This window comes from Mchenga conophoros, linkage group LG20 (assembly GCF_057382185.1).
Source record: "Mchenga conophoros isolate Kocher_MC1m ecotype Shallow Benthic linkage group LG20, M_conophoros_male_GT1.1, whole genome shotgun sequence".
Classification (NCBI taxonomy): domain Eukaryota; kingdom Metazoa; phylum Chordata; class Actinopteri; order Cichliformes; family Cichlidae; genus Mchenga; species Mchenga conophoros.
The window spans coordinates 5,458,975-5,570,231 of NC_140545.1; the positions used below are offsets into that span (position 1 = coordinate 5,458,975).

The following is a 111,257-nucleotide window of genomic DNA, read 5'->3' on the forward strand; positions in this document are numbered from 1 at the left end:
CCTTGAGAACACCCAAAGTGCAAAAGAGGAGAACTGACTCAGCGATAGTCACTCAAGTGGTATATTTAATACAAACTTTTTGGCAGTGTAATTACACTGAGAAGCATAACTGTCAGTGTAGTCTTTTATATCACGTGACAGATGATGTCAATGCAACATAGGTAGAGAGAAACTGCAGTAGAGTATCATGGTCTTTATATGTAGATGGAAGTAGCACGGTTTGTTCTCACATATTTGTGCAGTTTGAAGTCCAGTGGCACCATCTTTTTTTCTTCAGAGCCAGACTACACAATACTCAGGTCTGAAATATATGGTCATCATGTCAGTATAGTTGTAAATTCTTCCTGTGACTTGGCTGAGACACATATCAGGCAACAATATTGATCTACCAGTCATAGATCCAGTCTATCACCACTTATGTGACACAGGATCAGCGGGGAGGAGCTATGAGTTGACTCCTGGAAAAAAAAAACAAGTGCATATGAAGCAGTATGCTAAGATTTTCTGCCTCCCGTGAGCGTGTTGTTGCTGAAACACCTTTAAAAACCTGCAAAGAAATACACAAAATTATACACCATACAAGGCACACTGGAGCAAGTCTTTCATGAGAGCTTAACAGCAGACGGATTTAGACTGTGACATACTTTCAGCTACACCAGTTGACGTCTGCCTTAAATGTAGCAAGAAAAGTTATTATAAGCAAATCCTGAAGCTGCAAAATTGAGCTCTGGCCACAAATAGAGAAACATTTTGCATAAAATGAATGACCCGTCTTGAGTCACATTGTGTCATAAGAGCAGCTTCCTGTTGATAGGACCCACAGGTATATAATATATTGCGTGTCGTGTATGTATGACATGTCTGCTCCTCTCATTTTACTACTTCATTGGCCCATTTATAGTTTATGTTTTGGGATGAGATGTTTCCGTCATCTCTTTCAGCGCTGTGCCCCGGTTAGACCTCTCTTTAAATCCGCTGCCCTTTGCAATAGATGTTCATTTATCTATTTTTGCATGTGTATGAGCTTATTTTGGAAAGACCCAAGTCACATTGCAGAAAAGGGGGCTGTGTGAAAAACACTGCTTTGCCATTGGTAGCAGCTGTTGCTGCTGAGACACCTCTGAGGAAATGGAGAATTGGACACACACTCATCCAATTTACCATTAACAAGACCTTATTGGATGCATGGCCTTAGAAACATGTGGCTTTGCCTTATGTGGCTCTGTTTAGATATGCTGCTGTTGCTCTTGAATGTTGGGTCTATGATATTATTGCCATCAAAAGTTAGATCAATGCAGAAATCTCAAGTCTGTCATTCAGCTTCAAGAATAATGTGCAAGAAGAAAAACATTAAATGTGTTGTCATCAGCTGACGGCAGCTCCTCTTGTATTTTCAAACCCCTTATCCCTTCAGTGTCTTGTGGCATAGATTCAGAAAATAAAACAGCTGGAAACATTGGTTTATATCGACATGATAGCAGCACATTGTGCATGCATGGTGCCAACTTCCCGTTCCACCACATCCCGAAGGTGCTCCACTGGATTGAGACCTGTTTGAGTACAGCGAACTCATTGTCTTGCTTAAAAAAACCATCTGAGATTAATAGAGGTTTGTGAAATGATACTTTCTGCTGGAAGCAGCCCTCAGAAGATGGGTTCGCAGATGTAGATGGTCACAAAAGGATGGACAGGAGCAACACTCAGGTAGGTGTTGTGTTTAAACAATGCTAACCCCTAAAAGCGTGCCATGAAAATATCCTCAACATCTTCACACCCGCACCACCAGCCTGAAACACAGATACAAGGCTGGGTGGATCCATGCTTTCATGTTGTTTATGCCAAATTCTGTTACAGCACAAAGTCAAGACTCACATTTTTCTGATCTTCTGTTGTCTAATTTTGGTGAGCCCGTGCAAATTGTAGCCTTAGTTTCCTTTACTAGCTAACATGAGTAGCACTTGGTGTGGTCTTCTGCTGTTGTTGCTGTTGTTGCTGCTATTTTCATATGTATTTTTGGCACTTACCATCCATCTGCGCCATTATGTTCAAAAGAAAACAAACATTTTTACAGCTGATATCTCCATCAAAACGATCTATATCAGGGGTAGGCAACCTTTTTGATGACGAGTGCCATCTAAAATTTCCTCAGAAGTCAATGTGCCATATAATTGCATTAGCAATAAATTTAATAATGCTGTATATCAACAGTTGCTGCGCTGAGCGGAGAGCTCCTGAAGCATTTGAAGTGTTGGAATGTGGACATTTCAACATCGCTTGAAAAAACTGACAGCTAGCAATGTCCCTCTCACCAGTAGGCTAAGTGATTTTTAGCCAATTACAAGTTGAATCTGATAGTTGGGGTTGTTAGCTAAGACGCCGTCATTAAGAAGCGGCACAACTAATGTGTCTATGCGAGCTAATTTGTGATGTGCACCGCTGGCCCGGCCATTTATTTTTTAATGCACCCTCTCAGATTAGTTCACTGCGTGTCGTGCCCAGGGCTGGACTGGGACAAAAAACCGGCCCGGGCATTTTGACTAGAGACCGGCCCACCAGGTATTATAGGAAAAGCCATAAAGCCTTTGAATGAAAACAAACGCCGTTGTGACAGTGATGTACAGTCTTGTTGGTATATGTATGATTTCTATATGTTGTACATCAGATAAAAACTTTGGTTGTAAGATTCAGATAATTATTTAATAAAAGCGAGACATTTTAAATGAGAATAAGAAAGTATTTCTTTGTGCCCCCCTCTCCCTGTTAATACCCTGCCTGGCCCCCTGGCAACACTTTGCTAGATCCGCCCCTGCACAGTTACCAGCTGTCAGCTATGTAAAAAAGGATCCTGGTGTTATTTGTCTCTCAGAAACAGTTGATAACTTCCCTTCAACTCGTTCATGTCACCTAAAAGGTAAACCTGTTTCTCCATCACCTGTTCAGCTCTGATGATTCAGTAAGGACATCTCCTGGTTTCATCTTCATGTTTCCCTCTCACCACATATCCAAACCAATATCATGACCAGCAGCTTTTACGGCTGTGGCTCCAGCAAACATCAGCTGATACTAGAAAGTAATATTAAATACATTCTAAAAACAGCTGATCAAGCTTAAACGTGCTGCTGTTGTTTAGCACGACATCCGGCGGTTTCCTCTTTCTGGCGCAAAGTTGGCGATAAACAAACAAGAAAAAAGCCGATCAGCTGATCAATGATCAGTTTCATGACTGAATGAGAGAAGAAGAGGCAGCTGCAGTGTAAAGACGCAGAATAAATCTAGCTTTGTGTCTTTTTCCATTCTAGCTGAAGTACGGGACAAATCGCATTCCTTTTCAGCTCAACACAAAACGCGCAATATTTTCTCTGAATACGGGACGATTCCGTTTTTTATGGCATGGTTGGCAACTTTACTTTACTTACTTTACCAACCTTGTGAATAAAATAAAGTTCACTATCAGTAACATCATAGCACCCACCCAGCTGTATAGAAACTCTGTCATGCTAGCTAGCACGCAGTACGAGTTATTGTAACTGACTGTAAAAACTCAGCACAACGAAAATAAACTCCACCTAAACTTGGTTTATATCTGACCCAGATAGACTGCAGGTCATAACTTCTTACCTGAAGTTCAGTTCACCTGACACTCGAACCGGCGGCCACCTCGGGTCTCTCCTCCTGCCTCCCCTTCCCCTCATCCACCTGGCCTCTTGAGGCAGCTCCGCCATATCCGCCACCAAACAACTGAGTTATTTTTACACATCTGCCAGCATCTGGCCAATTCACCACCTTTCATTGTTTATACGGTTACTAAAAAAAAAAAAAATCATCGGTCCATAAAAACAAAAAAATCACCAGCGATGGCCAGTCCAGCTATGGTCGTGCCATCAGTTAACCCTTCGCGTGCCAACTGTGGCGCGCGTGCCCAGGGTTGCCGACCCCTGATCTAGATGGACAAACAAGCTGGAGCAAAACACGTAGCTTTGATTTTGTGATTTTTCTGCTGATCTGTCCCTTTAAGAGTAAGACTTCAAGAACAGAACTGTAGCCAAGAGTGAAGTTTCCATGAGTACAGAAGAATCACTATTAAAGGCATTCATAGGAAAGTCTGACTTGTAACATGAGATAGTTTCAAACATCAAACACCAAAGCTGTTCTACAAAGATCTGCAAAAATCAAGCGATTTCCATCCGTTTTATATTTTCCACATTTACAGCCAACCACACAAAGAGAACTAGGATGTTTTTAAGCTCTTCAACATAGCAACAAGCGTTGACTTCATCCCCCTACTCCATGATTTCATGCACTAACAAATATATAATTAACTTTTAAAGATCCTCTCCTGCACAGAGCTCTTATGTACTTCCCTATATGCTCAGCAGATCTGAATTATTGCTCCTCTTGCATAACACCTATGTGTTTTTGTTTCTGGTCTGGTAAAAAATTTTTCCACTTTTTCTTTCCATAAACAGATCTCACATTCTTCTGAGGGCGGAGTATCTAGAAAAACGTCATCTTTAAACACTTTTTGTGTGTGCGAGGACCTACAGATAACAAACTATTCTTTTCTCACAGTTTTGATGGAACATTCAGTTAGTAAAAACAAACAAATGGTGGTATGTTATTAACATCAAACACCAGAAAAACTGGATTCAAGTTTGACCAGTTCACACAGAAAGTGGAACAAACTGCCTGGAAACTGCTGATTCGATCTTCATGGTCATGAAGCAGATAATTTTTCTTCTTCTTTTTTCTCTTTCTTTCTCTGAAAAGCTTCATTCCTTTTAGTTTCTCTTATTGAGGGCGTGTCACAGGCAGGGATTCAGTGTTTTGTCTAAGAGCTTTTGAGTAGAAAAAAACAAAGTAGATGGAAACTTCATTGGCGATAGATAAATGTTGCAGATTAGCCGAGCTTTTGTTAGCCTTTAAATGAAGTTTCTCCAAAAATGTTTGCGTTTATGCGTTTTGATGAGTCAGAGCCAGGTGCTTCCACCACTGATGCATTTTACATGCTGAAAATTATTTATTTATTTTTAAATAGCTGAAGCACTCATGTCTTCGATTGTAAGTTCAGATGTGACCGTCATGGTCAGAATTAAACGTGGTCACAGCGCTTAGCTGGGAACAAAAGCACTTCCCATATTTCTGTGAGCTCTGTTTGAAGTGAACACATTTTCACAAAGGGAGTTGGGGGGGGGGGGGGGGGTTGTGGAGGGTGGAGTGATGGTGTAACGTTACATGGGACATGTTATTTGGTAAACATGCAGTTGTCATCTTACAAACACAAACAGAATCCAGTGGAAAGATTAGCGTTGAGGCCCTTTAAACAGCTTGTGAAAAACGAGCCTCCTGTCAGCCCTGTTACATAAATGTTTACTAAGAAATACCAAACATTGTGTTCTATTTGTTTTACTTTGCCTCGAGTTTGCCCATCGCCACAGATTAGTCATCCGCAGAGTTAAACACAACTTTGCCAGCAGAGCAAACAACTAGTAGCAGACAGCGACCAGAAACAAGCGCGTAAAACGGTTGATCCGGGCTGGCTCACCGCCACGCGGCCATTACCCTTCAAGTAGTTCGCTTCAGAATTGGACCAGAGGTCTCCGGAGTTGAGTGGGAGCCTTTCATCACTCTATAATTCTGATCCAAAAGGAGAGAGCTCACAGCAAAAAAAAAGAAAAGTCAAATGGACCGGCGCTCTCTCTCTCTCTCAGAAGCTAGAGCAATTCTCATTCCACTTCATTTGCCACAGCGAAGCGCTGCTAACTGGCAACCGAGGCCTGCTGCTGCTGCTTTCTTGGCAAATGGAGAAGTTCTTAAGTGCTATGGTGTAAATTTAGTTAATTTGACGTGAGTCCGAGGGGGACGGGATCATTTTCTTTCAGGGAAAAAGCCTGGCATATTGGCTGACAATAAGCTGGAATGGTCCAACATGGTGTTTCTGCTCAGCGATGACGGCTGGAACACAGAACAGACAGCGTTCGACAGAGCTGTAAAACCGTTTGACTCTGGCACCGGCACAGTGTGACTCATTTTTATGTTAATAATGTGAAAGCCTTTCAGCGGTAATTTCAGCAGAAAGAAAATGATGATGAAAGCGGCTTAAAGTGGTTTGTCTGTTTGTACATACAAGAGCGTTAGAAGTTATTGGGCGTGCATGTGCACCTGCATCGTTTTCGCCTTAATAATTGCTCTCGCTGCGAGCCGCGCAGTCTGAAACGATGTGAAGAAAACGGACAAAGTCATGTGGTCGCACGATGCAGGAAGCGTCGCTCGTTTCTCACTTTCGAAAATGAGCAGTTGTAGGTCAAGCTGGAAAAAAAAAACCCCAACAAAAAAAGATGAAGTTTTGGTCAGAGATGTGGAACCAAAACAGAAAATGTGTTTGTGCGTGAGAACTGGTTGAACTGCTGTAGTAATCTCCGACTTAAAGGAGAGCAGAAAGGTTGAAATAAAACTATGATGAGAAAATCCAGCGGCCTCCGTGCATGAATTACAGACAATGGCAATAACTTTTGGTCTAAATCCTTCACAATGCCGAATAAACGGAAAGTCTTTTAAAAAGCAGTCATCGCTTTTCTTTTTCTTCTTTTGTTTTAACTGCAAGGAAGAAGCAACAACACCGCTGCGCTCAACATTTCCCTCATTCAGCATAAACATAAGACCAAAACTGAAAGACTTGCAGCATGCTGGCAGTAGGCCGCAGATGATGAATGATTGCCAAAAGATGTGTTAGTGTAGTTAGGCTTAGTTAATGTATAATATCCCTCTAAGATATTATACATAGATATTGAACATTAGTTTTGTTTGCCCTATTTTGACTACCTGACTGCATCTTAAGTTCCGTGACCTTCTTTTGGGGCTTTTTTTTAAGCCTATTTGCTATGAAAACAGGGGAAATGTACCATTAAGGTCACTTCTCTCATGTGGTCCACACTGGCTGGTTGCGGGGTCACGCTAAACTTGAAATAGCTCGGTTGAGCAGATATGTGACAACTGTTGCGTGTGGTGGAATCTGTTTTTAAAGATTTAAACAAGACTCGGTGGGTTTCAGTGGGTTCGAGTTTGAGAGTTTCATGCCGTGTCTGGCCGGTGACACTGTAGCACAAGTGTTGGGGGGGATTTAAAATTAACGTGTCACAATCAGCTTTATTTCTGTTGAATGACTCTTGAATATCAGCAGCCCCGTATGAACATCACGAGAGCCTTTAAAAAGACCGGTTTCAGTATCACAGCTGCGACCTTCATAAAACAGAGCTGGGCAACAGGTGGGCATCATGTGTGTGCTAATCTTCCACATTATGGTTGTTGATAACAGACACTGCTCAGCACAGCTCAGTTAAAACTCAGTAATTTAATATGGAATACATCAGCAACGTGATATTTGCAGCATGGAAGAAGCAAAGGTTGGGAAGATTCTGCTGATGCTAATAATAGAAAATGTCCATCATTCACTTTGGGTTTCTGTTACCAGAAGAATTCGGAGTACCGCAGACCCTCCAAAACAAGACATTGGGTGTCCACTGAGGGATTTTGGGATTATTTTTTTTACTCGCTCTCCTCCCGTCTAAGGGCATGGAAATGTGGATTGTATTTCGCTGTGACAATCCATGCCAATTTTGGAGGACAAGGTCGATGAATGTACGGCCTTCCCCCTTTTTCGCAGACCCCATTTACTCATTACTACTCACACGTGTCTGGTGGGTGAACGCTTAGGGCTCTGGAAAACTCTGGAAGTGATTCAGCGCATACAGCTTGAAAGGTATAGGACATGATCTTATGAATGTGTAGACTTTTGAAAAGTTCTGCTTTTAATAGCCTTCAAGAGAGTAGAAAAATAAAGTCTATTTTAAAGTATTTACAGTAAACAGAAAAAAACTGTGTGACAAAAGGGACAAAACTGATGATTCATTCAGTCCTGTTGTTGTGTGTTATCTAACCTGACTGAAAAGCTTCAGCTACCCTCTTTTCTTTTCTTTATAGGTTGTGTTTACTCATATGCAAGACGCAGTAAATTCCCGGCAACTTCTGTGGTAATTCGGTGGAGTAGTTACATTAGCCAGATTTTCTTTGTGTGGTTGGCCACCGCTGCACACTACAATTGTTGCGACCAAGTGCAATGCATTTGTGATCGTGTTGCTTACCACTCGCCATTCACAGTCAGTTTCCATCTTTGTGGGTTAAGACGGCAATAAAACGGTGATGGGGTCAAGTGGACAGCTACATGCAATCATAATATGATGATTAACTGTGATAAATCCAACTTGTTTCATGTACATACCCACAATTTCACTTTTTAATTCAGCCAGAGCCTCACAGATTTCCATCCTTCCATTAAGACGGCTAGTTGTTGAAAGCAACCTTGCCTTTACAACTAGAAGACAACCAGCTGGCATCCAGTTAAGTCCCCTATTGCAAAGATATGTGTCCCAGACAAGTTGCACTCTTTGGTGCAGGCTCACCTTAGCTGTAGCCTACTTTGCATGTTAATTAGCATTATGTTGCTAATTAGCATAAGCATATTATGTTTAGCATGATGAAGATGCAAAAATGGCCTACATGGTTTCGCATATTTCGCCCAATTTCGATTGCAGTTTTCCAAAACGCATATTCCCCGACTGGTTGGTAAATAATTCCTGGAGGTTGTTGCCTGTTGCGAGCTTAAATAAGTTGCACCAAAAACCTCCTTGTTATTGCTTTGATTGCTAACAAATTTCCATGGTCACAACTACAGGTGACCGGTGCAAACTACTAGAGTTCGGGACCATGTAGGCATGTTCCCTTCTAGTGTCTAAAGCAGTGGTGGGGAGGTTTCTTCTAACCAGTCAAAGTATAAACATTTTTTCCTCATAACTGGTGGTTGCAAGTTAGTCTTGGAGCAGTTTTAAGACCTCTGTGAATATGGCAGACAAGTTAGCACCAAGTGGTTAGTAGTCACCTGACTGCAGAACTTTAATAGACATGAACAAGTCTTAATTAAAATACTTGAATGTTCTTCAACAGGCTGTTCTTACACTTACCCACCTAACAAATCACATAATTTGTCAAAAAAAAGTTGCATTTAAAATGTCTGAAAGCAGCAGATTGCTACCGCCAGCGGCCTGTGTCAGCACAATCACAGTGGCTATGTATCTTTACAAAAGTCTTTAAATGGTAGAAAATCCAGGCGAGTTGCAAAAAGCAAAAATTCCCCTCGTACTGAAATTACTTAGAGAGAGCAAAGCCTTTTTTTTTTTTACCAGGTTGTAAACCTGTTAATTTTATAGCTGAAGATGGGAATTCCATCATGGGATTTTATGGGGATGGACTCACTTTTTGGAGTTAGCTTCAAGTAGCCATTCAAGGAACTGCAGTTTTTGGCATTTCCTTATTGGTTTAAAATTTCAGCCTTGAAGGCTGCTGCTTGTGAAAAATATGTGAAATACGCTATAAGCTCATTTTCCCATCAATGAAAGCTGGTAAAGCTAATGAGCATTCATCACTCAAACTCACCACTTTGAGCTCTTTCAAGGCTTAAAGTTATGCATTCTTGGAGTCCAGGGCTGCTTTAAGTAGCAGTTTGGTGCTGTTTTGACTCGTTTAGTATTTTACTAAAAGGTTTCACTGTTCTTTCTATTTGCATTTTTTTTTTGTTGTTGTCAGATTTAATAGACTGGATCATGTGCGGCGTTAGGTTTAACTGATATCGCCCTGTTTTTTGTCTAAACATGGTCATAAACACATTTAAAAAAAAAAAAAAAAACACTAACTAGAGGGTTTCAAAACTTTACGCACCAATAAGCAAGGTCACGGTGGCTTCGTCCCTCTGTTGCAAGCACTCTGTGGTCTTTCGCTGCAGCTTTACAGATTAACCACAGTCAGTGTTTAAATGCTTAGAGAAATTCTGTATAAAGTTAAATAGCTGTCTAACAGAACGCAAGGCCCATTGTGATTGCAAAAAAGCCAGTGCTGAACTCTCCCCCTTCATTTTCTTTTTCGTTCCACATCTCCCCCCTCTTTCCCCTGCCTGGTCACTAGCATGCTTCAGGTGTTCCACAGTCAGGCCCTGTGATTAGTCTAATTTGCACAAACGCTAGCAAGCGTCGCACCTGTTGCCCCTGCGCCGCCTCCAGCCGCGGTCCCTCAGCCGGCTGACAGGCCTTCCCTTGGATAATCCAATCTCTCTACGAGTGCAGGACAAGGGCATTTGTTTTTTCTACCTCTTGTCTCCCCTCATGTTCTCATGGCCACCACGCTCCCGATGGCTCATTATTGGACCATTCATAAATACTGCCAGCCAGTACCCACCTCCCTGTTCTTTTAACAGCTTGCTGCTGTTTTCCCTCATTGCTCCTTACCAGCACCTTCCTTTACCTGTCAGTGAAGTGACTAAAGCTTTCCTTCAGGTTCAAAAGAGGCCCCACAGCCTTATACATGACAGCCCTCCAGTATCCACGTACTCCATTTGGATTTGAAACAGCGCCAGGAGAAAATCAAGTGACACGGGCCACACAAAGTGGGAGGGTGGGAGGCAGGGAATGTGATCCCACTTGATTGTTGAGAGTTTATATAGCGAGTGATGACAAAGTGCTTTATGACTTTGCGGTGTTCGCTGGGCTCTGCGATTGAAGCCTTATACAGGCAAAGCCCCCTGGTGACCTTGGCTTGTCAAATGTTCTCATTTTCACCAGGAAGGAGCCAGTGTTCAGCGGCCGCTCAGAGCTGGTAGGCTGCTTTTAGAGGGGCAGCCACAGAAAGCTTTTGGAGGTGACCTATGCTTCCTCACATTTATTGCTGAAGCACGTTTGAGGAATTGTATCATTCACAGAAAAACCACTAACCTATAAGCAAATGTATATTATAAAATACAAACAGTACAGCCCAGCAGCTCAGAGAATCTGAACTTACTCCAGAGCTTGGAGGTGAATGCTAACATGCTCACACTGGTAAAGTTTTATCATGTTTCCTTTTTAGTTTAGCACAGTAGCATGTGATCCCTCATGAACAGGCAATAAACATAATGCATGATGATGATGGGAATCTGGAAAAGTTGCCACATGTATTTGTTGAAACAGCAACTACTACGCAAGTAGACTTTTTTAAACCAATGCCGCCTTACAGGAAAAGTCCGAACATCATTGAAGTCCAGTTTGTAATGAGGGGGAACATGAACGTACGTACCACATCTTATGTTAATCCACTGAACAGGTTTTAAGACCAATCCCTGTTATAGAATATTATCTAATGTTTATAGAAGCTTGAATCTGACACTTCATTCTGATATAATTTGAAATTTTAAATGTAGAGATACCTACTGTCACTTGAAATTTCAAGTTATGAAGTCCAAGTTTTAGAGATACATAACTAACCCAAGTATTTGACTTACGGATGGCAAACAGTTAAAAAAAAATCATCAGGGTTCATTTGCATGATCAACAGTGCTTCAACATGCAGATCAAAGGAGCCAGGGATCAAACCACCAACCTTCTGATAGGTAGAAAATACAAGTCTAATATACTCCATTTATATTTTGTGTGTATATATGAAGATATCTAAATAATGTTCTCCTTACAAATTGGTATAGAGCCTGAAAGTCCAGTCTGAGCCCATTCCAAATTTGGACTTCAGTCTGGGTCAAAGCACTAGACCAATCAGACAGATCAATTTGATGAACTTTGATGAAAACATCTTGAAATAATTAGGAGAGAAACATGGATTTCCGTGGAGAAAATGGACATTTCCAGGTGATAAGTGATAAGTCAACCAGTTTTGTTTTCAAAGGTCTGATAACGCATCACGTACTGCTGTAGCTTGCTCCCAGATACATACAGCGTCCACGCTATCTGACAGGGAAGAGGAACTGTCAGGTTTTCATCCTCTTCGGGAATTGTCCGTGACCTTTCCTATGCAAATCACAGAATGCTTCCCGTTGGAGGCAGATGTTTGGAAACTGGGTGGAGCTTGATGCTTGAAGAACTGGATCTGTGTTGCTAGGATGTAAATTACCCCAAATCACTGTGATGCAAAAACAAAAACTGAGCCAGGATCAACACTCAGGTTGTCAAAGAGTTTTAAATGAGTGGAGATGATGTGCGCACGTGTGTGTGTGCGATGCTGACAGAGCCACGGTAGCCCTCTGCTGCTGCAATGGGCTAACAGCCCTTGCATTGATCCAAGGAGACACTCAGCCCTCTAACCTGCTGAGTGCTCAGTTCCAGTGAACAATGGAGTTCAGAGCACGTCGATACACTATCCTATTGAGTGCTCTCCGTTTAGCAGCAAGATTGATGAGGTTAAGGCTCCCAACCGGGGAGCCAAATGGTGTCAAAACCAAGGTGTTGCTTTGGACAACCAATCCTTCACAGCTCTACCACACCGAGAGGCTCTGGTTAGTGGCTAATATGCTATCCCTAACCAGGGAATACATTTAAACAGTCACAAGGTTTCTGAAAGGGAATGCAAATTGTTTCGGATGTTGTTGAAGCTGTTAAAATGCAGATGAGAATATGAGGGTAGGATAGATGGCGCTTTCTTGCCTGGAATGCACTGTAAAATCCCCAAGACACAAAATGATGTACAAGCGGATTTATTACTGTAGGTCCCTATAAATCTAAGGTTGGCCTGAACTCCAGGGAGAGGTTAATGGATTACAAAGGGATGTGGTATCAAGCCTCAGAGAAGTTTATACACCTCATCAATATGTGAAATGCTATTGATCATTTAGACTATGATAAATTAAATTCATACACTCGATAACGTATGGCAATAAGAATGCCTTGTGTAGGTGGAAAAATGCTTTTTTTTGAGCCCATCCACAGAAAACTACACATTGAGAAAATAAACTGTGGCAGTGATTTGATCTGTGATGTCAGCGCTTAGAAGGCCACATATTCATCAGCAGCCTGAGCTGTACATTTAAAGGAAATGAAGGTTCACTGAATTGTTTCCAAAGATTGCCTAAAAGTTTACTACAGATAGATATGACAATAAGCTAAAATGACTTTAGGAAACACAACAACTCAACTCAACAACTGACATTCATACACAGCTAAAAAAAAATAAAACAAATGCTGTAAAATCCAGTTCGGCTTCATCCGTTTGAAATATGGCGCCAAGTAGAAGCAGTGAGTCCAATACTTTTCTGCTGTGAAAGTGATAAATATCGGATTGCCTTCAATTAAAGGGGAACTCCACGAAAGTCTGTAAAGGAGTACTTCTGCAAATGTGCAAGAAAGGAAGGAAAGGTTTTATAAAATCTTTGAAGCTCCAGAGGAAGCAGCATGAAATGTGATGATAGCACAGCAAGTCAAGTCTACATTAGCCACTACTTACACACTCTTAATGCCAGCTATGGTGTCTGCTGATGATTTGCAGTGTAGGTAATGTAGGCACCAGGTTTTGACAAGGAATAACAACATATGGAAAACCTCTTGGTTTAATCTGACAGCGTAAAGCTGAGCGCGCAGATCTGCTAAAATAAACCTTTATGGTTTTAGATAACAGAACTCGCCTCCTCCGGTGTTACCTCAGGTCATCCCTGGCATTTTGTGGCCCGTTTTTGCTCTGATCTTGAAATCCTCTCAAGACTTACTGTGTGGTAACAAACTCTGCGGTCAACATGCAGCAACCTCCAGGACTGAAAAAAAGGGCCAAAATCTGCAGTTCCTTGAGTCTGGCTCCAAAAGTGAGTCAAGCCATGTGTTAAAATGCCCAACTTAACAGCGGAAATAAAACTGCTTGCATCCAGATCCAAAAATATTTTCTCTACAGCAAATTTCCTCCATCATGACAACTGTACATGGGGTCATTTTTCATAACAAGTTTTAAAGTTACAGGCGTGGCCACTTTGACTGACACGTGGATGGACTTTCACTGCTGCAGACTTCTTTGTCGTGTTTGTGCTCTTTTTATAACCTCTGATTACAAAAACCCATGATGGTGGTGGCAATAATAAAAAACAAAAACAAAAAAAGGGGGGCTTTAAAAAACAATGAGCATCATCACAGTGGGTTTTTCCATCTTTCACATACAGCCTAGTCTCGGAAAAGGAAATTAGACTTTTTGTAGAACACCCAGACCATTAAGAATAATCAAAATTTACTGTTATCAATATATTGCCAAACTGGTTGCAATATTAGTTTATATTGTTAGAAAGGGGATTCTGAAACCCTTGACCTCCAGGTGGGGGGACATGCCATACCACCCACAATGGAGGGCTGGTTTTGGCCAGTAGTGGTGGTGAACTCAATCGACCCCTCTGAACTGGGCTCTGAACTTTTCTGCACCGTTTGATGTCAACGAGATTGGGCAAGTATCAATATAGGTGGTTGGAGTGCTTTGCTGTTTGTTTTTACAATGTGTATAATAAGTTAAAGGATTTTCTGCTTTTTATATTTATTGGCTGTGTGTTTGGTAAGTAAGTAAATAAAGTTTTTGACTAAAAAATGATAGCAAAATAAAAGTGTCATATTCACTGAATTGAAAACTGAGTAATAAACCAGGGCACACAATACTGAAAACCATAGGAAAGGCACTAATGACTCATCTGTAGAAATAAACAAACCTTCACCTATTTAATGTATAGCCGCGTCCACTCATTTCTGGAGAGAAAGCTGAAAAAAAAAGTCCCTGCTATGTCATGCTTTCTGAAAATTAACTAGAGTAGAGGAATATGTACTTACAGTATACATGCTTGACTGGTGCTGGAGTTACAAACAGATTACAGCTGGTTATGAAAGGAAACCACACCCCAAAAGAAAAAAAAGAAAGTCTAAAAAACTGATATACAGAGATTCTGGTGTGGCTAAAAGTCTCAAAATATTTCAAATCAAACAGAAAAAAAATCATGGATATAAGAAAAACATGAAAAAACCTGATCTGCAACTGAACATATTAATCCATTTAATCTCCCAGACTATTAAAAGCAGCAAAAATTGAAGACCTAAAGGGCAAGTTCTGTGTAACTTGAGCTTGATAACAATTTTGCAATAAGTATAATCTATAATTGTACAGTTGCTTTTTAATACTAAAGTGCAGCGAAGTGTGTTCTGCGTGCACTGATGGTTTTAAAATAAATATAGGAGATTCTTGTTGAGATAAATCAAATTTATTACAGTTAGAACTGCAGTGAAGACAGTGTTTATTCAGTAAGTTACAGGGAAAGGACCCGTCACTGAAACTACAGTGGTTCTGAGGCATACTGAGTACACGTACACACAAAAGGAAACAAAACAAAACAACCTTAACTGCAATGTTTCCTGTTAAGGTTAAGCTTAATGTCAATTCAAATCACTAAACATACAATCTGCAGGCCAGGACAGGATCTCAGAAATGTGCAGTGTCCCCTCCACCTTTTCTGTGTCCCAATGGAGGCCATGTGTTGGAAATGGAAATGGCACAAGCTGATATCCCTTCTTCTCACTCATGGACTCTTCTTGTTAGCTAGAGACGGAGTGAGTAATTCAATAAGTCAAGTATTCATTTATTACTTTCCTTTTCAATCATGGGGCAATTTTCTTTTACTTCCCCCATCCACCTCCACACTGAGAAAGAAAAAGTGATACGAGTTCTGCAACTTCCATCTGTGGCAGCGCTCGTTGTCTTACTGCAGCTTAATTACAAAATATTGGTGCCGTTTTCTGTAAAGATTACTCACTGTAGGAGGCCCTACATAATTTGGACCGGAGGGTTTGTCACAGAAAATAATACAATGCAACTGGGCTTTCTGTATTAGATTTCCGCTTTTAGCCTCCTTGACATTTCAAGCTGCATGAACTAATACATCTGTTATTTGTTGATCATTTGATTATTAACATACTTCACAAACCAAATCAGCGGCCCTGCTGGAGACACAGATACAGCTCAGCAGACAGCCTTCGGTTTTTCTCCCGCAAACACGGCTCGCAAAGATGCACAATTCAGCCCACAGTGAAAAACGAAAGTGGGGGGAGAGAGAGAGAGGGAGAGAGAAAAAAAACATTTATCTTCCCCTCCTTTGAGCGTATGAGCACTCTGACACCGGCATGGAACAAAGCCCGTCATCACATTCTAATCTCGAATTTCAGGGGTTTTATTTCACCCAAATGCCACCCTGCTGGCCTTGTAAATTATTGACAGACTGACACCAATGCGAAAGGACACATAAAAGAGGCTAAAAGCTCCGGCCCTGGAAGAGCTTGTCCTCTCCTATTCCCATCAACAGTGAGACAAACTCTGCTAATGCTCCACTGGAACCTCACGGTAACACCGAGACTCAAGCACCACCTTATGATTCCTGACCCGCAGATGCGCTGTACAGCAGACATATTGTGTGCGGCGCTGCCTCTTTGGTCTGAGTCTTAGTACAATCACAAGGACACCGAGGCAAAGCTGAGGATTATCTGATCAAATCATGGAAATTAAAGGCAGTAAGTCACACATGGTTAGTACTGCACAAAGGCTGATAAAAGTCATTCTGATTTGACTGCTGCTTGTCACTTGTCCTTTCAAAGAAACATCACAACATAGTGCTTGGCTCGGGATACAGTCATTTAGTTTGAAGAAAAGTAAAATGTGGTAACCTGTGTGTCATCACACAGGTCTGGCTCTTCTTATACTTGCACTCCTACTCCTCCTTCTGCTCAACGTTATGATGTGACAAAAGCAAGTGGAAACTCACAAAAAAAAGAAAGAAAGCAAGAAAAACCTGTATGTGAGAGCAGCGAGAAACAAAGCTATCAGCAGGGATGAGAGGTGGTCTTTTGAAGTGTTTTTGTACTCTTATGTTGGTCTAATCGACTTCGCTCTCGTTGCTGGCACCTTCGGGCCGCCTCAGTTTGTCTACCTGTTCATTAATCTGTCCGTCCCCACCTCGCCGGTCCTCTGTCTGCATGCTTAGACCACCCTCCTCCTCCTCTTCTTCTTCTTCTTCTACATGGCTGACATCATCTTCATCTTCATCTTTCCTCTCCTCCTCTCCCTGCACCTCCATGCGAACCTGGTCGAGGGGCAGCGCTGTGCCCAGGCCCACGGTGCAAATATCTCCATTGATACCATGGGCTCCATCGGGCCCTCCCAGTGCATCCTGGGGGCTGTGGAGTCCATTTTTGACGGGGGAGGAGGTGGTGGACTCGTTGCTGAGAGGGGAGATGTCACTGCTGCTGTTGGTGTGGTTAATGGACGGTGTGCTAGATGCTGCAGGTGGCTTCAGGGGGATCTGCCATGAGGGGATCTTAGGAACAGAGGGAGTGGAGGGGAACTGTTTCCTGTAAAGGGTGACAGACAACAGTGTTGAACAGAATTAGGCCTGATTGCAACTTCATCACAAACCTCGCTGTGATCAAAAGACGTGAAAAGAGCTTTCCCACGATGTAAACAACCATATTTGGACATAATATGACCACAAAACCATGTATAACTTTCCAACCAAGCTCACGTCTCAACACTTTTTTGCATTTTAGCATGCAGCCGCACACTAACCACCCTATGTAATTCTCATAATTACAACAGAGAAAATGTTTTTTTCTCTTCCCCCCGAAACAGCCAGATGTTCATCACACCTGGTAAAGATGCTCTAAGATTTTTTAATTACACCCACTGCAGCTTTTAAGATCAAAAAGACAATGTTGAATGGGTTTCAGCACTTCTTGGTGCTTAAAAAAACAGTTTGGAGACGTTTTGGATCATTTGAACAGGAAAGGAACAAGTTTGGAGACAGATGGTGATACGGAGCCTTTATTTTGTAATTCAATCCTTTGCCAGAAAACTCATTGTGACAGTCAGGATGAAGTCAAGAAAGCAAATGACAAAGGGATTATTACTGATTAGAATGTATGAGGGGAAGAAAACAAGCTCAACTACACAGTACTGAGGCAATTTTCGTCCTCGCAGGTTTTCTGATGTACACTCTTACTTCAGGCTTCATTATAGACACTAATACATAATCATGCATGCTAATGGGCCTGACTGAGCTGGGCTGCGGCTGACTAGATTGCGGAACAAAGCTGAAAAGAAAGAGGGGACGTCTATCACCACGCTCACAGAAAAGGCCTTGCACATTTTTTTATTATTAACCATCACACTATAGGTACATCTAGACTTTGCAGTTAAGTAATTTTCAAAGTTTATAGCATTGCACAGTCTGTCCAACAGAGTAGCTCCAAGTCTATTGTTTATAATGCTGTCAGTGCTGAATGCAGCAGAGTGACATCACAGCTGACAAGACTGCGCTGCAGAGTGAAGCAACATCCTCTCAGTACTGGTAGCCGACTAGTTTTCAAATGACCTTGCTAAAGCATTATAATCATCAACTCTTTTCACAAAAAAGCAATATGAGCCATCGTATCGATATTATCAGAATGGTTTTACTCTGTATCAGTATAAATGTTGGCCTAAAAAGTCGGGTTCCATCTGGATTAGGAGATTTTCTCAGTTTTTACAATCTTATTTACTTTGTAAAAAATGAATATGATTTTTTTTATGAAGCTGCATCAGATCAACTGGAGTATATTAATGGTCACCTTTGTTACTAACACCAGTTGATGCCTGATGTATGTTAACTGGCCCACCCAAGTCACGAAATGTTATAATAAAGACTGATGTGATTATCGTGTGTTCTCTTGTTTTCTTATGTATTAGTACACAAACCTTCAGGTAATCTAAAGTAGTTTAGAACAAAGGTGTGAGTTCCAATTTTTTGTCTTAAAGAAAACAAACAAAAAAAATACTGCACAAGCCCATCAGGTTAGAACGCCACCTTGAAGCAGGCTCTCCAGTTTTTCTGTCACTGAACTGTGAAATCATCCCCTAGGGTCAGTCTGTCAGGGGTCTAATACAAGGTCATGAAGTGTCTGGGGGAGCACGCCTGGCGTGTTGTTCTGGCATAGAAACACAGATCTTGCATGTATCCCAAATGTGCAGCAGCGTTTGGGAGCAGTCAACTGCTGCTCAACGTGACAAACTTGTAGTAGATATCAGCTAAATTTACACCAGGCAGGTTTTAAAATTAAAAAGGTGTTAAAATTTTAGTTTTGGTAAGAGCTTTTGATGAGTGTGCAATGATTGCAAAAGAGCTTTATAGTTGCACGCTTTCTGAGAGTGTAAACTCAGACCTCCAGGGACAAAATATGGACTTTGAGTTTCGGTCCACTAACATTAACAACCGTATCTCACAGCCTTACTCAGCAAACAGGCTTTAGTGATGTGATGACAACAGATCACTGTTCACTGAATGTAAATTTGTCAAGGTATGTTTAATAGTCACCAAATAACTGTCACGCTCAAAGTTAATGTACAACATCTGCAAATATGATACAATTGCTGCTAGGTGTTGCATTAGAAATACACGTTTAAAAATATATATTATAATGTGTCAGTAGCTTCTATTAACTCTACACAAACCAAAACAAGTTTCAATGAAATGAAATAACCAGGTGCAGGTGTAAACTTAAGGTGTTGGATAGGCAGTTTAAATTTGATTTAATGTGTGGTGTAAAAGACGCCATCTAGGGCTGGGTATCGTCACTGATTTCTAGAATCGATTCGATTCCGATTCACAAGGTCCCGAAACGATTCGATTCAATTCGATTTGTATCTGGGAAATTTTGCCTCAGACAGTCAGAAATATTCTAATTAAGATCAGCACATTTACATATTTTTGTATCTATAAAAAGGAAGCTGACACTCGCAAGACTTTATAAAAGGTGTGAGCATCACAGCAGAAGCCTTTGTGTCAAAGTAGCTGAAGATAAAACACAGAAAAACATGAAGGTGATTTTCCTGGCCTGGGATTTTATAAAAATACTCTGCAGTACATCAGAAACGAAAGAAAACCATTAATCAACATATGAACATTACCTCTGAAGTTACAGCGGTTTTAGTAGAGACACGGCGTTTTGCATTTTGCATAATTTTAAAAAGTTTCAATTTGTTCAGTAGCCCATTGAACAGCAGAAATTAGGTTTTCTTTTTGGAAGTAAGTAAAAGGGAAAAAAAACAGCGGCCGACAGCGCTGCAAATAACGGTAGATTTGTGCGTAACAAGCAAGCGAATAATACAGAAAACAGATTTTTAGACAGGAAACTGTTCTTGAAGTACAGAGAGAGCAAGAGAGAGAGAGCTGTGCATGACGTGTGATTTTATCATGTTGGAAGCAAAACAGCAAAAGTCAGAGGGAATCCATGACGATGTTTATGTGAAGCGTAGTTTGGATCTTCTTTTGCTGCTGGTTCGGTCAATATTGTTTGGAGAGAGATCAAACTAACAGCTTTAGAATCAGCGCAAAAAGGGCGTAAACACAAAGCGCGGACCCGCCGAAACATCAGAATCAGCGAGCTGTCGGCTTTCAGCCCCAACCGTGAGAAAGGCGACATCTCACTGATTCTGATCCGTCGGTGGGTCCGAGCTTTGTGTTTACATTTATGTGCAGAATCCGTGTTCCTGCTCTTATTCACTGTTTTAGCTGTTTGGTGGTTGTTGAAATTTTGTGAGGTTTCACCTGAGATTCTGGCATTTAGGGCAAAATAAATTTATATTAAAAAATCGATTCAGGATTTTAATGAATCGATATCACGTTATCTGAGCCAGAATCGATTTTAATCGATAAATCGATCATCAAAACCCACCCCTAGTGCTGTCAAAAATCACATCTGAATAAGAGCTACCACATGCTAACAAATGAGTTGTTTTATGAATCAAATTGCATATCATGCTGATGGTGCTTTGTCCCAGTTTTACACTGTCACACAGTTCAAATGGACTGCATTAAGGAACTCAAATGTGCAAAAAAAACACCAAGTCCTAAGCCTTTCAATGCACACACACACACGCGCACACCTGGCCTGTTTCATGTGACAGGGGTCAGGATAACTTTGTTACCTGCTGAGCAGTAAGCCCTTCAAAGAGATGATCTCAGCCTTCAGCTCTCCTACTGTTTGGCTGTCCAGGATGCGGCTCGTTGAGGACGAGGCCTGTAGGAAAAATACAAGTGAAACACGCACAACTGTCAAAAACACACACACGAGCACTGTTCAGGGTTTCAGCACAATTGAGCTTTCTGTAGGACTTTCAACAGCTCCTCTATGATTGATTTCAACGATATGAGTTAATAAAAAAGGTTCTTTAAAAAAAAAAAAAAAAAAAAAAAAAAAAAAAGGCCGGCTGGTAAACAAACATGGTAGATGCAAATGCTAAAAGCCACATGTTTGTGTGTAGTCAGGTCATCCGTCACCATAACAACCTCACAACTGCCTACTGCCGGCGATGACAAAAAAGGACAAACAATCTCACTGTATCCACCTTTATGGCGTCAGAAAGTCCAGTGAGTGTGAATCATGCTGTTTTTACATAATTTTCCATACTATCTAGAAAAGATTAGGCCAGTGTGTTGTGTTTTGGATAATGACTATCTTGAACAATAGCCACATTCATGGAGGCAGACCAAAGCTTAGCAGTTTGTTTTGTCCTTTTTGTCTTTTATCAAAGGCGTGTGTAGCCATACACGGGCATTGGTGCAGCATGAAATGTTAAAGGGTATAATGGAAAAGTATTTGAATGGCAAATTGCTGCTGAAAATCTGTCTCTGCAGCAATTTTTTTTAAGGAACAAGCTGGACTTTGACTGAGACAGCTGTAAAATAGGGAGTTTTGATAAAGGCCTGGAATGATAAAACTACTAACTGAACAACAAACATGGAAATGAGGAAGAACCTGCAGGCCCTGCCTGCTTGCACCTGAAACTGATGTTTTCAGTGGGTTATGCATGTTAAAAAAAAGAAAAAAGGAAAAAAAGTGAGTCTTCAGAAGGCATCAAATAATGATTTACAAGGCAGGAGCGGGAAAACAAAACAAAAACATTTGTTACACAGAAGTCCATAAATTTTTACACTGCCCTTCAAAACTATTCAAATAAAGCTACCTGAAAAGGAAATGTCATTCTTTGGAAGAACTGCGCACAGATGTACGTAGCCTGCGGCGAGACTCGATTATCTAACCATGAAAATGTTTTGCGAGGTGTTAAGTAGATAACTGCTAACCATTCTTAGTCTAGTCCTGCACACAAAATACAAACATGCGTGAGGATAAACTGGCAAGACCAGAGGGAGTAGAAGGAGCAGACAAGGGAAAAAGTGGGATAAAAGAAAAGTAAAAACTGTAATTAAGACTCTCCTGACTCACCAGAGGAAGCTTGTTAGGAAGCGTGGACCCCCTATCGAGGGGAGAGGGATAACTTGGACTCTTTCGCTTGTAATTAAATCTAAGAGAAATTAATTGAATCACATCTGAAAGGGATCAGACTCATTTACAGTGGATGGAAGGAGGCAGAGGAGGAGAAGTGAAGGGAGACAGAAAAGGAGGCGAGTGGGAAAGAGGGGGTTTTTTTGGGGGGGGGGGGCTCTTATCGCTCCTAAACCTTGCTGATAAGGAGTCGTGTTTTAGAGGTGGTGCATTGGAGGCCTGCTGAAGACACTCTTATTACAGCCGTCACCTCATTAGAACCATCTTAATCCCTCGCCTCCCCAAGGCACCCGTATAATAAGGCTGAATTCTGCTTCTCTCTCATTTTATGATGGGAAAAAAATTAATTGCTGTGTAGGCTGAGCTAAAAGATTTCCAAGGCGCAGAATCAACTGAAGAAAAAGGGCCGATTACTCCGAATAAGTGAATTGTAATGATTTCTATATACTTATGTCACATAACATTAGAAAAGAAGGCTTTAGAGCAGACTTGTTAACCACCAGCTACATACATAATATGCATTATCTACAGAGCAGCGCCATATAATATCTCACATCAAGGCTTGTCACACAACACTAACTCTGACATATGTCTTATTAAGTCTGAAGAAACCTAATTAAATGTTGGGCCAGGGCTGGATTTCAGCTCTGAGATACATTATGTCAGTATATATATATATATACACACACACATTGTGTAAGAATCGTGTGTTAAGTGCACTGGGTGTTTGGATGGAGGCTGAGTGGTGGGGGTATCAGTGACTGCAGAGAATTGAAGTACGCCTCGCTTTAAAAGCCCCACCTGAAGTGCTGACACATGTCCAATAGACCGCACGACTGTGTCAGTTGTGATGTTTTAACAAACTGCTGATCAAAATATTTAACCGCTGCAATTTCTCAGCAGCTTTGATTACAAAAGCATCTTTTAAGAGACACTTCCAGCTCTTTCCAGCCATTACAGTGCAGAATCCGACCTGTGCGCTATTATACACCACGGCAGCCGTGGGTTTTTTTGCCTATGTTATTCATTTTTAAATGTACTTTGATATATGTTGCTTTTGTTGAAATGCTTTTCGTCCTTGTGTTTTGTTTTGAACTGTATACACTTATATACCATATTTACATATATATTTTGAGATTCGGATACTGACTCCTCTGTCACTATAAAGAGATGCATCCAAAATTAGATTTTGGTTCCTAGTATGGGGACATGGATTTGATACCTCTAGGTAAATAATTCATATTTTTAATTTTTTTTCAGTTCACTTCATCAACACAAATACATGATTTGCTAAACTACTACCATAGCCTTGTATTCAGAGCTCCATTTCTAGAGTTTTGCTTTGTATGCTAAAACAAATCTTCAGAGCTATGCCTGTGCATCCCCTCCCCCCTCATGTTTGACTTTTACTGCACTTCCTGGTGTACAGGTGCAGGGCTCTGTGTGGCCTAAGGACTGGAGAACATAATTCTCCACTTGGCTCTTTAAATCGCAAAGAGCATTATGCATAAAAACAAACAACCAAAAAACAAATAAACCCAGCAACCAAAACCCAAATAACGCAAAGTCAATCTAGCAGGGAGGTGCCACCTATTAAATTATCAACCGCCTCTGTGCTGGATGGATGCGGTTTCTTTTACTGTGTAAATACTGCTCAAAGTAAAGATTTCCTCTAACTGGTTTAAAAGCCGTGTAACTAATGTGTCTCGGGTGGATGCGTGCGTGTGATGGGGTCTGCTGGTTAACTAAGTGCTTCAGGAAAAAGAGGGGGAAAAAAGAAAAATATATATTACAAGCAAAGAAAAAAAAAAGACCAAATCTAGCAGCACCCAAGGATGGCAGCGCATCTGGCTAAATGAAGATAAATGCCTGTGGACCATTAGCAACAAGATAAGATCTTTAACAAGCCTTGTTTAAGAGTGTCTGAAGGCAAATTAATTCACAGTTATTCCGCCGGCAGACAGTGTGTTTTCTTGTAACACATGTATATTTATGATGGAATTAGCTTCAAAAGGAACTCCCCAGAGGAGTGTTTTTGAGTGGAAACACTGGTACAGTGCAATTGATTTCACTCTATTTATGCACTTTCCTACTGGCAGTTCGTCTTACGCAAGCCAAAGAGACAGTTTCTAATCTTCTATGTAGTATCCACTAATAAAGAGAGCCATCAGTGAGTTGAGACAGCAGGGCAAACACAGTTAACAGGCAGATTTGTAATGATAATAGAGCAGAAATAGACTTGGCTGTTTAACATCAGGGATGAATCATCCTGAGGCAAATCTATGCTTAACAGCAGAAGTAGAATAGAACAGCATGTCTTTACAGGATCATTTTAACGGAGAGAAAAGTGAAAAAGAGGGAAACTGTCCCAGGCTTTCAAGCCTGGAAATGTGCAGAATCAGCCTATGTTGTGTGTGTGTGTGTGTGCGAGAGTATTTAAACTCACTTCCATAATGAGGTCCCCAGTTTAGGGACAGTAGACGCGCTCCGCAATTGAGCGGTTTCAGACTACGAGAAATGTTTACTTAGCAGCTGAGGAAACAGAAGTCTCCATGTGTTTTGGGTTAAAGGCACATTTCCGCGTTGAGAGGTATAATTGCTAAGCGTGGCGCGCTTTGAGCAGTGTGGTGAAGCAAACCCTGAAAGCCACAAACGGTGAATGATAAGTAGCTCCCCAGCTCCAACATGTGTTTCTCATCAAAAATGCCGGACCTGAAAACAATTTTCCAATTTCCCCCCGCGGCCTGAGACAACAGAGGGGCCTCGTGCCGACTCGCAGGGAAAATTTAAGATCAACACTATAACTATAAAGCAGAGTTTATGATTTGTTTAATGGGTGTTTTGATGGGAAATATACTTTTTATACACTACTGCTGTCCAACAAGGCACTCATAGCAAATGAAGGGGACACTTTTTAATCCAATCTGTGATTTAGAGATAAATAAAATAAATAAAACACTGCTTTGTGCCGGAAGAAACTCATTGTTTAAACGGGGCCTCCTGTACGCTATCTTAGATAGTTCCGTTTCAGCTCAGCGTGGGATCAAATCAGATCACAGGTCCCATCATACATGCTGATTTAGTCCATCAATGTGTTCGTTCTACGCTACACAGAGACAATGTGCAGCTCAGATCCTGAAAGAACAAAAAAGAGCTCTGAGTCTTCAGTTTTTGATGAACCCCGTCCAGGGAAGTTATCCATATTTTTCCTCCTTGTTTGTGCCGAAGCAGATGTGTCCACATATGTTTTCCTGCCATATCCAGATGCTTCAGTTACACACCCATGTGCTTAACAAGCTGTGGACATAAAACATTGTCTAAGATTGTCTCTTCCAAGGCAATTTTTAGAGCCCAGAGATCATAAAGCAATTTATGAGCGCCGTTATAAAAAGCAAGCAACATTTCATCCCTGCACATAAGTTTTAGAACAATCACTCAGTCCGATTCTCCTAAACACTTACAATTCTGAGGAGATTATGGACAGCGACTATAAAAATCAAGGCAAAGAGGAACGATATGGTTAAAGATTATGGTCCCATGATGAGCTGCACCTTATTTTTTTGTAGCTTGTGTTCTGATGATATACAGTATAATAAGGCTGTCTGTCTTGGGTAGTTATGACTCAAAGATTTTAGTACACAGAGGCCTCGAGAAAACCTCCTCCCTCTCATCAATCTGGAGATTTTGAGCTGCAACCTCACGTTTACCGAGCTCTTCTGCAATTCCAAAGTTACTGCCCGTCTAGCTTTCCTCAAAAACATCAATCACAAAATAACGGACCTTTAAAAAGGTGTCCAAACTGCAGCGTGGCCTCGCTTACTGTCAGCACCGCAAAGTTGTTTCATTACACCGATGTTAGTCCACAATAAACATGTAATGAATAAAAACTTTCATGCTTTAATGAATGGACAGATTAAGATTTAACTTAGTTTAATTCTAAACTGGCCACAGCTTTATGTAGTACGTGTTCTAAAAGCTGACCAGTAAAACCGGCAAAAGAGGAACACGACGCTATCATGTACAACGCCAGATTTCTACCTCAGTATTGGTGGTCTTCTAACAAATTGCTGGGGCTGTCAAGTGAAGGATACAGAGTTCCTGATAAACTGCTACCCACCTGTGATGCAGCTAGTTCCTGGGAGAGGTCCTGGATTTTCTGCTGCTGCTGGACCAGCACCTCCTGGATAGAGAGCAGGGTCTGCTGCAGCTGGCTGACTGTGAAGAACAAGCAGAGTAAGAGATGACAAAGTGATTCAAGTTAGTCTTTTAAAAAAGAAAGAAAGAAAAAAAAAGACGCGCAGCTTTATGTTTTATGATGAAGTTATTTAATTGATACAAAACAACTGTTTTCTTTCCACAATGACAGAACCGATGAGACTCGAGTCACTGATCAAAGCGGCCCTCTGAGAATTGTAATCAAAGCTAATACCGGGTAACTTTAGTCGCAGCTTTTTGGTCCGAGGCGTCGGGGGTAGATAGTGGGAAGGAGGGGGCACATAGGATGGAGGTATTAATCTCTAGTGTCTGAACTTAAATCAAATAACAGTCTCTAACCTTCCATTATCCACCCAGACACTGCCTTCTAATGCATCTTTAAATCCTCAAACGATCAACAAAGGAAAAAAACAAGGCTCTCATTTGGGAGGAGGCTGCCAGACAAAATGTCCCCCCTAATCCTAATAAATATTGTTCTTTTTCCATTGACTTTGAAGATTGAATTAGTTCAAGTGTTGGTGTTGGAGGAAGGTGTATGATTTCAAATAACACCAGGCACAGTTTGTTGCCCCTGCTTCCAGTCACGCGTGTATTACCAAACAATGCATTAAGTTTCCCCGAGCTGATTATATTACAGAAAACCAATAAACATTCATATAAATCATGGGCGTGTAAAGTGTTAAATCAAGCCTAATAGGATTAACATCAACAGATATTGTGGCGGTCCACTGCTGAGGTTGTCAGGCCAATGGTTAAAAGCCTGTGCTGCAGCCGGCTGGACGGGATGTAAAGAACCCCTGCTCTCACATTAACCCAGGCCAGGACAAAAGACAGAGCGCCTAGCTTTGGAGCTGGGCTTCTTTTGAAAAACCAGCACAGACAAAATATTTGATCTTTCAAAGACACTAATATCTTGCAGTGACACCTGTGTTTAAATGGGTGGAGTTGTATCAATATAGGTGGGGTGCTTAAACGTTTGATCTTTTCAAGCTTTCTACAGAATACGAGTTCGAGCAGGACTGCCGGTTGGGGCTGGAGACTTTTGTGCAAACAGTTTCAGTTTTTCAGTGAGTTTTGTAATCCAGAGTGCGACCAACCTTTCTAAAGACGGCAATAAAATTAAATGGTATGGCAACCCGTGCTTAAAAAGGTGTTACTATGACGGGGTGTGCACTTTAAACCGAGAGCTGCCCTATTAGTCTGCGATTCCACCTTACCACAAAACAGCTTATCCAGATGTGTGGGTCACTCTGCCAGCCTGTAATGCTGCGCCTCCCGAATTACCAACGCCACTGCATTTTCAGCCGTCCGCAGCTAAACTCTTTTTAATGTCTCTCCAGAAAGTTGACTCTTTTGTACGGCTTAGACTCGTATTCCCAGTTATCACAGATATGAAGCCAGGAATATTAATAAAGTCAATGACTTTGGCCAGGCATGAATCAGAAGGAGGCTGTAGCTGCGATGTGTGCGTGTGTGCATGCATTTGTGTTAGAGAGAATCAGAGGCAAGATGATGTGTGGTGCTTGCAGCTGCTGTGAGAGGGATGCACATTGTGCATTCAGTAAATTATTCAGTAAATACCTCAATATAATGTACACTACATATGTCCAGGCCTGTCTCTGTCTTTAATGGCCAGCTGGTCACCAATATGGCTCCCACCAACAAAGAGTGCCCAAACAGCCGCACAATTCCATTACAGCCTGGGCGCGCTGAAGTAGTTCCAAGATCCATTCATTAATTGTCTGTGTGAAGTTGTAGGCAAATCATAATGGGAGTCAAGGCCCTTACTCTTGAGCTGAGGCTGGCGAGAGAGACTAATGTAGTCCCCATTCAAAAGGATACATCACCTCATTGCGCCTGGCACTAGAGAAACACATGAACTTTAACAAAAGGAGGTTCGAGCAATTGGCAGCGGCGAGGCAGTCGGTCGCTATTACTCAGTGCAGAGAGGAGCGAGAGGGAGAGGAAGACAAAGAGAAAGCAGGGGGAGAAAACTCTCAGTGTAATTGCAACCCCTCTCCCCAACTGTTAACTACAACAGTCATTAACTACAATAGCAGTGTGGCTACTGCAGTCATAGCAAATTAGTTCCCTCTATTGACTGAAGAAAAGACCTGTGTTTTTTTTCTCTCCCTTTAGAGTCTCACCTTCACACTGGGAGAGGGGAAAAAAAAAAACTTTTACTGAGAAATCCTGTCTTTGGTAGCAAACAAAACAGGGTTTGCAAGTTGGCAAATCTCCAATCAGTGATAAGTAGAGCAAGAATGGGCAGTGAAGTAGCCAGAGGAAATGTGTTTGCATAGTTGGGAGAAAATGACCATAAAAGAACATATATTTGTTAATCAGATTCAGGGCGGCACACCTTGCACGCGATCCTACACAATTGCAGCCCTCCACCTACCTTTGCCAGCCAGAAAACAATAGCATGGGTGTGACTGGATAAAATGATAACAGCCATATTTTCATCTGCACTACGTTGGTCCGTGACAGAAGCCATAAACTCAGATTCTCGATTTGTTTTCATTTGGAGATGACGGGAAAATCAAACAAAGGATGTCTGTATTTAAAATAATCAGATCGTATTTATAATCAAGTTCAGCCCCTCTTTGTCTCTCAGGCTAAAAAAAAAAAAATCTACATAAACACAGGTCTCTCACTATAGAGCCTGAAAAACAAGTGAGAGACGTAAACAATTTACTAATAGATTAATAATATAAGGTTTACACCTGTTTTACAAATGAAATATGAATTTTAAAAAATTCATTAAGGCCTACCAAATAACATTTGAGACAAAGCTTACCTAAACAGTGCGACTTTCTTTTAAGAAGTGGCATTAATGTTTCATTTAATACCCTATAACCTTGCATGTTTTAGAACTCCGGAACATTTGGTTTAATTTAAAGAATCTGAAAAGGCACCTTGGAAATAAAATGCCTTTTAATTATTATCATTAACACAAAACAAACAATACGGTGTGCCAGAGCCACCTGTCTGAAATGGGGATTGGTAGCTTTCCGGTGAAAAACACACTCTAGTTTAACACTACTGCTAACGAGACCAAAGTTTCTCAGAGTGCCTCTCTCATTTACGCCTCCCTGGATTTTTAATTATACTGACGAAGAGCACGGAAAGCATCTCTCTCCCCGCTTCTTTCTCTCCCTCCACGTCTGACAGCCAGGTTGAGATTCCTCACCTGTCCAACATGGGAGCCGCACCTGTCACCATGCACTTAATCACACCAGGCCCAGCGCTGAGCCCAGACGCCACACAGTGCCACTGCGACTCGTGCACATCATGCACACAAACACAAACAGACACATACACGCGCGCACAAAATTAAAATGAACTTTATGCCCACCTATGGGGAAGAGGGTGGATGATGATGATGGTGGCGATGGAGGTTTGGATGGGGGTGAGGTTGGTGCAGGGCGGAAGGGTGGGGGAGAGATGGATGGAAGGGGGGAGTGAGACGGGATGGGTGGGGTGGAAGAAAAGTTGTCATTTCCCAACTCCTCATTAATATTCCGAGGTTAAGAGCTTTTCAGCGAAACGTAATTAATTGAGCCCGAGCCTGACAGTAAACAAGCAATTTCAAATTAAAGCGAAATGACAGCGGCGTCATTTGTTAAAAACGCGCAGGGCCCCCGATTTTGGCGACAGATAAATGAGGGAAAATGTTAAGGAGGGAGAAAGTGATGAAGATATTAATCTTCACCTGTCTGTGTCAGCGTGCCACTCATTGCCGCAATGTTGCTTTCCATCCTCTGCAGATGCTCCTTGTCCTCTCGGCTTCCCATAATGAGGGGAAGGATGTATTTCTGCAATTAAAAGCATGGCACAATATTACACTTCTCTCTAGTGGATAGGGGGAGAAAGATGAGGAAAAGACAGGGCCACCTAGACGTGGCAGTCCAGGGTCAATGGCATTGTTTTATTGGACTTGTGCGTCACTGTCTAAAGTGCATGATTAGGTGAAAAGATTTCTAGAGCGGATGATAAAATAGGTGTGTACACACGTTCGTATTGAAACCATTAGTGGGTAAGAAAATCAACAACTGTGATAACAGATTAGTCATTTTAAATATAGAGCAGAAAAGTCAAAAACCTGCTGCTTTTCTAAGCAAAAAGCTGCAAGCCCAAAAGCATATTTTCAACATTATAAAAAGAATGAAACTGTGAAAAGGACAGTAAAAGCAAGAGACCAGCCTACAGGGAAAAACATGGTGGTGAACACTGAAAATAGTCTTCCAAAACCAAAAACAATGTCACTCTGTTTATCATCTCTGCCACTAAATAAACAAAACTCTACCAAATGATATGTATATCTGACAGCCAAATGAGGATGTTTGCTGCCCAGTGAGAGGGTTACCCAGACGAGCAGTTTGTGAGCATCTCGCTCAGTCCTTTTCATGTATGTTTCATATAAAGCTAATGTCCGCACATACATTTAGGGAACCACTGAACTGCCTTAAAATTATCTGTATATCTGTGTTTGTTTATTTGCTCTTAAGGCTGAGTAACTGCCAGTTTCCAGCTCTCTGCCGGGTTTTCTCTCCAGCTCAGGTGGCAGGCAGCCACACCAGTGCAAGTAATAAACACTTTTTAGAGAAAAAGATTAAATGGGTGTCAACACGAGGTAATTAATAAGTGGGTTGCTGAGAGTGTGGTGTTTACAAGGTGCACCATAACATAAATAAAGTATGGGCACAAGCCTGGACATATGGTGCGACTGGCGCTACACTAGTGACATGACAGCAACCTGTGCCGTCCCACCAGGGAATCCCACCTCCCAGGTGACCGGTGGCTGGCCAACACTGCAGCATGTGGGAAACAGTGGACTGGTACAGTCTGTGAATGTGCATGTGCAGCTTTATGAAAAGCTCTGTAATGAAAAAGGAAATAATAGGACATAACAGCACTAAAGGAAAGCAAGTGCATCTGACATGGTCAGCAGGGCAATATGTACATACATGATACCTGCTCCCCTTCTCTCTCCTCCATACACAAAGGAGAATGGGCTGTCACCTAGTCCAAGAGCTACTGCTAAAGCTCCTGTCCTCCTTTAAAACAAGAGTAATGGCTTCCACATGCCACTCAGACTACTACTAACAACTACTATGGGATTAATGTCAGCAGGGACAAGGGGCCTCCTGAGCTCTTGTTCAAGGGCTGCTAAGCCTGATAAAAAATAAAATAAAATAAAAAGAACGGTGAATACTTTTAGACTGTAGAATGTCAAAAAAATAAATGAAAAAAGTAGTTGTGTGTGGTGTCAGCAGATGTTTTTAAAGCAAAAAAATATCTGTTTGAGGGGAGGAGAAAATGTGCTCAGATGACATCATGCTTTGACGTAAAGCAGGGTAGCTTTAATAACAAGACCAAAGTGCTGTTACATAGTGCAGAGGCGTCTTCTATTCTAGCACCGTAGTTCATCATAAACTAACGCTAACCAATTTTAATGTGATATAAGGGAGAGGCAGTGCAGACAGATGTCAGGATGTGGCATATTAACAGCACAACAATTGGTCACATTAAAACAAATAAATCAGTGATGAAACAGACAAAATGAGGTCGTGTAACTTGCCTTGTAAAGCTGATAAAAACAGAATGTGATACCCCCCATAATGATGGCAAGGGCACCATAGTCCCTCCACCTGCAGCCCGTTGGACCTGGACATAGAAGAAAGATTAAACATTAAGCTTTTGACATTAATATGCATATGCACTACTTTGCATGAGAGTGCTAGTTCAACTTATTTATATAGCCCCAAATCACAGCAACAGTGTCCTCAAGGTGCTTTATACTGTTGTAAGGTAAAGATCCTATAATAATAATAATAATAATAATAATAATACAGAGAAAACCCCAAACGACCCCCTATGAGCAAGCACTCTTGGTGACAGTGGGAAAGAAAAACTCCCTTTTAGCAGGAAGAAACCTCGGGCAAAGCCAGACTCAGGGAGTGGCAGCCACCCGCCGTGACTGGCTGGGAGTGAGGGGAGGAAGTCGGGATACAAGACAAGACACAAAAACTTGAAATGCAGCATTAAAAGTATTGCATAATTTCTTTTAAGAATGCTGACTGACCTTTGCACGATTAAACATTTAATATAACTCAACTAGCACTTCTTTCCATTAACAACCCCTGTGGTAAGTCTAGAGCACTTGCCTGTCATTGCAAATAACACATTGTCCTTGGCGTTGTTTTAGCGGGACAGCCACAGCAGCTCTGATTAGTGGTACTACAGCTTATTCTATAGCTCCTGATTACAGCTGAGACTGTAGTGCCACTGATTTTAAAAGGGTCATTGACCTTCCAGTATCCTTTTCTCAGAATCCCATTTTCCAGTTATTTTCCATGTAGCGCCCTCATGAAGACACGCATATACAGGAGAAACAGCCCAGAAGTGCAAAACTAAGAAAGTCGTGGCATTCACAGGTCATTTTATGACCATGCTAACACAATTAGGTCAAATGAAAAACACTTTTTGTTCAGTAATCAAAGATTACGCAAGTTGTGTATTGGTAATCACAAGTGTGTTCACTTTTGTTGCATTTCATTTTTGCTTAAAGCTTTGTATTTTGCAAAATATTTTGGTTTTGGTAAAACAGTTGACATTTAATTGATATTGAACAGGACTGTACTCACCTCTCTTGTGTGTATGACATAATAATGAACCCTGTTTAAGCAGAACATCTGAACCATAAGGGTTAAGCCTACAGAAATAAACATGCACTCTTTATTGTGCTTTTCTATTAAAGGCTACCATTGTCTTCCAATGGTAGCCTTTCAGGTGGGGGTGACAGGGGCAGATACAGTGTTTATATATAAACCTTCAAAACTAAACAGAAAGGTAAGAGAGAGTGTATTTGTGCTTTTAGAAGTCGCTGTCTTGCTGAATGACAGATAATGTGAAAGTGTGTCATTGTGCAAGCTGTCATCTGGGTAGGCCAACTGTCTGTCAAAGTGGAAATTCCCCTCTTAAGAGGAGAAGCATTCAACTGAAAATGTCACTAAACAACAAACAAGTCTTGAGGAAATATATGAGTTTTTCTTTATTTACTCTGGTGGGGCCAAAATGAATAGGAAATTATTAGAGGCTAGGCCACTGAAGCACACCATTGATATTCTATTACAGGTCTGATTTCACCTAATGGGTTATGTGGTACATGTTTACTGGCTTGAAGTAAGTAAACCAGATTGATTTTGTGCCTTAGCACTTGTGTGATTTTTACATGCAAATAAAATGAGAGACCCGCTGTCATACAGGACTACATGGTATATTTCCAAGGTGAATGCTACTTTATTCTCCATCTCAAGGGCACATTTCATTGCTTTTGCAGCACACTGCAATGATCCTGTAACCTTTCCTATCGAAAATTTTGAATCAATCTCCAACATCCATATGGTAACCACATAAATTTAGGTCTTCGTCATCATAGCTGAGATAGACTTGTCACCTATCCCAGAATACGGCGCATCTGAAAGGCCTGGAAGTCCTTGGGATAGGTGTTTGACCCTGAACAAGCCTCACTGCATCACCAGGGGTCTTCACTTTCTCTTTTCTCCTCTTTTAGGACCTTTCATTCTTTCCCCATCTCTCCTTTTTTCTATACCACTTCTACTTGTCCTTTTTTTTTTTTATTTGGTCACTTAAGCTGTGGAACTGTGGTCTCCATCCCCCGTTTTTCCAATCTCCTCTCAAATTTATTGGGTTCAGTGGAGGCCTTCCTGTCCTTCTACCGTGTGGAAATAGAGATCAGAGTATCCATTACTTCGACAGAGATGGATGCGGGTCCCTGTGCACCGTCCCCATAAGAAGGACATCACAGGGAGGTAGCCCCCTCTTTTCGGCATGACCCCCCATACAAGACTCCGCGCTCTCACCTCATTATGCAGTTCCCTTATAGCCGTTTTGATATAAAACCCTCCACTATGGACAGAGAGCTGCGAGTCTTCCTAACTACATGGCCATCCCATCAACATCACATTCATTACAAAACATGAGATGCTGGGGGAGTCAAGGACAGTGTGGTAATAAATGAGGGTGGAATACATCTGGAATCATTGTCATATGGGTTAAGCATTACGCGGACTTCATTCTGCATTGGTAAATCAGTGGACAGCACTCATAACCTCCTGAGGTAATAAAGATACAGGTTGTGGTGTGGGGTCTCGCCAGGAGGAACCCCTTGAAACAGAATGGCAAGAGACTTCATAAGCTTGTGCTCATATTTCCTGTGTCTAAATCCACAGTGCAGGAAATATATGTCGTATGCTACGTATAACCGTAATACTTGTAAAGAGCGAGGTATATGAGGAGCTACAGATAATTTAAACTAAACAGGGTTAACAAAAGCAAGAGGGAAGCTCTCTAACAACACATCTGCAAAGCACAAGGATCTCTGTTCAGTCTCAAATCTTTAAGTCTCAAACTATTTCTGTAGGGCATGCATGCATTTGCAGGTGCTAAAAAAGTTGAAAAAATGATATATGTACTCACTGAGCGGTGCAGGAGGGAGCTGAGCTGCATGGAGTGGATGTGCGGGCCCTGCAGGGACCAGAGGCAGTGCTTCTGTGGAGCCAGAACGCTGGATGGCCAACTCTACCTCTTCATCTGTCAGGCCTGTAATGAAGACACACACTTATAAGGCATTCGCAAAAATGTTCCCTTAATGGGAAAAACCAAATGGCTCTTTGGCTATCATAATGTATGCTTAAATACTTCCCAAGCCCCCCACAAATCTTTCAAGTAGAATTTAGAGAAAGTATGTCAAATCTCATTCAATTTCACAAAGACTCTTTCTCAAAAATGTATTTTCATTTCATAATTCGGAAATTCCAGCGAGAGTTTTTGATTCAGGGACATCCATCAAAGGAAGAGAGTGCGGAAAGGTTCACACAGTGAAATCTGAAACTCTGCTAGCCTATTAACTGCCACCAAAGGCAAAGAAAATAAGAGTCTGTCCACTTCTCCAGTTATATTTCCCATGTGGAGATTTCATACACCCCAGACAGTGAAAATGCATTATTTTAATTTCTTCATTGTAATGTAAATGTATTACATAATTTTGCAAATGCCAATATAATTTAATCTTCAGATCTTTTTAATGATTTTAGTGATGATTAAATTGCAAAGGGCTCCCCGATGGAGAATCAGAGGGGAGGAGGAAAAAAAATCTAATATGAACATCTCCTTTTGTGGCAAGAAAGGATTTTATTTCAGCCACCATATGCTACCATTGCTGTGGGTCTCATCTTTTAATGAGCATCTTACTCTAAACAAAGAAAATAATTATAACTTTTGATGAAACATGCTGGGGAAAAAACAAAAAAAAAACACACATTTATAGCAGAACAAGTAAGAGAAAGCTGAAGACAAAAAACCAAAACTGGAACATATTGTAGTTCTTAGATGGAGAAAAGCACCTTATAATGAAGACGCAACACAATTTACATTAGAATATTTTATACTTCTCCAAGATTTTAGCCATTAGTTCCTTCTGTAATTTCACTTACTTAATGATAGATAATCAGATTTGTAAAAGAGTCTTTTACTTAAACTATTCCCTCAGGATTTAGTTTCTCACACGCGCTGCCTAATGCTTCCTCCATCTTTTCAGAGATATTGAGAGAACGGAAAGTGTTCGTATGCAGTATTTCAAGTGACTGCTTCACGTTTTCATTAACAGAACAGTATCTGCACAGAGATATAACAGTTCTTCTACTGACCTCCAGAGTGGCCTATACGAGACAGCATACAATAACCTCCATGTGGATTGAAAGTTTTATGAGAAGTCAAATGTAAAGCAGAAAGTTTCAGTTCTGAAGGTGGACAAGATGTGATTTAAAACAAACAAAAAGGAAAAGAGAAACAAGTCCTCCCATTTGAATACCTGTTTAAGTGTTTAACTGTGAAGCAAATCTGAATTCACACTTGAGCATGTACCCGCAGGCCAAAAGAATAACAAATCCTGTGATAATCTAGCAGAAAGCTTATGCCAAGAGAGGTCCCTCCAGTCACCTATTTAAATGCTCAAAGGAATGGCCATGAAAATTGTTGAATAATTGAAGGCAAATATTGGCCAGCCTGTAGCAGAGCAGGTCCTGAGTGCCAGGAAGTGGTGAGCGCCATGCGCTGAGTTTGTGCAGTCAGACTGCACTGTCAAATAAGCAATAATGTGTCCCTGGACTCCTGTTTCATCTGACCGCAGCAGACTACATGGTGACAGACTATTGAGTGAGACATGCGATGATCTCAGTTTCACCAAATAAGACAAGATATATTAAAACAAAAGAAAAGAGACAAAAAAAAAAAGGAAATTTCCCTTCACCTTGAAATTTAAGGTCTTTAAAAAGGAAACAAAAAACTACATTTAGGCTGCTGTTGAGACCAATATATGTACATGTTAATAGCTCTTCACATCTTTGATGTTGTTTACGCAGCAAATGAAAGGTTTTTGTTTTTTACCCAACATCAAAATAAAATACCTGGAAATTCCAAAAGCTGATTTCCTGTGAAATTACAGCTTGCTAAGTTGTGTTTGAGGCTCTGATCTGTTTATTGCCGTGGGGGAAGACAACAGCAAACAAAAGAGCCCTCAGATCCCAAAGAAAAAGGAACAAGGTGAGTTTTACATATAAAAGGAAAAGACAAAAAAGGGATTGTGAAATTTATTATGGGTTCCAAAACCTGTGGAATGACCCCTGGACCCCCATTTCAGATCGACCTGTGGGGAGATGAATTTTTTAAGACATAAATTACACCTAATGACGACACCATAAAAAACAACAATAATGGAAAGCTATTCTGTATTTCATTATACTGTATTATTTGGTGCACCTGATACACGCAGTGCCTGTTTATGAGTCACCGTATTAGCAGATGCTCTGCCAAAGCATTTGCTTTGACCTTGCCATTCTCATTGGGGCATGAAATTACGGTGCTGGCACCTCGATATTACAGCTATAAATACTGTAAACTGCATATCTGGGCTACGTTTTCTATTGTCTTTCAACATAAACCTGATCGGTATTTATTTAAAGGAAAACCCATTGCTCGTCAGGTTATTTACAGCTCTATTTTCACTGGCTCATATTCTCTGGGTATTTTTTAAGGGCAAAGAGGCAGCAGGGCGCTAGCATTAAATCTATTTCTCCAATTCTGGCACTTCTGGACTTTATGGGTCAAGACCTAGCCTGGACAGCCAATTATAAGAATTGCTTACTAAAATATTTTGTGTGGTAAAAGGTGAATGCCTTTTTCGCTGTCCTCCAAGGCCTGAACTATGAAGTTGCCCTTGAGTGAAAATTACTTACATTTTGAATATTATGGGAAAAAAAATGCAAGCCAGGGGTCATAAATAGATGGAGGTCAATGGGTTATTAAGGAGAGGTTCAAACTGTTTCCCAAGCTATACTGCCGAGGGAGATTCTACATGTCATTTGGTTCTGTTCAACAGCTTGAACATTGCCCCTAAATAATGACCATTCTCATAGAGTATTCATTTATGTATTAAAAAAGGGGACTCTGCTCTCATTTCCCTGCTTTATCGCCTTGTAGTGATGACAAAGTGGGCAAGGCCTAGGCTAGGTGGCGCCGTGGAGTAATTTATAACCACATCAATCCCTTTACCTTCCATGCAGGCCTTGGTCATTGTCATTTTTGTCCGAGAGGTGAGTCACATAACCCCACTTACAAACAGCATCCTATTAATATCTGGGATGATGAACCTTACTCTTACCTCCATAGCAGGTATGGTAATAGACCAAAAGCCAACCCTAAGAGATTTCCCCTGACCCTCCATCAGTGGCCCACTTCTCAGGGTGAAATCTCTTAGGGTTATTTATTCAACTTACTAACAACTGAGACGTTATTAAAAAATAAATAAATAAATAAAAACAGTCACGCCATCATTTATATCTCACCAACTCCGAATGCCCTGTACCCGTTTCACATGCTGAAATTACCTGTACTGCAGCAAGTATGTACACTCCCTGTGTTTACTTTCCAAAACAAATTACCTTCGGTTTGTCAAACTAGGAGCGGCTGGGTGATGTCACCTTAGGTCCCACGGTCAAAGTGACACACTGAGAACTGGAAAATGTTGTTGACTTTGTCCTGAGAATTTGATTTTTTTTGGTAATTATGTGTGTAACTGCTAATTGTCTGGGTTAAATGGTGGTGCCAAAGTGGAGGCCCAATGCTCTTTAGTTGCTGCATCTGTTAATTGAAGAAGACATAGATGGCACAATTCACTAGATGAGAGTCTAGCGCATTATATTTCACTCAAACACAATAAAATTTACTTGATCTTGGCAGTCAACGACTAAGGCAAAATTGCTTCAAGATTGCAGTATGACAGTTTAAAATGCAATTCATTTCCTCACTCCTCTGTAAAAGACAGGGAAAAAAAGCATCTCTGGGTTTAAATCTTGATTTATATTACATCAAAGTGACAAAGTTTCAATATTTCAGCCAGCTTATTCAACTTCAAGGACTCTAGAAGGGCAGCTTGAAATATTGGACTGCATAATTGCCAATTCATACCCTGAAATTGACAGTTGAAGGAAAACAGAAAATTATATTTTTCAATGAATATTGAAATAAACCACACTATTAGGCTCTCTTTGGAAAAAACAGACATGTAACCAGAGAGGCATCCTTCAGTGCAGATTAGGGCACAAATGCGCTGGGAAATAATATGCACGACTGAGATTATTGTGTAAAGATTCTGCAACATGCAATCAAAGTGGGCCCTATTTTCCCCTTCATCAGCTGTCCAGCGTAAGTACTGGCAGCAAGAGGAAACCAATTTAAATTCCACTCTACCAGGAGATGGTATTGTTTCATTTTATGTGTGCTTTGACATTTCTGGCTGTTAATATAGAGTAAAATCCAGAAGTATTTACATAAATATGACATTAAACTGTATTAGAAATTAAGACTGACACATTTGCTGTGGTGACTGTGGGAGAAGGAGGATGATGATTGAGTTTCTTTGTCAAAAGGTTGAAAGGACAATACATGCTGGGTACAGGAGCATGCAAAAGTCTGAGCACTGGCCTGCTGCCGCCTGTATAAAAGCTTATTGTGGCTCAGCAAGCAGTCACCAATGAACAAGATTACTAATCTGATTCAGTTTACCAACGAGTTTTATGGGAGGAAAATGGAAAGTTTCAAAATCAAATTCTTGTCAGTATTGATGTCGATGCTTCTGAGAAGATGAACAAAGGCTAAAAGATATTTTGTACTGATACTTCATTTTATTTTGTTACTATGAATGTAACCCAGAAGTGCAATTCATACAATAATTTATGAATTAACACAAACACCGGCACGATAAAGTTATTTTGTTTAAATTCCCACAAAGAAATATTTCAATCAGGAAATGTGGTATACTGATGAAAAAGGTCTGACAGGTGATTCATCACTTAAAGTACACTTTACTTTTATTTTTAGCAGTCAGCTAAGATTAGTTCCTTACTAAGCGGCATTGCGGTGCAATATCTGGGTTTGATGCGCAGCTTAAAAAAAGCCTTTTCCTGATATAATTTCCTGTAATATGATCAACGTCGATTTCTAAGACAAAAAAAATTACTGTACTTAAATAAAATCACAAAAACACAAAGCAACTGATTTAATAAAGCACGATAGTAACAGTAGAGCTTTTTTCCTGAAACAGGAGAAATCTTAAAGCTTGAGTATTGGATTTAAACAACTTCTAGGTTTACTGCTGTATGACTGTACAAGTCAAGAGTTATCCTAAGAATACTGCAGAGTGCAAACATACTTTGTGCTTAGTGTTTCATTGCCCATATCTCCCATCTCTCTCTGTGTAAGATCGATGTCCTTATGCAAATCCAGAGTTCTTGTTTAGATCTACAGCGGAACCGATTTTCCAAAATAAATCTGCATTAAAGCATCATACATATTTCATGGACTTAAAGTGCAGTAAGAGCAAACCGATTTGGATAGTGGAGCTCCGTGGAGTTTGCATCAAGGCTGAAAGTAAGAAGAAAATAAGGTGCAGCATGGCATCCTTTGACAATAATGAGGCCTTGTTACATTTCAATTAACCAACAGCAGACTGATAACATGCCTTAGTTGTTAATAATGAAAGAAAAAGACAAAAAAAATACATTTCAAATGATATCAAGAGAGCCATATGAGATGAGTGTAGTAGCAGCCGGCAACCATGGATTTGGTTTCGGGTTACCTTTCCTAGTCACAGAGCTTTTAGGCTCACTTTTCACTGTTTGGCTGAATGCAAAGTCCCTAAGCGCTGTACAAGTACAGTCCCCACACACTGAACTGTCTCACTGCAAATTTAAATAAAAACACTCCCCACAAAGTGTTTATCCAAGGTAAAAGACACACACACACTGTACATACTATTACAGCTCAGCCATAGGCTGACTGTTATAAATACATGGCATAACACTGCAGCTCTACTGCTGCATTATATTGAACTGACTTAAATGAGTTCAGAGTAATAAAGCTTTTTGCAACTTTTATTGCACAAACAATATTCTACTGTGTGTTAGAAATATCTCAATGAATTGCAAAGAAAGTGAAGAGCCAGCAAACATTCCAACCTCCCCTGCTTAGAAAACCTCCTCGTGCCGTGCCTCAAATTTACGATAACTGTTAAATTAAGTAAAAGGGTTAAAATGCTGGAAGGCAATATTGATAATTCCATTGAAAATGCAGAGGGAGTTTGTCAATATTAATTTTCCTGAACCCAAAGGAGCATCCAGACTGGTGTGTCATTTATTCACAGAGCCTGAATCATGCTCTCTGAAGCTAAATCGACCCCTATTAGGCCCCCCTGAAGGCAAAGATCCATGGCCACAACCTTTGACCCCAACAGAATGATCTTACAAAAAATAGCATATGTATCTTTGCCAACTGCATTTTGTGGATTGTAATACCACAGCCATTTTCCCCCAAATTATGTATACTGTTCACAGCTTTCAGCTTTCAGCATAAATCAAGCAAATGAGAAGTCTCTCACCTTTTTTCTTCAAGAAGGTTTTTCTGAGGGCCAAGGGACTCTGATGTACTTTTGGGTTCTGTAGAAATTGTACAGCAGTGGTAATCTGGGGAGAGAAAAATGTGATTTAATCCCTCGTAATGATATAACATGAGAGGAAGAAGATAAGCTTTGCAGCAAACTGATGCTTTTCACAGCACAAACAACAGTCTAGACCTTCTTTAAGAAAAAGGTTCATTATCAGTCCAACCCCACAGGAAAAAAAGAAAAACCTTAAATGGATTCCATTTGATAGTTGCTTTTACGCTCCCCCCACACCCAGCAGTGAGGAAAAAGACCACCTGACCACTTTCCAGCTAAATGTGGGGAATGACCAAATCAGCAGTTATAAAATTAGCCCATCAAGAGTGCTGGACAAATGGAGTATGGAGCTTAATTTGCTATTACCCTCTTAAAGACAAACTTCCATTCTTAAGTGCGGAGTGGAAGAAAATCTATACTTAATGCAGAGGTGATCATTTGTATCTAATAACTTGAGAATCCTAGGCTGAAAACTTCTGTAATTCTTCCAGTTAAAAACCTGCCATGATCAAATCACCCAGCCTGAATGTTGTAATGACTTGAAACGTTAATGCACTAGAACGTTAAATAGCATCAGAACACCAGTAGTTTTAAGTGCATTGCGTTCATCGATTCTATTATGTTTTCCTTCGAGATGCACCTTAATTTTCCACCCCAGTATGCATTTCCAAGAATTGGAGGGAGGGGAAAAAAAATCTTCCTCAAATGGCATTAAAACATAAATTTGAAGTGGGCGCCATGAAGTGGCGCCTCCTAAAATAGATAAATATGTAAGAACACAGAGAAAGGGGAAACACACTAGAGAGGAGGTTTCGATGACTTATTATCGCACCTGTGGTCCCCGTGATTCAATTGTAAAAGTCATCCCTCTAATAGGTTGAAAGGTTTTGATTACTCTTCTTTTCTCTTAGTGTTGAAAGATACAAAGTGATTGAGCGCCCTGCCAGTGGTAATTCATTTTGGGTAATGCATTGCATATACTAAGAACCTGTTTCAATCCAAAAGAATTGCAGTTTAAACTTGTCCAAGTGGCAGTGAAGCTGTTTAAAAAGTGAGATTTCTGTCACAAGCACACAGTACAGTAGAGAATTATAGCGCAGGCATCTTTAAGAAACTTAGCAAACGCGGATTACAAACAAACCTAAAATGAACATCTGAATAATAATAACATTTCTTCTTTATACAACCCAGTGAACCTTTCATTAAAATGCACCATTTTGACTTCATGAGATCGCTGCCACAACTGATGTACACACTAATCTACATTTTCACTGGGACAACACGGTGACCTTGATGTACACAAGGGTTACGCAAGAGGTGCGGAATTTCCTGGATCTCTATATATGCTGAGAGCTTTATTAAAGCCAGTCACCCGGAACCTTCATTGTGACAACCAGATTAAACCATTTGCATGGTGACCCCGTAACTGATGTTCTGGGCCAAAAGATACAGTCAAAACACAGAGAAAATATCCCTTTGATAAAAAAGACAAAAATCACTCTAGTGCTTGCAAGGCGCTCACTGTCCAAGTCAGTGAGCCATTACCACAAGTCACAGCATGTGGTAATGGCGGAAACTAGAGATAATAAACACACTAAAATCTAATACTCCAATATTTATTACGGTAAATAACAGAGTTATATACAGGAGGCCCGCTGAGAGGTAATGACCTAACAGGGAAAGAATATGCTGAATGAGCAGTCCTTGTTTACATTCGCTTAAAATTTCAGTAGCACAATATTGACAAGAAAATTGTATCAGCGTTAACAGGCGTAAGTGTGACATCTTAGTAAGGACCGCAGCTAGCTCAGCGGCAAACTAATGAGGCAAATGTCCATTTGGTTAAAACTGTTGTGGTAGATCTTCAGGGAGAGGAAAAATGCACTTCTTAGCAGATGACATAGATGCTTTGCACAAGTTCCATCCAGACATCTCAATCAATTATAACCACATTGCACAGATTTCAGTCTTGTTATTGACTTATGGATCACCCCAGTTATAGTGTTGGGTAGCACACAACTGGGGCTTTTAGGAGGGCGGGGGTAAGATGGATAACAGTACAAGGCGCATTTGAGTAGACAGCATAAATAACTAAAACTGAAATTAGGTGAATTTCCTTCCTTGCAGGAAACTGGTAAATGATTTTTGGTGCGAAGAACAATTAGGCTTCTTTGTAATACCTCTTGTAAAGGTTCGACTCCTAATGCACCAGAGTGCTCCATGTTAAGAGCGATAATCTTTGCAAACCAGATAACCAATAAAGTGTCAGGTAAAGCCGAAAAAGAGGTGAAAACTCAATCACAGAAAGAGATAACATTAACCAACACACTTAAAGAGAGTGAACTTGATGAACGGACAAGATTACAGAAATGTTATTGAGTTTGAATTGGACAAGAATTTGCACTGCACTTGTCTGAAAATTACAACTGCAATACCTTGAATTGTGAGAAATGAGGCTGCAATCCAATTATGTTCGAACTGCATGGATAGACGCCTGAGGGAATCCATGTAACCAGTTGTATATTTTTGCCCCAACTAGTAACGGCACTTAACCATAATATACCGTAAGACCCACCTATGGATATTTTACAGGAATTCAAGAGCAGGTGTGAGCATCTGGGAAATTCAGACTTTCGATCATCAGACACCAGTTTGTGGTATATCTTACAATTGATCATTTGGGCTGGTTTCTGTATTTGTAGCTAGTTTCAGTTTTAAAGTAACCAGAATTTTAACCACGAGAAATTAAAAAGAAATCTGAGAAGAGAGAAAAGATTTGTGTTTTCAGTCTGAATTATTTAGGCCAACGCAAACCACTACTTATCGAGTAATTACTGTGCAATACGGTAAAAATGCAGTTTTAGGGTTGCAAACATTCTTGGAATAAACAAGAACACTGATAAAAGATACCATACCAGAGTTTAAAAAAAACCAAAACTCAAGATTTTCCATCCACAGTCTCGTGGTATCACATATTCTTATCTAAAACACTTCAAACAATTCAAAAAAAAAAAAGAAAAAGAAAAGAAAAAGACGAAAAAAAAAAAAAAGAGAGTGCAACATCAACTTTTTATATTTTTGAACAGGAAATGACTGGCATGTACTGAGCAACTCTTTGCTCCTTATCTGTTCTGCAAAAATATGTACACAATTTGTCTGCAACATTGAAAAGATTTGCAGGACTTGATGGAACTAGAAGCTGGGTGGGGGTGCAATTGAGGGTCTAAAAGGAAATCATTAGCAAGTATAGAATTCGGGCTCAGTGTGAATCAATTCATTCCAAATTGCCCTGGCCTGTACATTTGTGGAGAAGTGCCCCTGATATAATAACAGACTGATAGACATGAACAAAAATTGTGTTAAGCTAGTCTCAAATTTCCCCCCCAAACACACGTTTGGAGGACCAAAAGCAGGAGAAAGTGAGAGACGGCGAAAAATGAAGCTCTATATTAATTTGGTGCTTTCATGGATGATCTGCTATCAGGGGCAGCTGTCTTAAATGACTTAACCCAATACCTTTCTGATATTAGAGCCCTGCCAGAAAGGAATTAACTTTTAATGCAATTATTGTATTTCCTTTAGTTGCCTGACTGCTTGATGTGGCCAACAGTGCTTTTTAATCTTTTTAAAAGAGCAGCTTTAAATGCCCTTCTAATTGTGACAACCTTCTTGCCTTAATGTGACCTTTAGTGGAGAAAGCAAGGCCACTTGGGAACAGCTATAGGGAATTACTGACCCTGAGAGACATCAGGAAGTGAGGTGCAGAGCTGGCCATTTAGCTAACATCCACAGTTGTTCAGACACTCCAGGAGCTTCAAGGGCCCTGCTGGAGACGAATCTTTCTAACAATGACTGTACAAAAAGAACCCTTCATTTCTCACTCATTGTTGCTTGTCCCTTCATGTGCAGTGCTTTTTCAAAGAAGTTAGAACGTTACAAAATGAAATGAGAAGCAATTACCGAAACTTGTCTTCAGCATAAGCAAAATCTGATAAAGGGTTACTGGTTAAACGTGGGCATTTCTAAACTACTTTGCATCTGTTCACACGTTGCCGGGTTGGCGTTTTGTGTGTTACACTCTGAAATGTGGTCAATCTTTATTGAATTATCCTAACTTTTGAAATTTAAAGGTCAGAGTCAACATTTCAGCAGATGAAAAAGGGTCATGGAAAACTTCATTGACATTTGCGATGCAAAGGTTTAAAAATAACATGCGCTGTATCAGTGTCAGAGCCATGGGCAAGGCTACGATCATGACATCAAAAGCATATTATGCAATTTTTGTAAAAGGGGGGGTTGGTGGACGGAAATTGAGCTTTTTTTTTTTTTTTTTTTTTTTCAAGACCACTGCATATAGAGAACAAACTTTCCATTCAGCAGCATTTCCCTATCAAAGTTCTGACATCACAAACATGGAAAAGTTGAGTGGTTTAGTGGTGAGAAAAACCGAGGGCCGTAGTAGACTGTATTCGACAAGGCCACTGACAAAAAGGTAAAAACGCACTTAATATGATATTGTGAATAACGCTACGCTTGTCAAAGAGAAAGAAGGGGGGGGGGGGGGGGGGGGGAGGAAGCTGCATTGTTATTTTCGAAATACAAGCAATTTTTAGAAAAGTGTAAAACTTTCAAAACTGTGTTTAATTTGCTGGAAATGTTTCGCTTCCTTTAAACTTTAAGTTCAGAATTGTCGTTCCCCCCCCCCCCCAAAAAAAGAGAGAAAAAATGTTTTATTGGCTTCTTTTTTTACTGACTTGCAAAATAATTGAACTTCTTTCAAGAGCCGGTTGTACAGGGTAAAAAAAATATCCTCATTCTGCAGAACGAGCAGAATAAGAAAGTAGCTGAAGCTGCCACGTGTTTTAACGGAACATGAAGCAACAACAAAGTCATGCGCTTTGTTTATTCTTGCGAGATCTAAACATGAAGACAAACAGGTGGCACTCGGCCAATTCAAAACTAGCCTGACAGATACGCTATAAAGCCGAATCTGACATTTCTTAATGTGCAACTGTCAGTCGTGCTGCCTGGGGTTGCCTTTGCTAAACTAGTGAGACAGATGACTGTTTAGATAAGGACATCCCCAGTGGGGCTCCGAGAGCCCCAAGAGCCCTGATGACTAAAGACGTGCGACTCTGTGAGTGACACCTCACTTTCACTTACTTTGGGCAAAAATACTGCCTAGCCCTATACATTCCTTTTAATTCAGGTAAAAGGCCCAAACCATGAGTTTGAAGCTGCTCTCAGAGATGAGGGTCATCAGAGATTAACCCATGGCACTTTAGCAGTGGGGGTGCAAGAAGCGAGTCGCAGCGAAGCACAACAAACTACTTAGCTACCACAAAACATTCCAGCCCCTTCTCAGCTGCAATCCAGTAATGGATACTTCCTCAGCTCCTCGATTGGTCAAAATGTTTTCATACAATAATTTAATTCAGAAACACATTTACAAAGCAGGAGTAATCAATTTTAATTAGTTGATTTTTTTTTTCATTCGCATAAAATTTAATGTACTGCCATCGATCTCCTTTGTTCTTTAATGCAGTGGCTCTTTCCTGTAATTCGAAGCTTTTTCTTTTTTCTTTCTTACGCAGTCAGTGATGACATTGTGTGACAAGCAGCTCAGTGTGCTTTTCAGTGACCGTTTTCAAAACATGAAAATGCTCACAACGCAACTTTATCTACGCACAGCGTAGCAAAAAGAAAATGTGGTCATAATGTGGTCTGTAAATGCGTCGAGTATGAAAAATGTTCTGTTTAGAAATGACTCCGGTCAAATATACGAGAAAAACGTTTGAAATAGAATAAAAGACACTAAACTGTCAGAAACTTTCTGATCATTTCTTGCCGATTTAAAATGTATCATTAAAATGTTTTTGAAAAATCAAAAAGATAAACAAACAAAATAAACAAAAGCAGCAAGAGTTTCATGTATGGTTTAACAACAATAAACAGTAGAGTTTACAATGAAAACTTAGATGAATGGGAAGCAATAGAAAGTGGTTTGGCTGTTATAAAAACACAAACACTCTGTAGTGTTTTTATGGAACGTTTTAAAATAGCAAATTTCATAACAAAATCTACACTGAGGTTAACACAAAATGGCTAAACATTTATATTATGCCATATTTATATGGCATATATATAAGTTCAGTTCTTCGGTAAAGAGAAATGAGAGACGCAATTTGCTACGGTAACATAAAGAAGCACAGGGTCTTTTCTTAAACCTGCCACTGCTCTGTGTGTTGTCCTTCACATCATCAGGGCCTGCCGGCCTTTCACATTCAATTAGTTGATTGAGGCAAAATGCAAGCGGCACCAGCAGCAAACAACGTGAAGCTTGTGTCCAAGCGACACACCACAGAAGTTGTGTTGTGGTGTCAGGAGAAGAGCTGCTTCCGTCACAAGCAACTTACAGTGACAAGCCTATCCTCCTCTGTTCATCCAAAACTGCTCTGCTCACTGAGGAAGCACCCACCCATGGACACAAACTCATACACACGCATCCTGCAATGCATACAACTGAAGCACTACAATAGGCAAATAAAGCCGAGAGCTGTGGCGAAGATGCAGCGAGTTGGCATCAGTTTTGTGTGCAGTCCTGCTCGCCTGCCAAATTGACTAATAAAACTAAAATAGAGAGACCAGTGACAACAGAGAGAGAGAGGTATCCTTTTATTGATCAAATTATTCCTTCTTGGGTACACTGTGCCACTGGATGAGCCTATGCTCAGAAAGACAACTAGACAGATTGTGACATTCCAGTGACATTGTAATTGTGTGTCAACCCTTTTCCAGTCAATAGGCTGAATGCACTAATCATGTGTCTTGGATCAGCAATTTCATGGTCTTCAAAGGGGACCAGGAATTGGTGGCATGACCCTGCATACAGGGTTAGACCCCTCTTTCCTCAGTGAGTTCCACAGAGAGGAGAGGGGAAGGATGGTGTAAAGGGAGACGCGCCAAGGAAGGCACAGAGCCAGGAAAGATGAACATCGCCATCTACTGGCCAGGGCTGGCAGAAGTGGCATACGAGGGGTGGGGTTGGCAGTTTACCCTTGCGGCCTGTCTTTCACTGAGACCTGTCAGAAACATTTAGACACACTTGCCAAGACAATGGGCCACACATCTACCGTAGCAGACAAGTCAGGCTGAAATAAACATCGAACCAGGGAGGAAACTTAAGCCAGCAGGCCTTCGTTTGGTTTTGGAGAAAGAGAGCAGCGGCAAGAGTCTGCTCCTGATCACACTAAGTGACAAAGAAATGTGTTGGCTAATTCTCTTTTTTTCCAGAGGCATCCAACCACCGCTAAGAGTCTAACCTCGAGAGTAGGAAAACCATAAAGAGTGGGGTGCTGACAGCAAAAAACAGAACAAAACAAACAAACAAACAAACAAAAAGCAGCAATCACCAGGGCCAGAGAAGAGAAGAAGAAGAAGTACCACTTGTATTTCTTTTTTAACTCTGAGGGGAAAAAAAGACAGCTCATAAAAAAAAAAGCAATTTAGTTTAACCTTTGTAAACCAGATAACGATAGACGATGAGCGAGTTATAAAAAGTCACCGTGATAAAGCGATAAAATGTGTAACATCTGGTTTATACATGCCCCGCCTAAACGTTATCCTTCTCTTTTGAGAAGTGCACACAGAATTTTCAGGTTTTGCAACATGGCTGCCTGGTGATCTAAACTTAAGAGACTCTCATACAGCACATAAATTTATACGATTTATGTTCCTCCTTTTGATCTCAAATCAACATCTTAACACTTTATGACTACGTGACAATCAGAGGCAGTGGTCAAAGTTTAGGCGTCGACACCCATCTTAGCTGAACATCGAGTCACGCGGTGACAGGAGAAAATAGATGTTTTACCATGCGCCTCCAAAAGAAAGAGAGAGAGGAGACAACCCACAGTGAACCACTATAATGTCACACGAGGTGGCGTGTTACAGCAAAAGGGGCTGAGTTGGCAAGCAGCTCAGCAGCAGACGCACACCTGTTCTGACATTTTCTGTCGACCTTGACACAGAAAACGCACGACAATGCCACTCTCAGTATTTTAAAAGTACAGGCTGTTTGACGAAGCCCCTTCACTTCCCCTTTTCTCATCCCCATGATACCCAAAACCACTTTCCACACACTTTTGGAACCATGACGCAGCACGTACAGATGTGAGGGGGAACAGACAGGTAGCAGTGCCATTAAAAGAATGGAGAAAATCTACAAGGAGAGACAGGCGGAAAAAATAAATAAATTAAAAAAATCTGTGAGTGAGTGAAATTTGGAGACAACCGAAGGCCGCTGGGCGACTGTCAGAGTTGGCTGACTCTTTCCACAGGATTGCATGCCGCCAATACCTCGCTTAAAATCCCACAGTCCACAGTAAACACAATCTGGAAAGGACGGAAAGGCCTCAGCCTCGCCTCTATTTATTCCATTTCTAACGTCTCCTTGTCACCCTTTCTTTCGAAATTCATGACAGAGCTACAATGCATCCATCCATCTACTATTTTAATCAAAGAGAAAGCAAAGTGCTGCTGCCAGGAGAGCTGCACAGGAAAACAAATGCGATCTTCCTGTTAATCACTGCATTAACAAGAAGTTGACAGTCTTGAAGCACATGCTGGGGAGGGGAGCCACTCCAGGTGTTGGGTAATTGTCAGTTGTGCCATTGGCTATTTATTTATTTATTTTATTTATTTATTTTTTAACTACTGTGTCAATGTCTGTTTGACTCCTGGTTTCCAGTTGCTCTCTACCTTTAAATACAGACAGAAACAAGAAGACTCTGGATGAAGGCGAAGGAGTCTACCTATTACCAGTGCCTGATGAAGTGCTTAATTTTAAAGGTTAACAAGGGAGGCCTAAAATAAAATAACATGAAAACACACACAAGCTCCTTGACTATTCTAGAAATTAAGAAAATAATAAAATCATATTTGGTGACTTTGAGGCAAGAAAATGTTTTAGAAAAAAAAAAAACAACTTACCAACACACAGCAACTTGTCAGATTTATTCACTTGGCCCTTTTATTAAAAGAAAAAAAAATCTGTTTAATCTCTTTAACTGCAGGTGCAAGGATCCAGTTTCATTTTCCAACCAGAAACATTACAGTTTTTACTGGCATTACACTTCTTAGCCACACCTCTAAAGTCTAATTGGAGCGTAATATTTTCGTTCAAGTGCTCCATTTTATCTTAGTTTCTATATTCTGTCACTTTCATTTTAGCCTACAGAGTAGCATACTATCTTTTTTTTTCCAGATTTCTCAGATAAAGCCACAATCTCAGGGCGCCACACACAGAGAAACTCTGAAATCCCATTAGCATTTTGCTTTCATTATTTTTAATCAAACCCTGAAAACTGACACATATTAATTAATATCCATTACCAGTTTTTTTGCCCCCTCTCCCAGAGAAGACGTTCGGGGGGGAAAAAAGAAGCAATTAACTTAACAAAATAATCAAAAAAATTGTTACAGAAATCTCTGATAAATGTCATGTGAGGTCCCATCTAAATGTAAGAAGTGTAATACATTCTTGCTGTCATATTCCATTAAACTGCTATTACAGTCTTGATAGAACTATTAGTCACTACATTATTAATAACATTAATGTATTTACATTTTTGGTGTACAAGCCTGCTTTCATGCAATAATTTATGAAGGCGACTTCAGATATGTTATAATGTTCCCCATCGAGCCTCTTTTGTGCTTATTATTGATTGTGAAAACAGTCAAAAACTCCAAATCTAATATCCCTCTGCCCTCCCCCATACCCCTTAATGTATTGGAGTGGTCTGTTTACATTAAGGACTGGAATAAAGTGCATTTACATCTGAAGCATAAGTTCATAATTTACATTCTAACATTTATTAGAGGTGACAAACGAGCATTTGGTCCACTCGTGCTTTTCCACAATGCAGCACTCATTCAATCCATATAAATTACAGCTGGGATAGGGAGTGCAAGAGCAAATTATTTTATTATATGTATGCATGTATGACTCTATAGGGGGTTACTAAGACAAACAGGGAATTACTTGATTAGGCCAACCGTGGTTTACAAAGAAAGAAATATGAGACTGAGGGTTAGGCCAATGAAATTTTAGCATAAATGTTTGGCTCTTATTCAAATACCTAAAACACACAGACTGCTGTATTGCCGTGGTACTACACTGCACTACTGTGCATTTCACACAGGGTAGAAACAGCTCTTTTAAATATTGCCGTTCCAATAGCTTATCCTTAGTTAGCACTAATATTATTCAATTAAAAGAAACTTGCCTAAAAGGCAGTATTATATTACATAATTAGACAGGGCAGCATTTTCAGAAGTGTAGTTACAAATGCACTGAGGGGATCCCAGCATTTGAACAAATATCTAGCGCTGTAGGGGAGCTTGCCGACAAATTAACAGCTAATAACTTACTGGGAAGCAAGATAAAAAGAGAAAAAAAAATGTTCCCCAAAGTGTCAATTACAAATAATTTTTCCTCTGATTTCTACACTTGTGAAAGCACGATATGCTAAAAGGCATTTTTAATAGTGTGCCAAAATTGCAGGATATCCATTTCTTTTTTTTTTAAACGCTCTGAATTTATTAAGAAAGATAATTCAGCATCGGCAGCAGGACTGTTTAGGATGGCTCCGAAAGCATACGACTCCCATCTGAGAGCATTTAGTGGACTGATAGGAGAGACAGACAGGTGCAGGGACATGGGAAATGAAGGAGGATTCAATCAAATTCATGTTCATTAAAATCCGAGGACATCACAAAAATGAGAAAGATGCTGACAAATCAAAGGGTCTCAGTACCTGAATTACCATAGTCATTTACTTATTAAAGCCAGGATGCTTCGTGTCAATCAAGAGCCATCACATTCTCCATTTGCAGCGGAAAGCCACTGTAATTGCTTCTCATACTAATCAACACAACTTGTGTAATTATGCCTTGAAAGTGACATTGGAGGCTGAGAGCGATGTGAGCAGTCTTGACAGCAGAGACATCTCAGATTCATCAGGAGATTTCCAGCCTCGCTGCAAGGAGACAAGCCACTCTCAGACCAAGTTACTCACTCGAGCAGTTTACAACCATAAACACAAAGAAAAGATGATAAATCAAGCCGAAGTAATTACAAAGCAGAATAGAGAGTATAAAGGAAGCTCAGCTCAATAAGACCACTTTCCCAAGTATATTGAGGCAAAATGACTACGCTGTAATTAAACTGGTGTCGTATTTCTGTCATTTCTTAAGTAAACATATTGTGACAGTTCACTAAATTGTGGGAGAATAGGAAATTACAGCTCTGTTACCATGCTGTTTACATTAATATACTCGCAGAGACAAAAAACCCTACAAATAAAGTTCTAAGTATTCATTAAAGTTTATTGAATTCAGCTTAATCACAGACTTTACATATGTCTCCAAAATGAACTTTGCGTAAAACTAACTTCAACATTCTTCTGCGCATTGGAAAACTATCCAAACCATATTCCCAGGCTGCATCTGTCACTAGTCACACTGCGGCCCAGCCAGGAAGGTCAGAGCGAGGTCAAATTACAGCAACAAATCAAGAGCCACGGTTATGACATTAAACTCCATCTACAAAAAAAAAGGTGCTTATTTTTGACATACAGTGGCAACAGCTGCTTCTTCATTTACTGGGAACTTTAGAGTGAATTGAAGGCCTTGCGTCGCTTTCGTCAAAAGACTGAAAACGCTATTGTCTGGGGCTGGCAATTGGGATCTAGTCCGGCTCAGCACACAAGGCAGAAGCCACAAAATAAAAATAATTTATAAAATGGGTTGGACTCATCTGTGCTCATCCCTTTCAAAGAGGTGGGTGGAACCATCACCAACATCAAAAAGGAGTCAACTGATAATTCTGGCATTCTGCAGGGGAATAAGCGTAATGATTTCATTTGCGAACAGAAACGAAGATGAGGGATTTATGGCTCATAAAAAGTTCAAACAACAGAAAAACCAAAATCTTTGTCTGTGTCATTCCTCGCTCATGACCTCCAAACTTCAGCACATGTTGAAGGCCAAGTAAGAAAATGCTCTTTTGTGGCCAGATATGAGAAAAACAAGTACATTTACTGACATAGAAAACAGAGGCTTTTACAGGAAAAGCCACCGTGATTCACCCCCTGCGTTCAACTCTAATGAGTCAAAAAGTGTGACCTGCACTTAAACAAGAAGTCACAGCCAGAAGCTGTAAACTCATTTTCCCCCCATCCAAGCCAGCAACGTCGGCAGGACCTGGAAGATGTGCTCCGAGCATGCACGATAAATCTGACGTGAAATCATAATCATAAAAGCAATTAGCTGACCCTGCGCCACTCGTCCTTGGACATGACAGTGAGAATTCATACAGAGTCCTCTAAGGAGGCTGGCTGCCGGGTTGGGCGAGGAGGGGGAAAAAGTGCAACACAGCAACAATAAAATGGAGGGCCCTTCCTGTGTCATTAACCACTGAAACAAACAGCGCATGATGCACAATGAGCGCTGTGAAACAGAGAATTGAGCCTTGATGCTTTTCAAAGGGAAAACTTCCCCGCGACCACTAAACTCGACTGTGCCGTGCAGATGTTCCTTTTGTAAAAGTGCGGGCACAGAGACAGACACAGACACAGTGCCGTACCACTTAATCCCCACCCCCACTACGCATTATATTACATCACCTTGCACTACCTTGCAGTGTGAATACAGCTTGCAGATTACATCTTAAACGAACTTATTTAGAATCACCACAAAAACACGAAGGCGGGCGCTTTCGACACCTCTTTGATCTGTGCTTTTTGCAGAGTGTGTCGCATGTTTACAGTAAGCATGACAGGATACAGAGACTATTGACTATGAGATAGCAGTTGATCGGGTTGATCGGACCTTTCTCTTTCAAGGAGTGCACTACTTTTTTAAGAAATCTCTTTTCCCCCACCTTTGGCGCACAAATCCACACAAATCCACGCAAACACACCCACAGAATATCTTGCCATCACTTCCCACTCAGTAATTACACCAAGGCCGAACTAGTGGCTGCCACCTAGTGACCGTCTTCCCCAATAATCATGAAATATCTCTATGGCTCGCGCTCCCACTCGGACCATAACTCTCCTTTACTGCAGACAGCTCCAATAAAGGATTACAATTACAATTAAAGTAATGAGCAAAGAGGAAAAAAGGAAAATCTCAAAGAAGGATCCCTTGACTAACTAAATGGTAGCCTAGTTCCTTGACAGAATGGAGTTACTATAGCAGGCTCATTACTGGCTCCCATTTCTTATTCTGCCCCAATAATTAATTTGGAGCATGTTGAAACCTGGAGTTGTGGAAAAAAATTTTAAATAATAGCTTTAAGAGTGATGGATGTGAAATGAATTGAAATATGATTGTCAAATTAGAGATTCTCTTCTTGTTATTCTTTGCTTTATGGTGGCTGAAGTGTAAAAAAAAAAAAAAAATCTACTGTATGTACAGTTTTAGGTTAATTTGTAGAAATCTTCAAAAGATTTCTACACTCACTCACATACATGCATATTTAGGGTAAACTGATATTAAAAGGAGACATCTCCTTTAAACACATGTTCCATGGGAAAAGTCATTGAGGGCAAAAAATAACTGAGTCAAGACCCGAGAGTAACCTCTGACTTCCTGGTATCACCACTGTGTTACATTTGTGCTACACCCACGCACATGCGAGGAAAAAAAACCCTCAAACATATGAGCAACATCTGTCTGCCTGCAACTCACGGGACTCAGCAAAAGACCCATCAGGGAAGGGAGAGGTGAAATGAGGAGAGAACGATCCAGAGAACAACAAAAGGGGACAGCGACAGCAGTGGTTCCTTCATGTCTTTGGCCACACCAATTACTGTTGGCAGGTCCTCTGCCAGCCAGCCAGGTCCCCCACAACTTCTGCACTTAACACACTGTTCCTTTTATTCCCTCTCTGTAGCGAGATGGCTATTGCAGAGGGGCTACGGAAATTTGGAGACTGCTGAGCCAAAACAGATCACTTCAAAGCGGCTTATTTAACGCTTGCTAAATTTTTCATCACAGTCGCTTAATATCCTGGGGAAGGAGAGCTTTTGAAGTTGCTGTGAGACCGGGGATGTTCTTCTTACCGTTCTTTTCCCCCTCCCTCTGCTGTACTAAAATCCCCAAACCTAAACACATAAAACACGCCCAGTTCACACTATCTGTGTCTACATGTGCAAAGGGTACAGAAGCACCTACTGCAAACAAAAAACCACACGCTTTCATACCCACAAACAAATATGCACTTCTTAAACTGAGGTTGGATTTTTTTTTCAGTGCAAAGAGTAAAGAACGGGGTAAACGGTAACCTAAATCTGTAAGAATTGCATTTAGCGATGACACATGACCCTTTAGTTTGTGAGCCGAGGTAGTGAGAGTATTTCCAAAGAGTTCCGAGTTAATCGGCTCAAAGGAAATTAAGGAGCAGGAGTTCTAATAAGAAATATACAACTTTAACTTTATTATTCAGGACAATAATTAAAAACTTAAAAAAAGAAATGTACCTTTAAAGTACACAAGTACAAAGCCAAATTCATCCTAACTGTTCTTTCATATCATATAGTTTCTAACAGGAGAAAAGAAATGTAAACATTTTAAAATATAAATGCATAAAAACTATAATGCAGCTTATTTTGGTGAAGTGACTTTTAATTTTATTCCAATAGATCTGGTTAACCTGTCAAAATATCTATATTAAGTCAATATATTTGCCAATTCCTTCCTGTATTTTCATTTGGTCAGTGGAATCTTTGCTCATTAATAGCATCGTCATGTGTGGTAAGCACAGGGTGTCACTACAGGGAGAGAGAGCACAGAGACTGGGGAAAGACTAGTAATAGACTGGCTGGGGTAATGGTCATGGCAGGGATGAGTGGGAGGGGGTGGGGATTTGAGATGGAGGTAGTCGGGGTAAGAGTGAGCAAACAGCAGTGCCAGAGGCAATAGCAGCGGCTGGCAGCGACTGGTATACCAGTCAACCATGAAACACACACTCACGCGGGCTCTCCCACCCCTTCTTCTCGCTCTAACCTGCAGGTCCAGATATCCCTGTCTGGCCTGGTATAGTGGCAGAGGCTGTGGCACCGACCCCTGAGCTGGACCCTCCTGCCACTGAGGAGGGTCCATGCCGTGCAGTGTGCCAGGGCCGGCTGATCTGGGCGAGGTGAGTCAGAACCTGTTAACATGACTGGTGTCCCCAGTCTGACATGCACATGTGCACATAGATGTTATGCAAATGTGTGTGTGTGTGTGTGTGTGTGTGAGTGTGTGTGAGTGAGAGAGAGAGAGACTGCTTTTTCTTCTTTCCTGCCCTTCCAACCCTGCCAGCACTCCCTTTCCTCTCATCCAGATAAAATCCTTTCAGACACAAATTTCAATTATTCACCTCATCCAAATAATGCCATGTGACAAGAATTATCCCTACTGTAATAATCCACTTAACTGGGAAAGAGCAGCTCATCAAAAAGAGAAAGGAGAAAAGGGGTTGGAAGTGAGGGTGGTGGTGGGACTTGTCAACCGGTCTCAAATTCCTCATAACAAGAATTTCTTCCCTTTTTTGAGGAGACAGTCTTGAAGCGCACTGGGATGATGAAATTGAAGTAAATTGAAAGAAAGCCTGGGAGAATGCTCCCACAATCAATAACCCCAGGATTAAATTAGCCTTGGCATGAAGGGATGATGGGGGGAAGATGAAGAGTGAATGGTGGTGAATGACATTGAGACATGTAGGCTGAACAATACAGCACGTCTATAACCTGCATGCTGTGCCTATACAAGGACAGTGAGTGTACCTGGGATGGATTCCATCCCACTTAGCAATTACCAAACATTCCTGGTTATAGTCATCGCTTGGGCCAAGCATGCCTTATAAACACTCTGCACATTACTGAAGAGAAAAACTGACATTTATTCTTGTTAAACACCACCTTATAACACCCTTTTGAGGGAACAACACCTTCAAGTGCCCTTTGTGTTTGCATAGGAGTCTACATGGTGAAGAAACTCCAAATGAGCAACTTTCTCGACCCATTTCTGACACAGACTAAAAGGATAAACAAAGAACAACAAAGATGTGCAGTCAAAGTTTTATGCTATGCATGATTAAAGAAACTGTGGAACCCATTGCTGCTGTTAAAATAGACCATTTTCCTCTCTAAAGACCAAGAACATAAAGTATACTCTCATTACAGCTTGGGGACATCATTGTGATGTATAAAGTGACTGTCTGCTAATTGGAAGCCTTTAATACTGGATCTCCCTGGGGAATGTGTAATACAGCCAAATAAAAGTCTTTAAATTATCAGATCTTAAGGTGGGGGGGAGAGAAAAACCATCATAATCTTCCTCAACTATGCATCACCAGATCAAGCCAAGAAATTAGAAGATTTTCATTCTTTCAAAATCCCACGAATACTTGAGTTTTTGAAAAATCCACACTTCTGAGCACTAGTATTAAGAATCACAGCGTGTGCCATGTGAGAATATCTGAAATATTATTTCCAGCCATTATGATACCTTATTCATTGCTTTTTGTTTTCTTTACAGGAAATGTAATTTAATATTTGCATCGTTTGATCCAAGATGCTATTTCTTTCCAGCTCTCACTTACATTAGCTTCATTTAATGTTTTTGTGGTTACAGTCAATGTTTCCTTACCAATATTCATGTAATTGAGATTAAGGAATAAATTCTTACCAGTTCTTCTCTGGGGCTACGTGCTCCCTCTTTTCCAGGCAGAAGGCCAGGCTGAGAACATAAACAAACATTTGTATTAGAGTGCCATCTAGTGGAAAACAGAAGTAATGTCGCTTTGAAGCTTGGTAACTATGGTCGCCCTTTACAAGCACAGGGTATGTAACATTGCTGGCTTTATCTGTTGAAGTGACAGTATTCGGTTATTCAGGTATGGGACACTTTTACAATACTAGGCCTCAAGGCTTCATTCAGGCATATCAACAACATTTATACAAAGTGCTTGAGCACTCTTTCACGCTTGGCACATTTCTGCAAACTGATCAGGCAACTCTTACACTTAAAAATTGCTCAGTTTATTAGGATCCCCATTAGCTAGAGACTGAACCCTGTCAGAGCCTGTGTGAAGTACAGAACACAGTGTTATCTGCTGCTAGATCCTGATCAAAACTGCCTGAATTTTGGGGATAATTTACTGTGACTGAAGTTACTTCTGTGGTGTCAGGTACATAAATCTGAGCAACTCTCGTGCATTTGAAAAGCTTTTGGATGAATTGTGCTGCTGTATGATTCTGCAGGTATGTAATAAACAGAGAAGAAAGAGTTCTAGAAACAGCTGCAAGCAACTACCTACCTACCTAACTTCTTGTTAGCTTTTGTCAAAAGTTAACTACTGTCATAACTCAGAAGTTTTTTTAACCTGTTCTCATCATGGTGAAGAGTTTAGCTTCATGCTGTACTCCATAAACATTTCCCTATGTACAGTAACAGATGGGAAACTGTAGAAATTGTGAACAAGGGAAAATTCACAACACAAATAAATTGATTGTGGAAACTGAAGGGTATCCATTTCACTGTGATGTTTATGGAGCAGTGCTTGTAGTAGAATGTGGACAGATTTTGTTCTATCGGCAGGAAAATAAATAAATTAAAAAAGGCTATTTTTCATTTCCACAAGATTGGGTAAGAAAACATTAATGACATAAATGGACTGGTTCTTATTTAGTGCTTTTGTAGCTTGCCATCACCAGTGTGTGAATGTGTTTGTGAATGGCTGGATGACTGAATGTAGTGTAAAGCACTTTGGGGTCCTTAGGGACTAAGTAAAGCGCTATACAAATACAGGCCATTTACCATTTTCTATGTGAGCACTCAAAGCACTTCATTTGCCCATTCATACAAACACTTTTTTTTCTAGGCCTTAGCACTTTCTATGGAACATTCACACACATTCTGATGAACACATTAGAAAGCAACTTGGGTTAGGAAATTGCTTAAGGATACTTGGGCAAGCACAATTGAGCAACAGTCTGTATGCCTACAATTAGTAGATGACCCTCTCTACCTCCTGAGCTACAGTTACTGTTTAGAGAATTTTAAAAACAATAAAAATGTATTTAAGGTGTTTAAGGTGTAACTAAGCATCTCTCACATATGTACATAAAAATATTTTGCATTTCTCCACAGCATATATAAACGTATATGCAAAAAGTAAAGGTGTCACTGGTGACATACATGAATAAAAACGTTCGATGACATTTGTTTTGGGGGGCTGGTGAGTTCAAAGATAACACTGTGACTGCAACCCAACAGAGACCATCAGGTTTATTTGCCTACACTGACCTTTGAGTTGCACCTACAGTTATCTGCACACAGTAAGACGAGGCTACACGCTCAGATGCAATTGTACAGCTGTACCGTTTGATGACAATGGCAAATATAGTAACTATGCCATATTATTTTCGACACAATATGGCAACTCTAAATGACGCCCCTTCCTGCCCACTTGTAAACACACTCATGTCTCAGTGACAACTTTTGCCTCGAAACCTAGCTAGCATGCTAACTAGCAGGCATGCTAATCTCTAACTTGATGAGCATTTCCAGGCACGTGATGCCAACGTTAAGACATCTAAGGCCCCGAAATATCTAAAACAGTTCACTACCGCAAATGGACATTAAAAAGAAACCGCTTTTAATGCATATAGAGACCTGTGTTATTGCCTCAGCTTGGTCGTTGGATGCCATCTTCTTCTTCTGTTCCTTCTGCCACTCTTCTTATTCTGGTATATTTCTACCACGCAACATGTTTTAGGATGCACTACTGCCTCCTGCAGGTGAGTAAGGGACACTGCAGGATAAGTCTAACTCCAAAGTATCACTCACTATTCTTACTGTCTGTTATTAAAACGCTACAATTTAAAAGCACACCAAGTTAGGTTTTAGCTTCCCCATAGCACATTCTCATGCTCACACACCTTCAGTAGATCTTATACTGAGACCTCTCCATGGTCAATGTTGATGACTGTCTTTCTTTCATTGCCAAGAAAACTTCTCTTTTGTAAATTGTTTTTATTTGTCTGTTTGTTTTGTTTTTGTCATATTAGAGCCTGTTCTACTTTTAGACTTAATGTCAGCTTCATCGTTTCCTCAGCTGAACACACCCTTGTGCCTAAAAAACAAGAAAAAAATCTATACAACAAAGCCAACAGCTTAGTCACGAGGTGTGGTAAGTCCCTACTTGTTGAAACGGATTTGCATTCAGCCACCAGATAATAGCTTAATATGTCTTTGCCCAGGGCCCCTTCAGAAACCATAATACTTAATGAATTCACAGCAAGAAGATACTATTTATTTACAGTAGTTCATAAATAATAAAAATAAATAAATAAAACTATAAAGTCATTTGCTACAGCAACCCCCTAAAGGTTAGACCCCTAAATGCTAGACTTACAGTATTAAAATGATTGTTTCAGGTGTTGTAAGTGGTGCATTTTTGAACCATATAAAGCAGTCTTCTTTTCTCTCTCAACTACTCTCTTTAGGGGTTGCCACAGCGGATCATCTGCCTCCATTTCATCCCATCCTTAGCATCACTTCTGTCACACAACCCTCTGCATGTCCTCTTTCACTACATCCAAGAACCTCCTCTCTGATTCTTTTCTTTTCCTCTTGCCTGGCAGCTCCATATTCAGCATCCTTTGTCCAGTATATCTACTTCTCCTCCTCTGCACATGTCCAAACCATCTCAGCCTTGCCTCTCTAACTTTGTCTTCAAACTGCTCAACTTGAGCTGTCCCTATGATCTACTCATTTCTAACTTCTAGTTTCTGATTTTTAATTTCTGGTCAATCGTAATGAAAATTTTAACATCTTCATCTTCATCAACATTTTGCTACCTTCAGCTCAGCCTCCTTGTGTGTGTGTGTGTGTGTGTGTGTGTGTGTGTGTGTGTGTGTGTGTGTGTGTGTGTGTGTGTGTCAGTGCCACAGTCTCCAAACCATACAGGTCTCAGTACCATCTTATAAACCATTACTTTCACCACTGTTGCTATCCATCTGTCACAAATCACCCCTGATAATCATCTCCACCCGCTCCACTCAGCCTGTACTGTCTGCTTTGGATGGCTGAACCTAGGTATTTAAACTATTTAAACCCACCCACTTTTCAGTATCTGTACTCCTGGTTTCACTGTTACACAAATACGCATTCTTTGATTCTACTGACTTTCATTCCCCTTCTCTCCAGACCATACCTCCACCTCTCCAGGCTCTCTTCCACCTACTCCCTAGCTATTTATTCTCACCACGCAATTAACCAACCAAATGTCTTTAAGAAAGAAAAACAAAAAAGAAAGAACTGAACTCCACTGTCAGGCCAGACTTTCTTTGGTCGCCATCTAGCGGTCATTTGCGGTAGTCCACCTTTGAGCTTTTTAACAGGAGCTACTCGGAAGGACATGTTATTATTCTCATATTTCTTATGTCTAGAGCTTGAAAATAGTTAATAAAAGATGTTTTTAAAATACACTCAAATTACCGCTATAGAGGTTATAGCGTTATATTCAAACTGTAAACACAAAGGCAGTTCTTTCTATGTATGTGCTAAACTACATATCCCAGATGCCATAGCGGCACGGCGGCAGTTCCGTATTCGGGGATAGTGGTAGCAGTTGATAGCTGCTGACGATAACTGTCAGTATTAAGGTATAAGAAAGCACGAAATCTGCTTCTCTAAACGCAGACTACAATGACGGATAAACCGTGTAAGGTGTGCAATTTCACACGACAACAAACGCATGGGCTAGTAGCTCTTTCCATAGATGAGCTTAAGAAAAAAGGTAAGTTGTCATGACTTTACATTCCTGAACTTTATCATGCTAGAGTTTCTTTTTAATAAAAGCGATGTATTCATTAATGTTGAACGGGTGTGTGACAGTTACGTGAAGTACCGTCTCACGCAGTCAAACGTTGTGGGTGCAGTATTTAAATGTTTAGTTTGCACTGGTGCTGAGCGCTAAAAGCGGGGTCTCATATTGCGAAAGTGAAAGAACTTCATATGTTCAGTGATTTGTGAGAGTGTTGGGAGGCACTAACATTACAACTGAGGTGATTATTGCTATTGCTGTCGACAAGCTTACTTATCTAGTCGTGTGTGGCAGCAGAAGCAGCATCACCATTTTTATCCATCGTGTTTAAACTTGCAGAAGCTAAACATGAAAAGTCATTGCTCTTCCTGCTCATTCCTAGAAGGCTAGTCACCAGGCGTTACCCCCAGACTTTTTTTTTTCTCCATTTTTCTCTTTTTAATTAAAAAAAAAAGGTTTTTAATAAAAGTGTTTCTACGTCTTTGATTGTTATGTGTCAGCAGAGTTTGGAGGAGGTCAGGCTGGGTCCTTGATTTTGAAGCCACCTACATGAAGATACTAGAAGTGTATTTCTGATTCTGATAAAGTCTCCTGTAACTGCCAGTGACAAAACTAGGATGCTATCTGAAAACCCCCCTCTTGGTTTTAAAGCTAGCTTAAAGTTATAAATTGCCTTTATTCCTATTCAATATACATAAATAAATACTTGTATATGAAATATTGAGCTGGGGCACTATTAAACTAGAGGTGCTGATTTATAGCTGTACAATTTTAAAAGCGAGTGGAAGTAAGACATGTTTTGTATTGCAAATAGGAGCAGCTTTGATGAAAGGGCTGGTGACTCTTTAAATGGACTGACTTGTTTGACATGTGGAAGTATGCTGAATCACCTGATGAACAGGTGGTGTCTGAGGTATTACTGCTTTGAATATTTGGCTTATGGGATACACTAATACTGATTGTTTTCCTCTGAAATATGGGCGGCACTGTCGCCTCACAGAGAGAAGGATCTGTGTTGGATTTGCTGGTTCCCCCCCACAGTCCACAGACACGCATGTGAGGTTAATTTGTTATGCTAAACTGGACTTGCGGCCACCTCTTTCCACAACAGTCAGCTGGGATATTGAATCGGCTGGATGGATACAACCATATGGCTAAATACTTTGAAGTATAAAAATAATCTGGGACACTCTATAATATTTGTAGTTTCTCTGTTCTTTTAACAGGTCGACAGTGTCTTGGGTTCAACTCCAGTGACTCAGTCACAGTGGTCCTAGAGAATGATGGGACAGTAGTAGAAGATCAGGCTTACTTTTTGTGTTTACCCTCAAACACAAAATTCATGCTATTGAATGACAAAGAGAGGTGGTCTCCACCTTGCAGGAGTAAGCAGGTTTACTTTTATCTGACATTTTTCTGCATCCTTTTTATCATCAATCATTAATATCCCGGGAATGCACCACCTTGTGTTGATTTGATATTTACTTTTTAGTTGATGGTGGCACAGCTTGGATGGCTAGGGATTCTGTGATGCTGGAGACTGATACTGTGGACAGCTCCAGTACTGTAGCACCTTGGTATGAACTGGCTCAGCAGCTGAAGCAGGACCTGACTACCATTATTCTCATGTCTGAGGTGGACCTACAGGTACCAACATTATATGTCAAGTATAAGAAAGCGATAAGTGTGTTAATCAATCTAAAAATAGGAGCCGCAAATTGTATTTTATTGTTTTGCTTTGCTTTTTCAGACCTTAGTGGATGCCCCATGCCCTGAACTAGCCTCTGCTTTGGGCTTCCAAGAGAAAAAGGCCCAAGAGCTCCAGGAGACGCTGCAGAGGGTTTTGGATCGAAGAGAGCAGGAGCGGCAATCCAAGGAATTGCTCCAGCTTTACCTGAAAACTGTGGAGCTGGAGAACAGACAACAGGAAGAAACAAGTCCGCCTTCTCAGGGAGGTACGGCTGTGTCATTTTGAGGTGGTTGCCATGTTTACCGTGTGGAAATAGTTTGTTGAGATAAAGATATGAAAATCAGATTTCCTGATTATTGTAGTGTGACACGGATACACAATATAAACTCTGTAACAAGTTAAGTCTTGCATAGAAAGCTGTTTCTGTGTCATTATTCAAACTGGGATACAGAAACTCCGTGAACTGCAGTACTGTGCAAAAGTCTGGAGCCACCTTTTATTTCTTTATATTTTGCTTCCAATGAGCCTGACTTTTTTATAATTCTTCTAGGTTGCCTTGAGCAACAGTTTTTCCAACGCTGAAGCCTTGAGCTTCAGCTTTTCTGAAGCTTTTTTGACATTTTTCTTTGTGCATTGGCTGCTTTTGTTTTTACTCATTTTCAGTCCTTGTACCTGACCTTTTTTAGGGAAGGTTTTCCTCTGAGAGGTTTGTTAAGCCACTTAAAGCTGACCTATGAGACAAGCTTTAAAAGGTGCCTAACTCGAGGGATGAACCAGCGTTTTGTCTACACATAACAGACACCATAGCAAAGTACCAATGTTAAATTGAATCTTTGGGCGCTTTGTTACTAGCAGTGTGAGGCAAAAACACATCATTTGTTTCAATTTTTTTAGTTGAATCAATGAAAATGCCAAAGGTAAAAATGTGCCAACATGGTGACTGCCAAAAACTTGCCAAAGCTTTGGCTTTTCTTAGCATGGTGTGCAGTATGTCCTTAAAACATTTGAGTAAACTGGACAGTTGGCGGACAAAAAAAGTGGCAAAGTATCTACAGCAGATGAACAGTCTATGTAAGTCATGTCATGAAGAAATAGAAGAACAAATCAGAGCGCTGACACAGGGTGTAAGAGATGCTTCTGTGGTGCATCAGTTGTTCCATCTACTGTTCACAGAAGCCTCATCAGACATGGTCTCAGTGGAAGGGTGGCAGTCAAGAAGCCATTCTTATGGAAGGGAAAGGGGAGAAATGGGTGAGATATTCCAAATTATTCAAGAACTGGACTGAAAATCAACAGGCAGCAGATCCTATGGAGTGAATCTGAATTTGAGATTTTTGGTTCATATTGTCATCAGTGTCCACAGAGGGCATCAGGAGAGGGGTCCAAAACCGAGTGTCTATAAAACACACTGGAGGCTCTGTCGTGGTTTGGTGCTGCATTTTAGCCCGTGGTGTTGGGGATCGTGTCAAAAATGATAGAATTATGAACACACAAAAGTTAGTTTTTGATCCACCATGTAATACTGTCTGGAAAGAATCAGAATCAGAGTACTTTAAAAATTATGTGGGTTACAGTTGCTCGAAGACAGTAACAGTAACGGACTAAACTAATTAAATAATACAATATGTTACAAAGTTTACAAATTTAAGAAATAGTACTAACAAATACAAATCATTCAATTACAAATATCAAGAATATTACACAGGTGAAGTATATATGATTGACATTTAACTGTTGTGTGTAACTATTGCAGTGTTTACAGTGTATTAGGCGGAGGAGTTGAGGGAGATGGGAGATGGCCATGGGCAGGAATGATTTCCTGTGTCGTTCAGTGGTGCTTTTTGGTAATCTCAGTTTCTCACTGAACATGCTTCTGTGGCTAGTCAGGGAGTGGGTGGGAATTATTATCCAGCATTGTCCTTATCTTAGACAACATCCTCCTCTCAGACACCACCCTAAGGGAGTCCAGCTCCATCCCCACAACATTAATGGCCTTGCGGATCACTTTATTGAGTCTGTTAGCATCTGTGACCCTCAACCTGCTGCCCCAATAGCAATAGCATAGAGGATGGCACTGGCCATAACAGACTCATAGAAAATCCTGACCATTATCCAACAGATGTTGAAAGACCTCAGCCGCCTCAGAAAATAGAGATGACTCTGGCCCTTCCTGTAGAGTGCAACAATGTTTTGTTCAGTTTATTGTCCATGTATACTCGAGGTATTTATAGTCCTCCACAATGTCCACATTGACCCCCTGGATTGAAACAGGGGACAAGGTTTTCCTGGTCCTCTTAAAGTCCACAATCAATCCTTGATCTGATTGTATTCATTTTTCAGCATGACAGTGATCCCTGCCTAACAGAGCTCAGGTTGTGTTGAAGAGCAAAGGTGGTCAAAGTCAATTCTTCATATTTCACTATGAACATGGAAAAAGGAACAGCAATTTATTGAAATGTGCAAGCATAAATGGAAATGCAGTGTTTTTGAGACAGGCTGTGGTAACAAAGTGTCCAAAGATACAATTTAAAATTGATGCTCATCTAAGATGTCTGTTATGTGTAGACACAACACGTGTAACTCAAGATTCATCCCTTGAGTGAGGTACCTTTTTATGACTGAATGATTCATAGGTCAGTGTTATGTGGCTTAACAAACAAAAAACCATTAATTTGAAAAGGGTGCTTATACAGTTCCCTCTGCGTAACAAACATGTAATCAATAGATGTGATCAATATGCATGAATACACCCAGCAAAATAATCAATATAGTCCCGTGACTATGAAGCCCTCAAGATAGGTAATGGCCCCAGATGTAGTTCTTTAGATGAGAGTCGGGGACATCACTGACATAACTTTAGCCAGCGAGGAGGGGTGGTCAAATCAGAAAATTTGAGAAAACAATAAATGTGAAAATCATACATAAACTTTCTCTATATTTAAGAACAAGAGACATAAATGGACTGGTTCTTATGTAGCACTTTTGTACTCAACCTAAGCACTCAAAGCGCTTTATACAACATGCCTCATTCACCCATTCATACAAGCAGCTTTTTTATTTCGATGCCTGTTTCAATCTAACATTAACACACATTCAAACACAGTTTATTTATTTTGCTGCCCTTCTATCTTAAAATATGTATTTTTATTTCTAAGTGAAGGAGGTTCAAACAACTGCAGATGTTATTAGTTAACATGTATTATTTTTCTTTCTGAATTTGTTATCGGTTCATTCTCTTAATTTCTCATGAGGGAAGAGCTGCACTTCTATCTTTTGGTCACTAGGTGGACCTGTTGTTGTTGTTTAATAACCCCACCTGAAATAATCATTTACTATGTTTAAAATGTTTTGAAATGTATCGAAACCTGTTTCAATATCTCAGGTGCCGGGGATGTGGATGTGCCAGATGGAATGGAGGTGGATTCTGCTTCTGGATTTATGTCCAGGACTTTGATGGTCCTGAAAGGCAAAACATCGCCAGAGACCAGGCTTTCCACTGAGGATCTGCAGGTAGCCTATTCACACAACTCTGATTAAGTCTGCCTCAAAGCATCAGCAAATAAAAACACCCCAAATGTGTACTTTTACATCTGTTGTATTGTAAATGTCGCAGAGAATCCACTCTTTCTGAGAACTACCAAGAAGTTCAAACTGCAAATTTAGACAGGCACCAGCAAATGAGGTGCATTTACATATCGCAGCAATGTGGGGCAACTCCCTTCAATGATCCTACGTCATCATATTCCCACGTCACTCCTTCTGCTGTAAGGCTTTTGTCGTAACACACCCCAGTGAGTCTGCTGCAAAATGATCAAAGCAAGCATGTGAAACTGCCCATCCTGACACACTTAAAACACACCCCTGCGTCATCAGTTCTGATATAATCCCATTTACTTTAGGTACAGTGTAAGCACAAGACTTTGTCAGCCATCTCCATTTGCATTCATAAACTTATGTTAGTAGGGCAAGCCAGTGTATCGCCTCATATGTTCCCATATCCACTATATGGAGCTCCCGTCTGTGTGTCTTTAGATGGTAGTGGCCAGAGGGATGAAAGCTATGGAGCAGGTGCTGGGCTGGGACAGAGCGAGGACGTCCACGCTGCTGCAGGCCTGCGAAGCTGAGCTGACCTCACGTCTCCGGCAGATTCAGGCAGTGCAATCCATCAGGAGCAACACACAGCTGCGCGGCAGCCAGCAGTCCAGCGAGAAGAGGAAGGAGGAGGGCGTCGAAAAGCAAGCCCAAGGCGGCAACTAGGCCGAGACTCTACCTGAGCACAGACTGATAAGAATTCACACTACCAGCCTCGGGGCCAGCAGAGTAGGATTTTTGCCCTGCGTTACTGATAATAACAAAACTGCTGGAATACATGAATCCCAAGTGTTGACACTTTGTAAGATTTCAAAACCACTTGAATGCTTTTGCCTCAAGAGGAAGCTGGATGATTTACACAAGTCATGTTTATCAAAGACATTAACCACTTGGGTCTATTTTTTTTTTAGCTGGTTTCTTATTTTGTGTTTCATGCTGTGAGAATAACTACAGATAAACAAATCTAAACTTAAAGCTATAACTCAGTATTTGGGGAGATTCTCTTACTTCTGGCAACCTCGCTAGTTGACAGAAAAGTTGCTGCGCCTCTAGGCCAAAGTCCAAGGTTCACTGTTGTGTATTTAAATAAAATGGGTCTTCTCATCTAACTCACATTTATTTGCTTTATCACAGTGAGAAAGTTTAAAAAGAAAGAAAGAAAATGTTTTCTTTTCTCCAAAAATGAAGAACTGTTGTTTTAAGACTGCCTGTTACATTTATAGTCATCATTACACTTTTTTCTTTTTTTAAAATTTTGCCTTCTGCTGCCCCTTAACTATTGCTATGATTGATGGGATGCACCGCATTTGAGATTTTAGATCTTCAGTTTACGCAGGTAAAAAGTTACTTTTAATTAGTTAGAGTAAGCTAAACACATAATTTAGCTTCTGCTGTTTTAAAGTGAAAATCTGGTATCCAGGTCATCCTGATATTGCCTTGTTAATGCATTTTTAAGTCATATTTTTTTTTAGCTATTTTTGGAAACTGCATTAAAAGTCAAGGAATTTTTTAATGAGTGTGCTGAAAAATCTTGAAATATTTGTCAAAACTGTGCATCCTAATGCGAAATTTCACTGTGTGATGTTTTATGGAATCTGAAAGAGGAGAAGAAATACCTCATAAATAATGGTAAGTGCAGAAACGGGAATAAATACAAAGGGGGGGCCAAAATTGGCCAGATATGTTTGAATTGGTTACACAGACACGTTCATTGCTTTAATAATAAAAAGTTAGATACATGTTCATTCATATGACCCCTGTGTGTGTGAGACATTGTAGCTTATTATGCACGAGTCTGCTGGCAGTGTGATGTAAGAGGGTGTGGACAGCGTGTGCAGTGTCCATGTGACTCATGGGGATGTATCTTTTCTCATGCCTGTCATCTGTGTCCTGAACAATGAGCACAAATGAAGGATCTGAATTTACAGAAAGACCTCTTCTTTTTCGTGTTGTGGGGAAATTACAATGTCACTGCCAGCTTGTACTTTCATATTAGATGCCCTTTAAGTGCAGCATTTGTAAGCAGCTTATAATTACTTGGTATTGTGTCCATGTATGCCCAAAAAAATAAAAAGCTGTGCCTCAGCTCATCAGCAAGAAAAACTGCAGGTTGTAGGAGGCTGTTTCATATTAATTTTCCACAAGTAGCTAAAGGAAATTGTATATGGTGGTGCATGTTTATACATGTTACATGGTGGAGGAGGGATTTATATTTTATTTTTTTCATTAAATGTGCCTTCAGACTTTCCATAGTGCTGTTGTCCCACATTATTGTGACAGATATTGAAAGCATTTAGAATCCAATACAATCCAAATGGAAAAAAAAAAAGGAAAAAGTTCAGTACTTTTGAGATTTCCTCGAAGGCTTTGCACTGTAAAGTGACACAGCAGTAGCGTTTGGCCTTAAAACCAAGGGATCTCCTTAGTGATATTGAATTTGAAGACTCTAAACACCTATTAGTGAAGGTGAAGGAGTATGCGTGGTCAGGAACATTATTACCAATGACAAAAAAGCAGCAGTCTCTGATATTGAGACTTTATATTTCTCTCTATAGCAACTTAACTGAGTTCGTGCACTAGTGTAATAGTGATGGGCATATTAGCTATAAGCCTGACAGCCTACTGGCAGCGTGCTGCGGCTGGATATTTTTCAACAGCTGGTTAATGGGTTTCATGGTGTGCGTAATTCCTGTGGAATTAGCTCCAACTAGGCTGGACAGTTAGGAGTGAGCGCGCAAGAGCACAGGAGCGGTCAATTGCTCCGTCATGTCTTACACCTTCCATGCGCATTAGATTATGACTTAACGGCGCTCAGGTAAGAACTGCAGGTTTGCTCGGTAAGCACACAGGAGCCCCGAGGGCTGTCTGGTATTTCATGCTGTAAACAAGCCTTAATCCCGCGTGGGCTGACGGTTTACAGCGCACATGTCCACACAGGACCTCGTATTTCTGTTGGGTTGAAAATGACGAGGTGATCTGTGGGTCAGTAGCTACACATCATGCTCGGGGTTGTTGCCTACAAACTACAAAATATGTGCCTGGGAAAAACAGCTCAATCAAAGCTAACAAACTGTGGTTTAAAAAAGTCACACGTTCACTGAAAAATTGCGCTGACCTAATTCTGCGGGAGAAGGAGGAAGGAAATCAAAACACTGGAGCAGAAGAAACAATAAAAATAAATCAGCACAAGTATTTTTCTGTCACTCACTGACACCTTCAGACATGCACTTTTGAACCATCTGAGGGGCACGCGGCTGGAGGAAATGTTGTGTGGATAAGTCATTTCTTTGTACTAAATAACCCTATAATGATTGTTTTGATAGAGGAGCGTAGCCGGGATTGTTTAAGAACAAGCTGCATAATGTATGAAGGTTAAATGACTAGCATACGGCGCTTATTGGACCAGACTTACTGACATCTAGACCCTCTTAAATGATTTTCTTATTTCTTCAATTCCTTGGCTAGATTAGAGGATGACTGAAATCACCCACAGCAATTTGAGGAAACCCAAGTTAATGAAAATGCTCGTCTGACTGCACACTGTTAGGTTAAAAGTTGGACACAGTATTTATTGTAATGAGCAAAGAGGATCTAAATAATACAACAGTTTTATTTTAATCTCTTTTTATTGTCTATGTAACAAAGAATAGCAAGATCTTACACAAAATAAGGACAATTAGAAACAGAGTCCGTGAACTGTAGCGCCATCAGTCTGAAGTCAAAGAAAGGGTCTCTGCCTCGGTACTGGTGTACTTGATCTTCCATCCCTTGTTTTTTCCACTAGAGTCGGACCTGAACTCAACGTGCACGTCATAACTTCCCGTGTGAATCCGATCTGGTGGCGTTGGGCCACAGAAGGGCCCATACTCTTTTCCAGCTGTTGAAATCTTTCATGTCGGGACATTAGATAGAATTAAAAATAAATAAATAAATAAATAAGCAAGCATGATTGAGTCCTAACTGATGTCTGGCTAAATATGCATGAAACCGCAATAGCTATACAGTATATCACCCAAGCAGGACAAGTCAGTGGCAAAATCACCTCCACGAGCATGAGGAGGAATACATTGCTCATTCATTAGCTTGTGTGTGTTCAGACTTTGGAGTCGCACAACTGACCTTCAACATATCATACGGACAGGGGGCTTCTGGATGTCCTTCTATGTCAAAGGGTTCCAGGAAGTTCAGGATTATTCTGGAGCCCTCTGGCAGACGGATGGTGTGGTTGCACCGGCTCATAGGTGGGTAGGGGTTCGGATAACCCGGACTACTCAGAACCCCCGAAGGAGACGTCAGCACCTGGCTCTGGCACGGCACTGCGAAGGAGACTCGTGCACTAAAAGTGATCATTTTGAGGCACTGATTTAACCATTTTGTAAAGCTGTACCGACAGCTGCTGGGTTCTGAAGTGCTGGCTTTAAAGAGTTTTTGATTAGAACAAAATAATTGTTTCACATCAATTGAAACATTTCCTGCCATCATAAATGATGAGATTCATTTAGGTTTTGCCTTTTTGTCCCAGCAAATGTGCAGATGTTGCCTCAGACAAAAACAAATGAGGATTGCAAAGAGGCAGAGTTGCTGTAATTCATATAATTAGTACAATCTGTAGGCAGATAATCATTTTTGCCTATTCATCGCATGATTTGTTTTGTCACCCTTTTTCCTCTGGCAAAGAATAATAATTTAAGGCACATCAGCTCGTAATTGTGATTAATTACCTTGTGTCAGTACATTATTAGTGCTGCACACAGGTATCAATTTTTAATGCCATTTTGAAGTCGCTTTTCCCTCAGGAATCGACAGTAATTAACCTCGCCTTACACCAGCTGGCAGAGATCAACTACTTTGTGCATCAGTATGCTTTTTCAGTCTGAAATAAGTGAGCACAGGCCAGCTATGACAAAATGAAATCCAGTACGGAGCACCGGCAAGTGTGTGCCCTGTGTGAAATATCACCAAATTGTTTTTTTTTTTGGGGGGGGACATGTTTTTTTTCCTGCCGTAGTAGGGAATAATGAGAGCATTTTGAATGACAAATGAGAACAATTAGACTTAAATACAAGTTTACAACACAGCAGTCTGATCCCATTTCTATGCTCGTCTTCAAAAGTCTGATAAGGAACTATTCGTATTTTAATGGCCTTAAAAAAACCCAAAGACACTCTGGGGTGTGCTGCTGTGCCAACTGAAAGATTAGGCCATTTCATGTGTTTACATCGTCAGTGAATGCAGGCAAATTGAATGCGTTGTTGCTAATGTCTCAAAGAGGTCAGACGCCTGCTTTTCTTCACTGTAAATAGTGTTTGCTGTTTCAGATTTGAGAAGATCTGAGCAGTAGCGTGTTTAGCTCCAGAAATGCCCTAATTACAAATCAATATAGTCAGACAATGTATACCAAGTTCTTAACGTTGCACCCTGCTAAATAGCTTTTGACCCACATTGATTGAGCTCAGATAAACATGCCTCTTGAGCCTCGCTCTGTATCGTTCTTACCTGTGCAGGATCTTCTGTTGTCATGGAGAAGGTATCCTTGTCTGCACGTGCAGTAATAGCCACCGATGTAATTGTGGCAAAAATGATCACACACTCTCTCCCCTTCTACCTTGGACAGGCACTCATTGATGTCTGTGACAGAGTAAATCAATAAATATGCATCCCCTCCCCCATCCATGAACACACCTGAGATTGCGTATAAATCTGCTAAAACCTTTAGCCTACCAAGCAATCTGATGATTATTTCCTTGATTTACATCGCGCTGAAGTGCATATGCCATCATGGCCTTCAAAACTTGTTAGAGATAGAAATAAAAGACACTTTTCTAACTCAGGTGCATTTACTGCAGTGGTTCTCCAACTGTGGAGTCCCATTGGTGGAGTATAGAGCCAAAACATGTGGAGTGGAGTGTGGAAGCCAAGAGAAAACTGGACTGAAGCTAAGTTAACACACTCTGATGCTCTTCTGATGGTTCTGATTGTGGATGTCTGATTTTTTTTTAAAAAGAAGAAGAAGAAGAAGAAGAAGAAGTGGGGATGTGATCAGTGAGGGGTCTTTTTGGCTTCCGGACTGGGGCACAAGGGTAAAAGTTTGAAAACCATTGATTTACTGTTAAAACTTACACAGAAACTAAATGAATCTGGTTCATGCTAAATCTGACTCCCAATTAGCTGAAACTAAACAATGATCACAAAAACAGTTTTTTCATAGGCTCTGCAAAAGTCTCTCGGGTGTGCCACTGCAACCAATTAAAATAACAGTTTAACTGTGGGAAAACACATTTTTTTGTTAACTTCAGAGTCATTTAAATCCCAAGAGAAGATAAAGAGGAGGGCCTGTAATGAAAGCACCATAAATAAATAACAGTTACATTATATATAAAATTAAGAGCCTTCTAAAATAATTTCTTCATGTGGGGCATTATTCCTGCTGTTTTCTAAATATTACATTGTATTTGTAGTTTGCTGTCTGACTTTATTAATGTGAATTAATTAAAAAATTGCTGCATATACCTGTGAAGACTGCATTTCAGTAGAAACCTCACTACTCTTTGTTCTGTGTAATTACAGCTGAGAAAAATGTGTCTCCCTTCTGGCAACAAATGTCACTATTTTGCATCACCTTCTGAGGTGTAAAATGCTTGGAAGCCGGTGAATCGTCCCTCGTTAGAGTAGTCACTCCTAAAGACCACTGACATGAGGTTTCGGGCTGACAGGATGATTGTATTCCTCGGGGTGCTTTCATGGTTCTTCCCTTCCTCTCCGCAGAACCGCAAGGTTTCATTCCCCTCTGCCAAAACCTGGTTTGACAAGGTCAGAGGCCTTTTAGTGAGCAAGCTACTGATGCCAAGTCAGTGCACATAATGGGATGCTGACTTCCTCCTACATGTACCTGGATGTAGTCATATTCACACTGGTCTGAGAGTTCCATGCTGAAGTGGGTAAAGTAGAGTTTGACCCTGTGGCCATCTGGGACAGTGATGTTCCACACTACGTGCTGGTTGTCAGGGTAAGGCTGGGGGAAGTTGGGAGAGGTGAAGCTGCCGTATAACCCTGTCATTTCCACACTCAGCGAGACATGGAGTAGAGAAAAAAGAACAACAACATAGAGGCCACTGGGAAAAATTAGGTGTGATGGCAACAGTTACAAGGATTGCTTTGTAAAAATGAAAAACTAGCACTCACCCGGTCATGTTGGGTTCTCATTCCCCGGACAGTGCCTGTGTAGAAATGGTTTGCTTTCACTAATCTGGGGGTAAATGAACTCAGCTGTCCTGCCTGGTTGACATTTAGGTAAACAAAGTGAGCGAGACACATGATCACTTTGTTTTCATTCTCCACCTTCTTCAGTTTGGAATAAATCAAACGGATGTATGACAGCAGATTCATTTCTATGAGACATTCTATACCATTGGCCACAATATTTTACTACAAAGATTAGAACATGTCCTATGTATTAAAAGTACTGCACTGCAGTGAATAATATCTCTCTAATAGACTCCAGCTTGTCTTTACACATTAAGAATAATTACGGAGTTCCACAGGGTTCTGTACTGGGACCAGTTCTATTTACATTATACATGCTTCCCTTAGGCTAGGTTATTAGAAGGCACAGCATACATTTGATACCAAGCTTTATTTCTAAATGAAGCCACATGATACACACCAATTAGTTAAATTGCATGGATGTCTTAAAGACATAATGACCTCTAACTTAAAATAGTTAATGCATTTATTACTTCTAGGCTTGACATTATTATCAGGCTGTTCTAGGCAAGGCTACTGGGGGCTTCCCTTATTGCAATGAGTGATTCTTCTTTACTTCTCTCTCCTGATTCCCTCTTCTCTTTTCTTTTTCATTCACCCCCAACTACTTGTGACAGATGGCTCCCTCCTTGAGCCTGGTTCTGCCAGAGGTTTCTTCCTTTTAAAGGGGAGTTTTTCATTTCCACTGTTGCCAAGTGCTTGCTCGATATTAAGTGAAGCAACTGTCGTTTTAATTTGAAACTATATACATAAAATTGAATTAATTGAATATATACTGTGCCGAAGTGTTGTATCACTCTCAATCAAATATCCCTTGTACTACACACAAATGTTTAGACAGTGATGCTGACCAGACTTAGACAACTAATTATTTTAGACGCTGCTCTTATAATGGCTAAGCTGCGAGGTTGTTAAATAAAAGCCACAGAAAAATAAATACACTATACCCACAACATTTACCAGGCTGGCCCTTTTGTTTGCACCTAATTACTTCATCAGGGATGAAAACATTCAGTGGTACATCAACAGCAGTTTCCCGGCGGATGAAACCAGATTGCATCAGTTTTTTTCAGCACTTCGCCAAATGCTTTGGGTCAGACTTCATTGTAAAAGCTATTATAATGAGGGAATAGCAGCGTATTCATGCTGTTTTGATGGAATATGTATATTGATGTTATTCAGAAGGGACTGAGGCCTTTCACCCAGCAACAGTTGTACAATAAACTGCTTATAATAACCAAACCCACATTTTCCCTAACATTAAAGCTCTAATGGCTAGTACTCAAAGTGAATTACAATAATTATCCACATGAAACATCAAAGTTAAGTTCCCTTCGCACCTTTTTGATAGTACTCTTTTTCAACCATTACCTTGTTGTTTTCCTAATTGCAAGCCATAATGCTGGGCAACAGTGGAGTGTGTGCTCATGCCAGATGTTCTCCTGCTGGAAATCATCCTGCTGCCACTCAGGCTTTTAGAATCCAGTGTGATGCATCAACAGCAATGACACCCTCTGACTAACTTCATTATGAAAATAAACAATTAGTAGCTATGCTCGCTGATTCATCCTGACCTGGGGTCTTGTTCTTTTTTTGTCTCTGAGAGTACAATTTAATTTAATTATTAATTTCAAGCTTCTGAGCTTTTATTTCCAGTGAACCCACTAGGATATTGGAGGTGAAAATAGAGAAAAATCCTGGGCTATTTTCACTCGGGTTACTCTCCAAGGAGCCGCATCATCTATCATAACACTATAAACAACCTGATAGTGTTCTTATTTCGTCAGCCCCTGTGAATGTTTCACTGTTGGCTTAAAAGTGTTCTACCTAGTTTTAATCTTTGGTATGGCTTCTTAAATAGATACAGCATACATAAATAGATATATGCTGTTGAAGGCAATGCCAAGTGTTTTTAAGTTTTGATCAGCTTTTAGTTTTGTTAGATTATAGAGTATTTTACTTTAAGAGGTCACTGCCCTTTTAAACCAAACCTGCCCTTTACATTTTATATGTTTCACCTGCTCTTTTCATATGAGCATGCTCTATTAGCATTTATTTACATATGATGGGTGCTAACAGCATGAAGCCAAAAACACCAAAAACTTAAATGTGCCACATAAACTGAATAATTTGAGTTCAAAACCCTTTCTGTATTTATACGTTTAACTTATTGTGCTCACCTTACTTCCACTGGTTTAATGGAGTAGTTTAGCCTGATATACAGTTTCAAATATCATTATTTATCTGATACTGGGCCTTAGTGGCCTTCCACTGGCAAATAACACCAGAATGCTAGTGCCTCAATTTTAGTGAATGAAGTTCTGGTATTTTACTACTTGGCATTATTTAGCAGTCTCCAAGCCTTTGCATTGCACCCATATAGTTTATGGATGCAGCTCTATATTGGCGCTCGCTAGCTAATAGCTTTGACCTCCACTCTGTGTTTGTTTTATATATATTTAACAGGGGTGCAAATCAGTGCTAGCATAAGTGTTTTCTCTGAAAAAGATGGTACCTGTGGATTCTGATGGCTGTGAAATTCCAGGATAAATAAATCAGGTAAACTTTGAAATTAATCTGTCTTCTACTGGTAAAATATGTAACAGAGTTGAAATGGTTGCACACACAGTCTGGTCAGAAAAGCTTGGGGAAATACAAAGTCCAAATAGGACTGACCAATGGGCTACCATTAGTGTTAGCACAGGACTAAATGTCTCTTTGTCTCTGTCAGGTCAATCACAGTTTTGTCTTTCCCTTTTCCTGGCTAAATAGATTTCAGTAACGGGGTTACATGTATAGTGGTGTGAATAAGTGTTTGCCCACTTCCTGATTTCCTAATGTTTTGCATATTTGTCACACTTACATGTTTCAGATCATCAAACAGATTTTTATATTAGACAAAGATAACCAGAGTAGATGCAGTTTTAAATGAAGATGTCATAGATTAAGGGAGAAAAGTTATCCAAACCTACCTGGTCCTATGAAAAGTAATTGCCCCTTTTGTTAAATTGTGAATGAAATGAAAACTGTTTAACCACATTTTTTGGAAACCTGAGTTCAGTTTCACTAAACACATTGATTACTGGCATACCTGTTGAACATGTCCCAAACCAAAAGCTGACATTGTCCAAAAATATACAACAATGTGTTACAAAAATAAAGAAAACAAAAAGACAATGTAAATCGGTAAGTCAGTCACTTAATGTGGAAAGGATTTTTTTAAGTTACGCCTTTGCTGAGAGTGAGTCCACATTTTAATTGACACTGCAACAACGGGCACTGAAATGCCATAGCAATAATTAAAAGTTGCAAGACAGCTAATCCCTCATAATGTACTGCTTGTTTGTTTTATTGACGGGACTAACACAGATTTTTTTCGGGAGTCTTGGGCGGTTATCTGCTGCCTTTTCTGAAATATGAAAAATTAACCTCACCATACTATTAACATCCTAAGGGTCCGGCCTTTAGGTGTGAAAAAAGTTTCCTTTTGTTCTGATTGGCAGTGGACTGGAGGCAGTAATTATACATAGATTAAAAAAGGATCATCACATTAAAGGTTAAAGTGTAATTTTCATAACATTTCTATTTGTTTGCTTGGCTCATGCTGGTTGTTGTTGTTGACCCCTGTGGTCAGCAAACTACACATCAATACTCATTTTGTGGTTGAGGGATATTTCTCCCTTCTCTTCTTTGCTTTCTTTGCTGTTATAAATGCTACTGCCAATACATCTGCATTTTATTTACAAATAAAAAAATAATAATGACTAAATAAAAATATTATCAGCCAATAGTGCAGTTTGTTTATTTGCGGTTCTATTTATTATTTATTGTTTTAAAACAAGGATTTATGGTTTGCCCAAAGAGCTTACATGTAGCTTTAATTGTGCAACTCTGATTCCCATCCTTAATGCACTCATTATACAAATATTATAAAGGCTTCAGGATACATATTATTACTGGGGCAAGTACTGTACACGTGCGTCATGAAAAACGCACATCGGCGAGACTCAGGTCAGTGTTGCGTTTGTGCATGTACCGTAGATAATTTACTCACACACAAAGCTGAGCATGCACTCAAAACGTGCAGCGACACAAAGCTGAGGCTGTTTTGATTTCAGCATGATCAAATCTTGACTGGCCATGCGCGCAAGACAGACACCGTCCTCACAGCACTGTTCCACCTGCTTGCTGTGCCATGCAGTAATGAAGTGCATCCTTATAGAAAGTCAGTTGAAATGACCAAGAGACAGTGACTGGAGAGTCAACATGTGGCAGTTATGGAGCTTTAGAGAGAGCTCAGTGCTAATACCAGATGGTGGAAAGAGGAAAAGGAGAAAATACTTTACACCAAATATTTACACCCCTCTCTGCTGGCACTTCAGTGATCTCAACATGCTGCTAACACAGTTTTCCCAAGCTATAGTAGCTCTACGAACATCTTGTGTGAACAAATTATACTACTAGACATGCTAGCATACTTGGTGAGTGTATTTACCCTCACTACGACACCCTTGTGCCATCTTCATACACACTCTGATCCTCTTTTTCCTTTCCACCGGCTGCAATCAGAGCAGTCCCAACCACCCACCGGCTGTAAACTGTAATTAAGGACTTGAATAAGTGGGGATGTGTCAGTTGATTTGAGCACGAAGGAACAATGTAGAGTTAATCCACTGTAATTTGCTCGTCCGCTGTAGTTACATAGAAAGTTTAAGCTTCCACAACTGTAGCAAATAACAGATGATTTAAAGACAAAAAAAAAAAGGATAGGCCATGACGTCTATCGGTGTCAGATACTCATTCACTCATTTGTCCGTCTTACAGCGCAGCGATGTAAAATGTTGCAGGCACTTCAATTTGTAGAACAGAGAGGAAGGTTTCAGATATCATTCCCCACCTCACATTTCCAGAATTTCACTCTGTTGTCACACTCCTCTTGAATCCTCGAGGCCAGATATTCAGGAGCTAAAGAAATAGAATTGATGGACTTGTCGTCAGCATAGAGCACATTAACATTTGTCTTTGTTCTGAGGGGAGCAGAAGAGCAGCAGGTTCAGTTTAATGTTTCCATTAACGTTGCTGTTGTTCATGTTTCATTGTGTGTGGGCGAACAGTAAATGGGATTTTAAAAAAAAGGAAAAAGAAAAAACACCTGGAAATGTCTTACGGTGATTTCTTGTTAAGGACTCACTTCAGTTTTCTCCGTGGGGTGGTTTAAGAGGAAATGGAACAAATACAAAAGTGTGAACACACAAATAACTGCAGGGAGCAAATACTTCACCAATGTTCAGCAACAAATAAGCTGAAAGATGAGACTGATGAGTCAAACTAAATGATGGTAAAGCAATACAATTTTAATGCTGTCACAAAAATGTAAATGTTTTAAAAATATAAAATTTGGCTTAGAGTTTCTTTGTATCACAAGATACAAGTCTGACTCTTTTATAGGGTGAATAAAATTAGGTCAATGAAAGTCATTAGTCATGCTAGCAAAATCTTGTCCTGTGGGTGGTTTTTGTCAGGACTGCTGCACTTGTTAGCTTCGCTCATGTATGAAAACACAGACATTAATTCGAAGTTATCATATTATTCTTTTGACCTTCACTGTACATGGTAAGGTGGCAAAAACGGCTGTTCATGAACACTAAACAAATGAATAACAAAAACACATTTATTGTTCTTCTTCCCTGCAAGCTACATTGTAATTGTTTAAGTCAAAGTAATCGATTACAGTGTCACTGTTTGGTGAACACTTACACAGTGTACAGATACTTATAGACTTATACACTTATACTTTTACAGATATACATAACAACCCCAAAGTGCCACTGCACTAAACATTGTTTAGCAAAATGTATTTACAAAAGAATTTCACATAATGTATGCTGCATGTATGCTGCATTATGTGGCGTCTCCATTGCCGAAGCTGCTGCATTGAGCTGCGGCCGCAAGGTGGTTGGTGCCTGCTGTGGTGGTAATCCCCGAACCAAATGGTGGACACCAGAGGTGAAGGGAGCCACCAGGCTGAAGAAGGAGTCCTATCGGGCTTGGTTAGCCTGTGGGACTCCGGAGGCAGCCGACAGGTATCGACAGGCCAAGCGGAATGCGGCTCGGGCAGTGGCTGAAGCAAAAACTCGGGTGTGGGAGGAGTTCGGAGAGGCCATGGAAAAAGACTTTCGGACTGCCTCGAAGAGATTCTGGCAAACCGTCAGACGTCTCAGGAGGGGAAAGCGGTGCTCTACCTGCACTGTGTATAGTGCTGGCGGAGCGCTGCTGACGTCGACTGAGAAAATTGTCAGGCGGTGGAAGGAATACTTCGAGGACCTCCTTAATCCCACTGACACGTCTTCCGAGGAGGAAGCAGAGTCTGGGGATGAGGGGAATGACCCGCCAATTTCCGGGGGCGAGGTCACTGAGGCAGTTAAACAGCTCCTTGGTGGCAGAGCCCCTGGTGTTGATGAGGTCCGCCCCGAGTTCCTGAAGGCTCTGGACGTTGTAGGGCTGTCCTGGTTGACACGCCTCTGCAATGTTGCGTGGAGATCAGGGGCAGTACCTGTGGACTGGCAGACCGGGGTGGTGGTCCCCATCTTTAAGAAGGGGGACCGGAGGGTGTGTTCCAACTACAGGGGGATCACACTCCTCAGCCTCCCTGGGAAAGTCTATGCCAGGGTGCTGGAAAGGAGAGTTCGTCCGTTAGTCGAACCTCGGATACAGGAGGAACAATGCGGTTTTCGTCCTGGTCGCGGAACACTGGACCAGCTCTTTATCCTCTCCAGGATACTTGAGGGTGCATGGGAGTTTGCCCAACCAGTCTACATGTGTTTTGTGGACTTGGAGAAGGCATTTGACCGTGTCCCTCGGGGTGTCTTGTGGGAGGTGTTGCGGGAGTATGGGGTGTCTGGCCCATTGCTACGGGCCATTCGATCCCTATACAACCGTTGCAAGAGCTTGGTTCGCATTGCCGGCAATAAGTCGGACTCGTTCCCGGTGGGTGATGGGCTCCGCCAGGGCTGCCCTTTGTCTCCGGTTCTGTTCATAATTTTTATGGACAGGATTTCTAGGCGCAGCCAAGTGGCGGAGGGCTTTCGCTTTGGTGGCCTCAGAATCTCATCTCTGATTTTTGCAGATGATGTGGTTCTGTTGGCTTCATCGGGTGAGGGCCTCCAGCTCGCACTGGAACGGTTCGCAGCCGAGTGTGAAGCAGCGGGAATGAGGATCAGCACCTCCAAATCTGAGGCCATGGTTCTCAGCCGGAAAAGGGTGGAGTGCCCACTCCGGGTCGGGGATGAGTTCCTGCCCCAAGTGGAGGAGTTCAAGTATCTCGGGGTCTTGTTCGCGAGTGATGGGAGAAGGGAGCCGGAGATCGACAGACGGATTGGGGCTGCAGCTGCAGTAATGCGGACGCTGCACCGGTCCGTCGTGGTGAAGAGGGAGCTGAGTGTAAAAGCGAAGCTCTCAATTTACCGGTCGATCTACGTCCCTACCCTCACCTATGGCCACGAGCTGTGGGTAGTGACCGAAAGAACGAGATCGCGGATACAAGCGGCAGAAATGAGCTTCCTCTGAAGGGTGGCTGGCCTCTCCCTTAGAGATAGGGTGAGAAGTTCGGCCATCCGGGAGGGGCTCAGAGTAGAGCAGCTGCTGCTCCACATCGAAAGGAGCCAGCTGAGGTGGTTCGGGCATCTGACAAGGATGCCCCCTGGGCGCCTCCTGGGTGAGGTGTTCCAGGCATGTCCCACCGGGAGGAGGCCCCGGGGCAGACCCAGGACACGCTGGAGAGATTATATCTCTCGGCTGGCCTGGGAATGCCTTGGTATTCCCCCGGATAAGCTGGAGGAGGTGGCTGGGGAGAGGGAGGTCTGGGCCTCTTTGCTTAGGCTGCTGCCCCCGCGACCCGGCCCCGGATAAAGCGGATGAAGATGGATGGATGGATGGTATGCTGCATTAGATCAAGATACATGTAACATATATATATATATATATATATATATATATATATATATATATATATATATATATATATATATATATATATATATATATATATATATGTTTTCGTCCCTTGCCCACCGATGCCTGCAAGATGCTAGCAGGCAAGGCATACATGGAACGCCATAACCAAGTGGCCGGCATAGTGTACAGGAACATCTGTGCCGAGTATAACCTAGAAGTCCCGAGGTCAAAATGGGAGATGCCCCCAAGGGTGGTGGAGAATGACCGAGCTAAGATCCTGTGGGACTTCCAGATACAGACGGACAAAATGGTGGTGGCTAACCAACCGGACATAGTGGTGGTAGACAAACAGAAGAAGACGGCCGTAGTGATCGATGTAGCGGTTCCGAATGACAGCAATATCAGGAAGAAGGAACACGAGAAGCTGGAGAAATACCAAGGGCTCAGAGAAGAGCTCGAGAGGATGTGGAGGGTGAAGGTAACGGTGGTCCCCGTGGTAATCGGAGCACTAGGTGCGGTGACTCCCAAGCTAGGCGAGTGGCTCCAGCAGATCCCGGGAAAAACATCGGAGATCTCTGTCCAGAAGAGCGCAGTCCTGGGAACAGCTAAGATACTGCGCAGGACCCTCAAGCTCCCAGGCCTCTGGTAGAGGACCCGAGCTTGAAGGATAAAACCGCCCGCAGGGGCGTGCTGGGTGTTTTTTTTTTGTTATGTGATCATGTATAAGTTGTATAGTTTTAATGTTTTATTTGGGAACAGAATGGTGTGTATGTGTAAGTTTGGTGATGGAGTTTTTATTATGAATGAATGATGAATTTTTATGAATTATTATGTCTATTTTTATGCTTAAGGACAACAGATGGAAATTAGCCCTTGGCTATAATCTGGTACGTTTACATTCATGTAATTTTTTTTTTACATTTATGTTCATTAACATGCACTGTCCTAAATAAATAAATAAATAAATAAATATAAATATATATTATATATATATATATATATAATCAGTCATAACACACTCACATATATATCAGTGTTTTTCTATGGGCCCAAATTGTGGTCATAAACATTTTCTACTTGTGAATCAAATGTGCATTTGTCTACTGAGTTTTGTAACCTTGTAAACCAAAATATCTGAAAGTTTTATGTTTGTGTATCTACAGATGAAAATTTGTGTGTGTTTAAAAAAGATTTGTGTTTGTAAAAAATATTTACCCGAGTTAAAAAAAATGTTTGTTAAGATCTGGTTACAGATACAAATCAAAAAACTACGTGTAAATGTCTGCGCTCATGCTCCCTGGCTGCTTGTGGATTTCAACTTTCAAGTCCAAATTTTGACCTGATTTATCTTCCTTTCAGCTGATTGGTCAATGTCATGTCAATCACAAATTTACACAAATTCTCATCTGTAGATAAAACTTTCAGATATTTTGGTTTACAAGGTTACAAACCTCAGTACACAAATACACATTTGATTTACAAGTACAAAATATTTATGACCACAATTTGAGCCCATAGTTTTCTGTAAGGACATCGCTGTCAATTGCGATGTGCACCCATCCCTTACACTATTGCCATCTTGTCGCTGCAGTCGACTATTGTCACCGAAAGCGGTGCTTATTTCAATTTCTTAGAAAAGTGTAGTCATGTCTGTGAGGCCAGCAGCCTTTACTGGTGGTTTGCACATTTTCTGGATAAAACTCTGGTCTGTCACTGTAAATTGGTCTGTTTTTGCTGCTCTGAGATCAGTTACTAGCTAGTAGCAGCTAGCATTAGCAAGTAAAACAGCGTCAGTGATTTAGCATCGTAACACATGACTTTCCTCTTGCTAACAAGCGAAGCCAACATGTGTGATGTAGGGAAGTTGGACTTTGAAAAAGTTATTAATGATTGCTTAAGTAAATTGGCAAGGAAAGCTCTGAGGATGATGGGCAGCTCTGACCATGTCTGGTCCAATAAAACAGGCAAGTTAAGCAGGTGCAGGTTCAGCCAGCACTGATTCATATTTCTCCTTAATGTAATTATATAATGTATTTTAATATAAATTAAAAAAAATCAAGATGTAGGCCTGTGTTTCTGAGCAGATGGACAACAGATTTTTTGATAGATAAGTAGTTTTTACAGGACACCCACTATAAACATACGGTATGATTTATAGAATATGATGCTGGACATTAAATAGAATATAATGTATTCTGTAAATACTTTAAAGTAAATTTACATTCAAGTGAATGAGCTTAATCTTAAACATATGCAGCAGTAATGTTAATTCATCTAACATGGATTGGGAACATTTTTCTGCAGAATAATTATTTCTATTTTTATATTTACAGTTTTATGTTTACTGAGGTGTTTTTTTTATTTTTTATAGTGGTTCATTGTTTCTTTTCCTAAAGGAATGTTTTAAAAAAAAAATCCTCCGCCACTAGTCAATTTCAGTTGATAATAAATAACCTTTGGTAATATAATAGATAGTTATATAACTCTTGTATTAATAATTGTACAATATTAATAATAACTTACAATTTTTCAGCCAGGAGTGCAGAAAGGTGAAGTTGTCCATATAGAGTGCAGACAGGCACCACAAATGGTATGTTTTAAACTGTTTAGAATGATTTAATTATCCAAGTTATGTTTTACAAATAATTCCCAAAAGCTATCTAGATGTTGATAATCCTGCTACCCTAAGAACTTTATACAGTAAGTTTCATCCTGGTTGATGAACACATCTAGGAAGATTTAGGGAACAAACTTGCATGACACTGTTGATGATTATGGCTCTAAGATTTTACTCATTATTGATATGGTTCATATATTAGTTAACAGTGCATATTTTAAAGGTTTTTCATTTAAAAAGTATAAAAAAGTTGTGTCTGGACAATATGTGCACCATCTCAGAATATAAATATAAACACAGAAAGCACATATTTTCGAAGATCCTTAAAATGTAAATAAGAGATGTGTGTGCCTCGCTGGATTTACTGCTAAGTGTCTCAAACGCTAAGCCCACGTCTTCAGTGTGTAATTTATTGTTCATCTTGGTTTCTTGCATCCCCAGATGCTAATCACCAAGAATGTCTCCTGATGAATTGATGCTGAGCCTTTTGTGCAGGATTTCATTCCTGACGTCAGGCCCATTACTCTTTCAATTTAGCCCGGTGTGGCTCTTTCCCACAGATAACAAATATGGTCATTTCCTTGCTAATTCAAACAGGCTCCAGCTTTAGCAATTCAGTGGACTGCCACAAGGCAGGAGAGCAGTCAGTGACATTGGTGCGCGAAAGCAATGATGAGAAATGGCATGCAGGTGCCACTGAATCCTTTCCTTAATTATGGTTCCTCACTGCCACCGGTTTGCCCTTCGTTATGTTACAAAAAGACTTTTTTTTCACCTTATAGATCGACTGAATTAAACTACTGAATTTTAACTTAAAAGAAAAAAAATAATTGCCTTCCAAATATAACTTTAAGAAATCAGGAAACTCATAACACTTTTGTTTTTATTAAGCCTCTAAGCGATGCGCAGTAAAATAAATAGAGTCATCATAAGCATATTCAAAATATATACTGCGTGATATAATAGTGCTGACAAGCTACGACTCACATTACTTTAACAGATACATGATTTGGGGGTTATTTCTTGTGTAATTGATTAAACATTTTCAGGTCTGTTAAGCTTGGGAAAAATTATTATCAACCGAAGCATCAAACATAGATTTCCAATAAGAGTAATGGCATGACTCTTTTGCAGCAGCAGCGACAACTTCACCAGCCATCAATAACCAAAAGCTATCACTGTCTCCCTTAATGCTGTGGTGACATTTAGGCTCTTGCGTCGCCCCCTTTTTTTCTTTTCTTTCTTTGCATCATAACCAGTCTGTTTGACACATAGGGGAATTTCATGTTGTTAGAGCCACTGCAATCAGGTGTATTGCCATCCCACAAGGGCCCAATTGTCCTGAAAATAGTCAAAAGCGGCACTACACCCTGGGAGAAAATATCAGTATTACTTGAGAACCTCATCTGCTGCTGTGGCAACGCATCTATTACAGGTGCAAACACTGAGCCAAACAAGGATGCTTCTAGTAGCTAATCACGGCTATGTTGTTATTGTGATTAGAGACCTATATTGTACACAATGCTGTGCTTAAACAGGGCAGCTGATATCATCTCATCATCTTTCTTCCCTCCCTGAAGTCCTAGTCTTAATGACACTATCAGCGTGATTGGCTCCTGGTCATGACACTCAGGATAAAAGGCAAACTAATGAACTGTGATGGAAACTCCCACTATTTCAATATGACAGATCATGCCCATTCTAATGGTGATACAATGGCACTCAGCTGTTATAAGGTATAGCGAGAGACTAATCCATTGTGTATATTACTGGGTATATTACTCAAGAGTATGTTTTTCTTTCTGGAAGCATCTTTGTTTTACATTCTTCATCATGCAATTTTTTACTATCCACCACAACCTGAGTGGAAAATGGTCTTGAACCTGAAGGATTGGAAATTTTGTTATTTGCGACCTTGTTGCACATAGACAGCAATATATATTAGATGTAGGAAAAAGAACATAAAATGACGAGCGTATAAAATGATTAGATTAGTTGTGAGTGTAAAGAATCATTCAGTTGGTCAATGAAGCACAAAACAATTAATCCTTACAAGTTTGCAATGTCACTCAATTACGACTCCACCTCCACATCGCAATTCATCCGCTTCACAGCTCAGACTTAACCACTGCTGTGCTGCTTAACTTAAGAAAAATTCAACAGTTTAAAATTGGGGCAAAAAGTTTGCTAAAAGTGAACACCCGAATCACATAATGTGTAGCTGGCTCCTGAATATTTGGCCCATTTATCTCTTTTTGATGAATGCCATCAATCCATCCATCTTCTTCTGCTTATCTGGGGCCGGGTCGCGGAGGCAGCAGCCTAAGCACAGAAGCCCAGACCTCCCTCTTCCCAGCCACCTCCTCCAGCTTGTCCGGGGGAACACCAAGGCGTTCCCAGGCCAGCCGTGAGATATAATCCTGGGTCTCCTCACAGGGGGACATGCCTTACCCAGGAGGTGCCCAGGAGGCATCCTTGTCAGATGCAGTGCAGGTAATCTCAGACACATTGTTTGATCTGCTCATACATGCTAAAAATGAATCCATGTTATGTTTTGCTGAGTAAGCAAAAGTTAGCTCTGCAATGCAGAGTGAAAATTAAGAAACTAAAATGAGATTAGAGGAAAGGAAGACCACATCTGCTGCTGGTGTGAAGATATGTGCCGACGGAGGCGAACATACGGGCTGGGTCAGTAATACAGCAGCAGGTGGAGAGCACTACATATTGAATTACAAGCCTCTCCTCCCCCTTTGATCTAGCCGCAGTCAGTGGACTTAATGACTTTTCTGTTATCCTCACAACAAAATATACAGCTATGATCACCATATACTCCATCTTGTTCCCGGTTATTACATCTTATTAAGACATTTAGTTGGATGTCCAGAGGTGGAAAAAGAACATTTAGCAGAAGTACAAATACTAGTGTTAAAATAGTCCAGTAAAAGTTGAAGTACTGATTCAACTTCTTAGCTCAAGTGAAAATAAAAAAAATTACAGGCTCTGAAATGTACTCAACGCTCGAATCAGTTATGTAGAACATGAGCAGACAAAATGAAAGGAACATTTAAAAAAGCTCCATTTTCTCTTAAATACACTGGAAAGCGTGACTTTGTCTTTAAACAGAAAATTAGTACAGCCAGGTGGTGATGGAACCCTAAAATCGGTTGTAGCAGCTCAGTGTGGGGAAAAGAATCACAACAGCACAATAACTTTTATTGAGAGCTCCAGGAAATTGTCTTTGAGGACAGGTCGTGATCAGCTAATCTGGGCTCCTGCTGCTCTGAGGTTTACAGTCATAGTATTTGTGATGAGGACCCAAATGCAGACACGGAGGCAGACAGAGGTTTTAAGAGGAAGAAAAACTTTCATTGAGCTGATGGAACAGGTACAAAACAAAGACAAAAGTCCAAAGCATAAACGGGAACTAATGAAAACCTAAACTGGGAAAGACACAAGAGGGGAACCAAAGCATAGGGACAAGGGGACACTGTCACACTGAGAGAAGGAGGCCTCTCTGAGGCTGACGTCAGTGTTGACAAGCCATCAACTGGTCCTTGAGTCTATGGGTGCTGGTTTCTCTGGCTCGAATTCTGGTGGAGCAGGACCCTCATATGCTAGACCAGACGGAGCAGGGCTAGGCAGGGCAGAGACCTCTGGCAGGCCAGGGGTGGACAACAGTTATCTCCACCTGAGGAACTGGTACAGGTGCAGGGAGAAGCTTAGTCTGATCCGCTCTGGGAGCAGGAACAGGAGCAGGGACTGGCTGGGCCCTACCCACCCTTACCCAGGGAATTGGAATGGGTACAGGGGACAGCTAGGTCCGAGCCCCAGGAACTGACGGAGTCGCAGGAGCAGGCAGAAGAGAAGGGTCGTGGGAGGTTAAACACATGAGGACTTACATGTAAGCTTTAAATTTCCAGTTTATTAAACACCACTAAAAAGTTATCACCTTTAAATACAACCCCTCTTCTTCTTCTCCCGTCCTGTCTTTCTGATCTTTCTCCATCTGTGAGTGAAATCTGTTAAACCAAAAGTCAGAGCCAGTTTTTAAAACGTAAAGAAATGTAATATAGGGAGTAAAAGTAAAGAGTTGTCAGAAAAATAAATACTCAAGTAAAGTACAGATACCTGAAAATTCTGCTAAGTACAATAATGAAGTAGTTGTACTTTGTTTCTTCTCACCTGTGGCGGCATAAATGCAAACATTAAGCCACTGAAGGAAGTTCTCAGGGAAGATTTATTCTAAAAAGCACCTGAGAACTACCGTAGTATGATGTTGCTACGTCGTTTGCATGTATTAGCCACGTGATAAGTAACGGGTGGTGCTTTTAGCTATAGTGGTTGAAGTTCAGCCCAAACAATTAAGCTTCTGAATCATCAGATCACAAAGTCTTCTCCAGCTTCTCCCTCGTGTTTTCACTGAGTCTTTAAATGCCTTTTTCGAAAATGTAACTTGGCGTCTTCTGTCGAGCTGTTTGGTACAGAAACTGTGCCCCTGAGATGGTTGCCCTTTAAGCAGGTTCTCCCATCTATGAGGACATAGTGAATTCTCTGGACATCACGACTTAGTTTATAGCTTTACATGGGTGTAAACTGTGAAATCTCATTTACACAGTGGGCCATTTGAAACTCTTTCCAATTATACCTGCTTGCTAAAGGTGGGCTGCAATAAGAGCCACATCTAGACTCGTCTCCTAAGGAGTGGTGACGCAGACAGGATACATCTCCTCCATTTGCAGTGCTACAGTGAAAAAGTCTAAACACTTTTGTAAATGATTCATTTTGGGGTTTGAAAAAAACAACAACAAAGTGACGGGAAGTTATTTTCATTAAAATGACATGTATAATAAAATAAAGCAAATTAGTCTAAAAACTATCCGAAGCAACTGTAAGACCACCTACCCTGTAAAATAGTTCAAGTCTAACATCACACAAACAGCTTAGTGTTCTGATCCAATACAGATAGAAAGTAACCGTATTAGATTTGCAGGTCTAGCAAGTGTAAAATTACCATCACCTGCAAAATCAGCAAAAAGACCTGCTGAGCAATTTTAGGCTAATTTGCCATCACAGTGGTTATAGCCCTCTTAGCTAAAATTAGAAGTCCATAAAATTGAAGGATGTCCTAAAGTGCATATGATATGGCACACACATATGCAGCATTATGTCTACCATGAGCTAGTGTGCGTGGCTGGTGTTTGAAAATGCTGCACAAGATTTTCAGAGGGGAAAATGCTCAGTTTCCAGATATGGTGCCCGTATATTCGTTAAATAAACAGATACCAAAATAAAGAATAATAATATTTGACATCACACAGGATTGGCAACATATTAAACTCTGTTTTGAGTTTTCTGTAACCTGTTCGGGTGAATGGACCCATGGCTGGAGTGGTTAGTTTTAAACTAGCACTGCAACACACTAAACCAGCCTAGTTAATGTTGCGAATCACGTATCAAATCCTGTAATAACACCACTCCACACTTTTCATTCTACCTTGTAAAAGGGTTTGAATTTACTGCATCTAAATATCAGTGTCAACTAAAAGCTTTGAGAGTGTGTTTTACTTTCATGCCACAGACCTGCCCAGCTGCCCAGTGTAGTGGCATCCAGAATAAACAGGGTCACTATAGTGACCACCAGCGTGCCGCATCCCTTCTTTAAGCTAGTGACAGCTCATTTTCTGAGCCATGGCTTTAGCACTGAAAGAGCAGAGGGCCCTATAATGATCAGCTTTTAGTGCTGGCACCGGGCAGCTGAATACGCCATCAGGCATCATTAAGCCCTGCTGGGGAAAACAATCTCTTCATTCCCATTGGTGCTCCTAAACAGGGGAACTCTTTGGTAGAAATACACTAGAGATGCTTGATTGTGTGTGGCAAAATGCTTTTTGGGTGTCATTCAGCAGTCAAAGACTCCATATTCCTGATGATGGAAGTTTTAATGACGCATTTAAAAAGTGCAGTTCATTTGAAAGATCTGGTCGTCAGTTGATTTTTTACCTCTTAGAAATCTGCACTTTTTAAAAAAAAAGGAAGCAGCGACTGGTCACTAAGATGAAGACAGGAAATCACAGAACTTTCCTTTGAAATGAGAACAGCCCCCTTGAAAAAAAAAGAAAAAAACAAAAAGCACTAATGATCTCTCAACAGAAGCAAACCTGCTGCATACACAGAGAGACAGGTCCATTATTCCTGGGCATGTCATGTCCCTGGAACAACAATTTCTTTATATATTTATTTGACTTCAGAAAGCCTCAGCTACTCAACCATACTGCCTTTGTTCACTGCTTCACTGTTCACAACCTAAATCTAAACTGTCACAACTAAACAAATTGAGTCTGGCTGACAGGGATGAATAAGCCTGCTACAGGCATTGAGTCCAGAGCTGCTGGGTTGATAAAGTACAAGTGCTCGTCTATGGACTGCAAAGAGCTTCCATCCTCGTATTTAAAGCAAAACATGTACCAATGAAAATAGTAGTTATATTGTTTTATTCTCTATTTAATTTGGCCTGCTCATTCCAAAATCTTTTCAAATGATTTTCCTTCAGCTTTCTTAAGATCACGAGGTATTGTGGTCAGCATTTGTTGTGCACAGGAGAGGACCCAGACTTCCTTTCAGCAGGGAAACTGCCACACAAGCTCGCCTGTTCACACCTTTTCTCAGAAGCATTCAGCCAAGTGCTGGGTGTTAATTTGGCCTGTCTTCTGACTGATGGGAGGCCCTGTTAGGTAGGTCTTTGACGTTAACCGTTTCTAAATTTCCACAAGAGCAGGATTCAAATCGGTTCTGACACATCTGTGAAAAACAGAAACAAACAGGGTGATCACATAGCTTCAGCTTGGCCAACAAAGTTTACAAGGTCAGCTGGTAGATAAAGGTAAGCTAATCTGTTTGTGAAATAAAATAGATAAATTAGTACATTTATAGAATACTGCAATTTTTTTATCATAGTTTTTCAGGCTTTCTGGAGGTGTTTCACAGTTGTTTTTTGGACACTGGATGCATTTTCATTCATTTTTTTCTTCCAGCTGATCACTTTCAGGGGAATGTTTTCTCAGTTGCCACTTAACAAATGAACACTTTGACCTACGAATCATCAAAGCATAAAAAAGGACCTAACCAAACAGGAACCAGTGTTACGTCTAAGACAATTTAGCAAATAACCTAATTTAAATGGTATCTTTGGGCACTATGTTAGTTGCAACCTGTAACAAAAACACACCATTTGTTCCAATTCTTTTAGTTGAATCCATAAAAACACCAAAAATAACACAATTTTACATAAGATCGCAATCTCACATCAACAAGGTGATTCCCAACGAGCTATTAGCTGCATTGTCAGTGGTGTTGGGGATCTTGTTAGAAGTGATGGAATTACGAACACCATCGTGTTTTGAGCCGCCATGCAGTACCATCTGGAAAGCTTCTGATTAGCAACAACTTCAGCATGTCAGTGCTGCGTGCATATGATCATGTCCGTGATCATATAAACAAGCAATGGAATACATTATGGATTGGCCTCCCCAGAGCCTGGACTCCAACATTACTGGAACATATTTATTTATTTACCTTTATTTAACCAGGAAAAAATAACAGTTTCAGTTTCCTGCCTCGTATTTGTGCTGCAAATGGTTATAATAAGGTTACATCTCAGGGTGACTTCCTGGGAATATTTAAAAGGGACATGTTAGTTCATGTTAGTTCCAGACATTTATTTAAAAGTTGGATCAGCACTCCTGTAATAATAGTCCACACACATCACATACAGGAACAGATTAAAATAAAAATAATCATATTTCTCGAGGGTTTCTGAATGTTTTTGGACCACAGTTGATTCAGTGGTGACAATAAATAGAATCATTTCACAGAGTTTATAATCTTGAGAAAACTATATCCATGGATTCAGATGTGTCTTCTTCCCTGTGAATGTGTGGGATGTGTATGGAAGTTGTAGCAGCACAGTTTCTAGCACACTCTCAGAAAACCCTGGCATTTAACAGCTTTGGTCAGCCTTATGGATGACCTCATAGCCTTTAATGTGTTCAGTTTAAGAACTGCTTCAGGAGAAAAACAAAATTCCCACAAAACTGATGGGAGTTGTTTCAACCACCAGTCCGCTTTGCAGCAGAACAGTGGAGCACTTCACCCTTTGGAAAAACTGTGTATGTTTAGCCCTTTTTAAAGAACACAGTTACAAAGTGCTTCAAAATGTGAATAATCATTCAAGAGATGTAAATATATCAACATATACCACATCCAAACAAATATAGCAACTTAATACAGAAATGTTAAATTTGGATTGATCACCCAATAAGACCTGTTGCCGTAGATTTTCAGTCCAGTTTGTGGGTAATTTGGCACACTTCAGCTTATTCTCCTGAAAAACGCAGCCAATACCCAAAGAAAAACTTCAGAAAACCTGAATAACCATTGGATTATCAGTGACTACATGAATTTCAGCTGAAGTGATTTGAATTAGCAAATCTTTAGTCCAAAAACACAGATTAATGGGCTGAAAGCACAGGAGCTGTCTCCCGCAGCTGCAGGAAAGAGCGATGGTGAAACCATGTAGTAAATGTGTAGACCATAAATCCCAAACAAGGTGCTGAAATCTGCCAAAAGCCGAATGATTATTTTGATGGGGGTGATTCTACAACCTTTCACAATGAAGCTCAACACAAACATTCAAATTAGGATTTTGTCTCTAATGAAGCAATGAAGTGGAAAATGTGTTTCTTCACTAAATGCCCCAGTTGTTTTCATAGCTTATTGTTAATATGTATTTGGAGCTGTGTATATTTATCTCTCTCTATATATATATTATAATATCACATAAGGTCAACAAGGACTCTGTATGTGTCGATAGTGGGTTCACTTTGATGCTCCTGTGAGGTGTACCAACAATACCTAAAGCTTTGTTATTTTTAAAGAGTGGCGCATGGAGTCACATTTAAATTTGAATTACACAGTTTGGCCCGAGCACTCCTTTCACTCCCTCTTCAGATCAAAAGGAAAGCCAATAAAATGTGTTACTTGCAGGCATCAGCTTTGAAGTTGCACCTCTGCATGCTCATTTGAGCCCACGGGCATAAAGTCAGGAGCGGACAGCGCCTTTACTGACATCAAATTGTACTGTGTCCATAAACCCAACCCTAGATAATGATTGGCATCTGATATATTTGAAGGAGCAGAAATGTTTTTATGTTTGACATTTTTCCTTCATTCTTCAAACCGATTCTATTCTATTGAAAAACAGAGTCTAGTTTTCTTACAGACTGTAAACCTGCATATATTTTTTTCCCCTTTCCTTTTTCAAATACAAGAATGCAAGATGCCAGGTGATGACCTGTAATCAAGACAGCTCCCAGGAGCCTTTGCCTATTCAGCATCGTTAAAAGGAGCGACGGAGCAGAGTTCCCAGCGGTTGTAAGAACCGTGTAATTATACAGCTTTGAAATTCACGGAGCGATAACTCACCGTCACGTGGTCCTTTTCAGCGGATTTTATATTGTCTTGTTCAGTTAAAACCTAGGATAGACCGACGAGTCTTTCCTCTCGCGTAGTCTTAAACGCATGCAATAAATGGAGGAAAAAATATCCTCACAATGGCCTTTAATGTTTCATCAGAAGTGTGAATGTTAACTTCGCAGCAGTAAAACAAGCATGATTATGAGTCATTTGGTGCTATTCTTTCTGTGCAGGATGACGAGGAGACACTAACCCAGTTGAGACAGCACCGGAGCTTTGCCTTTCCTCTGAGTGTTCAGGATTTCTGTGGACGGTGGAGTAATGAAATTTAGGAATTGCCGTTTTTCATTTAAGTCTCTCATTTATGTTAGTGAGTGTAAAACTCTGCTAAGCATTGAGCAATAATTACTGCTGGCAGAGAAGTTCAAACGGCCCATTCTCCGTGGGTTAGTTGGGTAAATGTTGTTTTGATCCTTCATATGTACTTTGTGCTGCTAATGTGCCATTTTCTACCAGCCAAGTCTCAAATTTGAATACAGAACCACAGCAACTAAAGTATTCCTCATGCTTACAGTTTATCATTTATGTAACAGACAGCTCGATGTGATCAGCATCAGAGTTTAACAAGTTGGCAAAACTTAAAGGAAAAGCCAGGGCAGTTAATTTTAAAACCCTTGAACGGAACGTAATAATCATCAAAAGGTTCTCCTGTGATTGTTGCATTATTCAGCAGTGCTCTCTTAAACTGTTTGTTTTTGTTGCTCCGTTTTTATGATTGTTCATTTATTCACGTGTGAAAATAAACGGTTCGCTTGAACAGGCGCGAACAGCAGGACATTTCACCTGCATGTCATTTATCACAGGAAATCCATCAGTTCGCTAATAGGGGCCGTGGGCCCGAGTTGGAAGTCGATATTTGATTGCGGCCAGCACCAACTTCACTTTTTCCCTAAATAAGTGGTTAAGAAAAACTCATTTTACGGTGGTTGAGCGTGCCTGAAGGGCTGGAGGGTGTGGAGCAGTTGTAGCAGGACTGATTGAGAACTGGGCAGGCGTGCAGCTGACTGGGAGTCAGAATCAGAGAGAGTATTAGCAGGTTGATGGAGGTCTCGCTTCATTATCTTAACATGCAACCAAAGCCTTTTCTGGGCTTTTTCTATTAAACGCTGAGGTCAGACTGTCATCAGTGCAACATGATTTTTCTTGCTTATATTGACTTTACGCTCTTTTCATTTATTTCCTTCATTTATTGTTTTTTGTTGATGTGCTTTGACAGCCGTTCTCCTTTTCCCCCCACTTTGCTCATAATATTCTGAAACAGAGTATCATGATTGTGTGAACACGGGAGGAGCTTCTGATTTATATACTTTCCTATTATGCTGACATGTTTAACGATCTGTGATAAGTCACTGAAGCGTCTCCCTCAACCTGTGGTGAGGAATTAATAAGGACTAATACTCAAGCTACTTTGACTTAATTCACTTACGGTATAGTTTTATTTATAGATGAGTAAAAGGCTATTAATTTAAAAATAAAAGGGGGCAGTTTATTCCTTTTTTAATGCTTCATAGTTATAGAAAATCCGGTCTTTGTAGCAGTATTGCTGCCCCTGGTTATTATTGTGTGTATGCCGGTAAAGTAGAAAGACTTAAAAGAAAATAATGTTTGATGTGCTTTTGAAAAAGAAGTTCCGTATCCACAGGGCACAGCTGCGCCTTAATGTTTCTTAGAAAGAAAAATATTCGCACACAGGAAAGCCGTGAAATATTTCGATTATTTTAGTCGCAAAGAAAAATACAGCTACAACACTTTTGAGAAATCTGCCTTTGCATTTGTTTTACAGAAGCAGGAGAAGGAAAATTTGACCTTCAAAAAACAAAAAGTAATTAACTGTTATCACCATTTTAAATATTATATCCATGCTTTATTGTTGACCCTGAAAGAAACTGTTACATACATTGTATACATAAATAGATACATAAATAATTAATATTCAAACAGACACACTGTCTCAGTGAAGTCCATCGATGTTGCATGTGTGACAGGTGTAGATGATATGTATAGCTGAGGTCTACCACAGTTTATGTAGAGCTGGAACAGAAGGAGTACCGGAGGCAGGCGGAGCCGAGTGGGGGTTTTTTTGGGCACTGTTAGCAGGAGGTGAAAGTTTTCCAGAAGAAGTTTTTACAGGGAGCTTTGCGGTCACGCTGGGGAAGCGATAGCCTGTTATACACAGCTCTCTCCTCCAGACGAGACTCCAGCGGCTCCTCAAGCTCCACAGGTGTCGCTTCTCCCGGCAGCATGTTCGTGTCCAGAGCTCCATCCAACAAGCCAGACACCAGCTTTAGGATCAGCTCCTTGCGTTCTTTGCTCAGCTCCTAACCAGGAATCAGAAAGTAGAGATAATATTATCACGGAGGAAAAATCATGGAAGTGTGACTTTAAAACACTTGTCTGTGATGCTCACAGATCATTAATACTTTTCCCATTTTAAATTATATATACTGACAATATTAATCATGTCAGTTAAAAGCAGTTTTAATTCAATTTAAAAAAGCCATTTTTAAATATCTTACTATTTATTTACATAACCACAGATTTTGTTTTATTGTAAGTTACATTTTTGTTTTCAAAATTCGAATCATTCAAACTATTTCCCATGTAGTAACTGGATACATTTATTAATAATTACACCTCAAAGTAAAAAACAAACAAACATCAAACTAATATGAGCAATACGAACAATCTCCTCACCCTGTTCACATGGATGGGGCTCCTATCCTCCACAGGAAGCACGGCAGCTGCTCTAACGCTGAACACAACCCCCATGAGAGCTGCTAACACCACCAGGAGCTGCATGCTGTGACAGGAGTGCAGGTGACCGACCAGAGCTACAGTCACAGGAGCAGGAGGCTCACAAAGACAGTGTGGCTGTGTGTGTCTGTGTGTGTGTGTCTGAGCAGGAGAGTCTGAGCAGCTCAGACTAGCCGGAGATCCAGAGAAGAACGATGGGAGAGAAAAAAGTGGAGTGCAGTTGGTGGCAGCTGCTCAGAAGATTTGATGTTTCTTCAGCTCTACCTCTAAAGCCCCTCACTCTTTTATACGCCTCTACCCCCTTCGTGTTTGCCACTGACGTAGAGGGTGGTGGGTGTATGACGGAGGGTGGAGGGTGTGTGCGCGTGTGTGGATGTCGTTGGGGGTGTGTAGGAGAGCATGAAAGAGGAGGAGAGATGAAGAGGTCAGGACACAACAAATGGAACCGTTTAAAAGTTAACCTTTTTGACAAATTGTGAGATGGCTTGCGTACATGTGATTCATCGGGAGGAAACATCTGCAGCGCACGACGACGTCAATTGCCCGTTACCAGGTTTTGACATCAACTAATGCGTTCGCAGTTACGATAGACAATCTCAGAGAATACCTGTCAGACAGGTGGACGGACAATTCCACAGCTCATCTAAAGTGTGATACCAACGGATATGCCTGAACCATTTTTAGCACTTAAATAAAGCGGCCACATTTCCCTGTAGCAGGAGTCAAAGTAGATCTAAAAGAGATACAAATTGACCATGAGCCAGCTTATCTTCCACTCCCAACACAGGCCGCTGTTTGGCACCCTACCCCGGGCAAAATCCTGTTCCTGTCATATTGCTTCTATATGCCTCTTTGACACCTGCAGATTGCAATTGAACGGTCTGACACTCGCACTGACTCGCCGAAATCTCTTCAGGAAATGCACATCACCAATCTCGTGGAGTTAGCATAGCTGTTAAAAAGGAAGCAGCAGTGTTCAGTAGTTTAGTGCTGATCCATAAGGATCTTGTGGTTATCTTTGCATTAACATGGGCCCCGTGATTTGATGCATGTGGTGTCTCTGAATCGAAAATGAATTAATGTCCTTTGCTTCACAATGGATACCAGACGCACTGCACGACAAATGGATTCTAAAACTGCCACTGAGGTTTTCTACACAATACCATTAACATACATTATAAGTAAAAATTAATTCCTCAACTCTTTACACAGGTTTAACTACTAATCAAGTTTGCTTACATAAAAAGTAATATTTTATAGGTCTAATATAGTGACATAACATAAACTTATTTACCAAATAACACCATAAACTGTATTTTATGGCTTAACAAAAAAAAAAAAAAACATTTAATACTATATATATTTAAAATGTGTACGAGGTAAATGTCTCACTGAAGTTAATTATACTTTCTTGTCTGAGATGACCTTGTTTCAAAGTGTGTGCTAATCTGCTGTCAACCTGTGAGACGTTTCATGAAAAAGCACAATTAAGTTGAGTTTACAGGATTCACTGTTTTGCTGCTGGCAGGGAACATGCGGCGCTCGTATTCCCGTATGCCTCGTTTGATATGTTCAAATGGATTTCTCATGCTTCCACAACAGTCTCTGGGTTGATTTCTGCAGATCTGAAGCTGGCCCAAAGCAAATCCAAAGATTAGCTGACTGTTAAAAATTGTTGTATTGGCAGTTCAGTGTGTTTGAGGAATATACAGCAACATCAGCTTAAAGGGATCTGCAGATGACACTGCAAGAGACTTCAAACACTTAAGGAACCCCCAGCGACTACTATAGGTGCTCCAAGATTGCATTAATGTGCATTAAAATCTCCATTTTCATTATTACGTGTTGTTGAGTCACCACCTCAACAAGTAACTGAAATAGATGGCTGAGAATTAAGTGACTCACAGATCATATAAGGGTTTAATGCTTTTGTTATAAAACAAACAGGTGAATCTGTACACGTGGAAACAAGCCACCAATTTAGCTGTAGAAGAAATAAATTTTAATGTCAGTCTATTGTATTCCCAAGTTTTGTTCCTGTGGTATGGAGATTAAAACCCAGTCAAATTAAAAATTCATGGCTGTCGCTTCATTGGTGCGAACACAAGCCCATAGAGATGGGCTTCATTTCCTATATTACAGTATTAACACTCACAAGCACAAATTATCTTTATCATCCAGCTATGGGCACAGCTCCTGCAAAGCAGCGTGACAACATAACACTGAACTGCAGGTTGGTCCCATTATAATAAAAAATGAAAAAAATATTGGTGAAGACTGAGCTTTTGCACAGTAGTTTGAGTTGACGCAACTGAATGGTAAGTTCCACAGTGACACTTCCCATCATGAAACACTAAACAGCTCAGAGGGTCCGACTGCTTTTTACTCTAATTCAAAGAATTTCAGCAGTATAATTCCAACGCGGAGACTGGCCTAAAACATAAAAGATTCAAGGATGCCACCTGGTGCCTGAATACCAAAGCTGCACGTGTCTCAACACTACACTGCTCCCACAGAACCTGCTCACCATTTGCAGCAAACAGCAGCTTGAAAGCGTGGTTGGAAAATGCAGACCTCGAAAAACAAAACATAACCCAGCCATTGATCCATTAATTTTGCGTTACCAGTTTATTACAGTTCATGATTCTTATAAAAAAGACAAATTCATTCATTCAGGTATAACACCATGTCCCAGTAAAGAGTCAAGGTAGCCATAGCTAACAGTAAATCATGTCTTACATTAGCTCAAATCACTGAACTATTACATTTCCATTTAAAGAAACGATCTCACATCCTGCAGTCAGACTCTTACACAGTACAAACAGTACACCCAGTAATCAAGACCCAATACTGCATGCTATAACTGCATAATGAATTCACATGTTAAGACTATTCATGGACTGGACAGCTCTGGTAACATTTCTAAGTTTGCATGTAATGTGATCTCTTTACAGTATTCGATAACTGACGCTCAAAGCTGAGCCTTAACTAAACCAATTAGGTGCTTTTTTGTTTTGTTTAAAGGGATCTTTTTCCATTTAGCTTCTGAGTAGGAGACCATAAGACTGGTAGGTTATGCGCAACCAGTTTCAGGCACTATAGGGTTTCTGTGTAGTGGACAGTATTCTGAACCATGATTGTGACAAGATATCAAAATAATAAAAGGTCACAAAATAAATGTGCAGTAGAGGATTACATACACCAATCAGACACAATAAAATTGAAGCCACCTGCCAAAGTATTATTCACTTGACCTGTAAATGGTAGAGCGGTTCCTATACTCCATGTAACAATTACACATGTTGTGCTATGTGTAATTTATTGTTTTACAGAAAACAGAATTAAAAACAAAAACAACATTTCAGAATGAGGTTAGGTTTGCTTCACAAAATGCAGATAAGACAATTACATGAAGAACTGAAAGACAACACAAGAGTGTGCAAGACCGGCTCAAAAATCAATATTTTCTCTGAACTGAAAATCTTGGGATGACGTTTAACTACGTAGAGTTCAAGAAGCCATCGAAAAAGGTTGTTTATCCATGTTCTAAGGGTTGGCTGAAGGATGCACATGGCCCTTTGCTGCTGGTCATGCTTCTCTGAGCACCTGTCAGACAAGACACCAGGTGAAATGCAGAAAATACCCCTCGGCATTGTGTGGATTGCACCCCCAAGTGTGGGACAGACTATTAAAATTTGAAACCAACTTACCTTTCTTGCAAACTCTGGGAGAACGAACGACGCTTTGTGAATTTCAGGGTTGTAATATTTAAGGCTCATACTTTCCTTCTCTTCTTTTGACAGTGCTTTCACTGGTTCCCTGAAATGTGTTTCCTAAAAAAAACAAACAAGGCACAAGGATGATCAGGGAGAAACTGTTATGCTATGGAACATTTCTGCATTTTCTTTTTTTTTTTTTTTTTTTTAGGCAATCCAAGAACACTTGGGGAAGTGTGGTGGATGACAAACTGAGAATGACAGTTTAACACCTACAGGATTTTTACTGCAGAGCATGAATCCAATTTGGCCACTGGGATAAGTTGGAATGGTGCTGTAGGCGTAGTCCACCACAGGGAATAGGGTTTTGCAGAAGGTCTGCATCTCCTTTATCAGCTCCAAATGGAGCCACTGACACTCGCCTGTCAGTTACAAAAGCAAGAGGCGGGGAGAGGGGAGAAAAAAAAAAAAAAAAAAAAAAGTGTTACTTTCCCATCTTTTGGCATTACTCAATCTGAAGGGAACAACTCAACAGAAAGTAATCCATTCACTAACTGAATAACAGTAACATCTTCAGCAGACTCAAAATGTTACTTATTAGCCAGCTTTTAATGCACAAGTCCAGTGAAATATAAACTTACCCTGGGAACAAATAATTCCGCCACTTCTCAATGCTGCCTTCATCAGCTGGTAGTAAGACTCCTTGAACAAGCTCTCAGCAGGTCCTGAAATAACAATTAAAGAGATTCTAATTGAGACTGCCTCGTTAAAGCGTGTCCCGTATTTGTGTTGTTTGATTAGTTCTTTGGACACACAAGGATTGTGGGACTTTAAGCAGCACCTACCCACTGGGTCTGATGAATCTGTTATTATTATGTCAAAGGCGTCCTGATTCTGCTTCATGAATTCAAAGCCATCACCAATGTGGAGGGTGAGCTTGGGACTGAAAAACCCTTTGGCCATCCCTGGCAGGAACTTCTTTGACACATTAATCACATCCTAAAGAGAAGACAACATAAAAATGTCATCAAAGGCAGCAGAGAGGACAATCCCTACATCATAAATTAACAGAGTTGTTGCTCCTACCTCGTCTATCTCACAAAGAACCACTGATTCCACCAGCGGATGCTTCACCACTTCCCTTAGCACACCCCCGTCTCCGCCACCAATGATGAGCACCTGTGAAAATGCAAATATAACCGTCACAGCTGGAAATATCCCGAATGTACTGTTGTTTCACATTTACGAGAAATACCTTCTTAGGACAAGGATGGCTACACAGGGGAAGGTTTGCAATCATTTCCTGATAGGCAAACTCGTCCCTCTCTGTGCACTGGATCACTCCATCCAGCACCAGCACATTTCCGTAGGTTTTGCTGGAAAGTAGCATTACAGCACAGCATGAGGCAACAGGATCACTTTTACATAAGAGCTTCCGTAGGATTCAGATGTGTAACCACATGCTTAGTACCATTAAACAAATACATGTACCGCGACTTAAATGAATCTAGCGTTACCCTTAAAGTTTACACTAAAGTTTCAATGACGTGCAAATCACGAGCCAAGCTTAAAAAACGTCGTATCTTTCAACCATCTGGGGAAAAAAAATCATGCTCTAGGTTGCTCATTCAGTGCGAGCACAGCTAACAGCTAGCAGCGTTAGCTAAGTGAAGTTAGCTTCACTGTTCTCACCTCTTGAAAACCATAACATCTTGAAATTTGGATTTCTTGTGGTAGAGGACCTCCTCTACTTGGAGACTCATTGCTTGCCCTGGCCATAGCGTACAAGACTCTGTAAACCATCCATCTTTAATGTGGTCCATGACAGCTGCCTACCGTGTTTGGAAGCGTGGCAGTGAAGAGTGACGACAAACACATTGCCTAACCGCGAGACTTGACGCCCTCTTCTTAAAGCGAATGGGAGGGCGCTGACGTAGCTGGGTCTTCACGACGCTAACCAATTGCGTGGCAGGTTCTCTCGTATAGTTTGTTTGACTTCACAGCGGCCGCACGGCCCACGAGCTGAGCAGCCCACGTGAAGCGCAACCAAGTTGGCGTGTGAACACACCCGTGAGTTTGGACACCAGGGTGCGGGAGACAAGTGTATGCCTGTTTGATAGTTTCAAGGAAATTTAACAGTCAGTTGTTATGTTCTTCCAGGGGCGGATCTTGAAGGGTGGCATGGGGTGGCATGTGCCACCCTAATATGATCTCTTACACCCAGGGCTGGACTGGGACAAAAAATCGGCCCGGGCATTTTGACTAGAGCCCGGCCCACCAGGATAAAGATTGAAAATGTGACGTCATTCAGGGGTAAAACCGCAAAGGATTCTGGGAACTTGTGGCAAGAGGTACTAGCGATAAAAAGAAACCCAAAAAATGCCAAGAAGCTGTTGTATTATTAACTGCAATAGCTGGTCGCATGACAGCCATGGAAAGCCGACGGGTAAAGAGATCGGTTTTTTTTTTATCGGATTACGTAGTTGAAGATAAATTTTTTAAGCCATGTTTCCGAAGTAAGAGCCGACGGATGGTCTGGATATACCAAATATAACGTCCCAGAACACTCCAGCTCACATGTTAGTCTGCTCCAAGCATTCCCACAAAGATCAGAGTTTTGTAGTAGTTAATACATCCTTTTTCTTAACATAATTGGTGATATAGGTTACAAGTCTGGCGCTGAACAGAAATGGTCGCGCTATGCTCCTTTATTTATTGTGCATAAATAGTAAATTGTCCTGACACAATATTGCGTTTCGCTTCTGTTATTATGGTACATTGACAAAAACATATACTTTTATTCACAGGATAAAACTGTTGTTTTGTATCACTAATTGTCCAGTGCGATTACAGCATACAATATTATTGTCACTGCTACATTTCTGTAATGCTACCAGAAATTATTTCCACTACAAATTAATTACCGTTGAGCTCAAAGGTCCTATTAATAAACGGTTAACGAATGTGTATTTATGACGACGATTTGTGAGACTGGTAAACTTACCTTTGTTCGTACGATGGTCTTTTAGAGCTGGGCGATAGAACGATAACGATATGTATCGCGATATAACTTTTACTCGATAGAGAAATTAAGCTATCGCGATAGACCTCGCCGCTCTTGTCCTCAAAAAAAAAAAAAAAAAAAAAAGGTCAGCCAATCCAAATTAAGTAGCGCAGAGCCGAACCAATCACAGCCACAGCGTCACGTCGCGTGACTTGTTACGTACAGCACAAGTGCCAAGCCGCACGTGTGTTTGTTTGGGAAGCAGCCAGCGGGTAATGGAGGAAATGAGTGTGCCGACTAGAAAAATCAACCGAGCGTGACCGAAGAGAAAACAGATGATGGTTCCAATGCCGGAGAGATTGTCGAACGGAAGAGCCATAGAAGTTCTGTAGTGTGAAGGTATTTCGGCTATTTCAAGTCTGACAAAAAACAGAGTAGCGTGCACTGTAAATTGTGCCGAAAGCAAGTCTGGAAATACAATGAACTGGTGCATGTGTCACACTGTGCGCCACGTTATTGTTTCGGTGAAATGAATTTCTACAATACTGTTAATTCTACTCTCTGCAGTGTTTAAATGCTTACATATACACACAGTTACTGTCCGTCCACACATACGACTCGGTTCTGCTTCTATGCCCCAGCTTTGTTTACTTTTTCCCACCGAGGCTTCTAGACTTCTGATTGGCCAACATTTCTGCACGGTTAGGAATCTAGCGCTACCTGCTGCTTTGGCATGTTCATAGCAGCGTTTTCCTTCATTTCTCCCTTTATGTGTGGACGGGATTATTTTTTTAAAACGAAAACGGAAAATCTCCGTTTTCAAAAATACCCGTGTACGTGTGGACGTAGCCTCAGTCTCTGACTGGAAGCGCTAATTCGTCATTCGGCTTTTGTCAGACTAAAGTAACTGTTAAAACTGTTTGAAAAGCTAAGCTATACAACAAGGAGAGATTGAGAATTTCCTTTTAGTTCTCAGTTTATTTGATATTGACAAAAGTTAGTCAGTTTTGTCTGTTCTTCTGTAAAACAAACTAAGATTTATTTTTAGAATTAATATTTTGTTTCTAAGTGGAATTGACAATTTAGTCTGTTTTGTTTGTTCTATTTTGAAACTTAAATGCTTTAGTGGCTGCCTTTTGTGTAGTTTGCAATATTTGCCTTTATTTATCTGAAAAAGTCTCATGTTCCTTAAGTACATCTACCCTGTTGAACTTATTATGGGAAATAAATATTTAAATAAAAACAAGCTGCTGATTATTTCACATTTTACTTGTGAGCAACGGCACATTTAAATCTTACAAATATAGTTATTTGGCTTATATCGTGATAGATATCGTTATCGCCTGAAATGAAAAAAACATATCGTGATATGAAAAAATCTCATATCGCCCAGCTCTATGGTCTTTCGTTCTACACGGTGCATTTCAAGGTCCTGTACCCATCCGTCGGTAAACTGTACCTGGGCTTGTTGCAGTGACCTGAAGTTACTAAACTTCATGAGTGTATGCACTCACTCCAAGAACCGTATAATTATAAATATGAGCGTGGTGAAAGTTGGGCAGCACGCTAACGTCTTTTGTCCCTCTGTGTGCTCGTAAGGGTCTGACCCTTTCACTCCTTTGATTTTTCCTCGTATCTTTTCTTTGTCTTTTCGTCGAGTCTGTCTTTGTACGGACCGGCATTGTTCTCCTTTTGTTCTGTACATTCCTTTTTTGTGCGGCAAAGAAAAAAACAAGAAGGTATTGGAACCGGAGAATGAACGTTTTACGGTGCTGCAAACGCTTGCATTTGATGCGGTACTTGGATTGTTTTGCCACGAGTTCCCGGCATGCAATGCGCGAAAATCACGTGATTGCTAAACAGGGGGGAGGGCGCATCCGGCCTCCTCGGCTGTAATTGGTCCAGCCCAGAGTCGATCATGACCAATTGGCCAATCCAACACCTTTCATTATATATACCCTTCCTAAAAAAAAATTAAAAAAAATCCATCGGCCCATAAAAACAAAAAATCGCCAGCGGCCCACCGGGCAAATGCCCGGTATGCCCGATGGCCAGTCCAGCTATGCTTACACCCCTAGTGCCACCCTAGTTTTGTGTATGACAGTGTTGTTTATTAAAATAAGATTAATAAGAACATTTAACAGTGAAGATACATTCTAAAACTCCTTTGAATGAGCGTGCGTGAAAAAAAAGTAGTACTCCACCCAAAACCTTTTGCGCAAATGCAAAAGTGGTCAAAGGTCTGCGTTTGGTTCATTTCTGCCTGTAAAACGAAACACTGTAAAGTAATAACTGTGCTCTGAAGCTTTTTTCCATCTAACTTTCAGATTGTGTCAGTCAAACATTACAGAGAAAAAACTTGTCTTAGCCAAGATTCAATTCACTCATATTCTAATTGTGACAGAGCTAACTTCACACAAATGACTGCATAAAATAAGAATAAAACAACAATAACAAACAACTCTAAACACTGTTCACTCTCTTGGGAAACTGCCTCTAAACTTTGGCAGTTACATGAACTTAGTTATATAAACAAGACATTGAAGGCTTAACAGCCAACACAACCACATTGGCTGTCTTGTGACAAATAGTGGTTGAAGGAAAGGGGTGCTGACCAAGTTGGTAACCAGCATGAGGAGGAGGTGGCAAGCCATTGCAGCTGTTTATGGTTCTTCCACATGCAACAGAGGCCCGTTTGTTCAATCAATAAATTGTTAAATTGTCAGTGTGTCTTGTTTCAACTGTTTCGACTGTAATCATCCAATTCGGCACAGACGAAACAAGGTGTTTGACATTCACAGAGAAAATATGGAATTTTTTCATAGGCGCAACCCACAAATGAAATTTTCCTTACAAAGGTGGCACCGTTTAAGGAAAAATAAAAACCTGGTTTCCAATGGTATAAGATTTATTGTAAAGAAGCATCTTTACAATAGAGTAATAATTGACCAAACATGAATTTTGTTACTTTTTGTGTTAAGTTTAGATCTTCTGTCCTGCTGGGTTGAAGATGCCTGTGTTAAAATCTATGTTTTAGAATTTGTAGCCTCGTTGTAGCAACGCCCACCTTTTAGAGTATGGTTCACTGTCATGCAAAGACATACAAGAAATATTTATTTCCTTTTATTGTTTTTTTTCTTTCAAACTTAGACTTTAGTACAGAAGACATACTGCACAAGAGCACCAAAGCTTAAACAGTAAATTTACATCATGTTTATTTATATATCAACATACCTGCATATGACCGGCTGACTATGGAAACTTGTGTCTGACGCAGAATTTGTATTTTTATTTATTTATTTATTTAATTTGCTGTGACTGAACAAAAACTGGTCAGTTTGGAGGTATTTTTCTTAGTAAGTCTCAGACCAACCCAAACCCTAATCCTAACCCCAATCTAACCCGAAATGATGGTAGTTACTTGGATTAATTTCAAAAGCATTTGAGTTTAAAACAGTAAAACGATTGTCTCAGACTGAAATGTCAATATCTGCAATTCCAGTTTGACATCAGAACGGCCACTCTAAATGGACTGTGAGGACAGATCTCAGCTGTTATACTGCACAAGGCAACAGTGCACTCTTAGTCTGTTTACATTAGGCTCAGTATCTTCACGACAGAGTGTTATACCCAAAGGCAAAAGTTAGCTGAGCACACAATTCAAACTTGTCTAGGTAAGCCAAGAAAATTTACAAAAAAGTTCAAAGCTAAATAAAAAAAAAGGCACCTCAATGGCTGCTGGCAGAAAAATGGAAATCTAATCCTCATACTCTAATCCTCAAACACAAACCTGAAATTCACACAGGCAGAGGCGCTTTATTTAGTTTCCTGTGAAAGTATGTTTGTATCTGTTTAAACAAGAACCTGTCATTGTCAACAGAAAGTAAAATATGCTAAAGGGGAGCAAACAATTCAAACTTGAAGGGGCAAGCAACGAAAAATGAAAGCTAAGATCACAATCATATTAAAGTTTGTAACCTTAAGTCCATGTGATCCAAAGGTGCAGCGCAAACATATTGCTTGCAGTCTGTTACCAATAAAGCATTTTTAATGGTGCAGGCCAACTAAAACACAGCTAATAGGACAAGACATAGTACTAGATGTCGTATCAAAGCCTGCTGTTAGTGAAACATAAGATTCATTGTGCTGAAAATGAAAAACAGCAGTTTTTTTATTATTTATTTTTTCCGTTTGGGCCATGTGAATTTTTACTTGACTCTCAATGTAAAGCTTGGGACCGTCAGTCAGACATTAATGAAAGGCCCCCTTGCGTCAAATTTGACATCTTCTCGCAATCATTTGTAACCAAGTTTTTTGTGACAAGCACAGAATCTGTAAAGGCTCACTGGCCATTTCATTAGGCACACCTTGGTACTATGAAGCTGGATCCTCTTTTGCTTTCAGAGCTGCTTTCTTTGCAGCGCAGATTCAACCATGCTTGGAAATATTACTCTGAGATTAATCTTCCATTCCACATCATCCCACAGGTCCTTTCTTGGACTGAGATCCTGTGATTTGAGTACAATGAACTAAGTGTCATGTTCAAGAAAGTAGTTCGAGCTTTGGAACATAGTGTGTTATCCTGCTGGAAGAAGACATGAGAAGATGGCTATACTGTGGGGTGGACAGCTTCTACTAAGGGCCCAAAGTCTGCCAATAAAATATCCTTCACACCATTACACCACCTCTAACTCACCACTCACCAATTTTTGAAACTCAGAACAACCCATCTGACTCCAACAACCACGCCATGTTCAGAGTTACATATCATCTTTCTTCCTGATGCTCAGTCTGAGCTTCAGCAGGTTCTTTTGACTTTGTCTACATGGCATGTTATTGGTTGATTAGATATATTAGATGGATGTAGATATTATATTCTTTTCCCAGTGTTTCTCTACATAGTGTTGGCCCTAATGTTTGTTATTTCCAGAGGTTAAAATAAGCACTAAGTCAGCAAACAAGTTAAGTGTGCTGACCTTAATTCATGTTATAAACCCAAATTTTCCGTGCCACGCAACAGTAATGGGACTGTTTACTGCAATATTTACATTTTGTAAAACTTGTAAAACAACTTTAATGAAGTCAAATTTATATGTTGAGGAGTCGTGGAACAGTTTATTGAAATAAATGCAAACCTCCATGGAAATACAGAATACAAGGCATAAACAGAGTCTGGGCAATTCTAACAATCTTGAAAGTCAATATTTGTTATGACCACCTTTATTCTTTTAGTAAGTAAGTAAGTAAGTAAAATTTATTTATATAGCACTTTTTAAGACCAAAACGCTGTTACAAAGTGCTTCACATGAAAACATGTCAAACAAACAATATACAGCCTTTTTTACAGCCTGATCTTAGGCAGCTGTCTTGTAATTTGTTTAAGTAGTCTTCAGGAATTGTTCTCCAGGCTTCTTGAAGGACATTCAAAGCTCTTCTTTGGATGTTGGCTGCTTTTGTTGCATTCTTTGTCAAGATGATCCACACTGCTTCAATGACGTTAGGGCCTGGGCTCCGTGGAGGCCAATCCATGACTAATAGTGTTTCACTGTCTATTAGGGCTGCCACGATTAGTCGACTAGTCACGATTACTTTGACTATTAAAATCGTCGACGACTAATTTAATAGTCGACGCGTCGTTTGAGGCTTTGTAAGATCCCAAAAGACGCAGGAATAAGTAGTAGGATTTAAGAGTGTAATAACGGACTGAAACAGAAGATCGCAGCACTGCATGTACAAGGATGCCAGCTGCCGTTAAACCCCGAAGAAGAAGAAGCTGTGTCCCAGAATTCATAGCGCGGCCCAGCTCAGTTATCAACAATGGCGGCAGCTAGTTAGTTTTAATATTACTCTTATTATTCTTTCTGGGTCACAAAATAAACGATTAACATATTTTCAGGCGAGAATGTAGCTGTGTAAACCTCAAATATCGGCTCAGTTTATCAAGACATCACATATATTCAAAAGCGCTCCGACGTTTTCGGAGACGTCTGTTACCCACCAGCTAGCTCGATAGCTAGCCGGGGGCAAGGCTCACTAGAGCCGGTGAGAACACCGGACTCCCAGCAAGTCATTTTCAAACCCACCGCCGTCTTTCGCTACTCAGGTTAAACATTATATATAAGTCACTTAGATAACTTAAAAATGTTATTGTTTGGCTTTTTTTTAGTATTTTATTGGTTCCTGATTAAATCGGTTTGGCTAAGATTAAAGTTAGAGTTTTTACACAGCTGAATAAACGTCAAGCAGATTAAACTCCATCGAAACAATCTGCAAGTGTCATTAAAATTTAATAAACTCTCATCTTGTCTTTATTTTTAGTTAGCACATACCTTAAACACTTAAAGCTGTAAGCTAATGATAGTTATATAAGAGCAGATGCATGCTGGTGCAATAAGCTGTATGTTTTACATCCAATGGATGCATGATCTGATTAGTCGACTAATCGCAAAAATAATCAGCGACTAGTCGACTATCAAAATAATAATTTGTGGCAGCTCTACTGTCTATCCATGTATGGTTCTGCTGCATTGAGTGTTTGTGATCACTATTATGCTGAAAAACCAAGCCAATCACATTCTTTCCAGGTAGTATTGCTTGGTGAATCAAAATCTGATGCTATTTTTGCACATTTATCCATTTTAAAAAGATCCCAAAACCACAGGCTCAAAATGCTGCTTGAAACCATGATCGCCCATCTGTTAAACAGATGGCTGCAGACATTCATTGTTGTACCCCACTCCTGACCTCCTCTGTACATACTGATGACAATATGGACCAAA

The 111,257-nt window shown here is 40.5% G+C and overlaps 5 protein-coding genes across 5 annotated transcripts; 1 reads left to right on the top strand and 4 right to left on the bottom strand.

Moving 5' to 3' along the window:
• Positions 1-15,057: 15,057 nt before the first annotated feature.
• pex14 (peroxisomal biogenesis factor 14) lies at positions 15,058-60,403 on the bottom strand. The gene is made up of 9 exons (XM_085260124.1): positions 60,205-60,403; positions 58,216-58,266; positions 41,419-41,503; positions 34,905-35,027; positions 31,984-32,069; positions 30,115-30,217; positions 26,302-26,399; positions 20,827-20,918; positions 15,058-17,216 (listed from the first exon to the last, which is right to left on the bottom strand). The coding sequence occupies exons 1-9, from the start codon at positions 60,238-60,240 to the stop codon at positions 16,742-16,744; spliced, it is 1,149 nt and encodes a 382-aa protein (XP_085116250.1). The 5' UTR covers positions 60,241-60,403; the 3' UTR covers positions 15,058-16,741.
• Positions 60,404-62,142: 1,739 nt separating this feature from the next.
• dffa (DNA fragmentation factor, alpha polypeptide) lies at positions 62,143-69,861 on the top strand. Its single transcript, XM_085260718.1, has 6 exons — positions 62,143-62,332; positions 63,586-63,744; positions 63,852-64,006; positions 64,110-64,314; positions 67,432-67,559; positions 68,082-69,861. The coding sequence occupies exons 1-6, from the start codon at positions 62,242-62,244 to the stop codon at positions 68,304-68,306; spliced, it is 963 nt and encodes a 320-aa protein (XP_085116844.1). The 5' UTR covers positions 62,143-62,241; the 3' UTR covers positions 68,307-69,861.
• A 1,398-nt stretch (positions 69,862-71,259) lies between these two features.
• On the bottom strand, positions 71,260-74,882 carry masp2 (MBL associated serine protease 2). The gene is made up of 6 exons (XM_085259341.1): positions 74,823-74,882; positions 74,530-74,752; positions 74,260-74,437; positions 73,137-73,268; positions 71,760-71,956; positions 71,260-71,527 (listed from the first exon to the last, which is right to left on the bottom strand). Exons 1-6 carry the CDS (start codon positions 74,828-74,830, stop codon positions 71,348-71,350), a joined length of 918 nt encoding a protein of 305 aa, XP_085115467.1. The 5' UTR covers positions 74,831-74,882; the 3' UTR covers positions 71,260-71,347.
• A 21,964-nt stretch (positions 74,883-96,846) lies between these two features.
• Positions 96,847-98,008, bottom strand: sst6.1 (somatostatin family member 6.1). The gene is made up of 2 exons (XM_085259368.1): positions 97,699-98,008; positions 96,847-97,322 (listed from the first exon to the last, which is right to left on the bottom strand). Exons 1-2 carry the CDS (start codon positions 97,801-97,803, stop codon positions 97,095-97,097), a joined length of 333 nt encoding a protein of 110 aa, XP_085115494.1. The 5' UTR covers positions 97,804-98,008; the 3' UTR covers positions 96,847-97,094.
• A 2,355-nt stretch (positions 98,009-100,363) lies between these two features.
• srm (spermidine synthase) lies at positions 100,364-103,368 on the bottom strand. Its single transcript, XM_085260716.1, has 8 exons — positions 103,167-103,368; positions 102,730-102,850; positions 102,561-102,653; positions 102,320-102,473; positions 102,116-102,199; positions 101,751-101,896; positions 101,469-101,591; positions 100,364-101,364 (listed from the first exon to the last, which is right to left on the bottom strand). Exons 1-8 carry the CDS (start codon positions 103,295-103,297, stop codon positions 101,347-101,349), a joined length of 870 nt encoding a protein of 289 aa, XP_085116842.1. The 5' UTR covers positions 103,298-103,368; the 3' UTR covers positions 100,364-101,346.
• Between the last annotated feature and the right edge of the window lie 7,889 nt (positions 103,369-111,257).

Bases quoted from the DNA above. Each gene is read 5' to 3' on its own strand.
- sst6.1 (XM_085259368.1), bottom strand. From the start codon at position 97,803: ATGCAGCTCCTGGTGGTGTTAGCAGCTCTCATGGGGGTTGTGTTCAGC. The intron at 97,323-97,698 runs GTGAGGAGATTG...ATTCCTGGTTAG, and splicing joins GCCCCATCCATGTGAACAGG to GAGCTGAGCAAAGAACGCAA.
- srm (XM_085260716.1), bottom strand. From the start codon at position 103,297: ATGGACCACATTAAAGATGGATGGTTTACAGAGTCTTGTACGCTATGG. The intron at 102,474-102,560 runs GTAGGAGCAACA...TCTTCTCTTTAG, and splicing joins TTCTTTGTGAGATAGACGAG to GATGTGATTAATGTGTCAAA. The intron at 101,897-102,115 runs GTAAGTTTATAT...TGTAACTGACAG, and splicing joins CGGAATTATTTGTTCCCAGG to GCGAGTGTCAGTGGCTCCAT.
- masp2 (XM_085259341.1), bottom strand. The intron at 73,269-74,259 runs GTGATGCAAAAT...ACTCTGTCACAG, and splicing joins AGCATTTTACACCTCAGAAG to ACATCAATGAGTGCCTGTCC. The intron at 71,957-73,136 runs GTAAGAACGATA...TCTCCTTCGCAG, and splicing joins CAACAGAAGATCCTGCACAG to TGCCGTGCCAGAGCCAGGTG.
- dffa (XM_085260718.1), top strand. From the start codon at position 62,242: ATGACGGATAAACCGTGTAAGGTGTGCAATTTCACACGACAACAAACG. The intron at 62,333-63,585 runs GTAAGTTGTCAT...TTCTTTTAACAG, and splicing joins AGATGAGCTTAAGAAAAAAG to GTCGACAGTGTCTTGGGTTC. The intron at 67,560-68,081 runs GTAGCCTATTCA...GTGTGTCTTTAG, and splicing joins TTTCCACTGAGGATCTGCAG to ATGGTAGTGGCCAGAGGGAT.
- pex14 (XM_085260124.1), bottom strand. From the start codon at position 60,240: ATGGCATCCAACGACCAAGCTGAGGCAATAACACAG. The intron at 32,070-34,904 runs GTGAGTACATAT...TTCTATGTCCAG, and splicing joins GCTCCCTCCTGCACCGCTCA to GTCCAACGGGCTGCAGGTGG. The intron at 17,217-20,826 runs GTAACAAAGTTA...CACCCTTTACAG, and splicing joins AAGGGCTTACTGCTCAGCAG to GAAACAGTTCCCCTCCACTC.